The 144,179-nt window shown below is 37.1% G+C and overlaps 1 protein-coding gene and 1 long non-coding RNA gene across 3 annotated transcripts; one reads left to right on the forward strand and one right to left on the reverse strand.

The window, feature by feature from the left end:
* Positions 1–25,341: 25,341 nt before the first annotated feature.
* On the reverse strand, positions 25,342–34,360 carry LOC143695248 (uncharacterized). Its single transcript, XR_013184351.1, has 3 exons — positions 34,215–34,360; positions 27,319–27,427; positions 25,342–25,459 (listed from the first exon to the last, which is right to left on the reverse strand). It is a non-coding gene; the product is annotated as an uncharacterized LOC143695248 (long non-coding RNA).
* On the forward strand, positions 29,633–90,679 carry GABRG2 (gamma-aminobutyric acid type A receptor subunit gamma2). 2 transcript variants are annotated; one of them, XM_054642662.2, is made up of 10 exons: positions 29,633–29,757; positions 52,469–52,617; positions 54,275–54,342; positions 55,094–55,314; positions 57,836–57,918; positions 58,603–58,740; positions 83,592–83,744; positions 85,279–85,484; positions 87,218–87,241; positions 88,677–90,679. In XM_054642662.2, the coding sequence occupies exons 1-10, from the start codon at positions 29,651–29,653 to the stop codon at positions 88,950–88,952; spliced, it is 1,425 nt and encodes a 474-aa protein (XP_054498637.1). In that variant the 5' UTR covers positions 29,633–29,650; the 3' UTR covers positions 88,953–90,679. The 2 variants fall into 2 exon arrangements, with proteins under 2 accessions (XP_054498637.1, XP_054498638.1); XM_054642663.2 differs by lacking the exon at positions 87,218–87,241.
* Positions 90,680–144,179: the final 53,500 nt, after the last annotated feature.

Genomic DNA, 144,179 nt, shown 5'->3' on the forward strand with positions numbered 1-144,179 from the left:
AGACTAAATAGAAAGTGATATTTACCTCAAGGAATTTGTAAAAACAAAGTCTGCAATACTGAAGGTCTAATTTCAAAGGCAAGAGTTTCCATAGTTTATCTCAAATACCTATAAACAATCCTGCAGAACACATACCAAAATTTGAAAAACAATAAAACTAAATCCTTTCCAAAGGGCAACTATTAGGCTAACAAGACAAAGAATGATTTAAACTCTAACCCTCCTAGTGGGTTAATTTACTCCTATTGGTTCAAAGCCAAATTTTAATGCAGTTGTGCCATAAGGTTTTGTTACCTAATATAAGAAAATAACGACAATTTAGCGACTAATTGGAAATATTAAGACAGTTCTTGTCTCAAAGAGCAAAGGTGGAGATGGTTACAGACAATCTTCTGAAACATAGCTTAAAAAAAAAAAGTTAACATAACTGTGCATCATATTTCTGAGTGTGAAATGCTGGAAGACAAACTAACAATGAGATAATATTACCCTGCAAGTTCATCAGTAGCCAGTGTCTTTTAGAAAACCATGCCTGTTAACCATTTTCTGAAGTGAATTCACAATATTTAGCCATGACAGCTTACTTTACAAAAGTTTTCATTCCTCAGAGCTGTTCTGGTAAAATTTAAAAATCAATATATGACAGACAAGTCTGTCATGACCGTTTTGTGAAAAATTTGAAAAATCATGCAAACGAAATCTGAGCTTAGAGGCATGAGATGCCCAGAAAGGTCTGTCTGAAGTACTTGTGCAAATCTGATCACAAGCAACTATCACTAGAGCATTTCTTTGCTTGAACATGTAGATTAGAGTCTGACATCACAAGTGCAGGATGTGATGACTGATCTCTGGGTTCTGACTGACAGCTTATGGAAAAGTTGACTGTAAAATGAAAATAGAGATAAGCAGGTTGTGTTTGATGTGAGAGGGAAGGAAAGGCACATCAATAAAGTTACAGGGTAAGGAAAAACATTTGTGAGGCAAATGACTTTTCACAGTAGTATTCTGGCTAACCCCATTAAGTGTTTTAGGCCAACAGTAATGTAAATTACAGCAACTAGAGGCTAGAAGAAGAGATTGGAGCCTCACTGATTGTACAGATAAGAAAGCCTATCAAACAGATCTTGGTTCATGATAATCATAACAACCTAGATGCAAATGCCTTGATAAAAGCCTGAGCAAAACAGTGATGCACAGGAGACAAATCAAAGAGCTGCTGTCTTTGAGAAAGGAGACAGCAAAAGGAAAACATGTGTGTTTTTGTCTAAAGAGGAGAGAGAGTTGTGTGTGAGGACAAGTCAGAAAAACATGTCATGATTTTCCATTGAACAGGTGGAATCATGTCACACTGTCATTCTAGAGGTGGGTTGAAACATCTGTGCTTGTAAATAAGAACCTCCATAAATCTGGCATGAGGCTAGAAAATCAAATAGCAGAAGTTCTGGGAAATGTGAAAAAAATATTGAGGAAATGAGTGGTAGCAGATCAAAGATCAAGAAAAGACAATGACAAATAGCATAATGCATTTTTAGTATCGGGAAAACCAGAACCAAATAGAAATTTTTCTCTAACATTCATTTACTAAAGGGAAGCTTATGCTGACTATGAGACAAGTTGCTTCTTACTGAGTGACTTAATTATTACTGAATGACACTTATTCCAAGCCAGATCACCCAATTTCTGCAAAAATCTAATTAAGGAATTCACTTGACCTTCTTTTGTGACATTAAACATTTTATGCAGTGCTTTTACATGAAGCAGTGATGTAAAATGCACCATCAGTCCCTGTGTGAACATTCACAGTATCATTTATTCTTGTAGATGTGTGTACAAGCTACTTAACACCTATGTAAGATAAGCAGACACATACAGGAGAAATACTCAGAAACCTTCAAACGAATTATTTCAAACCATTTCACTAATCCTAAACATCTATAGGAAATAATTGTCTGATTATTCTATGAAGTGTTTGTCTTCAAGTAGAAGTGAAGGGACATGGCCAAAGGGACATACATTGCAAATTAAATGGGAATGGCAGTGGCAGGCCAGGCTTTCAAAAAAAAACCCTCCAAATGTTTCACCCAAAGGGATATTCACAGAGGGTATTAACATATACTCATATTTAGTGATTTCACATTCCTTTTAAAAAAACAGAAATCCCATATGACAACCTCAGCATTCAGTAGAAAGGTTTTGTTAGTCAAATTAGATGAGAACTCAAGAACCCTTTTTCATTAAAGTCTACTAGAACAATTAATCCCTTGATATATATTTTTACACCCTAAGAGTTCTTTTTTTAAAATTCCTTGAAAAACAACATTAATAAATTCAATTGCCAAGTTAAGCTAAAATAAAAGAGAAATCAATAATACTTCAAGAAATTCTTATGAACAATTAAATGCCATTATAAAAAAATATGAAAATACAAATAGAGAGTACTTAAAACCACACAAAAACTTGAAATCTCCCAGCAATCCCTTTTGTAACAATCTTAGAGCAAGCCTAATTGAATTAGACTGCAAAATGCTGATCTCACTCTTAAACATGAATACAGACTTCTTCAGACACTGAAATAGCAAAAGGAATGTTAGGTGTTCTAATGGCAAAACATAATCCTGTATGAACCTAAAGGAGAGGAATCAGATCAGATCCAGCTGAGTTGCATCTCCCTTGGCCACTACTATCCTTAGACAGCAGTGATGGATCAGTAGGAATTTGCTGACCCTGCCTGCATTATTTTGAATTTCCCTCATCCTAAACTTAACTCTGGCAGCAACACAAAGTTTTGGAAAGTGTAATTCTATGACACTGTGCAACTTGCAGCCACAAATCTTAATGCAGAGGCCAGAAAGGACCATGTGGATCCAGAGAAAGAAATTAAGAGTGATAGGAAAACCATGGGCAGAAAGCAGTCAAAAAGGAAAACAGGTGCAGTTCTACAAATTTGTAGATGATTAACATTATATGGGAACCAAGTTTTCAATAACTATGGTTTCCAAATCTACATCATTTACAGAACTCAAAAATTACCTACTCATCAGAAGATATATTTTCTAAGTTTGCTTTTCTCTCAGATTTTCTTTAAAAGGATGGTTAGTTTGTGCTGTACAGAAAATTATTTAAGTTTTCTAAGTATATAAGTTATGATAGAGAAAAAGCTCATACATGTCCTTCAAGCACCCAACTTCAGAGCTTGTGGCAGTGAAAAGGCTGGACTCAAAGCATGTCACACTCAAATAAGAGATACTTGAAAGGGAGTGAAATTAGAGGAACAGGAGCAGGAAGGGTGTTGGTTTGAAAGGAAATCTCGCCCATGGTGTTTACATTAGGAGTGACAGCAAAATTACAGATTGACTTCAACATTCATAAATTTGGGTGGCTTCAGGGTAGTCAGCATAACAGACACAGCACCAGTGCTAGACTGTTTACAGACATTAGAGTTCAAGGGATTCTTAAACCTACAGAAAACTTGGGCTTTCTTCTGTAATTTTCTATGTAGAAGAAAAAGGATTTACAATATAATGCATTTCACCAACCCTGCAAAGGTTGATAAAACCAGAAATCACTATTCTTATAGCCAGAACAAAAGCTATTTCAAACCAACCATGGAAAATGAATCACCTGTAAAAGTCAGAAGTAAAACTTTTCTTACTTTGTGTTGAATTGTGTCACAGTCAGGATAGCCACAATCCACAGAGTATCACCACACAACTTCAGAAGGCTCCAAGCATCTTCCACACAGAGTAACATCAAGTCAGTTCAGAAGACTGCAAATGTTTGCCCCTTCTTGTTCTCTAGCCCAACCTTTTATGCCCTCCTGTTGATGCATTGCACCTGTGTGCCCTCTGTTCCCCTTGCTCAGTGCCCTGGGCACTCCATGGCTCATGTCAGTGCTGCTCACCTGCTCCTCTCAGCTGTAGCTCATTAAGGATGAGGCTGGACCACAGCCCCACTTCCACTCACCACAAACTATGCTGTTAAATCCCTGAAGAAACATCACAAGTCTAATTTGCATTACTTTCTATGATATTTTTCTATTTCCCTTCTCTTTAGCAAAAATGTTTGGCAATTCTGTTTTCAACCACGGGATAAGGAATTCTCCAACATGATTTTCCTCTCTAAGCATTCTTGGATTTACTCTCTTGATGCTAAAGTTTAGCTGCTTTGGTCTTAAGCTTTTTAGGCACAAGTTTAAAGAGGAAAGAACTTTAAATAATTACAGAGGAAGTAGTTATCCATTATTACCCAACTGGACATTCATTCCTGAGCAAAGACTTGCTATAAAAGAGCATCCTGACCTGAGCAGCCTCCATCTCCCAAGGGTGAGGGACTCTGGGCATTTGGAAATACTCTGAATGCCTCCATATGAATTTGGAGGAGCAAAAGAAATCACAGTAGAGAAAACAGAATTAAGAGACATTTTAAAGCCTATTTCAAACACTTTTTCAAGTATCTTCAACCCCTTTGCTGTGGTGCCAGTCTTTTATTGACTCTGGTGCTTCCCCAAAGTGCTCCCCACCTGAACTCACTTGGACTGAGGACACAATCAACCATCTGCAGATGTGAGCTCCTGAGTACAAACTACTCCTAAGGAGAGAGCCTCTGCCTTTCCCACAAGTATTCATATAAACCAAACCTCTACAAGAATTAGTTTTATTGCAAAAGACCAGGAGCTGGATTTCAAAGGTATTTAGGAGTCTGAACACAAATATACATTTAGTGCACTTTCCAAAGCACTTCTCCTCACTGGGTGCACAATCACATGAGCCATCAGTAAATTCAAGGACTGATGTGCAGCTAACTGCAGACAAGTGATACTTATTAAAGGTGCTTTTCAGGAGTTTAGAAGCAAAACCAGCTAATATTTATTTTATATTGACCTTATAATTCATTGAGAAGGCTGGAGTGATACATTTGTGGTATTGTTATTGCAGGCTTTCAGTGGACTAAAATGCAGAAGATAGTCCACTCAAAGAAGAAAGTTATGCCCAATGTATTTGTGTCCAGAATAAGATTTCTCTCTTCCATGGGACTATCACAGCAATCATAACTAAACTTAACTTGTCCCATACAATTCATGACTGGAACGGACCCTGCATTGAAATTGTAGAACATTGACGTATAAATTTTCAAGACAAATTATTTTCTTCCTATAATACTTAATCATTTACCCCTCCTTAAAGTTCTGTATTATTAAATTGAATCCATATCCATAAAAATATATTTCTTGTATCTCAGTCTTGTTCAACATTTGCCTACCTTTGGATCATTTCTATGCTGTGGCAGGTGAAAATATTTTTCCCCCAAGTCTTTTCATTAAGTTCAGTGAATAATTACATCCAAATTATCCTAGAGGAGCACTTATGCAACTTGTCTTATAAATATGTAGTATTTAATTAATAATTTTAAGTTTATGGTTATGTATTATGAGAATTATCCAGAAAATACAAGAAAAATTCCAAAGCATAATCCAGTCACTGGAAAAAACCCAATTCATCAGCAAGTGACCTTTAATATCTAGTGATGATGGCCCCCAAAGGAAGCTAAACTTCACTTTAAAAGTTAAAGAAAAATGATTTAAAATTTAAAAAATTGTCTCATTGCATGCATGGCTTTATTCTACCAAGAACAACTTTTGCCAAAGGAATGAATGAATCAGGCAGACAGAGGAATCGAAATAATCTTTTGGATGTCTATTATTTAATAGCATGGAATGTTCTCTCATCAAGGTCACCTCACTGTTGTGTATCGTTGCTGAAGGGGAACATTAATCAAAATCACTGATGATGAATACTGCATCTTTAGATATTAATAAATGAAGCTAAATGCTTGTTAGATTTTCCAGAATTCAATCACAGCTTTAAATTAAATATTACACTAAATACCCCAAACTGGCAGAGTGCTTTTCTAAGAACAGTACTAGAATACAAATTAAATAGAATGGTACATTTATATATTATCCTGAGCTGATTTTTTTTAACTTATTTTTCTTCATTCATTTGAATGACTTTATTTTAATATTTTCCCCTTTTATATGATAGACAGATCAGCATTATCAATGTGTCCCACTAATCACATATCTAAAGAAGGGTATGTGCCTGTTAACCTTGGGCACAATACTGTCACACAGGATGTGATATTGCTATGGAACACCCTACCATTTCCATTAATGCCCCCTGCCCTTAGAAAAGGAATTTTAGAGCCAGCTCATTTTTCCCTCTTATCTTTTTCTATAAAAGTCAAGGTTGCAGAATTCTTCTCGTTACTTGTATTTTTCTACCAAGATATTCAGTGGAGCTCATCAAATTCAACCATTCTACTTTTCATCTGGTTCTCAATTGTGCTAAGTAAGGATTTAATTTCCTAGAGCATAAGCAGGTTTCTTACCCTTGCTGCCACATGTGCAAGGCCAGCAGGAGTCCCAGGGAACGGCAACCTCACTGAAGTGAGTAACAGCTCTAAAATAAATAAACCACCACAGCTGAATATTCAGAGGTTGTCTCTGTTGTCACTAACAGTGTGTAGCATCTCTCCTTCATGCTGCTTCCCTCCAGTGTCACTTTTTAAATTCAGAGGCAGGCAGGATGTCAGTTTATTCCTTGAGGAGCCTGATCTCAACTACATCCTCTGCTATTGACTTGCTGGTGATGAAGGCAACACATAGGCATCAAAACTCAGTCTGTTGTCTAGTTCCTATTGATTTCAACAGATTAATAGGCTACCAGATGATGGTATCTCCATTAATATGGATTTACACTTAAAAATATCCCATTTTTCCTGTGACAGACAGTACATCCCATCCAGACACACAATTTATTAGAGCTCTGGAGCCCCAGTGAATGTTGCAGATAGTTACTTCCTCAGTTCTTTATTTTTTTCCATGTTCCATTAGTACTTGGGACCGAGGGTCAAATCTTAATCTCAAATCCAAAACAATGAATACAAAAGACAGGTTCTGCCTTTACAGGAAGATAGCATGCTCTGAAATGCCTTTACTAGGCTTTAAGAGCTTGAAGTGCCTAATTTTTTAGATTTCCTAAGTAACTTCCAGTGCATCACTTTTTTCATTGAGGTTATTATGCAATGATATAAAAACAGGGTCTATTCCTTATTTCTCTTCCTCCCCAGCTCTAAATAATGGCTGTAAATCAATCAGGTTCACCTTCCTCATTAATGTGGCTTATCTTTTATCCCCTGACTCTTCAGCCTTCCTTTTTATTTTGTTAGCTGCTTTTCTTTTTTTTTTTTTTAATCCAGATAATACCATTTTAGTATTTTCTTTTTTTCCCCCCTCTTCCTCCTCTTAATGAGAAAAAGAATCATTATTTACCCAGTGGAATCCTAAAGCAAGCAGTTAATAGAAACTGTCTGCAATTTAAAGACCATTACCAAGAGCTACCTTGTTTGCCTTCCTTGTACACCACCTCCCAAGCTCCAGCAAGATCATGTGAGTGCAGTACAGCTGGGCAAGTCCTTCAGGCAGCAAGGACATTTCAGAGAGAAAGAAAAACTATCTAGGGTATGATGAAATTACACTTTCTGCAGGCTGGACTTGCCTCAGAGTTTAGTGAAAATAATTCCTATTTCTGTTTCAAACCCTCCAGTTAAAGGAATCCAATGCCTCAGGGTATTCAGGTAGAACACTTCACTCGTGTATTGCTGTAGAGTGGGATTTTTAAGAAAGAAGTCATGAGTAAACTCTGAAGCAATTAAAGTTAAGGAGTTTTGCCAATTCTGTCACAGCTGTACACAAGTCTTCAAAGCACATCCATAGTCCAGGATTTCAAATCTCAGCTGTGTAAAATTTATAAACTGCCACCTTTTACTGCACCATTGTGTCAGACCTCTGGTGTCTGTAGAACAATGCTGGTCCCATACTTAGGAATTAAAATAGACAATTTCAACAAGAGCTCTGAAATTAGGAAAAAAAAAAAAGGGGAAGCTGGCAGAAGGGAAAAATAAGGTCAGTTGTCAGATAAAGCCTCTTTACCCCCTCCATCCTTCACAAGATCACCTGGACACTGTAACTGTCCTGGCAAATATTTTCCTTATTGAACTGCACATGTGGGATCTTGTCAATACACACTGAATGATGGGCTGCTGAATTCTGTACCAGCTGGCCCAGCTCAAGTCTTTTCCATACTCTCAGCTAAACATCTCCTAATGACTCAAAACTGGAAAGCCAATGTGCATTTAGGAAATCCTGCAGTGTCATGCAGAAGAAGCTCGACCTTCCCCCATGAATTCCTGCCTGAGGACAGAGCAAAGCAAGAACATCTCTAATTTCTTCATTTCCACGCTCACTCCATAGGAAGAAAAAGAGTAAGACAGAAAAACTACACTTTTTCCTAAAAAAAAAATTTGATAGAAATGAATGAATGAATGTCATTGTCAATAAATTATCTGAGCCCTCAGATAAGTCACTGACCATCTGGCAGCTGGCAATGTAATAACTCATGAAACTACTTTGGGGAAGCTGTGGATGGAAATGTGACGTCCTTGATTTCTTTTGCTTTTAACTGACACATAAAACTGAACATCTTACAAATTCCGTCACAATAAATGTAACAGCTCCTATCGTCTTCACCATCTTAAATTCATTTTTTAAACAGTACTTTTCAGCAATCCACAGTGACATGCTGTAGGTGGGCTAGTGGCTCAGAATAACTCTTACATACCTTCTGATTTCATGAAGTATTTGGAATAGAAGCCTGTAGGAGGGAAAACCCTTTGCTGACACATTATTTGCAGGTCATGATGTATATGCCCCTATATAATTGCAAGATGACAATGTTAACATTGCTAAAATTAGGTATAACATTTAGGAAAAAAAACATGTATAAGCAGTTTAGCAGTTTCAGCTTTCCAGAATATCATGTGCTTGGCAGTTGATACCAAGAATACAGCAGATAATTTTAAACATAATCTAAAATTGAAATTGAGCTACAAAAAGAACAATCAAGTAACAGACTGCTGCAGACATTTGAACAATAAGACTATGTTTTCAGCCAACAGAACAGAATTTTTAATATGTATATGTTTCTCTAATTTTTAAAAGAACTGATGAAATCAGATATTGACTAGTCAGCTCTGAAGACACAGACATAATAAAGCATTTAGAATTGATAGAAATTTTCTTTGATGAGTATGACAGTACTTGTCATTTTAGAAATTCCTTCCATAATTTTTGGACTTTTCCAAAAGCTTGTGTTGAATTACATTACTCAAAATAAAATTAAATAGACTTTAAGGCAAAAAGCAACAGAGGCCGAGTAAGCAACAGAAATACAAACATATTGTAATTGAAATGTATAAACAGGAGTAAAAATATTCAGACTAATGCATAATTCAGGATTATATGATTTAAAAGCAAAATCTCACTGATAAATTGAACACATCACTTGTTTTCTTAAATTCATCAAATTTTATGTATTTACAGCCTGACATACATTATTTTTTTTTCCCAGGCTGGCTGCACTGCAATTTGTGTAATGCTGGAATTCCCCCTGGCTGTCCTGGGCCAGGCCTGCTCCTCCCTGAGCCTGCTGGTGCTGCAGTCCCAGCCTGCAGTGAGAGCACAGCCCCACGGGGAGCATCCCACCCATCCCACCCACCCCACCCACCTGCCCTGGGGTGCAGGGGCTGCTGGCCTGGGGCTCCCTGCACACCTGCTGCAGGTACTGGGAGCTGCTTTTGCTGGCATCATCACAGCTGCCCTGGTAAATGTTCTTGTGGGATGTGGCTGGTGTGCCAGACTCGGAGAAAACGGGCAACAAATGTCATCAAACTCCTGCTAGGGCAAACAAGGCCAGGATTTTCTTCCATGTGTTCCAGTGTGGCGTCCCTTAGTAGGAATTTGAATAAATAATTTTTATTATTTTATTTATTTTAATTTTATTGTTTTATTTATTTTATTTGAATAAATAAATTTTTAAAGAAATTTTTATTAAACTTGAAATTCCAGCCTTTCCAGCAAAACACAAAATACAACCATACAAAACATAGAATATAGTGCTCAAATAATATAAAATGGACACAGATGAAGCTGTTCTCTGTTCTCTGCTAATAAAATAAATGTCTGGTTTCCTTCCTTCTGTGATTAAATCTTACCTGTCAAATTAATAAAGAGAATTTATCATTGTAGCAGCTACAGCTGTTTATTTGCAGACAGTAAAATTCAACTCTCTTGCATCAGAGGAAAACAAATAAATTTGTGCTTGAAATGTCCTTCATAGTTTGAGTTGCTGCTATTTCTCACACATGCCTGTTACTAAGAGGGTTAGGAGACCATATATTTTGTGTTTAATTAAAATTTGTAATATAAAGATTTATTATAGGTAGCATAATATCAATTGCCTCTTATGTTTTCTTAAGATCTTCAATCAGATTGAGCAAGAGGGGTAACAAGATAGACTTTTCTTATGCTGAATGGCATTTAATTTAGTGTGAGAAACATCTGAGACCTGAGTGAAAAGAATAATGCTACTGTTTGCTCACATGAGGCTTTTAGAATAAATTTTTAAAAATTTAGATACAACCTGATATCACAACGATGGTTGATAACTCCAAAAGGAACCAATACCACCAACTTTCTCAGCATATTCACCTTCATTTTCTTCTGGTCTGAATTGCAAAAATAATTATTCACAGTTATTGTCAGAATTGCTTCTGTGAGCAAAATAATTCCTCCCTAGGAAATAAAACCAGAGAGAAACACACACTACAAGTGATGGAAACATCCTCTTAGCAGGTAAAGAAGGAAGTAAAACTCCAGCCCAATTTTCTTACACCTGGCATAGATGTGCCAAGGGCAGAATATTATGTCTTGATTTGAAAGCTTCATGGAAAAAAGAAAATTACGTGCTTGTTGTGAAGAACAGCTCATTTAATCATCAAAATTACTTTTAAGTGTCACTTAATAATGCAACCAAACTGAAAGAGGAAGTGGAGATTTGATTATGAGTGGCAAACCTGCATACAGGAACTCCTGCCATGATGTCAGGGTGTTATTAACTGGATCCAGCTTGGTTTTGACCTTAAGGGAGAGCCAGCGTGATCCTAGGCACAGGAGGAAAACTCAAATGGTTAACAAAGATTTCTGTGGCATTTATAAGCCTAATATGATTTAAAGTCCTGCTATTTAATTTATCTCAATTGCAATAGGACTCACAACTGAGAACAGAAGTGGCACATGTAGTCCAAAAATATATAATGAACTGAATATTCCCTCTGAGATCTTACAACACACTTTGAAAAACACCAGAGAAATGCATGTGATTTTTAACTGTCTTTACAGAGAGGGAATTGAGAGATACAAAGTTGGTGGCAGAAGAGGTAACCCAAATTATCTCCCTACTTGTAAACTCTCCTCCTCTTTTGATAGAAAAGTACACCATCCTTAATTCCATTGATTAATATAATAAACTGGTATTTACCAGATTCTTTTGTAGGAGGTAGATGAAGTTATATTGATTTTTCTAGTTTTATCTGGTTTAGAATGGGGATTAGAAGCAAAGAACCTGATGACAACACTACAGATTTGCTCTTCCTTAGTTCTTCCTTGTTTAAAAGAATATTCCACAATCAGAAACATAACACAGGGGAAACGGTGAGAATCTTTCTCTCTGTACCCCACAAAGTGCTGGACAGAAGGATTTTGGAGGTGTCATAGGTTGAGATCTTTGAGATCCTATTTTAAATTTTTTTTTTAATTTTTATTTCCCCTTTTTTTGACCTAAGAAAACAGAAGAATGGTCTTCCCTGTGCTTTTGGCAATTTGTGAATTGTTTGCCTTGCTATTGCTTCAAGTGTTGGATAATTTAAAAAAAGGGAACATTTGGGTTATATGAAGGCTTGCACTAATTCACATTTCCTTTTCTGTTAGATAGCTGAACTGAAACCATAAATTTTAAGCAGTTTTAATAAAAAACCTGTATACAAAGGTGCTCTCCATTCATTGCTGGCAAAAAAGTGATGTTTAAAAAACCCATAAGCATAATGTGATAGTAGGATAGGTGAAAAAGGAAAAAAAGTACTGTAAATTATTTAACAATCATATATCAACTCCCATGTTCCCTTGTACTCATTGTGAATGTTTCATGTTAATATTGATTTAGATTTGGCTCATTAAGTATTCTGATACCTAAAATCCTAGCAGTAGGTAGGAATATTTTTTCTTGAAGCATATGACTTGCCATGAAAATTTCTGTAGCAAATTTCTCTTCCCATTCAGAAAAAAGTTAATTTATTACAAGTTTATTCACATTATTAATTTTTTAAATTGTGATTTAGTGTACTTTGAAATGTTTTGAAACTTTCCATTCTTATCCTCCTGCACAGAATCTGTCATTGGCATTGTAATTGCTAATGGAGTTCATGTGGGAATGGTAAGTAATCATGGGGAAAAATTGGGTTATTGCTAAGTTCCATTATAGTTGTCCAAAATGAAAAATCCTTGCAGTTAACTCCCATCTCCCTTGTTTTCATTATTGAAAATAACTACACAAAATAGCAGAAAAGAAGCTATTTCTAACAAACCTGAATTATTACAAAAGGGAAATAAAAAATACAAGAGTGAAAATAAAACTAAAATGCAAGTAGGAATTAAAAAGCAACTAGAGAAGAAAAATGTAACCAGTGTTGTCCCACTGATATCCAACAATATGCAAAGACTCAATCCATCAGTCCACTTCCCTTGCTGCTGTGGCCATCAAACAATTGATATAGAGCTGCATATTTGTGGTCACTGTGTTACAAACCCTTCAAGCATGACTGAAAAGAAGAGAGGAGTTGATTTGGCACAGGGGAGATTTGTGACTCCAGCAGCTCCAGTGGGATGGATTTGCACACAGCAAGAAGTTTTACAAGTTGCCAGAACCACAGGAACCAAATATGCTCAGTACTGAAAACTTCCATGTTGTGCTTTATACCCAGCTTTATTTCATCAGTTTTCTTGCAATACCTGTCCAATCAAAGGGAATAAACTTAACTAAAACTAAAGAATAGAGTGTATGGTTCCTAAACTATAAGAGAGTTTATAAAAGAACTTTGAATATTATTTTAATAACATGATATGGATAGTCTATGGCAGTGAGGCACTCTTCTCAAGAAGAAAAGCACACCTACAATAACTAACAAAATTCAGATGCTGGATGATGACTGACAGTTAAAGCTCTTTTTCTGCTCAGACTCACTGCAGGATCAATAATGTAATAGTGGATTCTTCACCTTGCCTTAAGGCTTGTTTATTGTATTTCCACAAGTGTTTTCGTCCCTCTGAAAGGATTAACATATATTGCAGGCTCAGCAGAGCCTGAACAAAGTTTATGGGGACATTTAAATCAAAACCAGTTATATTTAACAGATAGTGATATTTTGTTCAATTGCTATGGGAAAAATATTGATTGTCTCTTGACTTCAGGTTTTTTCCTCTACCCCTAGCCTAAATAGGAATTATTTTACAACAAATTAAAATTGGTCTCCCCGTAAATAAGTCATTACCATTATTATGGCCTTCTTGGAGGGGAGCATGTGTAGATAATTGTTGAAAATATATATATTTGTTTTAATTAAATTTCTTCTCTTAGTATTATAAAACAATGTCAACCATAAAATGAAATAAATATGGCACACAGCTAAAAAATCAGGCCAGATGTGAAAATACATTTAATTCCTACAACAATTTATTATGGTCAGATTTGTTTATAGATTTATCTAGCATTTGATTAAATTGATCACCTTGAGACATCACTGATAAAGAAGAGATATTTAAATGCTACAGTAAAGTATTGTCTGACAATGAGAAGCTTTCCAAAAAGCTGCAAAGAATAAAAAACCTTTGGTTGAGTTTAGGTAGTGAGTGGTGTATTTTGAAATGTTCATTTCCTAAGTTCTTTCTTCATATGATGCCTCTGACACAATGTAAGTCCCCTAAAAAATTATTTTTACATTTTTCCCTGGTATAGACAAAGCTTCTAAAAGAAGAGATGGTTTCTTCATGCAGCAAGAAATGTTAGTGATGAGCCTCATTCACAGCACTCATTAAAATAATGTTATCTTAAGAAATTATGTAATTTTATTACCCATTTTCTATTTGAAAATACTTCTTGGAAATATATAATAGGAGCATGATATTGAATATAATTCAAAACCAAAATGTAAAATGACACAAATAAATAATTTATGCATTCATTCTCATTGCACAGATGAACGGAGCTGCTCACGGAAGAACTTTGATTCCCATGACATTCTGACTATCACTGCAAATGACAAATTCTTGGAAAGGCAAAGACATCAAAAGGTAAAGGAAAATGACTTTTTCTAATGTAGGAGAGCATTACTTTGTTCAAAGCCATGAATATAATGACACTATCTGACTTTGATATGAAATAGGTACAGTCATAAAGAGGTTTATGACTAAATTCTGACCAGCTATTCAGGTGTTATCTAACTGGAAAGATGAATTGTGGCCAAACTCAATGGTTCAGTGAAATGTGTTTAATACTTGTATTAAAAATTGCTTTATACAGGAATGGACAGACAGGATGTCTTAAATTATTAAGTAGAAAAAGTTTCTTAGCTAATGAATTAGTGAAGAACATCTGACTTCAATACTAAGTTTACCATCTAAAGATGTAACTTATAATATGTTTGGGCCTTAAAGGATTTACTAAAATGCTCAGCCATTGGTAGGTATATGCTTACCATGGATTTTTTTTTTAATTTTACCCTTTCTTTGTCTTCTGTTCTTAATTATATCTTCTGTGTATTTTGCCAGACTCATAAAAGGTTTCAAGGACCTTGAAGGAGCTTTGATTTCAGGTGGAGGCACCTGTGTTTTGACTCTGAGAGCAGTGATTCTGCTCCTGTGTGACTGGGATGGGGCCCAGCTGCTGTCAGCAGGAGATTCCTGATGCTTCTGGTTCTGCCTTTGCTCCCAGGGCCTGTTTGGACCAGGCTGTCCCTGCTCCTCCTCAGCATCACCAGAAGCAGCACTTTGTGTCCTGCTCCCAGTCTCATCCAGCTAATCACACTGCTGAGTGAGTTTGGAAGGGTATTTTGACAAATCTCAGATATGGCTCATTTCTTCTCTAACATTAAAATACTCCAGGTTTAACAATTCATTTCTGTTACAGGTTCAAGGCCTCTTATACCTAAATAAATTAAAATCCACATTGCATACTTCCAAAGATCATATCCTAACCTCTTGTCTAAAAGCTGAGTACTTCAAAATACCTCAGGGTTTTGGATTGCCACTTTCTCAGCTATGATGGGATGATTAATCACTCTCCCAGATCATTTTCAGAAATATTGCATCTCTTGTGACTCTCCTTTACACTTTTAGACACGACCTACAGTGTTTAATCCTATATATATATTTTCGTGCTCTAATATGTGTTCTAATATGACAATTTAACAATCCCCTGAGGAGGTATCCAGGTTCCACATATTCACACACAAACAAAAAAAGCTTTTGTCTCGTCCCAGCCAGTATGTTAAACAACCTTTCTCTGCAAAAAAATAAAATATGCAAGTGAGTCTACTCTGTTTTTCTTTTCACACAATAAAATAAGAAGTGCTGCCAGCATTCACCTGAAAGTTTCTTGGCAATGTTACAAAAGTTTGCATGGTAACTGAGCTCCTAAATAAAGAGTCAGGCACTGGAGAAGTCACACATGCAGTGTGGTAGACAGCTTCAAGCCAGAAACTGCAGACACTCCTTTGAAGGCACATTGTGGCAGAGTGTCTCTGAAGAATATTATTGTGCACTTAATTTGCAAATCAGCTGTGCAGATAAGATCACAAAACACCAATAAATGTTTCCTTTCAAAGAAATGCAGAAGTCTTAAAAAACCAGAGAGATACTCATAAATGTTGTAGGTATCCTTACAATTCCAATTTAACCAATTAACCAGTTTAATGTTGAAACTTGTACTGTTTAGCAGTGTGGTTTTCAGTTTTCATATCCATACAATACAGAGAGAGTATCAACAGAAAACTTCTACTATTAAAAAGGTTGGTATTTACCTTTTTTAGTTTCCCTCCTACCACTTTATGTAATATAATATCTAAAAATGCTAACTTAGGCCATCTGTTCTTATTCCTATTTCCAGCCCACTTCTTTTTTTTTTTTTTTTTTTTGCTTCATTCCCCTAGTTAAACTGATTTTAGCAGCACTGGAGCTCATTCTGTGACATTTTGCTACAGGGAAAATCCATGTTTATTTCCATACAATTTAATAGACCAAATCAAACAATGAATATGCAAACTCCAAAAATAGCAAGATTTTTGAAAAATAGCTGTGAAAAAAGGGGAAAATATTGGCTTCTAGAAGCAGAACCAAAATGTTAGTGAGCAGTTTTAATGGATGTTACAAGAACAAAAGGAGTATGATTAGGCTCTAGACCATACAAAGGAATATGAGTCACTGCCCAGATCAATAAATAGAATAGAGAAAATATGATTTAGTTGCACTAAAAAAAGTTTGAGAAATGCACTAGAACTCTGTGAAGTTTTACATATTAATAGTTTATTCACTGCCAAAAGGAGAACAGAAGTGACGAGATATATTTGCATATGAGGATGGCATTGAAAGAAAGAAAAGGGAGAATTCTCTCAACATTTTGCTTTCCATGTTGGTGAGAAGGACAAGAAAAAGTGGCAAAACACATGGCATCACCTTGGCTGGCATTACCTTTTGGATCCTGATGCCAGGAATTCCCCAGCTGATTAAGCAAATTTCTGCCCATATTCTGAAGCAGTGCAAAAGAACCAGGGCTGGGAATATGATCTGACAGACCCCATCTGAAATTTCAGTTAAACCATCCATAAACAAAATGGAAGAAGTAACTAAGCAAATGTTGTTGTGCACAAATAACTTCGGGCAGTCATTTGCCAGTTTAAAAGAGCCTAATTTATTTGTTTTCCCAGGATTTCCTTTCACAGATGCTGCAGAGATTTTTTCCCCTCCTTCTTTCTGTAGGATTGTCACTGCAATGTCCATTAGGGAGGATTATTTTGAGAAACAGTCTCTCCATATGTTGTCTCTTTTAAATTCTGTTAAGTAGTATTTTGCCTCCATGGAAAAAAAACTAAAAAGCCTATATCCACATATCCCATTCCTGCTGTTCAGCAGCAGCAGCTTGGAATGAACACCTGGGAAGTGAAACTCAGTGGAGCAGGTTCAAAGAACAGCATTTGTTTGACAGAAGGTAAGGGTGGTCTCACCTCATAGAAAGAACATGATGCTCACAAACCCAAAGAGTGCACTGAACCCTGTGCCTGCAATCCTTCCACATCCCAACCAGGCACAGCCCTGGGGTAGGTGTGTGCTATTTTCGGGGTCTCCCATCGTGGGGAGGAAAGATGAATCTGACTCCATGTTCTTAGAAGGATAGGATATGATATGATATGATATATGATATGCTATGATATGATATATGATATATGATATGATATGATATGATGCTATACTGAAGAATAGAGAAAGGATACTTACAGAAGGCTTAACAAGATACTTACGAAAAACCCGTGACTCTCTCTTCAGAGTCCGACACAGCCTGACCATGACTGGTCATTGAGTCAAAACAATTCACATGTTGGATAAACAATCTCCAAACACTTTCCAAAGCAGCAAAACACAGGAGAAGCAAATGAGATTATATTGTTTTCCTTTTTCTCTGAGGCTTCTCAGCTTCCCAGGAGAAGAATCCTAGGCAAAGAGGATTTTTCAGAAAATATGACAGTGACAGCAGGGGCATCCTTCCCTTCCTGGGTATTTCAAAGCCAAACTCTGTGCAGTGGAGTGAGCTCATGTATTTCAAGATGGCCAGTAGGATTACCAGCTTTAAAACAAGTTCCATGACCAGCAGAATAATCAGCTTTAAACAAGTTAAAATTTCTGAATTTTTGATTTCCATATCTCCTTTGAGAAGGTCTGTGGAATTTCAGTTTTGATTCTAAACGTGTAACATCCACCACCCCTCTCTGTATTCCCATAACCTGTAACACAGACTCAGGTGAATAACACATAAACAAAGAAACGTTTTGCTTGTGATCATACAAACTTGCTAATTCAGAGGCATAAAACGCTGATTCCATTTTTTTTTCTCGGGATGGTTATGAAACAATACAAAACTTAGTTAAGTAGTATCTCTTAAAACCCCAACCAATTTAATCTCCATTTGACTTCTGGCTCAAATGATGGTGCAGGTGCTACTGCTAAACTTCAGGCAGAAAAGCAGCAGGTTAATCTCTGTTTCTGGATTCACCCTGACATTCACTGCTGTTGACATCATCTGATAAAGATCAAAGTGTGCAGTCCATTAGTTTCTTGGCTTGTTCTTTGGGAGAAATATGAAAGATTAAATCAATATTTGCTGAATGGAAAAAGATCAAAAGTTTCAGTAAAATAAATCTTGGTTTACAGCTCCTGAGACACTACTCTAAATAAAGAGGGATGTGTAACATCTAACCAATAATTAAAAAGAACTTGAAAGCCTCCTTTGAATGGTCTCTTGCTGTATCAATTCACTTGTGGATTCACTGCTGTGTCAGAAAGGACACTTCATTTTCAACTGGATACATTTTTGGATTCTCCTAATTTAATTTCTACCTGGTTCAATGTATCTGACAGTGACAATGGATAGAGGAACATTCAAAATGAAGCTTTCTCATTGCTAATAATTTCTCATTTGGTTTAATTAATTTTTTCTTAATTTACTTTGTTATTAGTATACACATTGATATTTAGTTAAGTCCAAGACCCTGGAATGATAGCACACACATCATTTCAAACTAAGCAATGCTGCCTCATCAGGATTATCACATGATCAACTTTAATAATAGCACAATTGTTTAATATTTATCATTGTAATGATAATATGTAACCTCACATGATTATGCATCACAATGTTTTTTATGTTAAAACTTCTTTGAACTTTTTTTTTTTTAGTTATTTTTGCTTCAAAATGCAGCTTAATTTACTGAAGTACTAATGGGATTGTATTGAAACATGAGCATAGCACTGTATGGTCTCATTAGTTGTAACAGCCCCTCTGATAATAAAGTCTTTAGTGTAAAAGAACCAGGAAATTAAATGAGTACCCTTTGAAAATAAAGGTATTTAAGATTAATTATTTTAAATAAATTTTCCATGAGAAGATGCACAAACAGGTAGCATTCAAAGCAGGCACAAATAAATAAACTAAAATCAAGCTGGAAACTCCCAGTGATGGTACTTTACAGTAATTTTTTAATTTTAATTTTTTACTGTAAAAGGAAAATTAACATAGTTGTTATCCCTCTAGTTTAGCTAGATCCTTTAGATTTTGCATTTTGTTGTTCATAAAATTGGGCACTAAAGGAAGCTGGATGCAGCCCCATCAAGTTTGTGGATGACAGCAGCAAGGGCATGGTGTCAATGTGCTTGTGAGTAGGGCTGCCATCCAGACAGGCTGCATTTGGCTGAAGGAATAAAATGAAATTTAGTAAGAATAGCTAAAAAATACTGCAATGGGATGGAATAATCCCTCTCCAAATAGTGCTGGGGACTGACTGGCAGGGAAACAGGAGTCATGGCAGGGATGGAGGCAAACCTGAGGAGGTCATCACTCACTTTTACCTGGCCTTCATCAAACCACATGGGATCATTGTGTCCCTTTTGGGGGCTTCAAGACAAGAAATTGTACAGTTAATCAACTGATAAACACGAGTGAGCCCCCAGAGGACCATGGAAGGGGCTGCACATGGAGCAGCTCCCTGGGGTCAGGAGGCAGCGCCAGAAATAAGGGCAGTTGTCAAAGGGGAGAACAAATGGTTCACTGTCAGCACAATTAAAGATTAGAGTGAATTGCACAGAGAGGCTGTGAAATTTCTAACCTTGATGCTTTTCTAGACCTGAACAGCAAGGTCTGCTTTAAACTCAATCAGCACTGACAGCTCTTTTGAGTAGGAGCTGGATGAGGGATATCATGCTGTCCCTTCCTGCCTGTCTGATTCCCTGTGTACATCCCAACCCAGACCTCAGGCTTCAGCCTGGGGATGTTACATTTTTCTATGACAGGTTTTTAGAGAGATTTTGTGTTCTCTGTCCCAGTTCTGAGAGCTTTATAGTGCTGAAAAGAGTCAAATACTAAATTCCTACAATTTCTATACTTCCTATCACTGTATGGTCTCAGAGCAGTCTCTGAATTCTTATTTCATCTGAAAAAATAAACTGTGGTAGCCAGTCAGGGGCAGAGAAGGGAGTATAACCCTTCACAGTTTCTTTCAATATGAGCTTGACTTATTAAGTGGAATATATGGAACTACATCACTTCAGCACTTTTCCCTTGATGTGTCACTGCTTATATTAGGAAATTTATATTTTGGGCCAAGAGGATTCTTGAAAGCTTAAAACTATATAGAGACATTGCAGCAGAAATCTGTTAACATAGGTAAAAGCTAGGATCTGGTCTGCAACTGAGATCATCACACAATCTACATTTCAGAAGGAGAAGGGATGATTCAGGTTCATTTTTTGTTGTCATGAGTATATGGGCCACGTCACTTAGAGATGCAAAGAATCCACTCTATATGCAAGCAGGAAAGAAGAATAAAAGACTTGTCTCTTGTAGTCCAAGCAGTTTGAAGAGATTTTCAATGCAGTTACTGTTCTGAGTATGTTGTAAGTTACACAAGATCAAATAACATGAAAAGTAACAGGGTTCAAGTTCCTCTTAGGAATATTTTCCTGGAAGTCATTGCTTAGTGGTGAACTTTCATGTCTCAAAACTGAACTTAAGAGACAGAGATGGAAAGTGACAATGAACTTTATATAACATCCTTGGAAATCACATTTTTGCTTCCATTTACTTTTGATCTTGCAAGCAATATACTTTTTTTTTTTCTCATCTAAATGATGAATATTGCATACCTTTATTTTTGTGGCAATGAAAGCTTTCATTGCCCCTGTTAAATGAATTAATTTCCATTAGTTCTTTCAGATAAAGATATATGTATGAGACTGTCTTTTTTCTTTTTTGTTTAAAAGCTTAACTGAACAGTGCTCTATTTAATTTCAGCCCATTATTTAGCTTATACAGAGCACTTAACTATCACTCATAGAAAGCAACACTGAAGGAACCTCATATTTGATCTCAGAAAACTGTTTCAGTGCTCTAGAATTCCCACCATAGGGCATTTTTTTGACTTATCCAAAGATAATTAATCTAAGAAGCTGTGATAAATCTTAATCACCCTACAAAGCAGAAACACCAGCTATTCATGCCTAATTATACCTGCACATATTTGAAAACTTGACATAACTCCTCTCAGACTAAACTGCATTTACCCCCTTTTCTCATGTTTCCTTTGACAACAGTTTTCAAGATTTCTGGCCATTCTTTCTGAATGTTCTGAATTTTTTTTCTCAGATCAGCTTTTGTTTTTCAGGTCTAATCCTATTCCCACCACCCTCCTGCCTGTGGCTTGGCATCCTTACTGAATATATGAATATAGTAAGCATACTATTCATACTACCATCCAGATCATTATTTAATATTTTTAGTACTAAAAAGAATAATCCTATTCAGTTCCCAACTGCACTGAAAAGAAAACACTAAAAATTACTGAGGAGAAATTTCTAGAAATTTCTAGATCAAATACGCCTAGTTTGCTCATGAGAATGTCATAGCATGATGTCAAAAGTCCAGAGGCAAAAAATGTATTCCTGGTAGCACACATGGACTGTTATCAGCTATCACTCCCATTTACATCCACTGCACAGAAAGTGATCCTTCCCAATGCTGCAAGATCAAAAGAGCTTACTCTGAACAGAAACATGGCCAAACTATGAGATTTCTTCTTCAGCTTTATGTAAATTTAAAAATATTAACCCAAAATAAACCAAACTTATAGCTCAAATGCAGACGTGAAAAACAGGTGTTGAATACTGTATTGAAAACTCTGCTCTTGTGTATCCTTTCATTGCAGAATTAGTATAATGACTTAGCAAAATTTTTTTTGTATTTTTTCTTCTTTCTCAAAGACAATGTGTTGCCCCCTTCTGCATGAAGAAAACATTTTTTATGGCCTTTTACTTCGATTACTTCCTGTTTTTTGGAGGAAGAATCGAAAACCATTTGCAATGATAATCCAGAATGGACACAACATTCCCTTGGCAGGGCTGGCTGTAAGGCTTTCCCCTGGATCCATTCCCATGGAGCCATTCCTGCTCCACTCAGCCTATATGGAACCATATTTGTGTCCCAGTGTGGTCCTACACAAATGGTAGGAAGATTTCCTCACAGTTACTTTGGGAGCAGATACTGCTTTGCTGCTGGAAATAGACTTTGAATATTGCAATCATAGGAAATAATGACACACCAAAATAGATCTTATGATTATGTAAACTGTCTAAAGGAAATACCAAATCTGGCCTGGAAACACAGAGCTTTTGGATCAGTGTTAGTGAACACTAAGCAAAATGCCAGACAAACAACACATATCAAATAGATTTTCTATACAAAAGGGATAACAGCTACAGAAAGTCAGTGATGCTGTGTCTGATAGAAGGAGTGGCATCCCTGAGTGTCTGCTATCACACAGGCTTTGGAGGCTGGTGTCTTAAAATATTCACTGCTGAACAAATTCAGGATTTATATTACCAAATCTCACCTTTTTTACTTTTAGATCTCACTTTCTTGGTAAGAAAGAAAAACAGAAACAGTAAAAATATCTTTACTGAAAATATAGAGATTACGCTTGTGAAAAATGACATTCTGAGGCTTAAGTTTTCTGTCAAGTAGTGGCCTTTTCCTGCAATAATGAAAAAGAAGGTTGCACCTCCTTGTGCAAAGCCCTGGGCTCTGACAGCAGTTAAATATACTCTTAAATTGCATTAAGGTTTGTTGAGACTTCCTAAGAATGCATTTCACACTGCTTCCTTTGGCCTCTTGTCAGGATTTCTAGACTACTTCTCTGAAAAAAAAATCTATTTGTAGGAAAACTGATAATTCATTTATTTTTGAAAGAAGTAATCATTCTCTTAAGGTAGCCAAGTTATTTTTATCAGGCAGAAACCAAGCATATGATTTTGATGTTCTTGTTGCATTATATATTGTGAAAAACTAATGAATGAATGATGATTTCCTGGTCTATGAGAATTTTCATTCTTCATATGGGAATAAAAATAATACTGTAGATGTGCACAGTTTAAATAAACAGATTTAGCAACCTCAAGAGCACTATTTCTTTGTAGTAGTAAATAAGAAAAAAATATATATACAATGACTTAGAACAAAAACATATCATTTACAGAACACATTAATCCTGCCAAATGTGAGTATACACTGATGAAATTACATTTGCAAGCATATTGGTCCATGAAATGTACTGTATCATAGCTGATTTGAAGAAGACCTGTTTCATTTCATTCCAATACACATATATGCAAGTACTAGAACACAGTTATGGAAAAGCACCCTTTCAAAATTTCAAATGTGTTTTTCCCTTTGGTATTTAGTGCTGACTGTGCACAGGGTGTTTTTTCCTTTCTCATTGCTGAATAGAGAATATGTACAATTACAAGTTACATGCTGGTAAACATCCAAAACAAGGTTGAGTGGTCATGGGTAATAATCATATTTATGAACAATAGAATTCAACTTCTCCCATTAAAAATGCAAATTATCTAGAAAGGGTTGCCTTGTTCCTTCATGTAGAGATTCTGTCATCACCCCAGAAAGGAGCCCAGCATTGCCACCCTCTCTCAGCCCCAGGAGTGAGAGCTGGACACCTCCAACATTCTCCTTTCCCTTTTGGCTGGTACAGGGAGCAGGGTCTGGCTTCCTGGGATGGTTTCAAAGTGGTCTTAAACTTAGAAATTCAGTACAAGGCAAACATGGGGAGGAAGCTGTAGTTTGAACACAAGGTTTAGATCTAAGCTCTTAGTATAAACATGTGCAGAACTGTGCACAAGACTGACATATGTGAATACATATCAAGAAATGACTCCTCAAAATCATCCTTCTTTGAAAGTCTTGGGAAGCAGAAACTTCTCCTAGGCATTAACAAAACTGTTCAGAAAAAAAACAAACATTATTTATTCCTCGGGAAGGACCTTAGCATGGTGATTTCTTCCCATAAGAATTCAGTGTGAAGGAGCTGGGCTCTCTAGGTAAGGTTACAGGGTAAGGAAGCTTAATCAGGTCAGGTGCAGGGAGATGGGGAATGCAGTTTGCTCCAAGAGTTTGATGATAACACAATCTTAGATGTTTGCAGCATAAAGTTGCATTTGGTAAGTCTGTTCCTGGCAGGAGCTTGTACATCTAAGCACAGTGTGAGAGCTCTTAGCCAACAACTTGTTTTCTTTACTGTTTTAGCACAAGATCAAAGCACGTAAGCAAACAGAGTATTTTCGGGTTGTGCTTTAGTTGTATTAGGCTACCAGAATTCTTTCTTTTAAGTCAAGTACTTGGAAAGTGATTGCTTTGAATAGAAACCTGGTGATGCAGATTGAATAATATCTATCAGTAAAAATATTCACTTTGCATTAAATTCTGAAGTACCACTGTATGTGGTAGTGTCTTAGGAAACACTTCTCAATTTTAATTGCTAAGCTTTAAAATAAGTCTTTAAAAATAATTTTCCAAGCAGCATAAGATTGTGGCTTTTTTTTTAAAAAATGCAGCTGGTTGAATACTCCAAGAAGTGGCTTCAGCTCAAAGGGTTTCTTGAAAGAATTACTGTTTTTAACCCATTTAGTCTTTTTTTTTTTTTTCTTTTATTCTGACAGTTTAAGTGAATCATCTTCCAAAGAAAGAGGACTGAAAAAATGCTTAAACAATAATTTTCTAGTTAAATAATTAAATATACCTTAGAGTCCTACTTCAAAATTCTGTGGCATTCATATTCGACACAATGATGGGCAATATTTCTGACTCCATCCAATATTTACCAGGGAAAAGCAGCAGCGAGATTCAATATTAGGATAGGACTATTTTTAGCATTATAACAAATAGTTATATTTGGGTTAAATTTGGAAAAATAGACAGAACTATGGTTGGATACACTCTGCACTGTAGTACTGAGTTCATCTACTTGGTACTGACATGAATGTATGTATTTGTGCAGATGCAATAATGGTGTTGGACTTGGTTCCCAAAGCTCTTTGAAAGGTCCAGATTTTACGTTGATTCAGTCAATAATCATCTCCAAACTATGATTTTAGTCTAGCACTTATCTGGTGTAGTTTTTGTTCAGCCCACCCCCATACCCCTCCTTCACAGACTCTCTGTATTTTGAGCACATGGATTGAAAGAGAACGAGGTGTCTGGGTGTTCTAAATGAAATCCTCCCATGCACAACCATGAACACACATGTACAGTAATAAATGTATCAAACCAGGACCTACCTTTCTCCTAGAAGTGTTTCAAGATTAATTTTTATGCTTTCCATGTCTCAATATGCCTTTATACACCTATGGATGACCAGAAAATGTGTCAGAAGATAGACCATGGGAAAAAAAGAGAGATTATATCAAATCCTAGATCACATCAAAGAAATGCCTTATATTGGATGCTATTTTCCTCAGGAGTTCAGTATTAATACATTTACCCAGGGCTAAAATATGCTGGGAGATTTTTTGAAGAAAGCAAAATTTTATCAACGGTATAACTACTATTATAAAAGATATATTTATATATAGCTTTATACAAGCTATTTTTAAAAATATGTGGATTCATGCAGTTCAAAAGTCTTTTTATTTATAATTAGGATATTTTATTTCAGAATAAGAATAATTTAAAACAGTAGTTAATGTATTTTTCTAAGCATCAAAACGTTACTTGATACATAATAAATAGTCTCACAAAGCATAGTAATAGAAAATTTAACTACCTAGGTGTTTCCTTCTTATGCCTTTAAGAAAGCATCCTCAGCATGACCCATATAAACCAGCTACCTCTACCCAAATCATGTGCCATTTGAGACAGAGTGAAATTGGCACTTTATTTTTGGTGGTTTGCTTTGTTTTTGTCTAAAGCAACAGAAGGAACAACAAGCTGAAACAGAAAGAATTTCCAATAGGAACACGTGATAAAAACAATCTGGCAAGATATTGACATTGACAGAGTCCTTCTTTTTACTTTATGCATCTTTTCTAACACCTACTTTTGCATTTACTTTTTTACATGTATCTTTTTCTTCTTCCTTTCTGATGTGTGATCTAATATTTGATACTCATAAAATAAATAATTTTAGGGTAAGGAAAAGCCAGGTTTTCCTTGGACACACAGGGAAACCATAGGAGCTGAGAACCCCCTTGCAAACAAACAAAGTGTCTGCCAAATTGACTAAGATACTCTTATAATATTCTAGTCTGCTACAGAATGCATCTTTTTGGAACAATGACTCCTGTGTTTAATTATTCTTCATAAGACAATTTTTTAAAAACTTGAAATGATTTGTTGTGAAGATACCACATTTGTGCCCAGGGACAAGTTACTATGTGGGATTGGTTTATCACACCAAAGGTGTCAGGAAAACATTTCACACTAGGCAGTGTCCTCATGTAAATTTGATCCTTTGTGATAATTTATTATGATGGAATCCTAAAATATCAGTGTCTGATAGAGCTTGTGGGTAGAGAAAAAAGAACACTGTGCTTCAAAGACAATGTGTGTTCAGAGAGAAAACAGCCTGGTACATTTTTGTTTTCTATGGCAGTTTTATCTGCTACAGATAAACAAAGTTTTTCCTAGCAGAGTATATCAGCATAATATAATAATACTGAAATTCTTTAAGCATAAAATGTGGGGTTACATTCCCTTCCTTCAGGCTGAGGTTGCAAAGAACTGCAAGGACAAATTTGCATTTAAAATTGCTTAGAGCCAAATTGGTATTGCTTGATTATTGGTGGATAAGTTTTATGTATTGGGGTCAAGTATTTTAGCATTGAAATGATCTTATCTAGGAGCACTCAAAAGCCTGACTTGGCCATTGTGTGGTCCACTGACTGTAACAGAGGCCGAAGATCCTAATTCCCACCACCTAAGTCAATGCCTTAATGTCAATTGCAGGCAGCTGAAATAAAAATTAAAGCTGATGTGTCTGGGATGAAAAATTGATCATAATATGGTGCTGCAAGTTTTAATATGCAAAAAAACCCACACAATCTTGAGAGTATGCTTGTCTATCAAAACCCACTGATAACCAATTAAGAATGTGAAGAGAATGTACAGCTACTAAAGCACCCATAGGAATATTATTATCAATGGTCTTCTACATCTTTTAGCAATCCAGGATTAGTTTTACAGTATCCAACTCTTTTTGCCTTACCATCTGTGGGATGGGGAGCCTGGAAAACTTCCTCAAGCTTTGACACCTGCAGGTTTTTCTTCTATTGCAGACCCCTTGCCTCTGCTAGCAAGAATAACGAGCTGACCCTCTGAAATGAAAGTGCAGAAGAATTTTATAGGAATCCAGGAGCTCTCTCCAGACAAGAAGACTTTGCTAATGGAACAAATTTTCAGTAAAAAAAGTGCAGATTAAAGCTGCCATGCTCATGCAGACACAGCTGCAGTAGCCAAGACAATAAATAAGTGTTTGCACAGTTCAAATTCTTAGCTATCAACAATTTTGATTCCCTCACCAAAATATACACAGCACTTTTATCCTTCAAAGGAATGTTGTGATAACTGATGAGTGAGATTACAGCAATAAAATCACAGAAGTGTCATGTTTGCAGGTAATGGATTGAACCATCAGCAAATGTTGATATTTGAGCATGCATACATACACACACACATATATATATATATAGACTGAGAGGAAGAGAGATATGGGGAGAGTATTTAAAATATTTTATAGCTTTTTATCACTGAAGAAGTTGTATTTCACAAATTGGTGGAATAACTTAATTAACAATAAGACCATTGACTGGAAATATTAAGTAACAGGTTTGCAACTTGTCACTTTGTTTGTAACCAATGATAAAAATACAGTGACTGGGTTAGATACTGGCTCAAATAATCATTGAACTATACAAGAACTAAAGCGTATTTAATTCAACTAATGATATAGGTCTATTGATTATTGTTAAAGTTAAATGCATTGTATTTGGAGACAGAAAAATTAACTTGATGGCTGAAGGCTGGATCTGTGTTTTTAGAGATTCTGAGAAAGAAACTACTGTATCTAATTCTGATGGATAAATTTCATTCTGCATTTGGACACTGGGAACTAACAGATTGTCCAGGGTATTAGAAGGTTTGAGCAGAATCCAAGTGTCATATTTGGTTCAGACAAGACTAAGTCCAGCAGGAAATTTTGATGTTTTTATTTTATTAGCAACATTTCACTTTCCCATCATTTAAGTTAGGATAATTTTTTATTTATTTCTCCCTGAAGTTTTAGAAAAGTGGGCTTGGGATGGAAAAAAATGTTCCTGGTGATTGAATTTGCCCAATCTTCCAGTTCATAAATGTCATTGGGCAGGCTTGCCATTGTCTATATTTACTTTGATCTAGACAGAAAAAATAGGGGAGGTAAAAAAATGCTATTGTAGATCGTAGTCCAAGTACCTATTTTAGACTGAAGCACTCTTACTTTAGGAAATTGTGAGATTCCCTAAATTATATACTCCAGTAGTAGTTGCTAAATTGCATTTTTGGACAACGGAATTTGGGATTCTGGTGCCAAATTTCATTCATCTTCCATAGTCCTCTAGTGTTTCCCCTCTGGCCAGGAAGTGTTTCCTGTGTCTGTGTAGCCTCTTTTATTAGGGGGAGGGGAGATAAAAACCTTGCATATTCCCCCTGATCCTATCACACACTAAATCACCTCATTCATACTGACTCCACCAATGCTGCTTTCCCCATTTCCTGAGTTACTTAGCAACAACCATCCCTCCCTTTTCCACTCCCCCATCCAACCTTTCATTTTTTCCCCCTTTGCAATCACGATTTCCACGCTGTTTAGAAAAATGAGGATGCTCAGCAGCATAGGGCGAGCTTTTCCTTCCAACCTCCTTTTTTATGCCTGCCAAATCCTTCTCAGCTCCAAAATGAAAATCCAGGCTGCCTGCATATGTGTAATCAAAGGTTAAAAAGCACCCTGGCTGACACCACGCATGTGTTAATCTGTGCTGCAGCAGAGTGCATCATTTCCACTTTGACCTCAGAGTTAATCTGCATTCAGGCAGCAGCTCCATTGCTTTATTCTTTTTTTTTTCCCCTCTCATTTACTCTTTGTTGCTTTATTGGATTTTCCTGCATGTGTGTCGGCGGTTCCGTAAATGTGTATGTGCTCCTTTCCTTGATGTTTTTATTCTGTGAGCGTCTGTGATTTTCGCTTTTTGTTTGGGTTTCATTTTTTTTCTTTTCTCCCAATTATATTATTTCCCTAGATTTGGAAGCTGCTGCCTGCTGCCAGAGCTGACGTTTTCTGATTATATCTGCAAAGGGCTTGTGCAGATCTAATTTCTCTCCCCCTGCATATTAATTCCAGCAGCTGGGCGCAATGTCTCATCCCACTGACGGGACCTGGTAGGGAGGAGGGAGAACTACTACCAAAAAAAAAAAAAAAAATTAAAGAAGGGGACGGATCCATCTGCAACCGAGAGGAAAGGGGGAAAAAAGCTGGGGGGGGGGGTGGGGGGGCTGGAATAGAGATGATTCCTCCAAATCCAACAAGCCTGGGGAGCACTGCATTCTTGAATCCTGCATTTTCTCTCAAAATGATGGTGTGGGCACTTCTGTTCTTCTCTCTCATCCAGTGGTAAGATGTGCTTTCTAATTCTGTTTGGGAGGGTGGGGGGAGAGGGAGGGCTGGGGGGGGTGAAGAATCTGCGAATTTGCTGAGCTGTCGTGAGAATGCCAGAGGTTTGGACAGTGGCATTGCATTCATCCATCTCTAGCAGCTGAGATCTTGGAATGTTTTATTTCTCTTACAATTGTTGTCGCTCTGACATGGACAGAGGGAGGGTGAGCGGCGGGTGTGTGTGATGGTGGTACATGCCGGGCTGTTCATAGAATTTGGTGCCATATTAATGAAGCCCTTTATCTCTGAATTAATCGCTTGCTCCGGTGCACGGAGCTGTGTTTTGCGGGCACAATGTCCGTGCATTCCTGCTTGTTTTCCCGGAGCGGGCAGCCCCATCATGGCTGTGCGGGGCTGCGCGGCGGACGCGGGCAGGGCTGGGTACCAAGGACAGGGATGCGGGTCCCGCACGGCTCCTCCCGGCTCCGCACGGCTCCCCGGGCTCCCTCGCAGCTCCCCCGGCTCCGCACAGCTCCTCTGGGTCCCTCTGAGCTCCCCCGTGTCCCTCAGAGCCCCAGCATCCCCAGGTGCGGGCGGCCGCAGCTCCCCAGGGGATGCGATAGTTTTGGGGTTGAATGTTTCCAGCTGGATGTTCCCAGCACACCCGGCTCGTTCTGCTGCATGTGTGTGCATCACGCACCGAAACGGAAAGGGGTGAAAATCCCACAGCACAGGAAGCAGGAGTTCATATGTGGATGAGCAGAAAGTGGAGGGCGGGAGAATTGCTGCAGTGCCAAGCTTTGCGCCGGAGCAGACATTCCTGCAAAAATGTGTGGACTGTGCTTTTAACAGGTTAGATGAGGCAAAATCTCTGCACGGCAGAGAGTGGGGCCTTCCAAGAGGGAACAGACCCCTCCCCACAGCTGCACAAGCCATGTTGTCACTGAGACCTTCCACAAGTTAGTGCCCACTCTGCTACTACTAATGCGAGATTCACATAGGCTTCGCAAATTTTCCTTCTTTCCCCTTCCTTCCTTTTACATGGACACTACCGTACCAAAAAGTGGGTTCATTCTCTTTGTTTCTCTCTATTGTTTGGTTTATTTTTCTTTTTCTTTTCTTTTTCTTTTTTTTTTTTTTTTAATGTAAAATCAGACTTCATACCTGCAATGGTAGGATCTTAGTTCTAAGCCAAATAAAAGGCCAAAATGTTTGGCCGGGGAAATGAAAAGTTGCTAGGTTTTCAAGTAACTTTTTCCCACACAAAAAGAACTTTGTAAAGAATTCCTGTGAGAACAAACTAAAAGTGGTTGAAAATTGAGTAGAAAATGAGAAAACTCAGTGAGCCTACCATGAGGGTACTTTGGTGTTGGGAGTAAGACAGATGTGAGGTATTTTTGACCTTTATAAAACCAGTTATGATTACTACCTGCATACAAAAATGGAAAAGTCAATTTTTAAAGGATTTTATGATGGGCTTTCATATTATTTTGACATAAAACTTCCACTAAAATAATCCCAGATACTTATTTTAGCACGCTTCCTTCTTTTCACTCATCTTTCAGAAAAGCATCGCCTGAGAGGAATTTTGCCAAAATTATTTCATAAGCTTTAAAAGAAACCCTTCATAATGCAACTTATAGTTTTAGCTCAACAAAAAGTTCTGTATTCTGTTCACAGCTATCTGATAGCCAAGATGGTTTCTTTTCACAGCCTCCTGACCTCATAATTTTGAAGAATAAATCATGGATTGAGAAATAATAGCTACAAGTAAAGTGAAAATTATTCTCAGTGCTTCACAGAAACATTTTAAATGAGTCAACATGCATATGTGATTTTAATTCTAACAATCAGGACATTTTCCTCCTCCCATTGTGGAAGAAGCCTTGTTATTAGTTTTGGAAACTCAAGGACCAAGATAGGGTTATAAAAGTTGAACTTGGATACCATTTATTTAAAGCCAAGATGATAGGTTTTCTTTGTTAAAAACTCATCAAACACTTCAGAAAGAGAGGTTTATTATTGTATTGTGTGTCACTTTTCAGGACACTGAAATTTAGAAAGGCCAATTGAACACTAACAAAGATGCTCCATGTTAAACATCTGAATAAATGTATTGACATCAATCAGAACACACACAGAAGTTTAAGTATTCACAACATTTGATCAAAGTAATGATTACCATTACTGTGCAGAAATTTAAACCCTGTTAATACAAAAAATTACTATATAGGGAAATTTATTGTTGCAAAATCATTAATATTTAGAAGATTGAGGAAAGAAGGGGAAAGTTGAGACACCACTCAGGCATTAATGCAAGCAGCTAAAATTCCAGCATTAGCTCCAGTAAAACATGAATGAACTCAGAAAAAAAGTCACTTTACAATACTGTAGTATTTTATCTTTAGAAAATGTGTATCAGTTTTATGAAATGCACAAAGTACATCCTTACAACTGGGCACACTAAAGTTTCAGGTAGTGCTTTTTACCAGTTGGTTTCTCAAGATTCATAACTGGACTGCAAACTTCTTGCACAAATTTCCCTCCTCCTCTCACCCCTCAGATCAGTGTCACAGCATCACATGGGCTTGGAGCTGTGCTCAGTGAATATTGGTCAGATCAAGCTCCCAATTTCTGAAAATTGTACATAAAAAATCCACAGATCAAAAGACAATTTAAAATTATTTAAGAAAATATATTTGTACATCTGATGGGGTTTAATCAGAACCAATTATTTGATGGTCCTCATCAAACAAACAACATGTATTTAAAACATTACATGTAATAGAAATCACCAGCAAAGTTTCAAAATGTTTTAAAGCTGTACTCTGCACGCTTCTTATATATGAGGTTTATCAATTATTTTTGCACAGCTTTAACAAACTGCCACCAAAAGCTACATAATACAGTGGAAAATAATGTTCAGATGGGGAATGTGGGACTTTTTTTCCACTTGTTTGTGCCCAAGTAGTTTCATGGCAATATTTTTATGCTGCAACTACATGCCTAAAATTGAAGACTGTCAAGACTGATCAAAAACCCCTATAAACAAAGCAATCATTTTAGCATCAAAATAGTCTGGTGCCTAAGTGAATACATGTATTTTATTAGTAAATTAATGAACACATGTGTAAATAAAATTCTTTTGCTCTGGTAAAGTGATGTGATACAATAACAAGAATATCCTTCATATGGACAGTCACTTAGAATTACTGTAAAACTTGCCAATATCAGTTTGGTGTAAATCCTGCAGCCATAGTTATTAAGACTTTGCCAATAATTTCTCAGTGTGTAACACTGACACTAAGCCAGAGGTCCCATTACTGGAATAAGGAGTTGCTCAACAAGAGGCGATTTCTCACCTCCCAAGGATTGGTCCCCTTTGAAGAAGTGTCATGATAGAAGATGTGGATCTAAGAGCTGTTAAAATATGACTTTATCCTTATCTCTGATACCATGAGACTGAATATTTCATACACTCCAGTGTTTGGATCAGCAGAGCTAAAGCTGTGTGGACACAGGTCCTGCACTACTTTACCATGTCAGGGGGAGCAAGGCCTGCCTGTGAGGTTTTCATGGCCATGCTGCATTCCTGACCGCTGGGAGCTGCAATGCTGGGACACAAACTTAGAACAGCTATTATTGTCATAAAAACAGTACCAAAACTACTGACCTAAAGTAGATTTGAAAATGAGGTTAAATTCTATTGTTTACAACTTGATGGGGTAAAAAAACAAACTACAGACACTGTTTCCCTACTTGAAAATAAATGATTCAGAAATGTGGATGAAACCCTTTGACTAACTTCTGCTGTAGTGACTAAACCACCTAAACATAACCTGCATGCCAAAACTCATGTACTCCAAAATACTCCAGAGAGTATGGAAAACAATGTTAGACTCCTTTCAGAAAGTTTGAATCTTCAAAAATTATAAAAATAAAAAGTGAAAGCTGCTAATAAAAAACTATAGAAACTAACTACAATAAAAATATCTTAGGAAATTATTAAGCTCTTTTAATGTAATATTTCCCATATTATTCATATTATATGTCTTCTTCATGGCCATCCAAATCATGCCTTAGGGTCTTTAGGGTTTAAAATGTTCATGATTAATGGTAATCTGGAAAAAATATCTAGATTATTTGGATTGTGTTTGTATTGGTTTCATTTATACTACATTCAGTCTATTGACATATATCATTAAATTCTGTAGCAGTTGCACAAAAATTTAAAAGGGAAGAGGAGTGAATGGATGAAAGGCAAAGAAGCAAATGTCTGGCCAAGGGGAACTCTTTCCAAGTCTCAGTCCCAGTACAATTAAACTCCTATATGCTTAAGTAATGACCACCACTTTCTCCAATGGAGAACTGAATTGTCAATCGAATAATGAATTATTAAATTATTAGATAGAGCATTAGACACAGGTGACCAGTAACAGATGCACATACATAGGGTGGTTGATTCCTTACAGTACCTTGCAGACATACATTCCAGTGAGCTCCAAAGCAGAGGCAGTTCTAAGGTCAGTAGCTGTGCCTGGCACTGTCCTGCAGAGAGATGCAGTGGCTCATTTGGAGCTGGCTCAGTCCCTTCAGCCTTCCCCTTGTCACAGGGAGTGACAGCCACTCTGGCTGTAAAATATAGATGATATTATTATTATTATTATTATTATTATTATTATTATTATTATTATTATTATTGTTATTGTTATTATTATTATTATTATTGTTGTTATTTACTACAGATATAGTCCTACATTCTTTTAGGGTGATAATTTGAGGACCTATTTTTTAGCATTCGTGGGGATAATTGGAGTGTTCTGGGGGTCTCTCTTGGTGCAGTCTGAACTGCAGCTTTGCAGACCATGGCACCTGCAGCCCCACTGACAGAAACCTTTAATGCAGAGGGAGAGGTGGTTAGTGTGAGACTGGCAGTGAGTTGTGTAAGACTGCAAGTGAAGAACAAAGTGGAACTGGAGGGTGGATTAATGTGAATTCAAGCTCAGAAAATCACAGAATCACTGAATCATTAGGGTTGGAAAGGATCTCTGGAAATCATCCAGTCCAACCCCCCCTGCCAAGGCAGGGTCACCTGGAGAGGTGACACAGGAAGGTGTCCAGGTGGGTTTGGGATGTCTCCAGAGAGGGAGACTCCAGGAACCTCCCTGGGTGGCTGTTCCAGGGCTCTGCCACCCTTAACATAAAGAAGTTCTTCCTCACATTGAGGTGGAATTTCTTGTGTTTCTGTTTATGGCCATAACTCCTTGTCCTATTGCTGGGCACCACTGAAAAGAATCTGGACACATACATATAAACACAGAGATAAGAAAAATACCCCCAAAACCTGATACGGGATGTCAGAGGGTTTTTTTTTTTCATTGTTATGCTCTACAGCTTATTTAATGTAGCTCTTTTAAAAATATTTTTTCTTTTAACATGAATGATAAGATAGAATTGTCCATTTTCCCAGTTTTCCCTACTAAGAAACCAACATCATATCCAACACTAATGCTGAAAATCTCAGCAGTTCTTGGAATCTTCTCACATGGCAAGGCCTCATTTTATCCTCAGTAATTCCTGTCCCACTGAAGTCACTCTGTTGCTGAGGAAAGCCAGGGCATATCCAGTATAGATTCATACAGGTAGTTTTGTGCTTATCTAAGAACTGGGAAATCACCCAAAGTTAAATTACAACTCAGTAAGGATCTTCAAAAAGGGTATCTTACACTGCATAATGCTCTTGCAGAAAGCTCTCAACCTACATTCCAGCTGATTTACAATACCTCTAAATATTTTTTCCTTCATTTCTTCTTTTTTATTTTATACAGATGATCAGCTAAAACCTCACACTCCACTTCAGACCACAGACTGTAATGCAAATTGATCTTAAATGGCACATAAGTCTTTCCCTGGCCTTCTGGACAAAAAGGAATTTCTCCATTCTAGAAAATGAGCTGTTTTCTCTGAATGGAACTCCTGAACAAGCACCAGGGAGGCTTTTTGAGAATATAGGAGAAAGAGATGTATTCATTTTCTTTTTAGAAAAGATATGACAGCTGACAATAGCAAAGGACATCCAGATAACTTCACTGGAAGTAGATGTAACTTTCTGGGCTCAAAGCAGGAAGCTGTTTACTTCATACAAGACATGTTTCTTATTCAGTGAATAAAAAGACCTCAGGAAGTACCAGGAAAGAACCATAAATTCCAGAAAAAAAGAGCCCACCACCACAGTCAGGTATCTATAATTATTATTAGGTAAGGAAGGTCCTTTCTCATGGAATGAGACTAAAAGTCATTGAGCACCAATGAAACTAGGGACTACAACTGCCCTAGGGAAAACATCCAACTCACAAAAACCAGGGTGAAGAGATATTTTAGGTGCTAGAGAGATGAGAAAGGGACAGTATAAAATGTCCATTGTAGATGTACTGATCTTTTTAGACTCAATTTGATGAGTGACTTTTGATGACTTGAAACTTAGGATTACCGCATGCTTCTTTGTGATAATGGATTTTGGCCTAAATTGTCATGGTGCTGTAAGGAGCAGAGTGTGTGAGTCTGAATTCACCTAGAGTGTATTCTTGTGGAGGTGTAATGTCTTTAAGGGCATTTTATTTAGGTGAGCACCTACCTCAGAAGAGCTCTGGTGCAGTAAGTGCGAGCTTTGCTGTTTGAATTGGGTCAGCTTTCCTATTTTAATGTCCAGAAGTAACCTGCTCATTTCATTCTTCTAATGAAGAAGATATTTCGCTTTGCATTAAGCCAGGAACTGAAAAAACCCATCAAAATAGAAAATAACATTAATTGCTTTTAAATTTTTCATATGAAGTGGTTGGAACATAATTTCTATCAGAATGTGTAACCATCTCCTTCAATGTGACAAATTTACAAAAGGACTATAGGGGTTTTTTTCATCCATATGAAAAAAGAGTGGGTGAGGGGAGATACATATTTTCACAAGTTCCAACACCTGCCAACTGGCTCAGACAAACTGAGGTAAAAGAGGGGTGATGGTGGTAGGCTGAAGAAAACTCTTGAGAGAATAGTGAGGATTATATCTAGTGTGATTCTGGGGTATTTGTATGGTTGCAACAAAAAATTAATATGCAAGTCTTGTCAGACTGAATATTGGGTATTCAGTCTGACACACGGTGATATCCTCTTATTTATATAACAGTAATATTTTTAACACAACTGCTGTCAAAAAAGGAGGCTTTAATGCTGATGAAAACCACCAGTGACTGCATAAGCAGAAGAGAAATGTAACAAATACCTTCCCATGTAAATGAGTACCTCAGCTGCATAATGTTTTTTCATGTGATGTCCTAAGCAACACAGAAAAAGTTGACTACAGCAGCTTTACTTGTTCTCTCTTACATAAAGGACATAGAGCACGCAATGGTATGATCCCTGGCTGAAAACTTACAAAAATGTTTTTCTTCTTAATAAGTGGGGTGATGCAGAGCCCAAATATTTATATAGATTCAGGGAGAAGAAAAATATTTAAAATCCATTAAACTCAGTGATAGCACTCCATTATAGAAAATCTCTAGCTGCATGTTTCTGAAAGAGGAGAGATTTTGTGCCCTTATCTTTTGCTCTTACCCTCTGCTGTTGGCAGCTGCCAGATGCAAAATGCATGGCACAAAACACCACTGATTTGACCCAGAGTAATGAATGAATTATGGTTACAGCAAAGTGATAGCAGGCAAGAGAAAGTCAGTAAATCATACAAGAATCTTAGTGCAACAGTTGATCACCTCTAAAAAAGAAAATCAATATTGTTTAAAACATTTTCATATCTTGAGGATCAGTTCTATTTTTTTCAGATTTAGTGTAAGGACATTTTCACACATATTCAGTAAAGAACAACACAATGTGTAGGCCTAGCTGTGAAATCTGGCCATTGTGTATGAAACTAAATATTAATCTTACAAGACAGACCTTTCATCTGTTTGCAGACAGCCAGCAAAACATTAAAGAAATATCATTTTTACCATACCTAAACCAACATACACAGATTATTACCAAAAATAAAAGATCAATATATGTAAAAAAGGTATTTAAAATAAATGAAGGATAATAATGATCTTTTGGAAGGGATGGAATAAGTTATTTATTTTTTATGCTTGCATAAGCTCTTTCTAGATGATGCAGGTAGTCATGTATGAAATTGTATTTTTTACTGAATGTCATCTTGGACTTTGATGTAAACCCTTGAGATAAAAGGCCACCTTTCCTTCTGAGCTATTTATCTTCAACTTTTTGAATGCTCCATGTTCTGCTGAAAAATACTTCTGGTTCTAAACATTTACGAGAAATGCCCCTTAAAGGGGATCTCACACATACCCCTAATAACCATCTGCCAGAATTCCTGCCCCCCCAAAAAGTGGATAATATGAGAAAATGAATGCTTTCCTTCACTAGTGGCTCAATGTTATATTGTGTAACACAAATAGCATGTTCTGGTCATATGAAGCTTTTGTTAATCCACAGCAAGATATCTTCAGATTCAAACAGAACTCTGCCTGCTGCAACAGATTGAGGATTATCCACTAAATACCACTTTCATTTAATTCCCTTAGATTATTTTCCAAGAGAGAGAAAAAGAGATAGCAGGAGGAAGAATGAGAAAAAAAAACATTAAGAGAAATTAATCAGATAATTCTAGAAAACCTTACTAAACTAATCAATGTATTAGTCAATGTGTTATTAAGTGATGCACTTCTGGGACCCATTGAACCACACATATGTTTGCCAGAGGTGGAGAAGTGTCACCAAAGCAGAATGAGATGTGCCCATGATAACCAGGCACCAAGATCAGTTATCTCTTGGACATTTTGTGTACATCCCACTGAAGGGTGGCAGAGTTTGTGCTCTGCTTTTCCTCACCAAAAACTGGTGAAGACACAAGAGACTTCACACAACAAATTAACACTAAAAGGGCTTCAATCAGGTGGACAGCAGATACTGAAGCAGGCAAGGGAAAACAGCTTATCAAGAAGTCTGCAATGATTTTTTTCCCTCTGCTACCCTGATCAATGCCAAATGTTTCTACTTTTATAGCCCTAAGACTCATTCTTCCAAAATTTAAGCTTTTGAACTGACTGTCTGTGCAGAAAAATAATCACCTGATCTCCCAAAAATCAACAACATAATTCTATATGTAAATCATCAGCTCATTTTTGTGAATGGACAATATTTTCAAGACAACTGTGGTACCATGGTGGCCCACACAGATAAAACAGGAAAGGCAAAGAGGCACACAAATTTCAGTGAATGACAAATGCCAACAAATAATTGATACATAATTAAAATTACAGTCAGCTTGACCTTCTTAGATGAGTTACTGATAGCCCTTAGAGTTACTTAATTCAAGGAGTAAGGACTTCAGCTATGAGTCCAGGAAGGTTGTACACTTGCTGTGTATGAGTAAGAGTCAGAAGTGAACCTGGTCTGGAAGTGAATTATGAAGACCAGAATTATACAACATTTATAATATAGTCACAAGAAGCCTGCTATGCTTCAAACAGAGAACAGGGGATTGGGAAGAATGAGTTATTATGTTCAAATTACCAAAGATGAGAAATGCAGAGCAGCCATTTGCATGAAGTGAAGACAGTGTGGGTATATGTTTTGGGAGTCAGAGAGCTGAGCCATTCCACACTTGAAGAAGAACACAAGAGGGAAAGCTGATAGTGGCTTCAGAAAGAAGATGGGGTGTGTGACCCATGTAATAATATTAACACTGCCAAGAACTGTCTTAGTAGCTGATCTTGAATACTGAAAAGACACTTTTGGGTTCTCTATATGTAACTTAAAAGATGCATTCTGCTCCTTGAGGCAGTGAGGGATCAAACATGTCTGAGTATTAAAATTTTGTTTTGTAAAGGAGTAAAGAAGTCACTATTTTCTGGCAAGGTGAGGATTTGGAAGAGGGGAAGGTTACCAGCAGTCAAATACTTGGAGGTCCTTAGAATATAATTACAAATGTTACTACTCTTTTAATGAAGCCAAATAATTAACCACTGTCACAGACCATGTTGTATTGAATAAACATATTGGATATTTGTAAGCTCTTTGGGGCAAGAACAATCCACAATACATTAATAATGCCTTTTCTCATTTTATTTCCTGGTTTCTAATGGAAATGCTAAAAAACCTCACTAAGCTGCTTTAAGGACTTATAGCATGCACTTAAAATTACCTAAAACCTTAATAAGGCTCTAATGTAGCACATGAGATTAAAGTCATGACAAATCTTTTGGGCCAAATTCCTAAATTCCACGTCCAGCACAGCTAACAAGGCTATGAAAGCCATATTTAAATGGTGAACAACATGAAAATATTCTTCTCTGCACTGGTTCTTGTGATCCAGATTGACAGCTCTGCCTCCTTTATGTCAAAAGGTTGTAAATCTAAGGTACTGCTCTTTTGTCCAGGTGAGGACAGTTATCTTTCCTCTCACCACGTGCCAACAGCACCTCCAGGGACAGTTCATTGCTCTGAAATTAAATTAAGCAATTCCAAATTACCTGCTATTAATATCCAACCACTTTCAATGACTGTTGTATCCATTTAATGCATTTTAACCACTTAATAGCCAAGCACTTTTACTCTGGCACACCTCTTAACAAGGATTATTCCTATAATGAGTTCCAAAATTTACTATTCTGTCATCTAGGGACTATATGTGCGAAAACAACCCATATATAGATTTGATATTAAAAGAGAATATGAATAATTTTAGCCTTACTGATTCCAAAAAGTGGATTTTATTTTAGGCTTTGAAATAAAATTAATCTTTGGCCAGAAACCAAGAAATTCAGCTCTTACGGTAACTTTGAAAAAGTTCAGAGCATGTGAAGGCTTATGGTGAATACTAGAAGGGAAAGTTGTGAGCAGCTTTAATTATACAATTTATTAAGGAAGGAAAAAAAGAAAAGAAAGAGGAAAGGTACTATATCTCTAAAATAAATTCTTTTGTTACCATCCCCAAGGCTCTATCTCTCTTCATCTCTCTATAGTAGATAAGCATAGACATGATTAAATTCAATGCAACATATATTCAGACTAAATAATGAGAAAAATTTATTATCTGCAATCATTACCTGCATATGCAATGTTCTGAGCTCCTCAATAAAATAGTAATGAAAGGATTTAATGAAAAGCCCAGAAGTTTAATAGTCAAATTACCTCCAATCAAAAATAGTGTATATTTTAAATAGCACCTCTCATTTTAGTTAACGAGCAGCAATTCCAAGTGGTAGGTAAACAATGTATTTCTTTAACAAAGATGCCATGTCTGCAATGACACCTTGGAAAACAGGCTGAGCCAGCTAAGCTGGGCTTCAGTTTTGCAAGGTTTTAAGCATTCAAGCCTTTATCCAGGAAGACACTTTCATTTGTGTTTAAATGTTTACCAACATGGTTTTCTGCACAAGGATTGGAATACTGAGCAGCTGGCAGTATGGAAAGCATAATCCTGGAAAATCTGACAGATATAAGCTAAAAGTCCAACATTTGCCAGCAAATGTATTCCATTTATGTCCTCTCTTCTAAATTATTTCTTTGGTAATCTGTCCTGGAAAACTGTAGAGCTTAGAATAGCACCTGTTTTTTATTAAACAAATTATCCTGAGGTGTGTTTGCCAAATTCCCCAGGATCTCAGGAGGATAAATTGCATGCAGAGTTTTACTTCAGTGGTTTCCAGTGGAATTTCTTTTTATCAATACTCTGTCAGTTATTCTGCACAAGTCTGTAGCTCATAAAAAGCTGCTGGGTCTGCAGCAAGGGAAAACTGAAGATGGATTTATCCATATGGGAGATATGCTACAACTAGTGAAACATCTTCATCCTTAGCTTCTGCTCACCTCCCATTAATTTTAGGGGTTTGCAGATGTCCATCCTTACCTGATGGTCCCATCAGCATCTGCTCAAGTCATGGAAAGACTCCTGTTTTTAAAGAGTTTCTGATTATGCAGTTTGGGTAAGATCCAACAAAATCTCTGAAGCCTCATGGTGCCTCCTCTGATCATAGAAAATAGGGTCTGAAACCCTTTGCATTTTGCCAGTGAGCCTTTTCTGAGTTGCCATGAGGCTTTGTGCAGCTACCCTAAATTCCTTTGTGGACCTTGCTTCAGTGCTCACAACAAGTACAATCTCCATAAATGCCCCCACACGTAGCTGGTGCTTACATCTCTTCTGAGGAGACCCCACAGCTGGCATGGACTGATCCAAGATGACCTGGTCATGCCACATGGTAACATCTGCCTATCCCTGCTTGGTCTTTGAAGCTCCTTGCTGCTGTGCCATAGTGGCTGCCCTACAGAGTTCTGATGGAGCCAAGGAAACCTGATGAGGAACTGGACATTGTGGCCTGAATACAGGGATGCTCTGGTTTTCAGCTGAAACTGTCTTGCAGCACATTTAGTAGATCTTTGACTTAGGCACAGTACAGAGCTGCAGGAGATGAGGAGACAAGGAGAAAAGAAAATCCTCTTATATAATCTCTCCAACTGAAGGAAATATTTTCATCACTGTATGTCTTTCTGGACTTTGTATCATTCTCTGTAGCATCTTCAGCACCCTGTATTATTCCATTTCTAAACATATTTTTAAACTCTAGCTACATGAGTCTACATCTCTTAGAAGAAACCTTAACATGGTTTCTTCTCTCCAGAAATATCAGAAATAAATTGGTAATAGTGCTGGATAAACTTGGCTCCCAATGCAGTGTTTCAAAAGAATGCTTTTGGAATGTCTATGGTTACATCCATACTACTACTGACCCTTGTAGCCAGTTATGCACATTAATCAAACCCACTCATAGCTTCTCCTTTTACTTGGTTATTATTTTTATTCTTGCTCTCTCTTCTGCAGTTATGAGGCATACATCTTTCTCTAGCCCTGAATAACATCTACTTATAAAAGAAGTTTCTAGTATCTTTCTCTGTAAAATTTTCATCCCTTTTTACAAGGAAAAACTTCTCCGACCCTAATCAGAGCAATGACGATTTATAAAGTAAAATTCTATAATGCTGACAAGAGTAAAAAAAGGTATGCCAAAATATTTATGGAGGAAAAAAAAGAATTCTGGGAGATAGATGTTTGTATGTGTATGGAATAGAAATTGCTCCTACTTTCCTGGTGTTTTGACGAGCCTTAATAGTCACATTCAAATGCAAGGGATGGGAAGATTGGCTTTGCAGTGATCATTATGCTAGCCCACTCAAACGTCAAAAACTTCAGAGCTAGGTAGAATTTGCATGTTATGTGCCTTACATTTTACTTACTGGAGATTGATAAAAAAAAGATAAAAAGATAAGACACTATGTGAACCCATACACAGTTTCTTCTCACTACAATAAAATTACAGATTCACCATTATATTTATTACTTAGGATATTTAAAACAATTCAAAAATTTTTCAGAGAAAAGGTTCTGAAATTCTTGCATAAAAAGCTGAATAGAGTGAGATAGCTGAATATAGTTGAATAGTGAGATTGTTGGTCTGTGGACTACATATCCAAAGTAAGCTTTTCAAAAAATTTTCAGGACCCCAGCGTCTCTTTTTGAAATTGTCTCTGGAAAAGTGGGGCACAAACAGGCAAGTAAGATGCAGCAGCTTTACATCACAATTTATGTGATGATTTTTGGAAGCACCATGTGTGAACTGCAGCTTCAGCCCAGCAGCCCACCACAGGCACTGCTTTGCCCTGAGCCTGCACGGCCTCAGGACAGAGGCTTGTCAGGGTCTGAACTCCTCTTGACCTGCCCACAGCTCTGTTTTACTTGGTTTAGCTGCCACAGCCATTTATCTAATTGACCAGGCATCTATGGCTAATTTATTTGACTTTTTGTATGGTACAACCAGAGTTCTATTTAGACAATAATAACAAGCCCTGACTCCATGGGGAATGAGTTACTGACATCACTGTGCAGTGCTGAGAAATACAAGGCTACTACAACAGCAGAGGCATTGAGAGGTGGACTTGGAATGCAGCAGGGTAAAGGCAGGGTAGAGGCACAGAATCATGGAATCATTAAGGCTGGAAAAGGCTTCTAAAATCATTGAGTCCTGTCATTACCCCCACACTGCCAGGTTCACAATTAAAGTATGTCCCCAAGTATCACATCCACATGAATTGAATACTTCTGGGCTGGTGACTCCAGCACTGCCCTGGCAGTCTGTTCCAATGCCTGACAACCCTTCCAGTGAAGAAATTTTTCCTAACATCCAACCTAATCCTCCCCTGCTGCAACCTGGGGCTGTTCCCTCTTGTTCTGTCCATTGTTACCTGGCACAGGAGACTGACCCCCAGCTGGATACAACCTCCTGTCAGGGAGATGTAGGGAGGGATAAGGTCCTCCCTAAGCCCCCTTTTCTCCAGGATAAACAGGGTGAGTTGAGAAACCCTGCCTGGGTGCATTTTAGAGCACAGGTGCTGACAATCCTTACAGCCAGAAGCTGGCATGTTTATATGCCCCACAGGATTAAGGAGACACTGACATGAAGCCATCCTGATAGTACCAACCACCAAAGAAAGTCAATCAAAACAAATAAATTCCAGAGGGGAATTGCAGAACACTTGTTGACGATTTTCCTACTCAGCTGACATAGAGACATTAGTTTGCCACTTACATTCTTAATGTATCACACATCTACCCTGTTATCAGAACTAAATTCCACATCCACCTCTGCACAGTCTGTTTTATGAGCATGAGTGCAAACAGCGTCTTGCATGATATAAGTTGGTTTATGTGGGAACACATGGGTTACTATTGGTTACCATGCATTAAAAATGAAGATAAATCAGAACCATTGTTTAAAAAAGAAACAACAGAAACCAGTTTAATTTTCACCATTTGCTTACTCTTATTTTGTGAATGAATTAGCTACATCATGATGCAATTACAGACATGTGTATTGAGCAGCTATTTTCTGTTCATTCAGCTCTTTCTTCAGATGCATTTCTGTCTAAAAACATTCCAGTAATGATATTTCCATGATCTGAGAGAAGTAAGAATTATTAATACACTCAGAATAAACCTATACTAGTTTCACTTTTTTTTTGGCTCCCTAAACATTAAAGACTTATCTGACCCACTTGCTTTACCAACAATATGGCTTTAATGTTGCTGGTAAGCACAATGCCAAGTCATTCCCTAAGGAATGGTTAGGGATTGTGTCCTCCTCCAGCATCAGATGGTTCAGCATCATACACAGTCTTCATCAAACACAAATAGTAAGGGGCATTTATGTGCTTATTAATGTTGTAAAAATGGTTTACACTCACATGCAGAGAAGATATCACTTGGCTTAGCACAGCAAGTAGGACACCAGTCCTTTAGCTGGGGTAAGCATTCCATGCTCCTGGCTCCCAGCCCAACACTGGGAACACTTCATTATAGAGCTCTTCTGTGTGCTGAGAAGGAGAAGATGAGAATGAAAACACTCCCTGATAGATTTAATTCTAATAAGGATTTATATTCAGTTTAACATGAATTTATGTTCAGCCTAACTTGAATTTATAGCTCATGCTAGTAGACCAATTTAAAAAAAAAAGTGTTTTAAATTTGAAAAAATGCTCAGGATTGCTACTCAATAACAAAACTGCTGACATTTCTAGCACCTCACATGTTTGTTTTTAAACACTGACAGATAGTGATGAGAAGATGACTACATCATGAATGATTCCAGAAGTGAATTCCTTCTGGGTGAAATTACCATGCAAACAAAATACAGAAAAAAATTGTGCAAGAATTTTGAAAAAAACCACAAATATGAGTTCCTTGAAGGGTACTACAGAACAAGAACCTATTTTTTCATTTCTCAAGTCTAATTGAGCAATAGGATTGGGGGTTTTGAGTTAATGTTTTTTAAATAGATGGCTGGAGGGCATTTATATTTTCCTAATCTTACTCACTGAGAAGAGAATTGAGCTTTTTAATTTATAGTGAGATTCTAGAGCAAACATTTATAAAAGCAATGTACATCATTGGGGAAGAGATATCACATACAATACTAACAAATGACAATTATATACAATAAAACACTGCCAGAAAAAATGAAGTGAGCTCAAGCTAAAACTGACCTAGTCAAATCACATTTCAGTAATGGTTATTTACTCCTTCTCTTGAGAGTTGCTAGCTATAGTGGCAATCTACAGGAGCTGAGTAATAACAACAGGCAAAAGTCCTGCTCCAAATGCCTTAGATTTTACATTCAGAGATGCATAGAATGGTTAAAAAACTTTGAAAAAGGAGAGAAGGGGATGGGATGGAAGAGGAGTGGCAAAAAATGAAAGTAAAACAAAACAAAAAAATCTTCTGAGGTTCACATAATTCCAAGATTAATCCTTTACGCTTAGATATAGCTAGATACTTTCAGATAAAGCAGATCAACTCAAGCTAACCCTACACAGATGCAGAAGAAGAGAAATAGCTGTAGCTATTTCTCCCTTTTCTGTTTTTTTCTTATGCTTTTGCTCACTGCTAACACGAATATCCATAACCACAGTGAAAACAGATACAGAAGTAGGTTATATAACCTCCAGTAAATAAAATATAAAGAAACATAGTTATACAAAATTCCAGCTCAAAAAAAAAAAAAAAAAAAAAGAAAATTTGAAATAATCATCTTAAGTTATGGAGGCTTATCTGAATCATCTGATCACATCTGAGACTCCTCCAGAGCTCTAGTAACTATAAATGCTGCACTTCAAGCTCAGGCTGTTCAAAATGAATGATGTATGCTTGCTTCCATAATTATCTTTCTATTCCTTACTGGCCTAAAGTTTCCCTCATCTCTTTACACTTTGCTATCCTCCCTCGGGGTACAATACAATTCCTCTCCATACCCACGAGTTTTATATTGTGGTGTAATTCAGCTTTGGTTAATAACACCAATCTGTTCATACAGACCTGGAAATGTATGTCCATTATCAGTTTATTTAACAATATACCTCAATGGTCTGCTGGAGAACCAGATTCTAAGCTGGGTGCTGCATTTCAGCTTTTGGTTCTTTGCCAGAGCTGCTGACACTGCTCTCTGTTTCTGGTAATTTTTGTGACAACTGGCTGAGAGCCCATATTGTTGCAACTAGAAATATTTTAAAAGGGACAATAACCCTCATGGTCACTCACGACTTGAATCCAATCAGTTGTGCAATGCAAGAATTGCACTATAATTTTTCAGCACAGTGAACTAGAAAACACTGTAAATACTGCAAAGCAGAAGGTTTATTGTTAGCACTCTCAATAAATGCACTCTAAAGGGCTTTTTTAAAAAGTGTTTTCATGAACTGACAGAAATGAGACAAAACATAAACCAAGGTAAATTTTTCATTTTAAACCTTTCCTTATGAATGCTTACTGTAGCCAAATTCAGCTGAATCTGAAAATATGGAAAACAGATGTTTTAACAATAGTTACAAATAGCTAAAACTTATTACATCTTAAGTGCAGTAGTTAATGTGAGTGCATGTCTTGGGCAAGAGATCAAAGGACTGGAAGCTAGTCTGCTGTGGTTGACACCTTTATGGACACTGATACAAAGCCACCACTGCCTTGTAATATTTCAGAAATTTGTGAAGAGGTTTCAGAACTGGGCTGCTTTCCTCAAAATGGCTGGGAAGCACCAGTGAGGCTGCTGGGAGTTGCTGAATGACTACAGGAAACCTTGTAAAAATCCACAGCATGATCCATAGGTGCTGTGCTGCCAGGTATCATCTCTTCAGGGGAGCAGAGTGCAAATGCTCACAGGAATCCAGACAGCCTTGAAACCTCAGGGCAGGCACAGTTTACAGGAATGACTGATTGCTGGCAGTTTGGGGCCTTCATGTTCAGTAAAGATGACTGAGAAGTCACTGCTGGGAGCATTCATTTGTGCTCCTCTAGTAATTTCTGGCTCTTAAAAAAACATTTTGAGACTTGTGTGCTCAGTCCCATAATCTAAGTGTTTAGCTGTCCCTATTTCTTTATGAGAACTGTAATATTCTTTTAATAATTATTTTCATATGTGCTTCAGTGCCTCTATGTCTTAGGGACGACAGAAAAATTCAGCTTTTCTTTGTTTTAAATAATCATTTCATGCCAAGATTTTAACTACATTACATAATCTGAGTAATACATGGAATGATAGCTGCAGCAGAAGTATTGCCTAGGAAATAAACTATCTTCTACAGGTGACCTACCTAAAATCCACCCCACCCAAACCACTGAATAGAAGTAAAAATTATTTTCTTATCTCCTGTGAACTTCCTCAGCCTCCCTTACTACATGACTACAGCAAATGGCCAAAATACAGCTTATACACCCTTGTAGCCTTTGCTGAAAACTCTGTGAATCCAGGATTTCAGACTCTTCTGGAACATTATAGCTTCATCCAGAATTGCAGCTGCAGCACAAATCTAGGTGAAGGGAGTAGGACTACAAGACAGTTTCTCAGTGATTTCTTAGCCCACATTTTTCAAATTCATTTTCTGTTATGGAGCATCTGATAACTGACTGGATCTTCTCCTCTCTAAGAAAAGCATCTGAGTTTCCATCTTTGATGTGGGAAATTATTTGGGAAGAGATTAATCTTTGCATTACATGATTTGTACTCCTAATAAAATCAAAGTTTGGGTATTTGTGATGAACATTTAGTAGTAAAATAGAAAATAGGTGCCATTTTTATGGCAAGAACAGAAACTCAGTCCTGCACATAGCCTTGGGATTTAAACAACACAAATGGACAGAACAGAAACACAAACAGGACAGGAGAATCCATGGCACAGCTTTGTGAAAGCACTTTCTGCTTCAATCAAGATATCTTTACTTAAAATAGGAGTCAGCAAGGGAGAATTTAGACACAGTCAGATTTCCAGAGACTGCATTCTCTTCCACATCTGAATCTCCACAAACTCCTATGCCACATCTGCACACAGCATCTCTGTTCCCACAGTGGAACCTGGAATACTCCTTGCCTTCTCACTGACTCTGTTACCTCCACCAATAATGTAGAACATCTAGATTAAGGTAATTTTTTATGCACATCAGAGAATGAGTTGAACTTGACTCTTCATTAAATTAAACAGTGCTAGTTGAACAGTCAGGTGAACTGGCAAGCCTTGCTCCAGTTCTTCCCTGAGAGGTAGAAAACACTGGTGTTTTCAATGGAAAACTCAGTTTATGTTCAAGTAGTTTATTAAATCTTGGCTGAAAGGTCTATAGCAGACTTAGTACAAAAGATGAAATTGCCCAGATTTTTTGATAAATAAACTTAAATTTTTAATTAGATTTAAATTATTTAGTCATTAGCTATTTACTACTGCTACAGGTCTTTCACTTTAAGCACTAAGTGGCTACTCTGATTCTGCTTGTAAGAAACAATGCAATATTAGCAATTAATTAGGTGAAGTTTCACAATAAAACTCTTGGTTACAGTTAAAATTAATTTTGTATATTTAGAAAAATTAGAGAACAAAGCCACAGCAAGTACAAGCTGGCATAACATAATTAGCACCAGTAATTTCTGCCCTCTTCCTGCTTTGTGAAGACATATTTCAAATAAATTGAGACATACAAATATCCCCCTGTATATTAAACACTTGTGGTTTATATATCTATATTTGTAAGTGATTACCATCAGAGCCACCACATGCAGACTCAGCTGGCAAACTGAGAAGGGGTTGGACCAGATGACCTCCAAAAGTGCCTTCAACTTTAATTACTCCATGGCTTGAAGTTTCAAGCTTGGGTTCTGACCCTCTTAAGTCATCTCTTTTCCAGCAAGGAAATGTATGGGTTTATGGATTTAGGTAAAGCAGTGTTGCAGACATCTTGCAGTGGCATTAATATCACTGGGAATATCTCAAATGGTGAGATTTTGTATCAGTATCGGAAAGATGAACCTTCAAAAAATTAAAGTTTAATCTTGGAATAGGTAAATATGTGTTTCTCTTCATATCTGTACTACTAGATTTGAAAATTTCTAGCAGTCAGAAAAATAAACATAGATTTCAATATGCATTTGGGTATAATCTAGGCTTTAACAAATTTGAGTTGGACATTAAAAGCACTTGCAAAATTTCAGCCATATAATCAGAAGGACTGATCTGAAAATCTTAAGGAGATGAAAAGGGCTTTGTCATTATAATTTTCATTGTATTAATGGCATTGCATGGCTAAAGCTCTGCTCATTTGGATAGAGAAGCATCTCTGATTTTTCTGGCTGGAATGAAGGTTTACACAGACAGACAATTGCATACCCATGCTCACTTCTGATCCTTGTGGAATTCTCATAAAAGCTGGAATTCAGTAGCATTTTTCCCCAGCTACATTGGCTGTGTTTTCCCTCCTCTGTCTCACGCTAATTTCATAAAGTATTTGCTGGTTTTGGAGATGTGGACTGCCAAAATGGCTTGAGATGAGAGATGAGCAAACAAACAGCTGTTTCTGTCACACAAATAATTTCCAAGAAGGACCAGAAGTTTCAGTTACTGTGGGCTGCTGTTCACTTAGGTTGTTCTAGATCTGAGAAAACTTCTAGCCAAACATACCTCTAATCTTGCACTTTCTAGTGGACCAGACTCTACTACTCAGCTGCTTTGAGTTTTGAAGCTTTCTCATTGCACTGATATTCAGTAACATATTGCCTTTGTGAAAGAATGCATTTGATTTATTTTTCTTTTCCATTCAGAAAAACATATTCTTTGGAGAGAATGGTTGTTTAATTGGTTATAAAACAGGAATAAGGTTTTTTATAAATGAAGTTATTTTTCTTCATTCACTTTGCATAGTTTGAAAACATATAATCTAGTGCCTTCTGTTTGCAAAGACTTTATTTAGAAGTATTTCCTTTCCTCCAGGAGAGAAAATTTGGCTTCAATTATGTTTCTCTGAATTACAATTAGATCTTTGAACTCCAGACATCTGAATAAAAAAAAAACATCCTCCCAATTTAATTAAATTGGCCTGTTTGTCAGTACCAGCAGAATACTATGGACCATATTGCCAATTAAAACTTTGCTTTTGATTCCTAATAAAACACTGCAAGTCCAGGCTTGTGCAGCCAGAATGAAGAGGCTGCATTGCCAATTCTTGACCTGGGAACCTCCCAGAGCCCCATGGCTGGTGCAGTGTGGGTGAGGTGGTGCCTGGAGGCTCAGGCAGTGCCTGGTGCCCAGCACACCTAACAAAGGTGTCAGTCAGGCTCATTAGCAGCTTCCAAGCTCAACTCCCAGCAAGCCCAGCTCTCTCTCCATGCTGCACATTACAATTTGCTACAGCCCTGTGCAGTCTCAGCCTGCTTCAACTGTCCCTGTGCCTTCAGCACCTCCTGGGAGGCAGCATCCTACACTGAGGGGCAGAAAGAGCTGCAGCTCTCCCTGTCAGGCTGTGCCCAGGGGAACAAAGAACCCAAAGCCTCTTTCCTAGCGAGATTGTGTTTGTGCTTACAGCTCCCAAACACCAACACTGGAAAGCCTTTGGGCTACTCTGGGTGGTACAAGACGGATGCAGCAGGAGAGCACTACAGGGAAGGGCAGGCACAACCTCAGCTGAGCAAAGATTGCTGTTAATAAAATGGTGCTCTCAGGCTCTGGGAGGAATTGTCCCTTCCCTACTGCACCCGTGGCCATGGCCAGCTGGGCCTCTTTCAATCCCCTGGGCCATGCAGATGATCCAGCTCCCATGGGAATCAGCTTCCCCCCTCTGCTCTTTCCCACTCCACATTCTAGCTGAAACTGGAAAAGAATTTTTCTGCTTTTCACCCCACCACTCCATACACTGGCTTTAGACATTTGTAGTATCATTAAGATATTCCATATCCAGCCAGCAGTGTTTAAACTCTGTCACAGAAGCAGGGAAGGGAAGAAGGGCACTGGCATATTATGCAAAAAACCATCCAGAGTTGCCTACCACTGTCCAGCTGATTACCACTAACATTCTGAAATGAAAATATCTGATTATGTCATATAAAGTAGCTTCAATGTTCTCCTGTAGAACTGGAGGCACTGATTTTGGGAAAACAAAACATCCATTAAGACTAGTCTACACATTTCTAACTCCAAACTTGCTTTTTTTTTACTGTACTAAGCAGGTTCAATTAGATCTGCTGTCATAGTTCTGAGGAGCAGAAAAACCCCAGCAGATAAACTTTTTACCCTCTGTGGACTGTGGTTAGCAAAAGGGAAAAGGAAAACCCTTGGCAAAAATTTGTGCTCAACTTTCCAAATGCACAATAAACTCAAGTTCATCAGAGTGGAGAAAAGCTGCAGGAGAAGTTTGTCTGAATAAATGTAATTATTGGTCTTGTCAGTAATGTGTTTCATCAAATCATTCTCGCCAACAGAAATGAAGCAACAACAATGTGTACATAATAAGTGATATTTTGGTGGAGAGTTGCATAAGCTAAGTGACAGATTTGTTTCATAACAGGTCCCACCTGAGTCGATGAGAGAAAAAATAGCCATGACAAAGGTGATAAGCATTGATGTTCCTCTGAACAGACAATGTGATCTCAACCGTGCTAAAAGGAAATGCTGATAAAATGAACTGTAACCTCAACTGTTATTTGGAACCTTTACTGACAGTCTAATTTTGAAAATGAGACATTTTAAAAATGTTTTTACAGTGTTATTATAATCTTAAATGTGTCTGTGTTGTCTTCCAAAGAAATAACCTTCAAATTTGTATCTTTCAAGGCTTTTCTTCTTTTCATTTTTGTCTCTTTAATAGCTCCACACAAAAGGGAGATGATGATTATGAAGATTACACTACAAATAAGACTTGGGTTTTGACTCCCAAAGTCCATGAGAGTGATGTGACTCTTATTTTAAATGGTTTGCTGGAAGGATATGACAACAAATTGAGACCTGACATAGGAGGTACGTTGGTGTTGGTTTTAGATCACTGCCAATTAAGTAGTGAAGAGAAAGAATTTTTATGTCATATTATGCTACTCAGGAAGCAGAATCCATTCAAAGTAGTTACAAGACTAAATTGCAATGCAGAAAAACATCAGAGGCATGTAAATTAGTCATGATTTTGGAAGCTGACATAAATTAAGATGGCTGAATCTATCCTAAGACATCTAATAAGAGTGTTATAATTTGCTGAATCAGGCAGCTTGTGATGATTTACCTGCATATGATGTTCAGAATTAAACTTCTGGTGAAAGAAAAAGCAAGTTTTTATCTTTTTTTGTACCCAAGAGATTCTGTCAGAGAATCACAAATAATACAATAGAAAGAAAGGCCAAAAAGAGGCTAATACAGCCAATCCTTGCATGATGTGATGGATGCAGAGCCTCCAACAGCAGCAGGCTTGCACAGACTGATGCAGCCTGGGCAGGAGGTGACAGAATAGGGCACACAGGAGGAGGTTCACAGAAGATAACTGCAGTCAAGCAAAGCCAGTCTGCCCAGATGATTCCCAATGTAGGTAAATAGAGCCAACTGCACTCAGAATGGAAGTCTCATTTGACCCAATCACCTTTTGGAGGGATCTTCCTCTCCACTGATTACTGAGGTAACCCAAAGGAAAAAATCTCCCTGAATTGCTGAAAGTCAGTTTGAGAAGCCCCACGAGAGCTGGGAGTAGGCAGACAATACCTCTGCAGAAGAGGATGCAGCAGTAAGAAGATGATAGAAAAAGGCACAGATTTCATGGATGAGATCGACAGAGGAAAGCAGAGAGCAGCAAGGTTAACAAAGGAAGCTAACAAGTTTATAGTGCCTTATAAATGAAGGAATTTTTCACAGTGAAGAATAACTTGAGTCTTTAACCTTCAGTGTATATATACAGTGTAATATATATATAATATATGTATATATACATATATGTAATATGGATATATACATAACCTTCAGTGTATGTATACAGTGTAAATTAGCAGAGGAATTTGTCTTCACTTAAACCAAGACTTTAGAAACAGAAAAGAAGTAAAGCATTCCTAAAATCATCTGGGATAAAAACAATCATGCTGTAGCCACGATATATAAGAGGAATAAAGCTGAAATGGAATGATTTCAAAATAAATTAACATAATCATTCTTAATTTCTGCCTTAGAGCCTTAAGTATTTTGGCTTTGGGCTCACAAAATTGTTACTTATCTACAGCCATCTATGCAGGCCACAGCAGTCATGTTGCATTTGGCATTACAATGTAAAACAAGTGATGAAGGCATCACAAGATAAATAAAGTTGCTTTTGTTGATAGTGTTTTGTTTTAATGCTCTGCTGTGACCTGAGACAAAATGCAGAACCTCTTAGACCCTCTCTAGGCTATGAACACTGGTTTCAGTGTTCTGATAGCATAAGGGAATTGGTTTTGATATAATAAATGATACAAGAATTTGTCCAAACCGTCTCCAACTAATTTCAAATTGAAGACATGGTTGCAAATTGGTATTTATTTTATATGCACATTTAAATGTGAGGCAACCACAGAGGGAAGATGCCACAGTAACATGCTCCTGCTTGACTTTCATGTAGTTGATTTTGACCTTCATTGGTTACTGATTCTTGTTGTTTCTCTTGCAGTTAAACCAACAATAATTCACACTGACATGTACGTAAATAGCATTGGCCCTGTGAATGCTATCAATATGGTAGGTAAAGGATTGCCCATTTGCCTTGTTACAAAGTCTCCATCATTTTGACATTACAAAGCTTCCATTAGTTCTTAATGTTGTCATACATACATTATTTTTAAAATCTCATTTTAATTATGGATGGGAGGGCTTTATGAGCTATAAATCTGTACAAGTCAGAAAATGGAGCTATATGCTGTAAACGCAGAAATAATTGTTTTAACCTACCCTCACATTTTATGTGCTCTGCTTTCAAATGCTTTGCAACAGTTTAACTCCAGAAAAACCAATCTTCCAGATTGCTACAAAATTGGGAAAACCATTAATGAGTGATATTACCACTTTTTCCACCACGAGATAATAAGTAAAAGGCCTAGAACTTCTCCAGAGACTTCACCATTTCTGAGATCAGCCAGAGGACACAGGCAATTAGTCAGCTCAAGCTTTTCCTGTCCTAGATCCAAGGAAATAATCATTGTTCTCTGACCTGAGCAGGTGTGGGCTGAGATGTGGGGATGCAGAATTAGAAAGGTGCATGTAACACTCACTTGCACCTTAGTTTTACCCTCAATTGTAAAATAATAAATTGTTTTAAAACAATCTTTGTTAAAACATACCTCAAAACCTCACCAAAAGAGATTGGTTTTATGATTTCTAGTATCACCTTTTGTAGCTCCAGTTTGTTCATATGAAATTAGGAAAGCATATCAGGAGTTATGTGGAATGCTGAGTGCTATGTTTTCATCAGTATTTCTGGTTAACACAACAGGAATATACAATTGACATATTTTTCGCCCAAACGTGGTATGACAGACGTCTGAAGTTCAACAGCACTATAAAAGTGCTCAGATTAAACAGCAACATGGTTGGGAAGATCTGGATACCAGACACGTTTTTCCGAAATTCCAAGAAGGCTGATGCCCACTGGATAACAACTCCTAACAGGATGCTCAGGATCTGGAATGATGGCAGAGTCTTGTACACACTGAGGTATTTATACCTAATTTAATTTCATTTTCTCTAAGGAAAGCCAAAGAGAAAAATCCTGAATTCAGGTCATTTCACATTAACCCAAAGGGAAAAAATATTGGGTTTTCTTATATATTTATGTAAACAACCCTGAAAAAAGGAAGAATTTAGAAGATATCAGTTGTATGAAATTTTATATTGGCACAATAAGAAGTTTTATTTCTTCTTATAGATTGTACTGCCTTGCTCCACAATAGTCACCTTCCTATATTAACATTAACATAGGCATTTTTATAGCAATTAGCCTTCATTTTCAGGTATGTTTTATTGTTTACCTTTGGTTTGGTCCCCTCTACTTTTTAATTGTTTTAAACTGATAAATGTGAAATATGCTGGAATTAAGTAGATGGCATAAAAGGAGCTACTACATACATCAAAGGCCTCTTATTCTGAATTGATTACAATCTAATCAGATGAAACTCCACCCTGAAAAAGCAATTTATTCCTCAAATATCTTAGACAAATAAGATTTTACCATCCCAGCATTGACTATTTAACTCAAACCTATGGATATGCCCCATTCTACCAAAATGTTTATGGAACTGAACTTGATGTACTCAGCCTGTACAGGTTCCTCAGTCATGTGTATAGTTTTGCTTTTAAGACAAAGTATCTTTTCAATAATTATGTGGATGCCATAGGTAACAACTCAAATATCATATTCCAAATGATCCTAATATACTTTGTAAATGTGAAAATCCTGTGGGAGTGTTTTTTATACTTTTTCTTACATGTGATATAATATTTGGGTTTATGTAAAATATAGATAAACATAGCACTGTTTCAAGAGAATGTATAATTTAAAATGAGATTATACAATCAAAGATGATTGACATAAGATGATAGACATCTGAGCTTTAGACTACATTTTGTCAAAGCTTTATTTTGCTTTTACTTTCTTGGTAGCCAAAAATAAAGTTTTGAAGAAAAGTACACTCATAATTTTACTGAGTAGATGTGAAGCTTTGGTTAAGACAACCTTTTAATGTTGCAACTGCCTGAATTATAAAAGAGTTTTATTTCATAGCTACTTTACATTTATTGCATATTAGAATAATAAGAATTGAAATCCAATGCAAATCAAAGTTAATCTGATAAAGATGAGCCTAGATCAACTTTCTAAATGTTAAATTTGGACTTGGCTACACTACTGTCTGCTTGGGTTTTATTATCTTTCTCTTCAAATTCCTTGGTTTTTCTCACTAGAAAGAGATGTATCTGGTAGTACTTGCAAATAGGTATCTGCTTTGAATATATATTTAGTTGTGCTGGTGAATCACAGCAAGCACCAAAGATTTAACCACAGTTAACCCAGAAATGAAATGTGATAGTATCACACAGGTGGGATCCTGTCCTCAAGAGGGATCCAGAAGGGCTGGTTGAGTTTTCTCAGTCACCTCCCCCAGGTTTAAGAACCACCTGCCCAGCAGGAAATCAACTATCTGTGGTACTGGAGATGATGAAAATAAGAAGAGGAAGAAAACCAGGGAAATGAGATTTCTCCCCAAATCCCTAACACAGAAAGGTTGCCTTTGGACTCCACTACCTTGGTGGGCCCAGCACTCCTCTGCATCCCACAGGATGAGTCTCAGGGTCATTTGCCCATAACACCTTCATTCAGGAACCTGGAGACAAACCAGGGCTCATCATTTAGACACCCCAGAATCAGCAAAGACCAGAAACCAACAGCTTTCCTAGAGACACCTTGTGGAACAAACATTTTACCCCACCCTTTTCCTTCATCTCACCCCACCTCTTCCCTCTCTTCCAAAGTCCAAGTATCCTGCAGCTCATGGCTGGGCTGGGAGTGAGTGAAAAACGGTGGAGGTTTTAGCAGGAACACAAGAGGGTACATTTCATCTTACTTGGGATTGCTGAGAGCAATTGTCTTTACCTGAGCTTAGCACCTACACTACCTGAGTTATCATGGAGACTCTCCTAATATTCAGTGGAGACAAACACCTTTTGGCACATTTTTCCTCTGATTAAATTTGAAAGTCTTATTTTGGAGTGAGAGGAAGTGTATCCTCAGAGTGCCTCTGCACTAGCTGTGAAGGGAGTCTGGATGGCTGTCTTGGATGCAGATGTCTAAATTTGGACTCCCATCCATCATTTCTGAAATAGAATCTTCGTCACATAAAATACATTTTCCTAATGCTTTATGGCATGTTGTGACACAAAGATTTGTCACTGCTCATGAGATGACCTGTATATCTACCTACCTATGGATTTGTCAGTCATGAGTAATGCTGCCATTTCAGATGCACAGGAACAGAACTTTAATACCTTCTTCCATTACACAGTCCAGAAAGTAGATGATCAGGGTCTATGGAACCAAAAAAGAAATATTGCTTATCAGTAACCATGATGTCTTCCTATGCTTGGAATATTCCAGTAATTACATAAACAGCAATAGTTTACTTTACATATATATATATATAAATATATATATATATATATCTCCTGATCTCTTTCTTCTCAGGCTGACAATTGATGCTGAGTGTCAGCTACAGTTACACAACTTCCCAATGGATGTCCACTCCTGCCCACTGGAATTTTCAAGCTGTAAGTAACATACTTAAAAATATTCCTTTTCCTGACCCACACTAAACTTATTATAAATTTATTTTTACTTACCTAGAGTCAGTGAAGGTTATGTTCTTAATTAGACACACCCAAATGATTTTTACTTTTATTTTGATTTTTTTTCAGTTCATGTATTATATATGTTCACAAATATCATTAAGGACTGGTATGAAAAATTATAAAATTTCTGGACCCTATGTGATTAATTTATGTTTATATCTGACCATAAAACAAGAAACTTTTACTTTCAGCATCAAGGTGTCCTGGCTTTTGACTTTCTCTCTGTGCATGGGTGTTTTACTATTGCACTAGTTGGAGTCAAGAGTTTGACATTTTGTGGTTAGATCAAGGTGTGAATTCCTGGTCCAGCTGCAGATGCATCTGGAGGATGGGCAAAATTGCATCCCATTAGGTCCACAAAAGTGGAAAACCTATTTTTGAAAAAAATTATCTCAAGTGCTATTATAACTTATAGTTAATAAAATGTGACATTAAGTAAAAGGCACTAGTAAGTAACTTGAGAAAAACATATCTATAATTTACTTGCAATATGCTTCCCCAGTTTTTTCCAGAAATAGCTAGTAGTATTTTTACTCCCCAAAGCACCCTAAAGCCTAGCAGTGACTATGAAACCAAGGACTGTGTGTTTTCCATTGCACTAAGATGGCTACCCCAGAGAAGAGATCATTTACCAGTGGAAGCGCAGCTCGGTGGAGGTGGGGGACACCCGCTCCTGGAGGCTCTACCAGTTCGCCTTCACAGGACTCAGAAACACAACTGAGGTGGTGAAGACTACTTCAGGTAAGACAGCTGAAGGATTTGCCTCCAGGCTCAGTTGAGATTTTATTTACAGAATGAAACCAAGAAAGATATCTCTGGTTAGAACTTAGCATTTACACTGCATTGAACAATTACAGGTTTTTCAATCTCTATGGAACCATCGAGCCTCTGGCATTTCTGAATTCCTCACAGGAAGAAAAATTAGTTCTTGTCTACTATCCATTCTTGTCCTCCATAAAAAAAACCTCTGACTGTCAGGAGGAAGCCACTGCTACCAAGGGTGGATGGGTGAGGGAGCTTGCACTGCTTTAGAGCAGAAAACAGCAGAACTGAGCCACTAAAGGATGATCTGACACTGCACTGAACATTTTACAATCCCCTTCCCACTGCCAGACACAGAAATAAGCCTGCACAGAAGTGAAACTCAAAGTCCCAACTTCTTTACTACAGAGGCTCCAAGTTTATTTTGTTCCCTAAAATAAGGCACATTCAACTTTCATTAAAGAGAACAGCCTTACAAATCAGTCTCAGATGGCCTTCCTTCTTACTTCTATCTCCTTGGAAACAAGCAACAGAATTCAGAATGATAAATGAGGAAGTACTCAGTGTTTAATAAAAATACAATTTTAACCCTACTAACTAAACAGAAAAATATATTTTTCTATATGATTTGTTTTATTTCTTGGTGGAAACAAAACCAGTTACTATGAGGAGAGATGTAAAGAGGAACTGCATATTAATGTTGTTGTATATGCATGATATATCTTGTCTTTCTTTTCTTACTTTCAAAAAGAACAATGAAATGTAAGCAGGTTGGGGATTTTTCTGTCTGCTTCCAATTTTTACCTTACTTTATAGTTCCGGCAAGTATCTTAATTTAAATTCAGGCATCTGTGTTTATTCTGACTTCAGAAATACCCCCACCCCTTTTATTTCTAAAAGGCCAGCATTGCTGTTTTATTCAAAAAGGGAAGAGAGATACACCAGAGTTGAGAAGAGCCTGCTGTATATTACACAGGAGAACAAGCAAAGAGATGGAGAATTAATTCAAGTTCCAACTCCTTAATCTCTGGACATTAAGCACCAATGATGTGTTCAGTCTCATGACCAGGGCAAAATCAGAATGCAGCCATGTGTGCCTCATGGAATCTGCTGCCACTGTAGCCAAGGAAGGTTTTTGTCAAGTATTGAAGAAAGCAGTTAACTTTTCTCATTTTCTCAGGAAAACAAACATAAAGGTGCAAAAGAGGACAGGAGAGCAGCATGTTTGCCAGCCATAGCTGTTAATAACCACCATTACACAGGGCTCTCCAAGCAAAAATATCAGCAGCAATAAAAACATCTCCCCTCAGACAGCACAAATGGCAGGAGTGCACCCAAGTGTGCTTCCAGTCTCATCCTGCCCACATTGAAAACTATCTATATTTCAGCTCTAATTTGAGTTTCTTCTATTTGCTATTTTCTTTAATTTTCTGCTTGAGCCATTCTCTAATCAACTCTTTATTTTTGACCAGAGATAGAAAATAATAAAATCTTGACATGCTACAAGACTCCCATACCCTGATTGAGTGCACTGGTGACTCAAAAATATTCTCTAATGTTCTGTTAATGTGAACGAGGTGCATACTGGGAAATAAACAGTAAAATACAAAAGAGCAAAAAATTCCTTTCTCATGCAAAGCAAACCTTTCTTTTTTCAGTGTATAGTCATCCAAACTGTTAGTACTCACCTGGAGTACTCCCATAATTTAGCCTCCATAGTTTTTAATATGATGACACACACCAGTCCATTTTGTTTGCACTAAAATAATTAGCAGCTAGCATGCACTTTAAAGCAGTGAAAAGTTGTCATTCAATTCCTAAGTTAAAAAGCACATGAAAGTTACTCAGCCTGCTGCTGCTGCATTCCCAGGCCTGCGGAATATAAAAATTTGGAAAAATATTCTGTGTATGTATTTCTTCTGCTGCAGTGCTTGATTTTCATTGCTCCTCTTGTTTTTATAACCACAGATATGTAAAACTAGGTTTTATTTTGATCTAGGTGGAGCATCTAAATAATAGAAGGCAGGAAAAAACCCAATAACATAGCAGTTGACATGAATCTGGTCTATTTTCTACAAATATTTTCTTAAAGCCAGCAGAGCCTAAAGGGTCTTCATGGCTTCCTTAAGGGACTGATTAGCATGCTGAAAACTACACTAAGTCCAGTATTCCTCAGCCAGACTCACACTCTACCTAGAATTGCACCCTTAGAATGAACATATTTTCAAAAGTTTCATGAACAGTAAGGACAAAAAGAATTCCAATTTTAATAGCAACCTAGGTGCAGCCAGAGTACCCTAGTTAAAAGTTTGAGTACCCATACCCCTAAAATAATCTTGACACTTCATGCAATTACTGTCAGTGCAGAATTTCAGTACAAACTCATGCCAATGTTTTGGTGGAGACAAAATCTGAGGTACAGTGGGGGAGGCAATGGAAAAATTAATGAGATGTTGGAAAGAGGGCTATACTATACTCCCACAAACTCTTCCCCAAAATTAAATTTAGTTGAAAATAAACCCCAGAGAAACCAGAATGAAAGAAGGAGTGTTAGAGAATGCAAAATTAAACAGTTAGAGAACAAAAGGATCTTGGGGCTAGTGTTAAGGCATTTGAAACTGGAGTAAACCTGCAGTGTCTCTATTTACACAATTTCAAAACAAATGCTTGTTTCCAGCTTTATACCTCCCAGCAACCAACACCTTCTCATCCTTGAGGGCAGTGCTTGTTTTGTGTCTGGAGAGAGAATCTGGAAGCCTGAGATTTGGCCATTATAATCTCCACACTCTCTTTCTGTCATGTCAAAGCTGCACATTTGAGCTGTGGGCTGGGTCATGGCAGAGAAGGACAAGGCTTGTTTGAGTGTAAGCTTCCTAAGACCTGATGGCTCTTGCTGAAATGAATGCATTTATCTGCTGCTCTTCCTTTGCACGCACTGCAGAAATACAAGATTAACTCAAAGGGCCAGATGTCAGAATTCTGTCCCTTAGTTAGCAAATCCCAGCAACAGCTGAGAAATCCCAACTGGAATATTACAAACATCCCTCTATTTCTCTTATCTCAAGTAAGTCATCCTCAAGTACCAGCTTGTTTCTCTCCAAACTGGACTTTTACATGCAACTTTAATTTTCTTTGAAAGTCACTGACCAAGCAGTAAGAAATAACTTAGCAAATGGAATCCAATTTAAGAGTCCAGTAATAGTGGGGACACTTAAAAAAGTTAACTATAAACCTTCTGCCTTACAGACATTTCATTAAAATAACCAAATAGTCCATATACATTATCTGCATTTTTTTTGTCTTTACACTAAAATCTACCTTTTGTAAACAACATTGGTTTAGTTTAGATTATTTTCAATAAGAGTACACATTGAGACTTAATATCATCTGAGTTATATAAACTACTACAGTTGACTTCACCCATTTAGAAACTGAGATAGGTTTAAGATATTTTTTACTATTGATGTATGCCAATAATCACTGCTCAAAGGGTTCATATCTTATTAAGAAACTGCCATTTCTCGTGTGGGACCTTTTTGCTCACAGTGTAAGGCCCCATCCAGTGAATGGCAATGAGATTCTCCAATAAAAAAGGGATGAACTGATGGAAAAGTCTTGAGAACAAAAATTCACCAACTTGCAAAATTTGGATGCACACTGCAAAAACAAATAAACAAACTAATGAGTAGTTCTTACAAAAAGAAAGCAACAAGTGATGCAGTAGTATAAGATTTGTTAAATATAAGGCACACATGGATTACATTGAAAAGGACATGTTGCAGTTTGGGAAGAGGAAAATAAGACATTTCAAAATTTGTAATTAGTTCCTTTAAGAGGGAAAGATTGTAGGAAGAAAATAATCGACTGCACAAATATAAAAACATGAGTTTTGCAAAAAAGAAAAAAAAAAAAACTGGGGGGCTGTAGTGGTCCACAAAGGACAGAGAACATGATATTATTGCAAAAACCTGCCCTGAGATGTGTTACTCAGTGCTGAGTGTAAACTTGGGAGAAATATTCACTGTGCTGCTCTGTGAAAAATTTACATCAAAAGGTTGCTGCATTCTGCTTGATTAATAAAAAAATCACTTTTAAGTGCAATATTTTGAGAAAGGGTAGTGCAGGAGAATATAACAAGTAAGGAGTTTAGAAAACACGAGCTATAGAAATACTTGGAAGTATGGAACTAGTCTGGGAGAAATTATTGATGATCAAAGGAGTAAAACAACCATACTGTTTTTAAATCATAACAATGATCAATGCTGGTAGAGAGGAAAATAGTGGAAACCCTAAAATCAGAGAGTTTATGAAATCATACCACAGACCAAGAGGAAAGAAGTAGCTTAAATCTTGAAATTCTATCAATAGGGTTCCATTAATTTAATACAAGTCCTACATAAATTGCACTTCTACTAACTCTTCCAGTTGTTTTGAACATATAAAACATTGTACTATGCAAAACAGTTTGTAAATGTGTAATTATTCAGGACAGATGGGAGTTTCTGGTATTCCCAGTTCATTTCTATGACTGGGTAGTTCCTTTTTTTAGACCAGATATTGTCTACTGCTTATTTACAGAGCCTGTCCTGAATTTTTAATTAGATACAAAGGCATTAGAAGACTAATAAATAGCAATTCAACAAGATGCAGAGGAGCCACAAGACTGGTCAGGCAATATTTGTAAATACCTTTTATTTTCTTCCTTTTCTATGTTTTAGAGAGCTAATGGGAGCTATGCAATAGAGACAGTGCATGGCTCAGAATTGATAAATGGGTAATTAAATATTCCCCTTGCTATGCATCTGCTAAACCACATAAGTAAATCTAGGTCTGGTTTCTGTTTTATCTGGAAAATAAAGTCAGGGCTATTATTTTGTGGAAGAGGATGTATTTTCAGGCTTTTATACTTTATTTCAATGTTGTTTCCTAATGAATTGAACTGTTGGCAGATATGCAGTCCCCAGAGGTTTCATAATGCTCAAAAAACCCCAGGAGTCATCTTCTGTTTCTTTATTAAGGCAAAATATGACAGCTGCAATCAGATTTGTAGATCTGCATTGGGAAATAGTCCTGACATTAAAAACAGGCATAAGTGGATCTCCAGTGCACCTAGAAATCCCTGCCAGCCCCACACACAGCCTCAGGCTCCAGCATGGGCTGACTGTAGCATCTGGCAGTGCCAGGGAGATCTGCCTGAGAACCCAAAACATTTCCTGTCTGAAGATGCTGATCTACTGAATGGGTACAAGGTACTGCTACCTGCATCTTGCTTTTGGCAGAAATTAAACACATTTGTATTCACTTTACAGAGGAGCAAATAATGGCATAAGCTGCAAGTCAGAAAACCCAGATGACTATTAAGGTTCTGTGTGCTGTTATTGTTCTCTTTATGGTATGGGAAGGTATTTATCTTAATATCCTTATTTTTGAAAGAGCTATATTAAATTATTACCTTAAACATGCTTGCTAGAAGAATACTGTCTCTGTAGGACAGTGAAATATTTAAAGCAGAAGGCAGACACAATAAACAGAAAGGCCTATTTTTATGTTTGATGCCTCAATGGAAATCCTCAATTCTAAGCCAATAACCTTAAGGTAACCCTAAAACACCTTAATAGCTACACCTTAAGATTTTACTCCCATTATGAATGGCCACCTGTGCTAGTAAGGGAGCCAACAGGGAATATTTTTGCTTATAAATTCTTTTTTTGTTTTTTATTCAAACTCTCCCTTATTTCACCTCGCATGAACCACCACATTACTGCACCCAAACATAATCATTTGAAAGAAAACACAGGAGGAGTTGAATTATTTGACTTCTGTATAATACCATTAAAAAGGGTTACAGACACTTCTGTGAGCAGGAATTCAGCCATGGTGGCAGCTTACAAGAGTTTGATCTTGCTCTTAGGGGATAAAAGCCAGTCTAAGATAACTACACTTGCATATTCTTTTGGAGAATAATGGATAAGAGATATTTCTAAAATGGGAACAACAATTTTTTTCCTAAAATGATCCACATACTCCTGCTGGTCTGTCATGGATCAAATCATATTAATTAATGAACATTTACTAAAGTTTAAATGTTGAATAATTGGCTCACTGAAAATAATCTAAATTTCAGGACTGTGTGTTCAAAGAATAAAACTGAAATACAACTCCCTTCATTCTCTTTCGTATATCCTACATTTTTCCAGTTGGTTAATTGTGTGGCAAATAAGAATTTACATTAAAATGTACATGATTGAATAAACAAATTAATTCAGTAAACAGGCATTTTCAATCCTCCCTATCATGCAGACTTCCAAGATCTATGTATGCATATTTTTTTAGAATGGCAAAATCAGAACTCCTTAGTACCATTTATCCTTACATAATGCCTGTAGAGACAGACAGGACTGCAGGGACAAACCAAAGGCTTCCCAGGACACCTCCCAGGGCACCAGAGAATGAAGAGCTGCCAAGGAGGACACAGGCCTGACCTGGAATGGCTGGGAAGGGCTCAGGGCAGGCACATTTGAGTCTCTTCTGTACTGGTTGCTTCAGCCCTTGGCTAAAAAGCTACAGTTGCTTTCCCACTTGAGTCATTCAAGCACCCCTCTGTTCATCCTCTGCTCTGTAGCTTCTTTTCACTGTGGACCCATCCTGTGGCAGCAGAGCAAGGGGAAAACCAAGGGCATCTTAACAGCACAAGCTGAGGCCATGGAATTTAACACAAATGCCATATCCAACAAAAACCCAGTGAATCCAAGCAATACAGATCATTAATAGCCAGGGCTTGCTGGTTTCAGCTGTGTGTTCAGTTGTGAGCACAATAGAGATGCTGGTGCCAGTTTGTGTGGCACAGTCACTGCCATCACCCTGCTGGGGACTCTGGGGAAGGTCTGCATGGAGAGCAGGGACAGCTGGCACTGCAGGGACATCACCCCTGGAGCTGGTGCAGAAAGCACCCAGAGCCAAAACTCCTCCACTTGGCCATCTCTTTGACAGTGACAGGTTAGATCTTTTTGGTTTAATAGGCAGGAAAAAAACAAACAATATTCCTTGGGAATCAATAGGTTTAAAACTCTCAGAAACTGAGAGAATCTGATGTTTCTGTTCAGGTTTGTATCTATAGAGATTCAGGCATAGAAATCCACCTGCTTCTACCTAATCATATAAAGAGTTGAAAAGCTCTTTGATGATTACGTTTCATTTTCTGAGAGAGGTTAAAGAATTTTTTCCAATTTCAGTGACATTAATTCAGCCATTTTTTTCCTCTCAGATTTTCCTAGACTCAATGGCAACTGACTTACCTCAGTAAAACAAAATCATGACTGTCCCTGAGGAAAAGGGTTCCTGGGGCCTGAAATCCTCCTCATAATAACTCCCCAATTGAACAGAGATTCTTGAGGGTGAAGGTTTTATTCTGAGTTTTCCATGTCTAAAAGCATGGCCTGCTAGAGCTTAAACTGAGCTTCAGAAAGGTCAGATAAGGATAAAAAGAATTAATATACAAGTAACCAGAGAATAAGGGATAATGTGGGATCTTACAAGCATTTTCACTGAACTTATTGCTGGGTAATTACAAAGCACAGATGTTACAAGCAAGATTTGTTCTGCATTAAATATACTTGCGTAGATATGATAGAACACTGCCTTTAAATAATATTTGTTCATTTAATAGCAAGAAAATAATTAGATCTTTTAAGATATTTGAATTATTTAAAAGAAAGAAAACCAAGAAATTTGAATCTTTCTAATTTTATGCTAAAATCAGCAAGTTAACAGGGTGAGTCTATATCTTAAAACACTTCCTGGACATAACCAAACATAAAAATTCTTGTGCTGCCTCTTATGCCCCTATGAATATATTTTCATAAGTACTGGTGACTCCTTGAGACAAAGCATATTATCCCAACTCCCTCCTATAATTCATGTTTGGCAATGAAATCATCCTCCTCCAACCACTGAGTGATTTTTCAGAAACATCACAAGAGAAAAATCATTGCAATGTCACTCTTGGACTTGCAAATAAATCTAATTATAATGAATTGCAGGGAAAAAGCTTTGGTTCAAAAGGATCAGACCAGGTGACATAGTAGTGAGGAACAATGTATAGTCACAATTACTTTAGAATTAAAATAAGTCTGAGTATTAAGCATTTTTGCAATAGGTAATAAGTATGTTTAAATCACTGATAAAAATAAATATTTTTAGTGCACTGTTCAAACAGCTAAAGTTCAAGCAATCCTGTGATAAATCACAAGGTTCCTGAGCACTTCATCCTTTCATCTGCAGAGTACTAGATAATCCCTGCAGCCTGTCAACTGATCAGTGTAGTACTGAGGTCCATTTCTGTACTGATGTTTCACTTCCAGACCCTTTTTATGTCAAAAAAACATGTTTGTAGTACAATGATTGTAAGATAATGTCTTGGACGTTTTCTTCCCTTGGCCTGATTTTGTTATTCACCATCTTCCTCATTTCTCAGTGGAGATAAAATGAATTCATTAGGATGTGTGAAGATGAGGACAGCTTAGTGTTCATAATGTGTATGGAGCAGGGATAGTTCATTTGAAATAGATTTTGCTTTGCCTGGGGCACATATATGTCCTAAATAATAAACATACTCCTCTAAGGCTGTTCTTACACAGTTAAATCCCTTCACTTTGCAAGTGCAATTTCTAGTTTCTCAAACCCCTGTCATTACACTGCATTTTTAGTAACCTACTTAGCTAAGATGCTGTTTTGTTGTCACTGTATTTGAATAGATATCATTGAAAGGCTGGTTGGAAATAAGACATACAAGTCTGTGTCACATGTAACAAGAGCCAGGCAGCATCCATAGGAGCTAATAATACTCAAATTCAGCCATATGTTAGAAAAAGACATGGAAAAAGGAAATAAAACTAAATTAACATCACTAACTTGGAAGAGACCGTCACAGTGAGCTTTAATTGTTAATTATTTGTATCAAATAAAATGGGAGAAACAAAAAAAGAATACACTAGGGTGTTAAATGAAAATGTGTACATGATGTACAACCTACTGAAACTCTCTGCTGTACTTTGTGACTACAAAATATTCTACTTACATTTTTAGATACATGTTACCTACAATTCCATATCCCATCCTACAAGACTGACAACACATTCTCAACAGAGGAATATAGTAGCCTAACACTAAGCATGGTCTAATGTTCAAATAGCTGTCATCAGCATTGTATATTCTCAAACATTAACTCCCTCATTTTGTATTGTTAAAACAAATTCTGAATTGTAAATAGTGTGTGTTTTAACTGTTGTCTTTGAAACAAGGCATAATTGCCCTCATTTCCACATACATTACAGAAGCTAAAAATATGCCACTTATCTCAAAAAGTGATACAGTCTATTAAGTGAGTTCTTTGCTACTCTCAAGAAGATTGCATAATTAAGGCTAAAGAGCTGCAGGATAAAATTTATGTAATAATACTTGCTTGTATCATGCCCTATATAGGAGAATTTGAAAATATTTTTCAAGATTTAATGCATAAAGTGCCACAACACCCTTTGTGTGTCTTAATGCTAGAGACTAGGAATGTTTATGAAAGTGTTCAGTAATTGTTATTTTTTCTTTCTTGCCTATTGTTCCAAAAATTGACCAAATTTGAAAAATTTTGATGAATGCAAATAATGTGCTCTTGTTGATTGGAGCTCAATTTCTTCTATTTTAATCTGAGAGCATGACTTTGAAGAGGAAGGGGAGTCAAACTGTGTAGGTAACAAACCCCCCATACAAACTTACTTCCATTCTCAGTGCACAGGTTAAAAACACCGCCCAACACCTCACTTCCTTTGCCTCCCTCCAAAAGTCCTACAGTGTGCTGAGACCTTACCAATTCCAATTACAAACAGCAATAACTATTTGACCTTTCTTAACACTCCTCCTCTACTAATGCAAAATGCAAAAACACACAGTCAACAAAGAAAATGCATTGATTTGATTATCTTCTGCTGCTACCCAGTAATACTTAAGCAAAACCAGAGGAAAACAAGTTTGAATGTTTTCAACCATCCTTGTAATTCACCAAAACTTCCTTTCTTGTCTTATGGTAGCAAATGTCTCGTCTGAAACTGAGCTGGTGGATTGTCCCCCTTAGGATTACAAAATCCTAAAGGGAAACAGCAGAATCTTCAAACTGCATTTATTGACTTTGGTTATACAAATGCAAGAGCAGTAACCAGGGCACTCGTGACAGAATACTGCCACTCCACTTTGCTCTAGTGCTAAGGGTTTGAGCTAAGAAAAAATATTCTTGAGTAATTCTATTATTTGATTTCATCCTAGAAAAAGCAAAAAATATTATTGAAAATGAAGAAAATTAATTTTCTTCCCATTTTTATTTTGAAAAACAAGGATTGTCAACAACTCTATGACAATATTTAGAGAAAAAACTAGCATACCATCAAGTATAGGTATAGGAAAACCTTTGGATATCTTTCTATTCTGAGAAAAAAAAATTTACCTTTGGTGACAAGAAAAGTAAAAAATTTTGTCAAAAGAATTTATTATTAGAGAATATCAGGGACTACCCATGGGAAAAAAAATCTTACAAAACAATATAAAAACAAATTTAAAGGAAAAAGTAGCTTTTCAGAAAAGCACAATGAGGAGCATTAATTTTATGACAATTCATTTACACTGGAAATGTAAACTTGGGAGATACAAACTCTTTTTTCTTTGAGATAAAATTCCCATGATAGTAGAATTGTATTCCAAAATCAAGGTTGCTTGCTCAAGGTAATACAAATGATCAACAGATGAATTCTTTCATATTGAGAGCTGCTTGAAGAACTTTGTTTATACCGGTATTCATGTTTTCCAACATTCATTTGGCTTAAAAATGTGTTCACATAGAGATGTTAGGATCAAAAAACAAGGAGGAAACTACATCAGTACAAGATGTATTTATCAAAAACTACCAGCAGTCATCTTCTTTTGAACTTCTAGAAATAATAAAATGTTTAAAATTGATCTGGTTGGGAGCTGCTGGGATGCAATTTGAAAACACCACTATCATTGATACATTAAAAACTGAAAGTCATGTTACAAATTAAGCCTCTGAATTCAGTAGAATGAAAGAGTAAGGCAGTGTTTTCAATGCTCTTTGGGTTACTCCTTCTCCCCACCTGCACGATGTGCACATGAACAGCAAAATGCTTCCTAGGGAACGTGGCCAGCAGAGCTGGGCCAGGATCAGCCCCTGCTGCTGGGCATGGCACCATGGAGGAGCAGAGCTGCATTTGCTGGTGGGGATCTCTGTTTCCTGAAGAACACTGGATGGCATTTCCATAGCTACATCACTTTCAGGAAACTCATGAGCCCCTTCAAAGCAAATATTTTGTTGGGTGTGAGAAGTTAATGTTTGCAATTTTATTGCTTTGCCTCAGGCTTTGTGAGTATCCTTCTCTCTTTATGGCACCTGAGGTAACATCATGACTGTCCTAGAGTGAAAGACCACTGCATCATTTCTGCATCCAACCTCTCACCCCGCCCTGAAGTCTGGCAACCTCTGTAGAAAGATCAAAACAAAGAGCAAAACAAAGTGTTTTCTGCAGAAAGAGCAAAACACTTTGAAAGACACTTTGGAGCCTATCAACCTTTTCTGATGCCTGTCACTTGTTGCAGCCTTACCTCTCTTCTACAAACACAGCACCCAAACTTCTAAAAAAATAACATAGGAGACCCCTCAGAGATCTGGCTTCCAGGGCCATCACATCACTTGACCATGTGTAGGGTGCAGCCCAGCCTACAGGGTACAGCTCAAAGCACAACTCCCTCACCACAGTCCTGTGGGACTCCAAAATCCATCCTTCTCTGCATGTCTCACAGTGCTTTGGATCCACAGTTGCCAGTTAATTTTTAAAAGCTTCCCAGGACATAACATTTTAAAATGTTAAAAGAAAAAAAGCCTTAAAAAAAACATTACCCATGGGTAATGGGTACACATTGTTGTAACCTCACTTTTAAGATGCTATTAAGAGGTTGCACTTTTGGGCCTGAAAACATACAGTGTGATGGCAATACACACTGTGACATGGAATAGGGACTCCCAGGGGAACCAGTTTTGTAGTAGCTGTGAACTTTTATCCTGAATATGTCTGTCTGAGAAACAAATACTTCTTCAAAGGTCTCCTCTTGAAAAGAGAGAGCCATTTAAATACCTTGTAGGATTTGGACTAGGGTGATTACATACACCTAGAAGATCTACCTCTATCTGTGAAGTTGCTGACTAAAGCTTCAAGATGATTATCTGTAGTCTTTAAAGATTTTTTTCACGTCCTAAGCTTGATCTATTTGACTTCAAATGGCAATACTGGGTATAAATTATTCATGATTCATAGCTGTCTCTTTTGAGGCATGATCTTCAAACCAAGCATCCTCTTTATCTCTGTTTCTCCCTTCAGGCCTGTGGCCTTGCTCTTGGTATTAAGTACAGTTTTAGAACATCATCTCATTGTTTGCCATTTTTCATAGTTTCTCGCTTTTTCTTCTCAGTTTCTTGAACACCTTCCATGGTTTTTTAAACTTTACATTTATTTGCTATTTTAATAATAATCTAGTTGCTTCTACTTCAGTGTCTTTATTTCTTCTCTGATTTTAAAAATCCTTTCTTTCCCCCTTCCAATAGCTAAAGATATAGTGGTTTTAAAGGCTTTTTTCTTTCCTTCAACACTTCTACTTTTTATCTAATGTCAATAATATCCTCCTAGAAAGCTAAAGAGGTTAAAAACACACCCAAACACAATTGCCATCTCCTTTCTTAGCATATAAATAACTGTTCTATTAGAGCTAGGTTTTTTTCCATTTCATTTCCTCACCAATCACACCTCAGACAATTTTGCAACACCTACTTTTGCCAGCGGATGTTTCTGCTGCTACCTCTGATAGTGAACAAGATTAAATTGCACATTGCTGAAGGTTTGCACCTGGTTTCTGCAAGACAAAATACTTAATAAACGAGAAACAATTTGAAATCTGCACACAGAGCAGGCCTTGTCCTCAGGCAAACTGATAGCAGGAGAATGAAAACCATGTTTGCCTCTCAAATACTGGTCCACAACAGTCTCCTCTAGAACAATGTCTCAAACATAAAAAGAAATATATTCATCGTATTTTTATCAAAAACTGTTCTAGAGTAGTTCTAAACACCAACAGTAAGAACATCATATTTTTAATAGTCATAGATGTGAAATCTGGAGCACTTTCTTCTAGGGAATTTGGTAATCTCTTTATGTGTTGTGGTTTTAAAGCATGGTTTTAACAGATTTTAGATGATTACAAAATGTTGACAATAAATGAGTTACTCTCAAACAAGTCAAACTAAACACAGACCCAGATACACATAGTGAAAATATTTTTCCTTCCATTCTGAGCTTTTGTATGTAGGATTTGTGGTATTTTAAAAGCAGAAGTCACATAGATATGCCTCTATGTAATATAGTAATATATGTAACACATCACTTATTTCTGTAATACACGTGACTTCATGCAATTGATATATTCCTTTTATTGAGCTCAGTTCAAGGAAAAATGTAACTACTGATCTAAATCCTGTGAGGCAGGCACCCTTCTTGAACATGCCTACTAATGGGAACAGCCTGCTCCTGTATAGCCTTCTAGAAAAGCACAGCTCACATGGCAGTGAGCACACAGTGTTTTCCAACAGGACTATTTACATTTTACCATGTTATCCTCGGTGGGTTCTTGTGCTCAAAGGTGTTTTCTTTTCTTACTGAGCTCTCTGAAGCCCAGGACATGTGGTAGGTTACCACTCTGCTTTGAGTCTGGTCTGTATAACTTTTGCTCTTTGATGTTTTGCCTTCTCATACTCAAGTAAAATTTAGTCTTTTTTTGGTTAGTTGAATTGGTTTTCTGGGGGTTTAAAACTAAATATCCACTGATGAAGTGTCCTAAAATATTTAATGGAAGTTAAAAATAAATGGAATTGAAATACTAAAAAAAAAGGAAAAAAAAAGTCAGCCTAATGCTGGAAGCTGAGCAATAAAAGCAGATGTATCCCTCCCTCCCTGCACCCCTTGGGCTCTTTGTTTATGGTACTGTCTTCCCAGTCATCTCCCTGTGCACCCACTGGAAGTGAGATGCTGGTGTTTGAGTGGTATTTCCTTGTATAAATATTTCTTCTGCTGGGGCGTTCAGACAGGATGAATCTGTGAAATCTGGAGCTCCCCTGCAGAACGTTGCCTCCATGCAGTCATGCCTTCTCTCCTCTGCAGAGGAGGGAGAAGGAAACATCAAGTTTTATTGCAGCCCCAGGTTATGTATTACTGTCTCCTGGCCCTGAAAATAACTGGAAACATCAAAACCAAAGATTAAATGTACTGTATCCTCAAATTCCTCTCCTCCCCTAATGAAAGGCATTCAGAGGAATTCAAGAATGACCTCTGCCGTGCAAGGCAATTCACAAAGATACAAAAGCAAATCTGAGAAGGGATGTTTATGAGCTATATTAGTCACTTGCAGTTATTTCAGCAACCAGGACTTGCAACAAAGCTCATGAAACAGTACTAATTTCAAGGGAGTTCTCCAACATGTCTGTAGGATTGCTGTTATTTAGACCAACATTATTAAATTATTTAAAAAACTTGATTTTTTTTGCCTCGTTGCACTCACCAAACAGGCCTGTATCTAATTTATGTTTGCAGTTTTTAACCTAGACCTTAAAGTGTCACTTCTATTTAATTCCCATTTTTACATCTTATATTTCTCTTACTACTCCTGGACTTGCCCAGACTCTCTTTTCAAACAAACTCTTTGCAGAGTTGCCTAGAAAGTCCAAACATGTAGACCCATGGTATGGTATCAATCTTGTGCTTTGCCATCCCATAAAATAAAAACAAGCACAATTTTGTACTTTCTTTCTCAGACATGAACTGTTGAAAATTTCAACATGATAGAATTTACATAGTTTTGACAATCCTTATTCCATGCCATTTCATAATTCTGATAGTGTGTTTGATCTAAAGTACCAGGGATGTGTTATACTTCATGCTTTGAAGCACAGAAACAGAAGTTATTTCCAGTTCTTCCTGCAGCAGGAAGGTTTGGATGCTGTCAGAAAGTGGTTATACCATCTGGATACCTTGAAATCAATGAAATATGTAATATAATATATGTAGTCTAATGTTTTATTGTAATAAAACACTTAGTTGCTTACATTGATGACTACATTATATCAAAACCGGAATTATTATAGCAATAGGTTAAATAATCAAAATTGAGCAAGTCATTATTTTAAAGATGCACAGAGCCCTGCTATAGGTGCATAATTTTCTTGAAGCAGACAGCTTTTCTTGAGGTATTCAGATAGCAACCAGACATCCAAAAAAGCCAAAGACACAGGATGTGTCAGGAACCGCAAAATTCCTGACAGAACAACACCCCAGCTGGTGCTGCTGTCTGGAAATGGTGACTCTCTTTCTCTCTTGACTTGCTATTTCCTGTAATCCTCACATTTTCTAACCTCTGAACTGGATGGACTTTATTGCAGTCAGTCAAAGAGGTTCTTTAGAACCTGAACAACTCCTGAGCATTCCGAGATGAGACACTGAGCTCTCATCCTTGGTTGATGCTTCCTAGGCAAGGAGGAAAGGGAAAGACAACAGAGAGCACTATAATTTGAACATTATTTGCATCCTGGAGCATCATGGTTCCGTCACAGAAGTTGCAAGCTATTGCTGCTGTCACATCTGAATACTAATCCTGCACACTAAAAGCCCTCCTGTGTTTGCTAATGCCAATGTAATAGCTTATTCACCTTCACAGACAAGCAAAAAAAATTGCTTTTAATTATGTCGCAAACTCGAAAAAAAATCATATCATGGGCAAACACACACAGTCAGTAATGTTCATTTTCCTTTCAGACTTCTGGCATTTACAGATAAAACCTTAGAAACAAACACACCTAAGTGCCCATTCAATACATTTCCACATACTGACATTTTTCAGCAACAAAAAATTCTCAGGCTAAATCGTGTCTCTGTGATTCCAAAGAGTAGGTGCAGACAACAGTAATAGATTTTAATTACTGCCTAGTGTCATTACATTATTTCCTCCTATAATTAGAAACTAATGAGAAACGGAACACATTCTGTCAAATGAACTGAGAAAACAGCGTTTCAAGTGGAATGAGTGGCCAAGGACCAAACAAAATCCAGAACTGTTGGGCAGAAAGTCACGTCATACATAAAGAAATTTCTCTTGCTTGGATGAGTGTAATGATTCATCTCATTTTGCACAAGTTTCATCCGCTGAGATTGTCATTTCACAAACATCAACTAATTGCAGCTCTCTTCTGCCTGCTCCCACAGGAAATCAAGGTGTTTAATGGCAGACATTAACACACAGTCATGCACCTTACTGCCTCACTTTTTAAAAACTGCATCAAAAAAAAAAAAAGCAGATCTCCTCCCATCTCCTGCCCTCCATCCAGCTGTGCAATGCAGTTAGGATTCATCCCTTGGAATGTAAATTGAAAATCAGGCTTGCAGCTATCTGAATCCCAGAGATAATCTTATATAAATGGACTACTGTGCAAGCTTTGTCAAAATCTTAATATTGTTTTACCTCATTGCATAATCAAACTATAATCACAGCTTAGAAATGGATATTAAGAATTGCTATTATTAGATTTTTTTGGGGAAATCACTCAGTACAGTTGCTGCGCTGTACCAGCAGTGACCATGGCTCACCCCATTTTTATGTAATGCCAGCAGTCAGGTAGGGAATGGCACTGCTTCCATGTGCAAGTCTGTTAAAAGCAAATGCCTGCAATGCCATGGCCTATTTTCTTTCTGTGTCCTAAAGGCTAAACATTTAGACCACTTTATATCACTTCACATGATGACTTCTCTATAACACAATTAGTAGTATTTTGCAGCTAAACCTCAGAGGGAAAGAGATTATTGAGCATTTTTGGAAAGGAAGAGACTCAAGTTATTTAACTCTCTCGCCCTTGTACAGTCTAAAAATCTGTCAATAAAAGAACAAAAACCTCTGAAGGACAGAAGGAACAAAAGGGCATTTGGCAAAGAATGAGATAAGGAGATTTCTGGTGAACAGTGTTCCCTCTGGTTTTACCTTTTCTCCAGACTTCTCATTTCTGGCTGTGGCAACAAATAAATCTCATACATATCAGCATATGATTGATACTGTGATCAAATTTGTCCTGTCTTTAAGGAAATTAATTCATGCACCCAGTGATCAAGTACTTCAGCAAAAATTATTTTTGTGCCATGTATGTAAAAACATTGCACTGTAAGAGAGAATATAATTTTTCCATGTGACAAAAGGCCAGTTTTAGAAGGACATTGGTACTGAACTTAGACTTATGAATATTCTGATCTGTTGGAAAATGAAAAAAAATAGGTCACTCGAGGTTTCACACAAGATTATTATTGGAATAAGTCAAATCTGAATTCTTGTAGAAAACTGTGTCTTTAGAACCAATCTCATGTTTTCTTTCTGCCACTGTAACACTGTAAGAGATCCCACTGAACTGTATTTGCAGGCTGACTCAGTACCCTCACCAAGACAGTAAATGCCAGAACTCCAAATATAGACCCTGTCAGGGCAAGATAGGAGATGGGCACAAAAACCAAATGAAGATTCACCAAGACAAATACTAATACCAATCTAAAGCTATTTATGTGATTTTTCATCCTAGATTAGAGCTGTACTGTGCAATGTAATCCACAGTCTGATACTTGCTTGATCTGGTAGAGCTCTGATTCCTGACTCCCATTCTCTGCTTTTCCTGCCTTTTCTGGGGGCAGGGATCTGCCTCAGCCAGTGCTGAGCAGAACATAGACCAGAGCTTGGTACCAACACCTGATTTGACATGAAAGAGAAAAAGCTTTGTCTATATTCTTTTCTTTTTCTTTCATTTTCTCTCCACTTGCAGCAGCTTTTGGGTAACCTTACTGCCCTCCAGCATGCCAGGAGGGCACACAGTGGGAAGGAAATCAGCTGCTTTACAAGCAGTGACCCACAAGTTTACCAATTAGATATTTTCTTTTATTGCAGAATATCTGTCTAAAAATGACACCAAGCCTAACTCTTTGATGAAGGATGCATTTTGAATCCTTTTGGACCCATTTACTATTATTTTTATAGCCTGTACTAATCCAGCAACTTTTTAAGAACTAGAGAGATTTAGAAGCTCCTACAGGAGATATTCAGAGACATCATGCACCACGGTTTTAATAGTATTTCCAGGTACCATGACTAAACCCAAGAAAACACATCTATTCCATCAAAGTACCATTTACCATTCCTTCTTTGAAAATAAACCAAGAGCACTAGCTGTGTTCTCTGCCTAATAGAAAAGGAGACTGCTGGCCATGCTGACAGCAAAAGAGAGAGACAACAAGGATGTATCTATTAGCTATTTATGAGGAAAAGAAGATAAATTCTGCTGCCACAGTTGTTCTTCATTAACAATTGATTCAGTTTATATTCATTACTTGTAGCACAAAGGTGATGCTACTTTGGGGATATTTCTATCACACAAGACTTGGTTTGGTCTTTAAAAGTTCTCCTCTAATACCAGACCAACACAAGTCAGTTGTACCATTTCAGTGCTTCTATAAACATTCAATGACAAGAATAATTAGAAATTTTTAAGATTTGGTTTTCCACTGGCAGACTTGCAAGCTTTTCTCATTTCTATTCTGAGGTGACACTGCCCTCCTGTGGCACGAGGTTTTGTTTTTGCTTTTTCCCCTACGTATACTCCATCCAGAAAGATGAACTGGTTAGGGTTTCCCATTTAGAAGCATGTCATTTATTTATATAGCTGTTTATATGAAATAATTTTGAGAAAAGGTTCCATTTCTATCTCTATTTTCACATGTCCCTTTAAAGAAATATTTTAAAAAGTGCTTGCCCCTCTCTGTATGGTTTCTGTGTAAATTTGGGGGTTAAAAGCCCATTGGGAATCCGGACAGTGGGTGCATCTCTGTCTGCAGGGACCAGGTGGTTGGTATTTGCTGCACATACAAAACTGTGCCTATTACATACCATATAATTTGTAACCTATGTCAATCCTAGTTTTTAGTAAGTTGATCTGTTCTTAAGGAGCAAATAATTGTTAGAAATTCTGGGCAAGTCTGGATAGTGCATTACTCTTCTCCTATCTGACTTTTTTTGGCAGTTTAACAAATTCATGTAGCAGAGAAAAACTTTAGCTTTTAAAAGGATATAATAAAGGTACCTGGTAGCTTGCGCTGGAAATTATTGATTCATAACCAATGTTCTCCTACATAATTTGTTTTCTCCAAATATTTTAAAAGTTTAAACACAAAAAGCTCTACATTATAAACATTATCAGAATTACTAAAACAGATATTGATTTTTATACTACTAAACATTGGCAAAAATATTTAAGATAACTACACACTCAAAGAAAATCCTGTTCAGACCCGGGGATAGAAGACTTCTCATTACTTGGGGAGAAGATCTCCACAATGAAACCCCTGACACCCTGGAGTCAGCATGAGGTGCCGAGTTCATGTGCTGTAAACTCTCAGCAGCACAAAGAAATTCTGGACATTTTAGGTAGAGAATATATAAAGGAACAAACACAGTTTGAGAAGAGAGCCACTTCTACCATCCCTCTGTTTCTGTGGTGCCGTTCAGAGTGGTGTGTAGCTTTGTAAGAAACAGAGAGAAATGAAGTCTTATAAACTCCCAAAACCCTCATTCATATGGACATGTCTATGCACACACTCACTGTTTTCCAAAGCTTTTAAATTAGCCATGAATGACTTCATAGTGTAAACCCATAACAAGGCCAGCCCTTCACTAATTGAATTTCCCTGTTCAAAACTCCATATCCTGAACAGAAATGAAACACTGAATTTTCCCCAGTCAAAAACCATCTGAGAATGAACTGAACTAACACATACAAGTAACTTGACTGTGTGGCTAATATATGATTTTTGAAGCTCTTCTGCAGTTCTTTCAATAATTTAAATCCTGCAGTATTTTAAACAACAGAAGGAATCTCACAATACTAAGTATGAGACAGTCTTAGCTCTAAGTGCTGCTACCTGAACTATAATTAAGACACCAATTTCTTGTGGTGTTATAAAAGTGTTCTTTTCTCTTGCATTTGCACTAGCTACCAAATCACTTCTGAGTACAAATTAGAGGCTTTTTTCCCCAGTACCTTACACTTCGCACAGTCACTTAAACATGCATAAAGAGAGCGCTAATGGGTGTAATTCCCCATTCACTTTGCACAGGTATAAACGACTCTTCAACCAGGGAGCAATGAAGGATCACACCCAGTGAGCTGATTAAATCACTTAAGCACAGTGTACATTCCCCCTGGCTGTGCTTCCTGGCACGACTAATTCCTGCTATTGAACCTTTGGGACCCAGGCCAGCACATGTGCACAGATGGTGCTCAAATCAGGAATTCACTTCCCCTGCTGTAGGACAGAATCCTGGGATTCAAATCACTATGTCACACAAGTGTAGGGTAGGAGGAAGACCACGATTTCCAAAGTTCATACAGACTGCTATGAGGCTGTCTAAATTAGGATGGAACAGGTCTGTCAGAAATAAAACCTTCTGCAAGGGTTTACTAAGGTCACAAGCACTGAATACTGATTAATTAATCTAATTTTCAAATTATCTCCTGCTCTGGAAACGACTTAAAGTTCATATACTTCCTCTGTGTGCACCAAGATAAATATTCAATTTCCCATTCAGTGTGGCAGCATGAAGATGCTGTGTCTCAAGTCAGAACACTGCTCTGCATCTCTTGATCTTCCAAACATAACTGGGAGAAATAATGCACTTAGCAGAAAATATGATATGAGCATTTATACATGAGGATAAATATGACCTGGATGTAATTGTCCTGAGGAAGTGCATTCTGGTTTAAATATATGTCATTAAATATAATTCATTGTCCTTTCCGTGAAGAAACTGGTTAACTTGCTAGTGTGTCTTCAGATGAAGACTATGTCTGTCTACATGCAGATACAAACACAGATCACTACAAAGGAATAGCAGAAATGTGCACATTCAGAGAAACAGAGGAAGGGTGTCAATATTTAAGGGATCAGTTATTACACTCCTCAGTGCAATAAGATTATTTTTTCCAGGGAAATTTTGTATTTCTTAGAAGTTGAAAATTACGGAGGTGTTATTTTCTAGACAGACGTCATAGAAATATACCTCAGAATGGACAATATGAATGTAAGGTCTCTGGTGAATGGCTAAATAATCCAAAATCTTCTGATTACAATGCCAAATGTTGAGGGTTTAAGTGTGTTGTCTTACACAGATACTGTCAGGTTGCACTATCATTCATTTCTAGAAAACTCCAAAAGTGTATTAGTGCTCCAAACAGCAATCTGGCAGTCTGAGAAGCTTTCTTGCTGCAGCAGACAATAGTGGACAAACAAGACACAGAGCTCAGGGAGAGAGGATGAAGTAGTAATGAAAAGATTATAAATTTGCCAAGTGAGGACTAATAAATGACATTATGCTGAGGATCAAGTCTAGCCATTTTTACTAAACTAATGTCTTAGTTTGACAGCTTCATGCAGGCATCACACCAGGAGTGAAAAATCACCTGAGGCACAGAGATAATCTGAAAATAACAGAGTATTTAAACTGGTCTCAGCTAAAGAGCTGAGACGTGCATGAATAAAGCCAGAAAATAAACCAAATCTGGATAAAAACAGGGCTGGGGCAAGATGCCATCAAGAAAGGTGTGATTAAAGCAAAGCACTGTCAAGTCTATGTTCCACATGGGATTTAATGCATTTGATGTTTTGGATGTATGTGTTGTGACAACTGAGACTGAATCCTAAACTTCACATCTCAGGTCTTGCATTATTTTCTATGTTCAGAGTTGTTTTTTAATTCAAATTCTCAGAAGACCTGCTGTTATATCGTTCCAACATCACTTAAGTAAACTTGGCAATCCCAGCAAGATACTTCTCTGGAGCATTGCAGCACTTAGTCCTCTTTTCCTTATCTCATTGTTGTCACAGTTTTCCCTGGCTGGCAATTGAGTACACGTGGCTTCTCACCCACTTCCCACCCACCACCCCTCCCCAGTGGAGAGGAGAATGAGAAAGAAAAGGTAAACCTCATGGGCTGAGACAGGAACAACTTAATAATTAAAATAAAATGTTACTATTATTAGAAATATGTAAATAACACTAATTATAACTGCAACAATAAGGGGAGAAAGTGACAGAACCCCAGAGAAGCAGGTGATGCACAATGCAGTTGGTCACTACCAAAGACTGATAAGCCCAGCCCACTCCCCCGGCTCATGTACTGGGCAAGACATCCCAGGGTGTGGAATATCCCTTTGGCCAGTTTGGTTCATGTTTTAAAAGGTCATATGGATTATGTAATGAACAGCAACAAAAATATTAAAATAATGCATACAATACTGTAAAAATGTAACTGTAATAATTTACTGTATAAAAAGCATTTCTTGGGTTAAGGGAAAAATTCAGACAAGTCTCCATTGACACAAGGGGATCACCACTAAAACCAAACAAAAAACCAGAAGTATTTGGAAATAGTCTATAAAATAGAAGGACTAAGGATGCTCTCCCTCTACACACACAGATGTTTATTCATATGTTATCCACAGCACCCCTGGGCTGGGTTTGCACACCCAGCTGTTGAACAAGGACAGTGTGTGAGGGAGGGCTTGCACTATGCCTTGGTCCATCTCTATTTAGCTCTTCTCAGCACAGATACTGAGTTTTGGATTTAAGTCTAATACCTATAGGAAAGTTATGGCTTGTATACTGAAGTCTGATATTTTCTGTTCCTCTGAGTACAAGGCAGAAGGGCTACTGCTGCCAAACAGTTGGGCAAAAAGACCTGTACAAGAATAGGACAAAAAATAAGGAGCAAGTTACCTGGGATCTGGTACCTCACTCTTCTACTCCAAAAGAGCCCATAGCAGTTGGAACTTCAGTAGAAAGAAACAAGGACAGCAATAAAACATCCACATTTTAAACTTCAATTCTGGGTCTTTTGTACCTTTTTCTGTTCTAATCTATATTTGGGTTTATATTTCATCTCTTCTGGAAATTCTTTGTCCCATTAAATTGATATAATAACAGTGAGCACAAAATCCTTCTCTTTAAAAATGTTTGCATGGAAGTAAAACAGCTACTGCTTAAAGTGACTCTACCATATCATAGCAGAATAAAATTGAAATAGGAATGCTATTAATAGCATATATGAAGGTGAATGAATAAAGGGATAATTCCAAAAACCGAAAAAAAAAATCACTCCTTAGGAAGTTAATATATGATCCAGAGAGATGAAGAATGAGTCATACTGTAATTTTATGGCTTCAGCTTTGCAGTGCTGCTGCTGAGTGCTGGTTTTTGATAGGTTGGCTGGACTTTGGTATTTGAAGGACATGCACATACAATGCAAAGTATCTGTGACTGAAGAAAATCATCAGAGTGTACTTATTACACTTGTTTGCTCATATTCAGATGCATCATCTTAAAAACCGCATATATAAAATTTGGGGGCTTTATGTATTTGGTTTAATTGTAACATAATATAGTTAAACTAAAGCCAGTCAATCCCAGGAATATGGATATTCAATTAAAAAAAAAAAAAGTTACAAAGAAGCACCAGTTGAAAAATATTTCTGAAGTTTCTTCTGTGGTCAGGTTCAAAGGGATTATTCTGGGAGAAATTTAAATTCCAGAAAAGAAGGAACTCAACGTTAACTAAAGGTACTGATCTAAGCAGAACTTGCATTAGCCACTCTTTGATAATGCTGGAAAACTAGCTCACTCTAAATTTGCAAACCATATCCTGTTTCCATTAGAGACTTCTCTGGGTGCATTTCACTGAATTGCAAGGAAGCCTTTGTACCCTGGGGTTCTGTAGTTCCTTTGCAATCAAGATTTTTCCCAGAGTTCTGTAATCTGAAGTAAAGATAAGAACTAGAGGTTTTTTTAGTTTAGGAAAGAAACCACAACCAAAAACAACAATGACAACAACAAAAACCAACAAAACCAGAAAAACTCACAAAAACTCCCAACCAACCAAAAAACACCAAGAAAACTCACCTAAAATAACAAAAAACAAACCACATCAAAACCTGAAGCTTGGCTGTGTTCCTGAGCCCAGATGGAATTTACTTAACAATTTGAAAGGGGAAGAGAACCTGGAAAGACAATCACAAACTCCTGAATAAGAAGGACGTGTTATGTACACCTGAGTAACTTCTAGCCTAGCTTTTGTGGTCACTTATGAAATGTGGGTTCAAATCATTTTAAAGGAGAAAATGCAACAGAAGATCAGCAGGAAAATAAAAAAAATAATTACTGATACAGCACAGCCCTGAAGAATAGTTAAGAACATGGAAAATGTAGGAAGTACATCTGAAAGTGTCCAACACTTGAGAGTGGAGCTGGGAGCACACTAGTGGGGACACAGAGACTGGAGGAAGGCTGGACCCCACCACACCACACCCTGGGCTGCTGCAAGGGGACCACACCAGGCAGGTGTGGTGAGGAGGAATGACATGGTTAGACCTGAGTTCATCTGCACAACTGTTAAATTTCCTAGTGAGGAAAAACTACTGGTTCCTGAGCTAGAGCTGTGTTGAAGATGTATGTGTGTATTTGCCATCAGCACATCTGGTGAATCCCTTGAATATTTATGCACACACAACCCAGATGTGGAATAGGAAAGCCCTAGCTCTTACATAGAAATTTTATGTTGGTTTTTTAACATAATATTTTATTTGTTCTGCTTTTGTTTTACAGGAGACTATGTAGTCATGTCTGTGTTCTTTAACCTGAGCAGGAGAATGGGTTATTTCACAATTCAGACCTACATTCCCTGCACACTTATTGTTGTCCTGTCCTGGGTCTCTTTCTGGATTAATAAGGATGCAGTTCCAGCCAGAACATCACTGGGTGAGTTTATCTTTCCTGTTTTCTTCAAGCATTATCATGTTTAACTGACACCTGTGCAGATCATCAGTTTGTAAATATGAGAACAGACAACTTCACATGCCCTCTCCTCATTTAGAGGAACACAGTAATTTCCAAAGAATAACACAAACTGAGCTATATTTGCATGTCTTTTTTGCCATGTCAGATTCTGACTATTGCAGATTGTCAACAATAAAAGCTTTCACATTTTTTCTGATTACAGCAGAATTTTTATGAACATCAAGAGGATGGGGACACACAGCTGGCTTAGAGGCAGGGTGCATTAGTTTCACTTGTTCTACTTCCATATCACGGTGACTGGCAACACAAATTAAATAATTACCAAGAAGGAATCCACCTTTCTGGCTGTATGTCCAAGTGCTATCAAGGGGAGAATGTAGCACCGTGACTACTTTAGAAACCAAGAATCAAGTACAGACTTCAGGCAAAAAACATCAACTGAATTTGGTGGCATCCAAAACCTTATACATGAAAATGTGACATGCAATTAATCAGAATTAGAAATTTCTACACATTTAGCAACTGCTCCACAAATAAACTAAGAGGCCAAATTAATCTTGCTTGTGCAAAGCAGCTGAAAGAGTAAGAAATAACAAAGCAGAAACATTCAGCTAGAGAAACTTTAACACATTTTCTACTTCTACATTAAATCCACTCAAGTGAGAATTATTTCAGTTTTCCCCTCTGCATTTTCATTTCTTCACAGAACCACAGCACAGAGCACTGGAGTGAAAAATAGGGTACACAATTTTCATTTCAGACTCCCTAGAAGGAACACAACAGAGGACCAGTGGCTTCCATAAAAGAAGGCTTTAAGCATGTTATTGTTTTTTTTTCACATCCTCTTTGAAAGAGGTTATAAAATCTGCTTTAAAGAAGTACAAAATTAATAAAGGCATTCAGCTATTATTTTAAATTTTACCTAGATACACAAAACAGACTTGTCCCTCTCTTGAGAATTAATCTATTTGCACCAGTAAGAAAGTAAATCCAACAGTGCAATAAAAAATGTGGTAGATTTTAAGTCTTCTGATGCATTTTTAAGGTTTTTCACATCACAATACATGCAACAATGTTCTGAAGGGGAAGGGATGGTGAGGCATGTCACAGTACTTCTCTTTCATAAATCTGTCTCTTGCTCTGTTTAAGGATTTGAGCGCATAAAACCTAAACTTCAATTTCCAAAAAAAAAATAAAAACTCCCCAGAAGTAAACTGCAAAACCAAAACCTTAAATTAAATTTCTTAGAATTCATCTAACCAAAGTACTCTACAGAGCAGCACTGGCAGTGACCATGCAAAAAAGTCAATTACCCCTGTTAATCCTCTAAGCTCCCACTGAACTGGCATTTCACTGCTAGAATGTGCTACTGAATACCTTTGCTGTGTGTTTGAACTCCAGGCACACTGCAAAACCAATCACAGAGAGATAACTGGCAAAATCAGTTTTCTACTTGAAGTAATGTTATTCTGGTTTTTTTCTGTCCATTTACCAGGAATTACAACTGTCCTGACAATGACCACCCTAAGTACAATTGCTCGTAAATCTCTTCCCAAGGTCTCCTATGTGACAGCCATGGATCTTTTTGTGTCAGTCTGCTTTATTTTCGTGTTCTCTGCACTGGTGGAATATGGAACTTTGCATTACTTTGTCAGCAACAGAAAGCCAAGCAAGGATAAAGACAAAAAGAAGAAAAACCCAGTACGTATCTTTTTACCAGCAAGGCCTAAAATTTAATAAGTTTTTCTGAGAGAGCATTTAAATCCCTCTTTAAACCTGTCCTTATTTTCCATACTTTTTTATTACCTATATACCCATCCTTTGTAACAATAGGAATGCCAACATTCACTTGGAGAATCAAAGCTCATGTATTACAGCTTTCTGGATGCCAGAAGATCTAATTTCATAGGATAATGATCTTTTTAACCAAAGTGTTCTGCAAACCACAACTACCAAAGGCATTATTTATGTTATATATAGATCTCTTTATAGAAAAGATCAGTTTCTCTTATTAGTATTAGCAATATTTTATGTCCACAATGTTGACATGACTGCCTTGCTTATAAGGACTACAGTTAAACCTTTATATTCAAACTTGGGTGTGTTTTCTCCAGCTTCCCCTTAGCATCTGTTTCCTTTCCATTGTTTCCTTAAATTCTTTTTTTGTATATTTCTTACCTTATTTACCTGCTTCTCTGCCTTAGAAAGTGATTTTGCAGTAGTTTATAACGATAGTTATGGATATATGCTACCCAATAGTAAAAATAATGTATAAAATAACAACAGAAAAAAAAATCCTGGGAACACCCTCAGTAGCAATTTGGGCTTTTGCCCAGACAGGCTAAGAATTCGATGCTTATTTTGTCCAGGACAGATTTCTCCTTGCCTTTGGCAACTGAGCTGAAAAATGTGTTGTCTAGAATCTCTAAAACATTTAGCCTAATCATCTACCAAAAAAACCCCCAAACACCTAAAAAACAATAAAACCCCCCAAACCCAAACACCCCCCAAAAACCCCCAAAAAACTACCGTAAACCAACCAAAGGAGGAAAAAAAAGTGAAAAACATGAAGGAAAAGTGTTTTACATTAATAAAGAGTATTTTCATTTCCATTTCAGGCATCTAACAAAGAATAAAGTAATTTGTATTCGCTCTGCTAACATATTGAAGGACTTTTGAAAATATTCTCTTTTAGTTTTAAAATACATCACAAAAATGGATATAGAAAAAAATTGCAGTTAAGGAATCTTTCACTACATACTATTCCTATAATTTCAAGTTTAAAAGCTGCTGAGAGGTAGACTGTAAAAAAAAAGTAAAATGATCAAGTGATGTGTTCGTGTTAGATGGAAATAAAAGTATCTGTGTGTCTTATGCAGTCAGGACCAAAAGGACCAAAACTAGATGTAGCTCAGATTTAATTGTTCACTTTAAGGCATCCACATGAGGAGGAATAACTTATTCTTGACATGGCCTATCTGTGAGCATCTGGGAAAAAACAGAACTATAAATGCTTGCCAAAATCCCAGTCACAGATTCTAAAAATGATAAAAGTAGTGTTCAGGGCAAAGTCTTATAAAAAAGACTTTTTACCTTCAAAGATGCTTCCATAAAATGTGAATGGTCTCTTTCCAAACAGTTCAGCATAAAAGACTAAAATTCCCTCAGGATATGAAAATCTAACAGGAGTTTGATATCTTATGTCTTTGGCCCAGATGTAAACAAGACAGTGACAAGTTGAAAATGTGGGGGATTTTATGTTACAGATAATTGTTTCAATTGCTGTAATCCCAATCTCTCTATAAATTTAGTTATTTTTGACTTACCATGTTTTAGAAACATATTTTTAATTTACATTATTTTTGTCTCTTTCTTTCCTTTCTTTAATTTAAAACAAAACTCTCTGATTCTCTTTTCTGTCTACAAAATGAAAGCTTCTTCGGATGTTTTCCTTCAAGGTATAATGCTTTTTGGAATGGAAATTCACTGCATGCGACTGCTGAATTTAACTAGTAGAGCTTAGATGAGAGTGGTGTTTTGTCTGGTCTTTTCATTAATGAGAAAACTGTTCAAGCTACTTCCTAATTAAGTAGAATGGTTACAAATTCCTAAACAATTTGTAGAGTTGATTCAGCAGCCCAAATACCACTATGGTCCTGAACTTACATAAGTTCAGGAGTGACCAACATTATTGGATCCCATGAATTAAGGGAGTTTAACATTAAAACATTTCTGCTCCTCTCTCTCAATTTGCCATGGGATCCAATAGCACCAGCTAGCCTAAAACCTGCAATACACCCTTTTAGAACTCAACTCTGACCCTGGAGTTTTAATCTTTCTGATTTCACTCCTAATTATAAAGCCAAATCTGTTCTGATGTTGACCTGAGAAAAACTCAATGTCATCAATTACTCAAATGTTGTTCATTTTGCAAAAAAAAAAGTCAGAGTTTTGAAAGGGTTTAAGATGCATATAGATTTTGAATGTTGTCACTGGATCAACACACTTAGAAAATTACTTAATATATCTAGTTGTGTTCCACATTGAAACCTTATCTCCATTCAGAAATGCAGAGATTTTATTAAAAAAAATTAAAAGGGTGGGGGGGGGGGTGGGGGTGGGGGGAAGAAACCACATGAAATAAATGACATTGAATTTACATACATGGAATGGAATTGTTATGCTTCTCTAACGACTATCAGCATGAAATTTCAATGCCTATCATCCCAGCATTCACCCAGGGAATGTGTTTTAAATACTTGCTCAATTCATTCTAATTATATGTATGTATATATACATGTACAGCTACTATATAAAATTCAGAACATGTTGAACCTTCTAGTTGGTGAACATTAGTAGGTGGTGAGCTGCAAATATTCAAATAATTGGAGAGTCTTATAGAGATTCTTCTAATCTTCAAAAAAACCTAGGTTTTGCCTTTTTCCTGTGTATACATATTCTTTTTTCTCAACATGAACCACCCCTTTTAAAATCCTGCATTTCCAATTGATTCAGTTCCTTTCATGTGCAATACAAAAATTGCCTTCAGATAACAAGCAGCTACATAAACTTTAAAACAAAAACTCAAAATACCATCAATTACATTCCTGGATGTTTCATATAACCTGTCATGTTTAGTCAGTTTAGCTTTGAAGCTGATTTCCCATAGCTGTTAACTTTAGATTGGTTTGTGCTGCTTTCCTCTAAAGGGTATGATGCAACTGCTTTAAATAAGCTCAAGGTAATTTTGCCACTAGAACACCTCAGCAATTTCCCACGTATCCCCCACAGAACCATCATGCACATGTTGACCATCATTCCCAACCGGTCTGATGATAATAACAAAGTTTCTCTCTCTACCATCTCTTTTCATCTTTTGCTACTCCACCGTAGGCACCTACTATCGACATCCGCCCCCGATCAGCTACAATTCAAATGAACAATGCCACACACCTCCAAGAAAGGGATGAGGAGTATGGGTATGAGTGTCTCGATGGCAAGGACTGTGCCAGTTTTTTTTGCTGCTTTGAGGATTGTCGGACGGGGGCGTGGCGGCACGGCAGAATACACATCCGCATCGCCAAAATGGACTCCTACGCCCGCATCTTCTTCCCAACTGCCTTCTGCTTGTTCAACCTGGTCTATTGGGTATCATATCTGTACCTTTAAAAGCTGTAGGAAATCAGTGATATGAGCCTTACTCACTGAATTTCTTAGAGAGATGGTTTCCTAAATCCACTTGAAGTATTTATGATGCGCTTTATAGTGATCTGAATTCTTTAGTGCCATAATCCCGTAAATATCAGTCATATCATCTGTCCAAAAATTACCATCAGGTTATTGTGAATTACATGTCCATTCCACATGCCAAAATAATTTAAAAATAAAATCATGTCGATAGGTAATATACGCCTATACCTGCTGGAATAGAGAGAAACAGGGCAGACAGGACAAGGGGAGCATAGCAACATCACTTAATAGTTGATACTGTGATTCCGAATAGGAGTGAGAGAGAGGAGAATTCCCAGGTAAAGTGCTGTACAGTTTGTTAACATTGGCTATAATTATGCTATAGCTTTATTCTCTGTGGGCTTTTCTTTTTGGAAGAGTCATCTCTCACTTTGAATAGGTATTATTAAGCTAGGAAAATGAACTTCTACTCCCACCAAGATGAAAACAGACCTTTCCCTTTGCCATCCCTTTAAGAGCACATGTACAATGCTGTAAATATTTCAATACCTTATAGTACATAAAGCCTAGTGCATGCATCTTTTGGGGGCCAAAATAAATGAAAAAAGGTACTATAAAGTTATGTCTTTTATTTTGTGTCTCTGGATGTGCTATTGTAATTGAAATGTGGACAAACCTAATTTTCTTTTTTCTTGAAAACTTGCCCCTCTCCCTCATGCATGGAAGATCCAAGCAGACAGCACTGTCATGCAAGATATTAGAGAAGCCTTAAGGATTCAACTAAATAACATATAGACAAATCTGTTTGGCCAATATAATAGCTCATAAAGTGTAATGTATGTGTCCTCTGCAGTTGTAGCCTTCATTTCCCATTGTTAATGTTGCTATATTTCAACTGAATCTCCAGTAATTATACATTGCAAGATCAGCTTCGGAATTTAATCCACGTGCTTCTATTGTTCTTTTCCCATGTGGAGCTCCACTTTTTTCCTTACTCAAGTGTTTGTGGGGGTCTTTTATTCTTTAATTCAGTACAGGAAATAGCTTTTATTCTAGATGTTATTTTTACATAACAGCTTCAAGTTAATTTTGAAACATTAGTCCTTCTATTGTATATACACACACAATTCTCTGCCCATTCATGTCCTTGATCAGCAATAGTTGTTGTCAGTGCTGCTTTCACTCAGTGAGTACCTTTACTAAAACAAACCTTTACCATGGCTAGCACAGAATTTATAGATAGCCTCGAAAACAAAAGGGAACAGAAGGTGTCTCGGCTACTAAATCACATGTATGCAGTTATGTATGTATTTAAATCCTTCAACCCACCTGGGTGAATCCTGAAAACCACTGGTTTTCAGAACCTGTATGATGCTCAATTATGCAACCTTAAGCACATGTAAATATGACTGATGGTTTTTGTTTGTTTTTTTTTTTTAATTTGTCAAAGATGCAAAACACCACCTCCAGAAAAGTGGGCTTGCAGCTTGAAAAGGGAGACCTATAGCTTAACACTACAGAATTATTATTAATTGAAATGGAGGAAAAGGAAAGTTTTCCAATGTCTGTATAGTTTTGGAAATAAAAATGTATAAAAAAGTAATATCTCTTGATCATCAATTGCTCCTAGTCCAATGTATTCAAAACATTTTAATAAAGGAATTGCACACACCTGTGGACTTTTTCAATAAAACTACTGCACTCAACTCCAGCTTTTCTGTGATGAGTTTGTTAAAAGCATGATTTAAGAACTAGACTGCTCGACCAGTTGGATTAATCAGCTGACTAAATATTAAGTGATTATAATCCTTATAACCCTCTGCATTGTCTCATTTTGTAGTCAAATGGCTCATATATAACTTTAAAGAATGGAGACTAGTTCTTTTGAAGGTCATCTTATTATAATTTAAAAAAAAAATTGAAAATCACAGAATTGGAAGTACTCCAAAGAGAAATAACTTTCCTTTATCTACTAAGAGAGTCTCCACTCTCTGAATGGGTGCCAATTACCTTTCATATACGAAGGTGTTTCAACTGGTACCAGACTGATCTCTAATTTTTTTTTCTGCAGTAGTCAGTGATTTAAGAACTTTGTTTTATTTTCTTGCAATTAATAAGAGTGACTAATGCTATACATTTAAAATGGCAATTTTTCCCTGCTTCCATATAGGTTTTACAGATAATCACTATGAAACAAACCAGCCATTTAATGCCCTCAGTCCAAGTGCATTTTGGTAAACACACATAGAATTATTTTTTTGTCATGATTTGTGGAATTAATGGGACACTAAGCACTTTACCCTAGTTCAGCCATCAGGTTAGCTGTGCCTAAGAAAATCTGCAGTACTGATGAATCAGATGCAATAATGAGGAACAAATGGTCCAATCCCTCACTTGTGCATGTTTGGCTTCTCCTTCCAGCAAGGGAGGAGTTAAGAATTGATATATCCCCACCTAAATAATGCAAACCACACAAACTGGGAAAGTGTGCCACATCTGCCCTAAGGAGGTGAACGAACTTTTCTCACCATGTACCATGACACAAAGTAAAGGAAATGAGACCCTAATCAGTGAAAAACTTCCCTCCTGCCACACTTACTGAGGGGATTTGTCATTTCCTTCTGGGGAAAATGGAGGAAATTCAAAAGGATTGTTTATGAGAAAACACAAAAACATTCCCAGCAAGAAACTGACATCAAAGTGCAATCCCAGTGTTCCTCTAATAGGGATTATTTACCTCTTCAGTACAGAAAAAAACCTTTGTGTTGTAAAGCCAGATTGCCACCACAGTACACAAAACATTGGGTATGATAAGTGTTATTATTCAGAAGAAAACTGCCCAGAAACCTCTCTTTAGAGACATGTTCATGTATACATATCAGAGGAAACATTATGCTAATGTATACATTATACATACTAACTCTCTCAGCTGTATTCCAGAGAACAAACTCACTCCTGATGCACCAGGCTTGCTGAGATGTTTTCAAGCTCATCACATTGCAAATAAAGATTACTGCTCTGAGATGTGTCTGAGGATGTTCAGAGTGGCACTGGAAGTTGTTATCAAGTATACCCTAGTGGCACAATTATTTACTTGCTATTTACATTCCAAGAGCATGCAATATCCTGACTGAGACAAGACATGGTTGTCCCAGGGATTATACCACAACAGGACATCTTCAGAGCATTTATACATCTTTACACATTTATAACATTTACAAACCCAGATTGTAAATAAAGAACTGGTATTCAGGGAGATCACATGACTCAACAATAGTTCTCCTATTTTTTATGTTAGCCAGGCCAAAACCCCCCATTTTATCAAGCAAGTATGGAATAATTTTAGACGCTGTACAATAAAAAATGCTAAGGATACATACACACTAGAAAGGGAGAAAAAAATCAAGGAATCTTTTTAAAAATCCACTGTACCTCATTTCTAGCTCATTTTCCCACAGTTACGTAAGTCTAGAACATGGTTGGGCTGGCCTAATAACAATGTTTCAGTTTCAAAGACACAGCTGTTACAACAACTATTGGGAATCCAAATATTTAGACTTCCTGCCCCCTGTGCCCCCAAAGCCCTTCAGTATTAAAACATGCAGAAAAAGAAAAAAAAACATACTTATAAAATAATTAGGCAAATGAATAATGTCAGAAAAGGAACAAGAAAGCTCTGTTAACTGCAGAAATTTTAGTGGATAGCATTGTTTTATGCAGAACAAAAAGAGTTTGGCTTATCTGCCTTAGCACCAAAGCTGGGTTTTGTAGCACCATGGTAGAGATGAGCTGAAAAAAGGATTGGAAGACAATAAGCAAGGACTTTTCCAGGTTTGCTGAAGAGTTTATCATGCTTCAGACAAAAGGCAGGACAATGTGAAAAAAAGAATTTTTAGGAGACTTTGGTAGTTAAGGAGAGAAACTGAGGCTTGGATATGACACTGAGGCTGAAGTCCATATTAAGATGACCTGCTCTATCCAGGCTGCAGCTGAGAACTGAATTAGACAAGCCAGCAAAAGAATTTGGACATTAATGGACTAAAGTGGTAGCCCAGAACAACAATCTAAGAAGGCAAATTAGAGGCAAAATGATCTACAGAAAATAATTTTCAAGGCTAAAATAATGAAGGTTGCAGTTCTCTGAACTTTTGATAGAGTACCTTTGGGATCCAGGCTTCCTCTACATGCATGAAGGACCACATTTAGTGTAGCCATAGAAAAAAGGTAATGTTATTTGGAAATGATTAGCTACAAGATGAGGTCTTCGTGAAAAATAAAGTCTGTTCATGGACTTCTGCAATTGAGGGACTGAAACATGTTCTTTTAAACTAAGGGAGCATCCAGGGTAGAACTCAGTAGTAAGAGTGAACAAAAAAAATAAAATATGAAGAATCCATCTAAAGGCAACCTAATTACAGCCCAGGGGACAAAATAACATTTTAAAAACCAAGCGTTGTCTTTCAAACAAAATCTCAGTCACTTGGCTGAAAATTTCATTAAATCTTGTGAAAAGCTTCACAGATAAATTGGTTTATTATGCCCATGAGAGGTCTATTGTTCCATTTATAAAAATTAAGAGACAGTGCACTTTCCCCTCCTTATTTAGAAGGATTCTGTAGATGAAAAGATTTAGACTTCCTACTTACACATTACTGTGAGGCTTTTTTTTAAAGACAAGATTTACAATGAAAAACATACCTATTCAATATGTAAAAGAAAGCTCATGACCTTTAAAAGGTCTTGAATAACAGACATGAACTAAAAGCTTGCTTACAAGTCAGCAAACATTTGAATAATTCATTCCAGAATGTCAATTTAATTCACAAAAACATATTAGAAAGGTTGTCTTTCCTGTGGGAAAAATACCCAGATCACAGGATGTTAGACTGGATAGGATATTCTCATTTGGATTCACATAAAATTCATATTGATTATCAAAATGAGAAAAGGGAAAACAAGAAATAAGGAAATATTAATGTGGCTTTAATTCAGCCAGTACGAAAAACATTAGAAATATTGATCTTTCCACCAGAAACATGTTTTTTAATACTGGTATATTGAAACCTGTATCTGATGAGATTTAATCTGCCATCACTCTCTTCAGAATTTTCAAGTATATGCTATTAGCCTAACTATATATTCAGTTATACTGCCATGAGAAGACTCATCCTAATTTACTCATAGAAAAAAAAAGGAACAAAACCCAAACCCCCACAAAAAACACCACCAACCTTCCCCAAAAAGGCTCCAAATCAAGACTTCTCATTTCATTCCTAAAGTGAGACACAAGCACAGAGACATCCACACAGATAATATATTTACAAGATGTCTATAAAAATAGCAAATCAGGCTATGAATGCTTGAAAGTCAGACAGACCTTCTAGAGAGGATTTAGCATAGCTGGATACTTTGCTGTATTAAAGAACAAAAACCTCCATGTTCATTTACCATACTTTTACTAAGATTAAAAAAAAAGTCTCCATGTTTGTATTGACAAAACTATGCATATCCATCAACTCTCAGAATTCATTTCAATGCTTCCCTTAGGACTAGAAGGGAAACACAAGACAGTCTTAGCACTTCTACAATCTCACAAACCTATTCTAATTTCAAAAGCTTTTCTGCTTCTCATTCTTGTTCTACTTCTATCACAACTCCTTAATCTGCTGCCACAGAGAGATTTCTTATAGAAGAGAGCACTTTCCTTGTGCTCTTTCCAATTCCTTTGCCCTCAGTTACATTCACATGAATTTGATGGCTTCCTGCTGATTTAGCAGTGCTGCATCTTTCCTGCACAAATACTTCTGTCCCAAAAATCACCACCCCACAGTTTCACCTAAATCGGTGATTCCATTTCAACCCTGAAAAATTATTGCAATTTGAAAACTATTACTTCTAAAGAAGATATAAGTGGAATAATAAAGTTAATGGACTTGATATCAGGAAACAAAGAAGTGGTAAGACAGACCAATTGCTAACTTCAAGCTCACCTTTATTCCACTTGCTTTCAGGAGAGCTGATGTCAGCTCACATTAAGGCCCATCCCTCTATGCGGAATTCTCAGAGAGTGCCCAGACTGGCACAATCTGCAGACCCTGACAGCTTCCAGGTGTGGCATAAATCTCACCCAAACCATGCCCTCCCCATATAGAAGCTGTCCTGCTGCCCTCAAACACCTGAGGACACTGCCTACAGCTGCTGAAGATTGAGTGTTTCTGGAAGAGCCAAGACAATGGCCATGCCAAAACAGATGCTATTAATTCTTTCAAACCTCAGGTAACACTTCCTCATGTTTTTAGCTGGTTTCAGTAACTTTTCCAGTTTCTGAGGGGTCTTCAGCAGTTCTTTTGGATAATTACACACTGGCCAATCTACCCTGGATGGCCCTTGGGAGATTCTCAGCATCAAAGAATCACAGGTGGAGACTATACAGGCATGACAGAAGTTAGTTTACTATATGCTATGTTTGAATGAAGATAAAACATTTGTTCTTCAGCTCAAATATTTGGCATAGAGAAGAAATAAGTCTAAAAAATGAAAACACTCCACAAAATTAAACTGCAGCAAAACCCATTTCAGAAACAGTCTTGTAGTTATAAAAAGATTTTCCCCCATTTATTTCTACAGATTCTTTTGCAAATATACCACAGCAAAAAGAAAAAAAAATCACAACCAAAATTTATGAAAACAAACTACAAATAATTTTAAGCCAATCTCTAATTGTGATTTGTTAAAATAATTTGTGAACTTCTAAATTTACTGTAGAAACATCAAAAATCAGGCTTTGTTACAAAGGGGAATGAGCACCATAGAATGTGACTTTGTTTTGCTCCCCTCCAGGTCCTACAGAGTATTTACACAGATAGGTCCAAAATAACTAATGGGTGGTGACCTGGAGAGAATGTCACATGGGAAACACATTAGCTCAAGCTACAAATCTATCTAAAATCTGTTAAATAGAAAGCAAAATTATGCTAAAAAAATCACCTTGCAAACTCTTAGTACACTTGAAGGCATTTGTTTCAAACTTCTGTGCCATAACTGATGAGAATTTCCTATATTTGAAGAGTCATCTCATCTCATTCTAGTCTGTGTTAATAAAATACCATTTTTGGGCACTGGAAACCTTTTCTGTCCTTTGGAGCACTCACTTTCAAGAAAAGGTAGGGCAGATCCTCCTTCCAGCTGTTGTCAACCTCATACCCAGCACTTGCGTGCAAAGAAGCAAATCTGAGTGCCAAGCACATCTGAAAGTAGGAATGAACAGAACCCAAAAAGCTGAGGTTTGTTTTTTTTTTTTAATCAAAACCATGGCTTCCTTCCAAAACAGCCTAAAGGGCCTTCTCACCTGCCCAAGAAGGAATTGGGTGTGCTACAGCCCATGCAAACTGGCAGGTGCCACTCACTGCCTGGGTTATTCCTTGAGTGCTACTGGCACCACTCCCACATCTCTTCTGATCCTAAACCAGTGCACTAACACATGTCCTGAGCAGCATGAGACAGGACAATGTGGGAAAGGTAATGTGGTTTGAAAGATCAGCATCAGTGATAAACAGGAAAATTTATTACCTGTTCAGTGTTATTATTTCGTAGTAGTTAACCATAAAGTGATGTTTCTACATATGATTTTTAAGAACCATATGCTTTTTTTGTTCTCTCTACATCACTTCTGATTGTTTCTTTTAGCATTGGTATCAGCATTTTGGACCAAATATTGCCCAAGTGTAAATGATACATCTCTTCAATAATTGCATAACTTAGAGCTATTGAGAAGTGAACAAAACCACAGGATGCCTGTCTGGTAAAGTGGTGAAGGGGCTGGCTCTGTTCAAAATCTCTGAAATTTGAAAATAATCTGATCCACTTTTTTTATCCTCAGATGGCAATTTGGTCCTTTACAGGGAATTTAAGATAAAACAGGTAATTTAAGAATAAAATCCATCCCAAATCTGAAATAAGATTTGCTATGGTAATATTTCCTAAGGGATAAGCTGAACACAATCTCATTGCATGAACACGCATTTTAGTCTCCAGAGGATGTTTTTCCTACCTGTACAAAGGGGAAGAGACAATAATGCTGAGTTAATGCAGACACACGAGTTTTGATTATGTAAACAGACTGAAGTTCACATCCCATGTACATCTGAGATAATTATAAAAATTCTTCAGGGGATTTTGCCAAATAAATGCTAAGTACCCTGTTATTGCTCCTTCTACCTTCCTTCCCGCTCTCCTGGCATCCAGGCACAGAAGAAATGAGATCTCAGTGCTCTTGAATTTGTACCTGGTGCAAAGGAAAAGTACAAGGGGAGAAGATGCTCCTATTCGAAGATGCCCTTATTTTACCCTGTCATCCAAAAAAACCCCTATAGAACTAAGTAGTATTTGGGAGGAAGTCTTAAAAAAAAATTATCTAAATTAACTTGCAATAAACTTCTCTAGGTAAAGAAAGAGATAAGTATTGGCAGCTTATTTTTCTATTCACATTTCTAAACCTCTTAGAAAAATTCAGACCATAGTAATTTAGTAAATTAATGTTGATAGACTAAAAACATCATGACCATTCCTGTAAGAAGTACTACCATATCCCTACATCATTCTGATTATTAGTACATTAAATAATTTTGTCCTGAGTCATTTATCACAGTTCCAATAAATGGATTGACATTCTGATGTTACCTAGAAAATGTAGTCAATGAACATTTTGAAACAGAAAAGGAAAGCACTGCTTTCTCAATTTTAGTAATAAAAATCTTACTAACCTAACTTGAAAAGTTCTGTTTAATTCATAGGTAGCAGGCAAAAATATTAATCAGAATCCTAATCAAAGTCATTCATGCCACAGTAGAACACAATGCATTTGATTCTAAACAGCAACAGTTACGAAAGTTGCTCTGCAATTATTGCGAGTTATGAGGAACATGATTTTCAAAGAGTTAAAATACAAAAGGAGTACTTTACTTATTAAGAAAAAAATTAAAATAATTACATAGGAAATGAAAGTGAAAAGAAAGCAGACAAAAGAACTATATCCCTGAAAATATGGTGAAATAATGGAAACCATAAATTAAATACTCCTTCGATACATTTTAAGAATTAACATGTTTAAAGTTGGCACTTTTCCACTAATTTGGAATACATTATTATTTAAAAACTAGAACCATTGGAGAGTTATGTCACAACTACCAATGAATACATCCCCACCTGAAAGTGAAGTTACCACCTGTAATGAGTTCTGTAGAACTGCATTTTTACTTCGTTTCCTCCTGTTAAGCCCAAGACACCAATTTTCTTTTAAAATCCTTTGCAGAAGATTTTCTTCTAAATTTAAATTTCATGTCACCTGTCCTTAGTACATTTAGACAATCAAAACCTAAGGAGAGAAGTTAGATCACAAAAAAAAAAGTAACTTGGCAAGTTATCACTTAGTCACCTATGGGAACTTCAGAATTCATATCATCACTTTTTCTACAGGTCTTATACAGAGAAAAAGCTGACATTTCATTGGTCTATGTTATAAAACTCAGGGGAAATGGCCTTTTCACTGAGAGGGGACAGAGCTGCTTCCTGTGTCAAAACCTGTAAGGAGCCTTCAGTCCCAAGCACCCTCCTTGTACGGTGGAGGAACCAAAGAGGGACCAAAGAAATCCCTGCTGGGATCTCCTACACAAGCTCACAACTGCAGAACAATGTTCTAACCTGTGTGAGCAAAAACACCCACCAAAACTGCAGAACCACCTCTTGGCTGTGACTTGTCACATTTTGTCAGGGATTTTGCTGACTCCACCCAAGTTCACAGAGATGTATAGATGGCAACTGAGATCCACAGATTAGCATAAAAAGAGACAAACATAGGAGAAAGGTACAAGACTCTTCACAAGTTAACAAATATTTTTTCCTCAGGTTGTTGGACAGATGCCCACAGAATTTTAAAAAGTCATCACTGCAGTGATACATCATCTCTTTGTAACACTTTTTTATATAAAGTTAAATATTTAAGGTGCATAAAGAGTCAATAATATTCATTACTCTGTATCTCCCTCATACCTTTAACATGTCTGCTCTACCACTAAATGGTTAAGGTACCCACTGGGGATTACATCTTCATATGTAATCTTCAGTTTAACCACACTACATATTTTACAGTAAATATTGAAAACAAGCAAGTGAACCATTTCATGATATTCATAAACATTACCCAAATATTCTTTGTGAAATATCATTCTGCCTGGAGAGTAGGTGAAGCATTGCTTTGCATTTTCAGTTTGTCTAGCAAACTGCACAAGTCCATTAAGGAGGGAAGCACTATGAAAGCCACCTCTAGACACAAACAGACCCCTTTGTCTCAAGGGATTTTTGGTTTGGGTGGTTTTGCAGGCTGGGGGAGGACTTATAAAAATATACTGCATTATTCCTATTTTGAATCTAAAGCATCCCTTTACCTCAAGTTAACAGAACCTATGGCAACCTCTAGCCAAGATTCAGGCTCTTTCAGCTTATTTATTAACCTTATGAAATTAATCACCTTAGTCCCTTACCAGCAGCAGGCAAATATGATCTCACATGTCAGAACAGAACACTCACGGGCACTGAAAATCCCAGGATTTAGTCTCTCTGTCCCCATACTAATTCCCTAATCATTGACTCATAATGTTAGATAAGATTAAGATTTTCCAGTTTCAAGAAACCAGAATCCTCCTCTAGATGATCACCCTTCAATTGTACCTCATATTAATGGCAGGCAATCTTGGAAGAAATTCCATTTGCTACCATAGGAACAAAGGATGTGGACTCTACACCCATCCCTTGAGTTTAATCCATTTAAACTGAAATACATATTTGGAGGCAATGAGGAACAGAAAATCTATTTCTGAAAGCAGCCTTTGAAGAAGAATAAAAGGAGGAAATGAATGTAAATCCACTGGATGGTTTTGGCATTGTCTAGGACAAAATGACAGAAGTCCCAGGGAGAGCCTGCAGCAATCCTGGACACCTGCACAGAACTTTGCACCTAGAGTGCTCTATAATCTCCATGATCTGCAAGCAAAACCAGGATAAATTGCCTCACACTGCCAAGCAATCATTCCTACCAAGAACTTTTCTGATGAGACTGCTGTTGGGAGAAGTGGTAAATGCAAGGGCCATTTGTTCAAGCCTCTTCTCCATTCTTGCCATGTGATTTTCCATTTTTCCATTCTTTCAGTTGATTCTTTTCTTCCTTGACCTATTTTACAGACTCTGGGAAAAGTGATAAAAGATCTAGAGACAGAATTAGTCCTGTAAATATTAAAATTGTGAGTAAAGGACATCAGACAGCTCTCAAGGAGCCACTTAAGGTTTCTTAATCTGCAATTAAAAAGCTACTTCCTAGTTTCACTAATTGGAAAAAACGCAAATTTTTGCTTACCAACCATCACAAATTCATTTCTTTTGTTGGTGTAGAAATCTGTGCTTAATTAATACTGTAAGCCTGAAAGATTGAATATGATATGAGGGGTCACACAGCCACCCAGTGTACAAAACTTAGTTTAAGATAAAACAAGGCATGTTTCACCTCAGGTGAAAAGGAACCTGATTTCATAACAAGATGAACAGCATAAAAGATGAGATCAACTCACAACAACTAAATGGGAACATCAAAATATAATGTCTTTATGTCAGACAACATAAGTAAAAAGTATTAGCTTCCAATAAGAGTGTTTTAAAACGTTGATCTGCATTTCAAACTCTACTGAAGTTGCCCTTGAAATATCCACTGCTGTCTGTGCAGCACCAAAAAGATGAATATTCATTTTTGCTTGCAGTGCAGAGTTAGCAATACATTGAAATATAAACATACCCCCAGCACTGAAATTTGCTGAACGTTTGTCCTATGCAAATTTCATTTTGCTAATAGATGCATTGTTTGGTACATTGAATTTCTCTGATATTTGTTCCTTCTTCAACATCAGGTGGGTGTATGGAGACACACTGAATACACTGTTAGTCTGACTTCTCACAGGGATTAGGCACATGTATAATTGCATCCCTGAACTGGAGGCCTAAATTTCACATTACAGCAAAGTTTAGAGCTCCACTGCAAAAGTCAACATTTTTGATACTATGACATCTAAATAGACAGAGAACTGTTACCCTTACAGAGAAAAGGAAAAAAATATACAGGCACTGTGAATTCTAAACTGACACCCATACAAAGTTTATATCAAAAGATGTAAACTGAACTAGAATCCTTTGAGACCCAATCTATGCCTTAATCACAAATCTGTCCTTTCTGTGCCATAAAATGGAAAATCTCCCCACCTGCCTGTCAGCCAGTGACAGCATTATAAGAGGATTAAAGATGAAAGGTTTACAGAGTTTTTTAAACTGCAGATCTTAGAGATTCTTTGCTTTCTCTCTCATGAAGATTTTATATTTGTACTCACTTTGTCTTTCAGTTTTCCTAATCTAAAATGAAAGTAATTGAGACTGAAATGTATGTTTTGCTCTTTATGCACTGAAAACACAGCAAAGCAAGCTGTCACTGCAATACAACTGTGAACAACAACAAACTGCTCAGAGCAAAGAGAAGGTGAAAAGGATCCTTGCATAAGAAATAATTAAAAAGAGCAAAACCAGTACGCAGCCAAGCAAGCAAAGCAGCCTATTATGCAAACATAGAAGTATTCAGTTTAATTAAAAACATGTGAAAAATCTCACTATCCCTCACAGCAGATCAGCAAATATTTTCTGCAAATGCTCCTGAATAAATGAGTTGTTTATAACAAATTCTGCAGCCCTTGTAATTTTCCCTGGGACTACTCGTAGAATAAAGAATGACACAGTGCAAGTGCTACAGTTATTCACAATTATGTCAACTGGGCAAGTTCATTTGCCTTTTTTTAAATATACACAGAGAACTCTAAACATTTTTGCAGGAGGGGTTAAGAGGGGTTCTATTGTGGCTAAAAGTACATTAGGACTTCATTGTCTGAATGGGCAAACCTGGAGAGGAAGTACCCTAATGGCAATGTGATACAGAGCCTTGCACCACAAACTGTGAGCATCTTCCATATCTGAGACCCCAGCAGAGCTCTGTCACTCTGTCACAGTGCCTGGAAAGCCAAACATCCCTGCTGGCAGCAGTACCAGCCCTGCTGATAGTAAGGTGCAGCTCTGCATCTTCCCCAGGTCAGAACTGAACCAGAACAGTGTCTCACTAACACTAGAAAACACATCAGGTTATATCATATGTGCACCAGTCCAAATCACTGACTTGTTTTCTTCTCAAAATCACTTTGAAGCTTGGAAGATGCAGCAGAACACTGGCACTTGTGTGCTGTGGCCACACAATAAAAAAGGTGAGCTTTTGCAATCCAACATTTTCTGTCTACAGTGAATTTAACTGATTGGCTCCCAAGCTGTGGCTCTTGTAGGTTGTTTCTTCACTTTAAAACAAAACTCCAGGGGTGATGAGAGCTGGCAAGACTGTTTTGATTCTACTTCATCCCGTGACTATATTTATTTAATAAACCATAGCTGGTGCCTGAGATTCCTTGGAACACTCCCTCGTGTTTCTTCCAGAGGAATTTGGAAAACACGTTTGGTGTCCACCTGCTCAGGGTGACAAACTCCTGTAACCAGGACAAAACCTTGTTAACCATCACTGTCTCAAATACCACTTCCTTTTTTAGGAATACAAAGGATCATTTTCCAAGTGACACTTCTAAAGACCCCCAGATCACACTAGTTTTGTTTTACATCATTTGCTCTTATTGCACCTCTGCAGCTCCCTGAAGCTTTGACATCCGTTTCTAGGACTTTATTATCAATCCCCAAACTGTAATTCTTCCCTAATCCTCCTACCCTAACAGTTGTTTGGAAATTTAAGAACAAAAGGTGTAAAGCTGTGGGGACTCTAAAAGTTGTGAAACAAAATAGTCCTCATTTTTAACATGTAATTTTTAAAGAACAAGAGCAAAAAATAAACCCATTTTATAAAAGCCAAGAAGTAATATTTTCCAACTTTTGTAATGAAGTAATTTGTCCAAATTCCAAAAAATATTTTTTTCCTTATGATACAGGCTGAAATTGTGCAACTTATATTGATAGGCAAATATAACATATAGATCAGTATTGGCCCTGCCTCTGAACTATTTAGACTAGGTTCTTTTATGCAATGTATAAGATCAGACCTCCAATAAGTGTGGCTATTAAACATGTTGTATATATATTTTGTTTGTTCTGAAGAAGACTAGAAGACTAATAAAAATCCCTACATATAAAAGTACATTTCCATTTTGCTCTGAAGAAAAACTTTTAATGTTTCATTTTAAAACTGTTGATGTTTTTTCTATTTTCTCTTTATTTTTAGTTTCCTTAAGACAGAAAAATAGGACATAATTTTTTTTTAAAAAGAGAAGGATCTCAAATTTATTTGCAAATTAATTTAGGAAAAGCATCTGATCTCACTTGTGGGCTTTCTGTAATCCATTCTGCTCCTAGAGTCTCCTGATTATTAATTAATTGGGAAAAAAATGGAATATCAGACTGATTTACAGTGAAGAATTTCAAGACATGGATCTACTGAGAATTCATAATTCATAGCTTGATAGCAGCAGCATTGACTTACACTAAGATCATAAGATTATTCAAGGATTACATTGATCAGTGGGAAAAAGTTTATCCTGGGAAAATCTGTTTTCTGGCTCTCTCTGCAAATTGCTTGTTGCCACTGCAGAGACTTTTCAGGTGTTTCTGAAACACCCAGTGGTCTGGGAATAGCCAGTTTGGTCTTCTGTGTCATATTATGAAATTAAATGCAATTGAATACAAACCTATTATTATTTTCTTCTCCATTTTCAAGCCAAAAAATTATATTTAAAAGAGTTTTAACCATGTACTCTCCTTGATTCATACTACAGACAGTGGTTTTGCTGACACAAAATGCCTCTGTAGTACTACCTCTGCCTGACCAGAGTTGCCTCATGCAATGGGAATATTTCAAACTCAAGGCTATTTTTCACTGGAAAATTGAAAAAAAAAAAAAATAGGTCTAGCTGAATTGCAGAGTCTGACTCCTGAATGTCTGAAAGATAATGCAGGGAGATACTTGGTAAATGCTGCTGCAGGCAGCAGCTTTACCAGAATTCACAGTGAGACTAAATCAGCACCATCATTGGAAAAGTAAGGACTCCGAAGCATACAATATTTAATGAACATTTCACTCCAAATGGCTGATCTTCCACACCAGGGTTCATGCAAGCTGCTCCTATAGAAATTGGCATTGCCACCATCTGCTCTGTGGATGAAGAGCAAACTTCACAGTTCTCAGCTTTGGGGAGCAAGGAGTTCAGACACTTGCAGAAAAGTGGTTTTCAGAAAGCTTTACTCTGGCTGCAATCCAGGAAAAGGGCCCTTTGTAATTAACTGTGTATGAATCCATTAGAGAGGAACTGAAAATCAGTTCCTCTCTAATATTCCAGGCTGTCAGTGACCTGGAACAGGCAGGAGAGCATTGACAGCTCTGCTGCTCCTGCCTGGACCTCACACTGCAAAACAGACCAGAGCCAGAGAGATCAGTCACTGCAGGGCTCTTCAGAGGCAAAACTGAAATTCTTCTCACAACTAAAACACCAAGACAGAAATGTTAAAGTTACCTAATTTTGTCTTCAATTTTTTCATAGCTTCTGAGCACCACAGCTTCTACTGCCTTCAGATTTAAAATTCAGATCATTAGAAGTGATCAAAATCAGTTTTGGGCCAAGTGCCCAGTACCAGTTAGGTATTAAATATTACTGAAGCAGGGCAGAAGAAAGGGACCTACTGGAGAAATTCTGACTAATAAGCACTGCCAAATAAACCCAAAAGATCTCTGGAAAGTTGCCTAAAATACTTTTAAAACGTTGTGGATATGGCTGAAAAACAATTGTATTAACAGAATTGGGTGTGATTTTGTGGCGAAAAGAAAAGAAGAAATAAGGATATTTAATGAAAAGAGTTTTTAAATCTCAGAAGGTGGAATTCAAATTGAATTCCCTAAACTAAGTGCAGTGCCCTTAAACATCACCACAAACAAACAAAACACTACACACTGCTGACAAACAAGGGCTTGTAGATCTAAATGGAAGCTGAAAAAAAATATACTGGACTAGCAAAGAGAATTCTCCTGTTCCCTCTCCACAGTCAGAACAACCGCAGAAAACACAGCAAACCAATTTTCTTACTTGTTTTTCAAATTCTACAGAGCTAGCACAAACAAATGAAACAGATTTAAAACCAGGTCATGCGGAGTACGCAATTTCAAAAGCTTGACTTTGAGGAGGGAGGCATCTTCAGATGTCTTCCTCATTGCACTGCTATAGTTGGAGTACTTTAAATTCAAGCATTGCTTCTTATTTCTGCTTCCATAGACAAAAATGCTTGACATTACTCCAAAATGACACTAAATCCAACTCAACCAAACATCTTTTTGTCAATTATTATTTTACTGGACCTACCTTGTCAAAAGGTACAGTTTGCTGCTCCAGACCTCTTCCTACTTTTTCCTAGCCCACTTATATCTGCTCTGAATTAAGTTTCCTAAGAAAACAAATAAGAAAAAATATGCCACTCTTCCAAATCCAACCCTTCATCCTTTATTACTTTTCCTGACTCATGAAAAGATTTTATTCTCTTGAAGGTGACAAACAACACAACCCAGTCTAATTCTCAAAACATATTTTTTAGAGAGTAATTCAAAGCAGAAATAAATGAAGTGGCAGCTGTGTAGGAGGAATGGTTGACAGAAAATATCTGAATGGTTGACTGAAACCCCTCTAAGTGAAGCACTCAGTAAAGTGATACCAGAATTCTAGGAAGAGGTGCCCATTCTCAAACATTTTGTTCAACATTATCCTATGGCAAAGTCCTATAAGGGACTTTCATTCCCTTCTATGTTTGCCAGGTTCTTGTTCCTCTGTGTGCCCAGACCTATTTTTCAAACCCCTTGTCAGGGATTTAGGTCCTTTGATGTGCCTGGCTCGTTTTCAGTCCAGACAACTCCTCAGAAAGGCATTTTCCCAAGCTGTTACACTTCATTACCCCAGGAGAAAGCTCTGTGCCAGCGCCCTCACCCGTCTCCCACCTCATGCCAAGGTGACCGCAGCTGGTTCAGGGTATGGGCACAGTCAGCTGCCAGCTGTGTCTGCCCTGAAATGCCCCCACTGACAGCACACAGAGCAGTAAGAAAGCCTAAGCATCTTTTTATTCCATTTTCTCATAAATATCGCTACCCATTTCATAGGAAGAGGGTGTTGGGCAATGCTGCTTGTCTCTTTTCAAACAATTTACATCTTCATACAACATAGAACCTGCTCAATGGCAGCATTTGAAAACTTTGTTTGAACAAAGTCATTTTCATAACCCTCTTTGTAAAGTTATAGCTTGATATTGATACTTCTACTGACAGGTACCAAGCCTCTGTTAAACTTCAGTAGAAATATGCTTCTGTTCACAAATAGACAAAGCATTGCATTGTTTAGATTAAGCACAAAGCAGAGTAAAGTAGAAAATGTTCCAGTGTCCTTCTTCTCATTCAGACTGACCAAAACAAAGACAACAATGGATAAATCAACATTAGAGTCACAAAAAATTAAAGTTAGGGAAGAAGGTGTTTGTTCTTTTATCCAGTATCCAGTGATGCAGAACTGTTTTGAACTATATAGTCTGTTACTTTCTCCTCTTTTCCTTCTCAGGCTGCCTGTGGCTCCCTTTATCAATTGAAATGTTCAATCCCATCCCTTAGCAGACAATTCTGAGTCCATGAATATCATTTGGAGTCGTTATAACAAGTGTTTCATGTTCAAAATATGTATGAGGTGTTAATAAACTAAGTAATGCAATATAATTTTTTTAAAATTTCTGATTAGGTGATACATATAAATAACCAATTCTGCTTGAAGTGAGAGCATTCTCTTTGCTGCAAATTACATTTCAATTGCAAATGTATTTCTGTGGACTTTTGGCTTAGCCCTTTAATCTAACAAGAACACAGTAAGAAAGTTTCTTACCTTGAATACTAGAGAAAAGTTAACAGAAAAAAAAGAAACAGCATGTAATAATTTAAAAGATGAGAAAATATTTCTGGGTTTGTTTCTCTTTCAAGGTAAGTTTTCATTTGCTCTCATTCAAGAATACAAAATGGTTAAAATCCAACAGTTTGTGGCTTAATATTTATTTAGCTTACTGACAGGTCTAGGGTGGCTTACTCAGTTCTTCCTTCCCACCCCTGCTCTGCTGCCTTTATTGAAAAAAAGCCAAGTTCTGCAGTCGTTCTTCATCTCCAAATATTGCTCTACAATGGAGATTGCTAACCTGGGTATTTGAAGATTTTGAGGAAATTACTTCATGGGGGCCTAGATAAAAATAACTGTCTTTTCTATAAAACAATGTAATTAAATTAAACAAAATTAGGCATTTATAACATACAACACTGTCACTGGAATAGAACCAAGTAGAAAAAAAAAGGAAAAAAAACCCACTAAAATATAGGAGCTTCCTGGAAAGCTGCCAACAGAACATATTTTCATTTTTTCCTAATTGAGATAATAACAGCAGTATAATCCCTAATTCCAGATGGAGTTGCATTATTATAACACGTAATATGAATTATTCCTCTTCCTGTTGTTCATAGCTGCTGGGTATTGTGCCTTTGCTGCAGTGAAAAAGCTTCTCACCAAAACAACTGACTTGTGTGTGTTTTCTTGCCTATGGATGCACAGATCTGATTTCTAGCTTAGCTTGCAGAAGCAGCATGGTGTTATTCCTAAATAATAACATTTTTTATTTATCCTATCTATATATGCCCGTAAGAGTTTCCAATCCCTCTCAGAACCCTCTTGGATGCAGTTGGGGGTTTTGGTTTTTTGGTTGTTTTCTCAGAAACCTATTTCCACTTGAGCTCCAGCTGTACAGCTGCCCCACACACTCTTCGTGCACATCATTGTGTCCTATTTATTCTCTTCACTTGACTGCTTTCCTTATACTCTATAGTTTATGACTCTGCTCAAGTGTTGAAAACGAGGAAGAAATGAGTCTCAGTGTATGCTTGGGAATAATCTCCAGTGCTGTGATATGAAAATTCTGGACTTGGTCACTGTTACTGATAACCATTATGATAATAAAGCAGGCAACTTCTTCACTCACCAAATGTTTACTCTGATGTGAAGTTGCTAAGTTTCTAATTCCCTTTGTACACCAGGGTCCTGGTAGAGCAGCATTAGCATAAACCTTACAAGATCACAAAATCATCAAATAATATTTTATAACAACAATAAAGTATCTGGCATGCCTAGATATTATTATCTTCATAAAATGCATGTTCTCTGGAACTGTTTTACAGTTAAATAGATTCATTCTGGTATTAAGGACTTAGCAGAAAAACTGCCCTAAATAATGTCTGCAGGATCCAAAACACAAGCTTTAGCTACAAATACGGAATGTAAAAATTAACATACAAAAATATTTTTCTATAACTTTCTGACATTTTGATCAAATCACACCATAATACTGTGGTGTTTTTATGTACTGTCCCCTATTTAACAAAAATTAGGATAGGAAACTTATAATGGATTAGTGCTTCTTATATATAAGTAGATTTTGTCCAAATCTACTTAATATTATGCATTCACTTCACATGAAGATTCCTGGGATATTCTTTGTATGTGTGTTTACTTCTGAGCTGCCTTGTAATGATCTAGCCCATGTAAATCAAGCTCCATTACTCAAAATCCTGTAATTTTTTGTGTCATTTGAGAATATTAGAAAAGTATTTATTTAATTTTATTTTTATTATTGTAGTCTATGAAATTTTATCCTTCCTGAGTACCATCACTTCTAGTTCCCTATTTCTACCTGCATTTCATCCTCTCTGCTTCACTGAAGGGTGGAAAAAGTTTTTGCTGAATACTGGGAAAAAACAAAGTTCTTTCAAAAATAGACATGTATAATTATTCCTGCTTTAACAGCTAGTAGAGATGAAACTCAAGTTGCTCAAATATTCTTCTGCTTTTTTTCCTTTTTTTTCCTCAACTTCATTACTGAGCTGCCGCTTTTATCACATGACAAATCAAGGTTCCTGATCCATAATCAGAACAGCAACTCAGATTGTAATTGTGAATACAAGCAGATTTTTCATACTGCTAAGTAGGAAAAGACAAACAAATGTTCTGTCACACAAAGAAATATTGTGCTTGGAAAACAGATCAGTAAAACTCAAATTACAATTGCCTTGCAGTTTATGGATCACAAGCCTTAAATATTGCATTTTGCTGAACCAATGTGGTACCAATCTTTCATCAAATAAGAAAATAAGCAAGAAAAAGTCATGTGAGTTGAGATATCTATCCAATATTGGGCAGGATCCAATCTTTATTTTTTTTGAAAACACTGGTAAAATGTTAATATTGTTAAAACTGGGATGTAGCTGCAACCTTTCCAATTTTCATTATTCTCTGTAAATTTCCACACAGTTTGCACACAGCCAGATAAAGAAATCTGCTTTCTTGTGAATAGAAACATAAGACTAAACACCAAAATCCCCTCAATCTTTGAGATAACAGACAACCTCCCTCTGAAAGACACTTTTTATAAACAACTATTGCCCTACTGCTTAGTCCTTGAAGCTGTCTTGGGCCATTTTAGGAGTTTAGTCAGAAACGAGCCAGACATGAGCTCAGTCTCAGGAGGCACCAGCACCCTGCTGGTTCCAGGTGATGAGCTGGTTCTTACTTGACACTACTAGTGTAAGGGTGCTTCTGAACTGCTGTGCAATAGCATCCTTTGTGAAGATATAGCATCTGGTTAGTTTTATGCTGCTTATTCAGCATGATTTATTTAATAAAATATTGATCTGTATATCTAGCTGAATATCCGGAGTCTTTTCCTAAATGAAAGTAATCTATTTCCATTGTTTATAAAAGCAATATGAAATTCAAGTACAGAAGTCCTTGCTTGTTTTTCTTTAGATGATGCATAATAGGAAATAGCTCTGTTGCCATTCCAGCACCAGAACTGAGGCACAATTAAACACTGAGCAATTACTAGATCTAGCAGAATAACACATGATGTGGTATTTTAATATCTCCCTTACTTGTCCTGTTTGTAAAAAATATTGGAGAAATTAGAGGAGGACTGTCGCAGACATCTTTCATGAAAAATCCTTTCTTAGGATTTTTCCTTGTGAGAAAGGAAAAATTTTTCTGTATGACCTCTATTAATCTTCATTATCTTTCAATCATAAAAAATTCTGTCTAAAGTCATCCCCTTTGAATGTTCCAAATGGAAAAAGAAGGTCACTGTGTTCCATGCTCACCAGACTGCTAGGTTACACCTGAGAAGTTTGGATTCTGTTTTCAGGTGTCTAATTTAAGTACAGTGGGACTCCCTGGAAGTCCAAGCAGATTTGGCTGCCAAAAGCTGCAGCATGACGTGCCTGTTGCCAGACTGAATGTCATCACAGCTCCTCTGGTCACTGCCAGCAGAAGGACACAGAAAAGCTCTCAGAATTCCAAGGAAACCCTGCACAGTGCAGCTCCCTGCATAATTGTTACAGCTTCACCCCAGCCAGCAGCCAAGGACCACACAGCCACTCCTTCACCCTCTCCCAGTGGGACAGGGGGAACAACTGGGAGAGTAAAAGCAAAAAAAAACCTCAGTGGGTGAAGAGGAGAAAGTCCTGATGCTGTGCAAGAACTGCTCAGCAGGATCTAAAACATCCCTGTGCTAGCAACGCTGTTTTCAGCACAAATCCAAAACACAGTTAAAATTTACTCCATCCCAGCCAAAGCCAGTACAAGAATCCACACTCTCTCTGATACATAAGGGGCAGTGGCGCCAGAAAAACAGTTTCAGCAGACAAAGTAATTTGCCAAAAGAAGCAGAGTTTGCTACACTTCCTTAACTGCTTTCTGAGGGTGCATAATGAAGCCACTGTGAAAATAAGTAGATAATATCTGGACATGCCAGATTAATTTTATGGGGTTGGAAAATATCTCATGATTTCACAATATGCAAATTAGTTGCCATTGTCAGATCCCAGTGATGCCCTGAGTTAGAATATCTGGGTGCTTCTTGCTTATAGAAACAACTTGCAGGTTCTTTAGAAACATGCAAATTGATATTTTGATCAATCAGTCAGATAAGTTATTTGATGTTGGTTTTCTTTAACTGAACTGTTTAGGGCAGCTGAACTAAAGGCTGTGGCTGCCTGGGAGGAACCTGGCTGCCAACGAGGCCATCAATTGCAAACACATTATAGAACTCAAACAAATCAAAGCATGCTTTGCCCTCCTGGTCTTCCTGCTGTCTGTAAAAAGAATAACAACTTAATCTGTACTCAGACTGATGAGGAAGGAAATTCTAGAATCTTCAATACTGATCTTGTAATAGCTTTACACCTCTATTAACAACACTAAAATAACTTAAGAGGTAATGTGCACTAACACTTGTGAGAACATCTGTACACTGCCATTTATAATCCATGTGGAAGTCACAGGAAACTAGATAAGCACAATAAACTTGAAATCAGAAAGAAACTACTACAACATTTGTTGACCTTCACAGCCATAAATCCAGCTTGGTCAGGACCATGCCTATTTTGCAATATATCTGTCACATGAAAACTCCACTGTGCAGTTAGCAGCCATTTATGTTCCAGATCATCACTTCTGTAAAGAATTTTTTGAATTTTATTCTATAAAAACATAAGATAATTATATTTTTAAGATAAAATACAGTTCCCCCTTTTTTTAAGAGGAATTATTTGTCTATTCACATATATAATGAGCTCCCTAACAGAACTGCTTTCACTGCCAGATCAAATCTACCTTTTGTTTCTCAGCTGCCTTATAGAGTGGTGAAGCTTATTTTTGGCATCACAAGCTTTAAGCCTTTATTTTTCTTTTAATCTTTGAAGAAACAAAAGATTAACTCTCTTCTCTAACACTTTACATGAACACAGAAGATTATGTTTATCTCATTTCTCATTTAGCTTCTACATCCATCATTCTTTACCCTGTGATGGTACAGATGGAAGGGAGTTGGTCTAAATCTATGTCTCATGCAGTGTCCATAGACATCACAAACTGGAAATTAACCTTACTGTAAGTCTTACTAGTAAGACTCACCTGTGTTATAAGCAGGTTAAACTTGAACACTTCACCATCAAAATAAAATTACAACTAATTCACACTTGAGAAATAAAATGAATCTCTATTTTGAAATGTGTAAATATTCCTAGGCATACCTTATATTACCACACAAGAAAACTACTTGAAAACTTATTTTAACTTATTTCTTTAAAAGTCTCTCACTAAATCTGGGGGCCAGTGCTACAGTCAGCACATTCTGATTTGATTGCAGGGCCAAGTTCTCATTTTCTCAGTAATGGAACTGAACTTTGTCACTATAAAAATCTCACTCTGGAGCATACAGTTTGTCTGCTTAATGGAATACTCCTTGTAGTATGTTCATGTCCAAGATGATTATTAAGAGGAAATGTTTTATAAAAGTGTTGAAGGCTTCCTGCCCACTGTATTTCATCTTTAATTCAAAAAAATCACTTGTTTAAAACTGATAGATGCTTTAGAACATTTCATGAGCCTAGGAGAAAGCAGAGATGTGTCACTCACAGATTATGCTGTCCATACCAGGACAGCACAGTTAGAGCTGCTACATTTTCTCATTAATACAAAGTTTTCATTTTCAAAAGTGTTAGCAAAGCTGCATCTCAGCATTTGACTATTTAGGTGAGTTAGTAGACATTGCAACTTGTGTTCCTCCTTATTTGCAAGCAGATTTCATCCTATTCTGTCAAGGACTTCAAGTCTTAGAAAAAAATAAAAAAATCTCTCTGCCAAAAAATTATAGAAAGCATATAAATAAAAATACAGTCAATCTCTTAATTGGGAATACAATTTCACACAGATGTCATGTTGGCATCTGTATACTATTCATTAATTTATAAGGTCAAATTCGTCCTGTTTTGGGCTGCCCTTTATGTCAAATGTCTCACTTCACCACATGTAACACGAAACATAAAGGTTACAGACCAGGAAACAAAATTTGACAGGACATGGTGTAGTCTTTCTCAAATCAAACTATGAGTTTTTATAATATTGCAAATGCAAATTGGCAAGTTAATCATACTACGCAGTATTCCTTTAAAAACAGAAAAAAAAAGCATAAAAGATTACAAAGAGAAAATTGCCAACTGTGGGCCTTCAGAGGCTTTCTAAAGTACCTTTTACAGTGATGAAATTAAATATGCTGGTTCATCAGTTATGTTCTGCTATTCATCATCATCTAAGTATGATCTTAACATACTTCTGGGTTTGTATCACAAGTTTGATTACTCAACCACTGCATCCAGTAATGCCAATGCCAGCTTGATCAGACCCCACATACAAATGGACACTTAGATCCTAACAGAAAAGTTCTCCAACCTTTAAGAATGCACAGTGTGTTTTTCATGCACACCTGAACTGTGGTTTTGTGGGGGTTTTCTATTAATAATTAATGAAAAAAAAAACCCAACAAAAATTTAAAAAAATTCCACAGGCAAAAATTTTTAGCAATCAAGACAGGAATAAAATGAAATTAAGGATAAATTGTACAAAAAGGTCATAAACACGTGCTAGGGATTACCTGAAAGGAAAGTTAATTCTGTGGATATACTGGAAGCCAGGAACAGCAACCTATATTCCTACTGTAAGAAGGAATTCTGGTCACTGAATTCCTTTTCATTCATCTATTCAGTATTGGGCAGATATGAGTATGTGTGGTTCAGGGGCACCTGAAGCCATGCACACTGGGAGCCAGTGAATGCCCTTTTCTCAGTCATCACATCATAAAACAGCTGAAATATTTGCAAATATCCCAGGCATTAAAAACAAATAAAGATTGTAATTTGTGGGCATCTTCAAAAGATAAAATCCAGTTGGTCTTCAGAAATGAAATAATAATTTAAAAAAATCCCAATTCCCAAACATACTTTCCTGCATAAACTAGCAAAGTTTTCAATGTATTATTGGCTCTTTGAAGAGCCTCCAGTGAAATAAACACACAACTGTAAAGATAAGCCACCAGTCCTCCAGCTGAAAATCTGAATTTCTTTGGGAGCAAGGACAGACAAAAGAGCCAAAAGGTCTTGTTGCAAATTTGTGCAGTAGAGGGGAATTGTCACAGAATATCAGAGTGTTTCCTTGAAAAACAACCTGTAGGCTCCTGCACAAAGGACTATGTATTCACAAAGCCTTAAGTCAATTTTCTCCAAGTTGTGTAACAAACTGTACAAAAAGGTCATAAACTGCGAACATAGTGAGATTATTAATATCCTGAATTAAACACTTAGTTGAAAAGGTCAAGGTTAGAGTGAAAGAAGAGGAACAAATACATAATGAAGTTTTGCCTCACAGGAAAGAAATTATGGCTTAGAAACAGGAGCCGTCCCTCCTCTCTTCATTCTTGGGATTTTTCAGAATTCACCAAAACATCAAAAGGACACATTTTTCAATGACACAGAGAAATTAAGTCAATACTGATTCAAGTCTGTTACAGTACATCTCAAGACTACAAACTGAACTGCCTGTGATTTAACTTAGCAATCCACCCTGCAGTATTTCTAAAGTGAAAAATGCAGATCATGGATATTTGTTAAAAGGACACGTTGAAATGCTCTAGGAAGGAAAGAATTCTGGACAATTAAAGTCCTTTTTCATGAGTTCAAAGGACGTACCATTAACTACTTTGTAATATCTTACTGTACAATGTGCACTCAGTAATAGGTCAGAAGGTATTTAAACTTACCTATTTAAATTCATTTTCAAGGGGCTAAATTTTTTTCTTTATGAAAGACTAAGAAGTTTTCAAATATATATTGATTGAAATACTGTTACTTAAGACAGTCAATCACAAGATATCTCTGACCAGCAGGTGCTGATGTGTGATCTCAGATTGCCACTTCAACACTCACTACTTTCAGGACCTGATGTTTTTTCAGTGAAAACCACCCATCTACAGACACTGAGCTATATTTGCCAGTATAGAAGGCAGCAACCAGCCAGAGGTAAAAACAAGAGCAGTAACAGCAGTGGAAACAAACACTGGATGAAGTGTCAGTGATAGAGCAAAGTAAAGGCAGTTAAAGTCCTCCCAACCAGCGCTCAATGTGAGTCCCTTCCCAAAGGCACAGGTATCCCAGCCTCAGTCCAGCACCTTTCCTGACAGAGTCATTCCACTGAGTCAACAATCTGCCCTCATGCTTTTGAATTTGAATAGTTGAATAAAAGCACCAGAATCTGCACAGTCCTTTATGCATGATCCTACTTTTGTGTGCAATGTTTTAGTGCCTGTCTCTGAGGCATTACAAACATGATGTCTTCCCTTCAGCATGCAAAAAAGTTTCTACCTATATTTGAGTCTAAAAAGCAACATTCCAGTGTTCCCTCTGACCCTCTCCTCATTTCCATTCTGCAGCTCCTTCCCTCAGTACTTGCTACAAACTTAGGACATACTCAGCATTTCAATTGCAGGGCTCAAAGCCTAGGGAAGAGCACACCAATACAGGCTGCATTAGAGGTTTCTTTGACTGTTAGGATTAAAAAAAAAAGGGCTGTTTCTGGTGGCCTAAAATTAAATCGGAATAACTGGCAAGGATCTTTTTGGAAAATGACAAAGTGTGTAACACATCTTGTACATTCACCAAGGGCTTTGAACCATGACCTTTTCTTCTAGATATTGTACCTGGTTTTGAGCTGGCATGAAGAGAGCTACAAGTTTAGCCTTCTCCTACTTGTAGAGTTTCAGAAAGGAGCCATATAATTAACATGTTCTTTAAAAGCACATTCATTGTATTAAAAAAAAAAGATATTTTGGCTGGAAAATAACTAAGTTCAAATAAAATAAACCCCTTTTATGAAAAAACCCAGGCAATTATTATGGGAAACAGCAGTGAAACAAACAGCTGTAACAGGCATAATTTTTTTAGTAAGGAAGGTCAAATGAGCATGTATACTGACAGTTATTTTTTGTGTACACCATTTAAGTTATTTTCTTGCAGAGCTCAAAAGAAAAATTAAGCCACTTAGATGTAATGGTAAATCCTCAAATTTGACAGATCCTTGTAGACCAAATCATATACTGAAGCTTTTATATACTTCATTATTAAAGAAAGATTTCCTGCATTATTCTTTCCTATCTTGCCTCCTGCAAGGCTGAAATAATCTTTGAAGTACACTCCTGTTCCAAGGAGTCTACCTGCAGCTCTTCCCAGGGTTCTGCACAGCTGAGGGATTTTGATCACAGCCTGCTCAGAGACAGCTGAAGCAACAGGAGCCAGAGTGTGAATGGTTACAGATCAGGAGCAGGGCATTGCTCCTTGCTCCTCCTGCAGCTCCCAGCAGAATCCCACTGCTCCTGGTGCCACATGGGAGCAGCCACCCTCCAGCTATGGGGAAAAGCTCTGGGTCTGGCTCTGTCCTGCAGCAGCAGGACATGGGCAGTAGCTGGATGCTGTTTGGGCAGGTGACTGCTGGAAAAGCCAGGTTCATTCTCCACAGAAAACCATCTTCCCCCCTCTGGCAGACTTCCCAGGAGCCTCTGCCCTCGCCCTTACCTTTCCTTAAGTCCTACACTGGAAGATAAGCTAAAGGTGCACACTTTGAGAGGCCACAATCCAGTCTGCAAAGGACTGTGTGTTCTACCTGCATGATTAAAGCTGGAAGCACCATGTGATTACATTTTGTGTGTTCACTGGAATCTTTATTGGAATCCTCATTCCTAATGAATGAGACAACACAAAGTGACTCTCTAGCTTCATAATAGCATGATTTTATTTATTGTCTTGTATTTTTTTTGTTAGAAATAGGGCCACCATTCTATGACTATGAGACCTACATGTTTGAAAGAAAGATTTTCTGTGAAAGGAGTTAAATGGACTGGATTTTTTCCCCAATTATTTTCAGTAAATTCCTGCTGTTCCAACATTAAATAAAATTCTGTATTAATGAATTCTGTCTGTAGGTGGCCAATTGCATTTGGTACCACATTCAAAAATTCACAAGCAAACATGTTTCTCCTTTAACCTCTCACCATCTTTTTCTCCTCTAATCAACATATAAGTGATAGCAGCTTTATAATACAACAAGCTAGAGCAGGGACTGTTTCTCACACTGCTCAAGTTACTACAGCCCTTTCCTTATGCTAAACATTAAACACAGACTTATTTTCCCCCCTTCACTCCCCAAGAAGAGTAGAAATCTCATATTCTGCTAACTCCTCTGGAACACTGAATGCAGGATTTTGGAAGGCTCTCCAACTCTAAGCAGTAACACTGAACCAGAACAGCTGAAGGGCTTGCAGTATAGCTGTCTCTTGGCAGTAATCATTTATTCCAGCTGAATGCTAACAGCAATCATTTACTCTAACTGACTGCTAACAATCCTTTTTTGAGTCAGAGTGCTGTTATCCTGCTACCTATTGCCTGCAGCAAAGTCAATACAGTGTTTCTAAACATAATAATAATAGCGATAAACCCTTCTTTTTAAAAAAATTACATGCTGCAAGCTAGTTTAAACTTGGACATCTTGAGAGGTCAGGGAATTTAGTGTGTGAAGGGCCAGGTACTGCCCCTCACATTGGTCTGAGCCAACACCCCTGAGTGCATCTCAGTGGCCGCTGCCCCTGGCAAACGCAGGCCTTTACCACAATACCGGCTGATGGATTAAGTTGGCTTCTGACCTGATCATGCCAGTGCCCTCTGCTGCCTCCTCTGGCTTTTTAGGAAGGTCTGCTCTCAAGGAGAAGACTGCTCTAAGCTGCATCGAGCTCTGCTATCTTGTTGGTTGAAACTGAGACCCCTGGAAGTTTGCATGGACAGGGCTTGGAGCTACCTGATCTAGTGGAAGGAGTCCCAGCCCACAGCAGGGGATTTGGAACTAGGTGATCCTAAAGGTTCCTTGCAACTCAAACCATTCTAATATCAAAGCTTCAGTGTATGCCAACTATACCAACTCATAAAATTTGATTTTTTTAAATTGCTTTTACATTTTTTTTCTTTTTTAATTCCTTCCCAAAAAATCTTTAGCTAGAAATTTCATATTAACTTCCTTTAAGCAATAAGTTGATCAGGACAAACACAGGAAATTCCCTTGACTAACCCTCTCAGAGAATATTATCAGTTTAAATTATGTACTTCATTACCCATTTTTAATCCCAGGTACTTCTGAAAATTATTGGAATAAATATACTAACAAAATATTTCTTTGTCACCATCACTACCCAGTAGAATACAAATTAGAGCTGCAACTTCAAAAACAGTCAAACAAACCAATGAAGAAGCAGATAAAGATTTTCACATGAGTAAAGAAGAAATTGATATAAATGGTTAAGCAGCAGTTTACCCATGTCCACTTGAGTCATGGGTGCTGTAGGGCAGGTATAATATATATAACAAGACCCCCTATATATTCTGGTGCATTATCAGTGAGCCTTAACTGACTGATTAATTTATGAGGAGTTTTCTGTCAGAAAACAAGTCATTGTGTTCTCCTCTGCCTCTGCCCAAAGCTCAAGCAAAATGTAGCTCATATTTGCTGTACCAATTAATCTATTTCTGCTATTGCCAGCTAAAAAACCTCATTGACATTCTGGACCACCTGAAAGAGAAATACATTTGTTCTTATGTCTTTCAGAAATACAGTATGTTCTACACAGGGTGGTGCATAGCTCATTGCTCTGCTGACCATCCATGAATGCTGATATTTGTCAGCATTCCAGGCAGCCAGCCAGCCATGCCTGGTTCAGGGCTGTTTAGAGAAGATTTGGAATAACATGAAGCAAATAAATGCAGCACTTCATAGAACATTAGTGATTGCCATAACCAATAGAAAACATTAGCACACAGAAGAAAGCAATGGGTTTAAACTGCCCAGAGAGAGAAATTCAACACCAGTTTCCTTTGCAAACTAAATGTGCTTTGAAGATAGATCTTAAAATGGTTGATAAAGCAAGAGGTTTGACAAGGGGCCAAGTTAAGGCAGCCTCTCTTCAAGCTGTCTGGCTGTGAGCCAGGTAGGAAGAAGCCTGCTTCATGGATGAGTTCCCACATACAGAGGTTTTCCCTTGAAATTTTAGTCAATGGTCAAAAACAGGAGTAAGATTTTCATAGTCATGGGTTAATGTAAATGGAGGCATCTATTCTGATCTATAAGAAATAATTTCATTTTCCCTTCCTTCTTGATGGTTAAAGTTAAAGAATTTGTTAAGCTTGTTTAGCAAAATCAGTTTAAAATCACTCTCCTGAGAGGGAAAAAAAGAGGATCAGTGAGAAAAGAGGATGAGTTAGAAAAAAAAAATACTGTATGATGAGGTTACTGCAAACACCATCAGTGTTAATATTAGCAAGCATAATTTAATTGTTATCTGGGGGAAAAACACCCAAACCCCAAAAGTTAGACAGCTGTCCCTTTTATTTCGTGATAAATTTCTCACTGTTCCTCATTTCCCAATGTATAATAGACACATTTTTTCATAAATCACTACAAGAAAATTCAGTGCCCTTCACTGGTTACAGTGTTTGTATCAGAAAGAGAGGTTGGACTTTCTGTGACAAGAGGCTTTGACACAGAGTTTGTTCCCTACCTGCTGTGTTCTGGTTGCAGAAAGGATTTCTACACAACTTGCTTTTAAAGCAGCCAAAAGGAAAGCACCCTTGTTATTAAATTCAAGTATCATGTTTAATTCTTCTGTTTTATTTTCTTCAAGCAGAAGTTGTGGAAAGCTGAAAACTGGAAGAAACTAAATTTCAGAGTATGGACTTTAGTCAAAAGACAGGGAGAAAGCCATTGGAAGCACTAGAAGCTCTCAAGAGCAGGTGGTGGCTTTCCTCTGTGTTTAAGAGGTTTATTATCAGGAATTCCTTGGCATACAGTTGTGTAATATCTTTATGAAATCAGGCACCCTCCTTTATGTTCTTTATTATAAATTGTTAAAAACCATGAGTCATTTCCTCATCAATATACATTTGTTAAGCACAAATTTACTTCATTATATCTGGTAACCAAGGATCTAAATAGTAAAAGGGTGACAAGGATATGGTGAGTTGATAAACTAGGTCCTGTCCTCTTCATTTGCATATCACCAGGCTGACAGGCTACATTTCATATACAGTTCTTTTTTTAGGTCCTTATGTTTATTTATCACAAGGTTAATTCAGCATGCATTCAAATTAATAAGCATCATTTTGTCAAGGTCAGTAGGTTTCAGACTGCAGCCTAAATGCTCAACCTCTTGTCATTGTTTTCCCCTATTAAAATCAGAGCTTAAATAGAAGCTCAGTGTATCAGACACTTGAGTCATAACCAATTCCATTCCCCTCCAGGGTGGATCCTTCACTTTTCCTATTGGCTAGCTCTGACTCATTCTGTACTTTTGTCATTACTATTTTTCTATCCCCTTAAAAACATCACCTTAATGTGAATATTGTTTAGGTGGAGGTTTTTTGACTTCAAGAAGAGCCACATGAAGATACACAACCCACTTTTATTTTCTCTTGCTGTAATTTATTGCACTTGCTTCTATGGTTTAAATATAAGCCACTGAGTACTCTGAGCTTCTTCCTCCAGCTCACTTGACCAGTGACATCTAACTCACTAACTGCCCTGGCCACTAACACAAAGGTTTTGGCTAACAGACAAAATTTGGTCCATTTTTAAATGCTGTCCTGGAAAAGGAGGGGAAACTCTGAGAAAACAACAGTCCTTTCTTCAAAAATAATCTATTTTCCCACCTTAATACAAAGAGTTCGTTGAATACACCTCATAAGATGACAGGCAGTAACCTACCCTGAGGGTATGGTACCATGCAGGCAGGAGATCTCACATTCTTTATGCAAAGCTGAACAAACTGATAAGGAATTTTTAACCATCATCCCCCCAAGAAATCCCAATGAAGTAATGAAAAAATATCCTTTTAACTGGTTCCAAGCAACAATCATTACTGTAGCTTTCATGAAAAACGTTCTCAGAAACTTTTTGGAGAAACTTATAATCTACAGTTTGTAAAATTTACCCTCCATTTTATATAGATGCAACTTCTGTTCACCATTCCAATTATTTTTATGGTTCTACTCACATGTCCCCCTGGAACTAATAAATGTTACCTCCCAAAGCTGAATTTTAATCTGACTCCACCTATTCTGAATGAGAGACACAACATCCCAAATTGTAATACATTGTTTGTCAGTTGCTGAAATTTCCATCCACAAAACATCACAAAGTGTGATGGAAATCTATCTTTGCAAAGTCTCAGGAGGTTCTGTCACAGGCCTCTGGCAGTATTTTTTTTTTTCACCCACATATTTTAGTCATAAAATGTACTTGGGGTCAAAATTTTAATGACATTTGTTGAATAGATTTTTTATTTCTAGGCATCTCCTGAGAGCTCCATCTTCTGGTTTATTTCAAAGAAATTAGCTGAGCATTTGTCTGTGACCTCCCTGAGGTTTCTTGAGAGGTAGAGACATGGCAAAAACCAGTGATGTCTCAGTGGTGAGGTTTAGCTGCCCACTTTTTGACTGCCTGCCTCTGCTCCTGTTCAAAACTGAGAACTTCCATTTTTGCACGTGCATTGTTTGTTCCCTTCTGTTTGGGGCACACACATCACACAGGCACAGACAGGGGGCAGCTGTCTAGATATGATTCAGGCAGGAGCAAGCTAAGTGTGGAAGCCATAGCAGTGTATAAAACACACTACTATTATAAAATACAGCTACTTACTACTTGTTCCTGAAAAAGGTAAAGCTTGAAGGCACATGCCAGTGGTGTTACAATGCATCACTGCTATCAAACACCATCAAGTGCTCAGACTTTGTGTGTGCTGTCCTGTAAGCACTGGCATGAAAAATTCTGGGCTTCTATCATTTCTGTCTTCTGAGAAGCTGTCTGAACTGAATTGTACTGATGGTACAGTGGGAGTGCACTCTTGGCTCACACATCAGAAAGTCCACACATACTGAAAATAATCCCAGTCCCAGCAGTGTGACCACTGCTCATGTCAAGGTTTATCAGACAGCACTTCTCATGCTTCAACTGTTTTTCCTAACATAAGTATTCACAAAAAAAAATATTCAGGTGGGAATTAGTTGGTTGCTTCAAAACATCTTTGATACAGATGACATGGATGTACATGATATAAAGCATTACTTGCTTCAGAAGCAAGAGGGAAAAAGGGATCATAGCCCATGAGCCACTGACAAAGTCCCTAAGGACTCTGGGTGCTGCCCTCACTCTAAGTGATTTACTCTATCAACCACTGCTAAATTTATCACCCTTTAAATGGATCACTTCTTTGCCTCTAAAAGAGCTGACAAGCTTCATTTTTGATCAGGGCAATACCTAAAGCTTAATTTTGGATCTTAGCCGTGCACATCTTATAGGTTATTTTCCCAGTCATACAATTGAGTTTCCCAGAATTAATTTTATCTAAGTTGTGATAGACATCACCTTGAATCTCATTAGAAAAGCACTGAATTATTTCTTTAAAAAGCAATAATTAAAAATTTATAGCTTTATAAGTAATTAATTGCAATTACAGCTTAGGATCAAAGACTCCACAAGCAGAAGTCTTAGAAGTCACAGAACATACTAATTTTCATAAGATGATATTGCCACTTATAGTGTGCAGCTCGATGACAGCTGCCATCACTCCAGTTCTGCCTACACAGATATGAAAAGGAAGTGCTAGAAATGATGTTTTCTAACTTAAAGTTTCTCCACCCTCCAGATATTCATATTTATTTCTGAAATCTGTCATTTTTCTGAAAGGTCTTACAATTAATTCTGCTCCTGCCATCTTTATCACAACAAGACAGATTCTAGAGGACAAATTTTTTAATAGCTATCTAGGGATCATTTTCATTGCTCATTTTACAGTCCAGGTATATTTTCATTTATGGCTGACCAGTTATATTGCAAAAAAGATCACAGAAAAGAAGTGCTAGTGCCTTTCTTCCTGTGCAGTGTCAGCAAAATACAGCAAGGCCAATTCATTACAGTATAACTAAAGATCTTCTATGACACACACTTCCTATCCACAACCTCAGTTCTACCAAAAATACATGGTTTTTAGCTTTTCTTATAAAAGGAAAAAATAATAGAAAATGTAGAATATTTTTGTCCACAATTAAAACGCTCACTAAAATATGGCAAAGCCTTGAACTTCTCATTTTCAGGTCATGAGCAATCCCCAAAAATAAAATTTTTACATTTGTAAATAAGACCGAAAATTATGTTACCCAAACTGGAAGCACACAAATGTGGCACTAAAAACATAGAAAACATTGTTTAAATGTTTGGCTAAATTCTTTCAGGTTCAATTATTTCAGCAAATTTATTAAAAACTAAAGATTTTTCTCTACAGGGGCTAGATTTCATTTTATAGAAATCATTGAAGGACCACTTAAAAAGTAAAAGGCTATTAGGAGAATTGCCTATATTGGATTTGGTATTTAAAAATATTCCACTTTCACATCCTAGTGATGTATAACTTTTGCTGATGTAGTGGAAGAGGCACCACAAAGCTAGATATGAGTAAACTTTTTCTTCTTGCTCTTTGATTCCTATTTCCTGGTTCAAGCTCCATTACTTTAGTAAAATTCCACATTTTTGTAAAAGCTATCAAACTTATTTACAATAAAAACTAGACTTGAAATCTCTTAATCTATCATTATTTGCCCTATAAAAATAACAGCAGAGTTCATATGGTCTGATATATTTACATAAAACAGACTTTTGAAAGTTTCTCCCAATAAATAAATGTAATAAAATGTAATTGCTTAATATTTAAGCTTAACCTTCCCAATCTCCAGAAGAATTTCAATACATCAATAACCAAATGCAAACAATTTTAGGATATATGATCATGAAAACTTTACACACATGGATGTTGAAACTTTACAAAGAGAAGCCTGAATAAACAAATTTATCTTCATCAAGTGCTTTTCCTTGAATATAAATTTGGTCTTTATTAAAAACCTGTCATTTCTTATTGGCATGAATGGTACCTTGCTTTTGAATTGAATTTTTGAAATATCTTCCTAATTATTCTTTCATCCACGAGATGATTTAATTATACCTTATTAGCAGGTAGTTTTGCACTGGAGTTTGATGCACCTTAGAGCTTGTATTTATTGCTTGGATTGTCTCTGAGAAGGTGACACTTGAAGTTTGCAATTAGTGCATTTTATTATATAGGCTTGTGAGCTACTGAATTCTTTTTGGTACTCTGCACTCTGTGACACCTGATTTCCCTTGCAGCCCTTACCTGCTACCCCTCACAGATTCTCTGTTAGTCCATCAGCCCTTTCCATGCTTTTATTCCTGCTTCCATGACCTCTGCTGGTATTTCCCTCATATTGCAGCACGTTTAGCTGGATCCACTGGCATCCCACAGGACACAGCAAACACATATTAGTCTCCTGTTATGAAGTTCTTGATAAAGGCTCCCCACACTGCACATTTTCTATCCAAATTTCCATTCATCAAGTGACAAAACTGATGGCAGCTCTCCATTCTTGGGGATGGTTCTGTATTACCTGTTTCCCATCTAATTATTATAGCATTTTAACCATGTAAGATACACATATAATTAAGCACAAACCCTTCCAGCAAAAGCATCTTTACTGTTCTCACACTGGCATAAAGATTCTGATTTTGGCTTCCTAGCAGGTTTCTGAGGACATAGTGATTATACTTTGATTTCTCACTTGGTACCCCTCAGACTCACTTAGCAAACACTAAAGTGTCTCGTTCAGAGAAAGCCCTGAGCATTGCCACAGTGGGGAGTGGATAATCCTTGATGGTGCTTCACCAGTGGTGAAGCAAACCACTGATAAAAAAGAGCAAAAAAAGATAAAAAAAAGACCTCAGAGAAAGAACAGAATAGACAGACACATTGCATCACCTTGAAGAAGAGCCAAAAAATTAAAGATTCTCGTTCTAAGACCTTGCCAGAAAATAACTTAAAATAAGAAAAAGAAACCATTGTGTGATTTCTGGTTTTCAGAAGGACTAAGAAAACCCTGTATCTCTTTAGATTGTCTATATGCCATCTTTTACATAGTCTTAAATAGTGCTACTTATGCAAGAAGTTTTTTTCTATCTAACTGACAAGAAAAGCAACTGAGGGTGTACAAGGAGCTGAATGGCACATACATACAAAACAGGAATGGCCAGGTAGGGACAAGGGAGAAGAGATTCACTGCAGAATGGTGAGATAACAGGACAACAGCAGGGATACACATAGGCACAATCTTCCCAAAGATCAATTGAGATGGCATAACTCTGTCTTGTTAAAGCACAGGAAATTCTTGCAAGGCCTTTCTGAAAATGAAATGCTAGTCACATAGTTCAAATATATTTTTCTGTTGCTTATTTAAATTTATAAAATCTACTGGTATAAAAACACCTAGTATATCAAAAGCTATTCAATATGATTTGAGGAATACTGAATAAGATTTCAGGAACATGAGGTTCTGTTCTGTTTGAATGTTCTTTAAATGAGCCACTTTCTTTCTTGTACTTTGTCCCTGTTTCAAACCTGCTCTTGTGATTTCCAGTTGCTTGGTTTTGAAATAAATTGCAAGAATCGTAGGAACTGCATCTTCCATGGGCCTGCACCTCACCCTACAACACAGTAAAAGTTCCTGGGAGAACTAAAACTCTGACTTCTAAGAAAATAAAAAAAATTATTGCAAGGCTACCAAGTAGCTCAATGCACAAACTGCAATTATTCATTCACATACCCTATGGATCTCCTAAAAACTCACTTCATGCAGACAGTTTCTAAAATAGAATGAAAGTCATATTGTCTTTTATTATTTAAACTCCATTTTGGTGCTAGATCTGCCTTGGCACTGGGTAACTCTTCTATCTCAACCAGTTGGTTAGATTTGGTAGTATTTGAGGAGATGTGACACAATAATCAGCAGTTTGTTTTTCTTGCTGTAGTAAATGATTGTTACTATCTTCCTTTAAACCTGATAGACTTGATTTCAATCTCATTCGAACCAATGGTTTAGCAATACTCTAAGAGCAGTACATAGAGAATAAGCATATTTTAGTGCTTAGGTTACAGAGACAATTTCCTTTCCTAATATAAGAGATAGACACACATAGAACAATTGCTGTATGACACAAAGGCTTTGGCATGTGTGCCTCCAGTCAGTGGAAATTTAAAAACATGTCTGACTAATCATGTAACAAGATAACATTAGAAGTCACATAAATAGAAGTAACCTAACAATAACCACAGTAAAAATATAAACATTTTAAGTGTTCAGAAAGGCTGCTTGAAAACAAATCAAAGTTGCTATTCTTGGATTCTTCCTTAAGTTAGTCTTTTCTCTTCCTTTAACTCCAACTGCAGAATTTTCTGCTCTGTTCTGCCACGTACACACACATACACATCTGCTGTGTGTCTGCTAACATATGGTGTTGCACTAATTAATTGCTAGAAATCAGCCAGCTCCTATTGCTCATATCAAAGTGAGTACCCTCCAGAATATGATCATTTCACAGATTCATTGCAGTAACCACTGTTTGGTCAGAAAGCAGCTTTCCATGAGAGAAATTATTAATCATGTCATCATTTAAACCTGGGTCTGTTGTTTTAATATTGCAGGTTCATGTTACATAAAAGGAAAATATCAGAATAAGTGCATGCCAATAAATACCTGGGGATGTCAAAAAACATTTCTAGTAGTTTAGGAACCTGGCTCTGCTGATGAAGGCAGAAGAGTGGAAAGCATTGGGAAAATTAAAGTCCAATAAACTTTTAACACAACATTTTAAAAGGGATATGGTTTAGCATTTATGTTCCATTTTTTTTCTTAGTAACAAAGCTATTAAAATGCTTATTTTTATCTCTGGCCACAAAAGCTATTTCTGCATGTCTTTTAGGTATTGTGCAATGTCATGTGGCTCTCCCAGGTCCCAGTGTGAAGTAGATTTGGTGGTGACAGTAACTCCCTTCAGCTTTGGTCACCTTCTGCTGGTGGGTTCATCTCACTGAGAAGCAGTTCCAGAGCTGCTTGCCAAGTGACATAGCTGGGAGCTGATGTGACAGAGCACAGATCTCATCCCAGTCCAGTGTGGAGTTACAGTACTGGAGGCAGCAGGGCCCCCTTCACACTGTCTCATCCATGGGTTTTCCAAATCAAAGCACAGAGATAACAGTAACAGCCTGAATCCCTCGAGAGGGGCAGAGAGCACTTGTGGACTTCACTCCATGGACTCAAAACTCTAAGTTCTAGTTCCTAATATATTTTTTGGATAACAATTCATACATGACTCCTGTTTATGTGTTTAGGTATTCATGGCATATGAGGGGAATTTAACTTCCTCTGAATTGACCTTACATACTGTGTCTGCGCAAGGAGACAAAGAAAGGGTCCATGCACATGCCCAGGAATCTGCATGCAGCCAACTACTTCATTGTATTCAGATTTGTTTCAACATGGGACACCACATAAAACCACAGCTTGATCCAGATTTAACTTGCTTTTAAGATTTTTCATGTCTGTCTAATGTGTAGAAGGACTCATATCACAGAGACCTGTGTGAGACTGAGTAGGCAGCACAGGATGAATCATTCTGTATGCAAACATTTCAAACCATTGACAAAGTAGCCACTGACAAAGAAACAGAAAAACAAATAGGGTTTTCAGAAGTAAATAAAGAAATACATGGTACTACAATCTGTCAAGCCATTATTTGATCTAATACCACAGACTGGTAAGAAATAAATGAAATTACACAGAAGCATTTCAGAGGAAAACACAGTTTTAATCAGAAAAGGAAAAAAAACCTTAAGAAAGAATCTTTCTGGCCACATAACGTATCTATTCCTTGGTCACATTAAAGTGTGGTATCCCAGACCTGAAGGGCAAGAAATATTCAGGACCACAGTAATGACATGTTACAGAACTGTGAGAGTACATGTTGGTATAACCCAACCCAGAAACAACTTCTGTAGATATGACCATGACATTCCATACAGCCATTATCTAGAGATTTTGGAGTCCAGAACTGCATGAAGCTTGCTACTCTCAGGGTAAAAACAGAAAGACCTTCCAAGATGAGAATTAATACCAAGATTAAGCCTCTGAAATTGTGTTTATAAAAGGAAACATAATATACTTTTAACAAGAAAAAACTATTTACTTCTACTGTCTGCTCTGCAATGTCTCACTGACATGGTTATAGGATACAGTTAAATTATTAAAAAAAGACTTGGCAGCATCTTTTAATATAACATATTTTTCATTGTGCAAAACAGTTTTTGTGTCTGCATTTTATTATGACAAATTCTAGCTAAATATAAACTTTACCACTTGCAATTGAAGGTTTTATTAATAGAAGTATTAACATGACTTTAATCATAGCACCGTTATAATTATGAATATTTTATGACTAAACAGTTTTTAGAGGAATGAATTGGTAACTAAAACTATTAATAAGGGAAAGCAGTGAATTACAGACAAGTAGGAGAACTGCCTTTAGAATTAGAACAGAGTTACTGAACATAATTGATAAGACACAATAGTATTAAAGAAGCTTTGAGATTCGTATTGTTTTTCTTTTAAATGATGCAAATCCCTTGGCAGCTAAGTAATGGAATACAGAGATAAGAAGTGTGACACAAAGAACTGTCACCACAGGGCTTATGAATTGAATGGAGGTGCTGCTCAGACTGCAGGAAGGTGAGCTTGTGCTTTTCCAAAGATTGCATTTTCTTTGAGTCTAACTGAATCTAAGACAGTACCTTTGGGAGCTTGAAGAGAAAGAATAAAAAAGAGAAACACCAGTCTATGAACTAAGGCCTGTTCACTGCAGTAAAACATGGAGTGATTACATAAGGAATAAAAAATGCCCACAATCAGAAGACCAAGTTCAGGCAAAACAGCAAGTGCCAGTGGACTGCAGCTCTGTCCACACCTGCTGCTTAAAGCCAAAGCCTTGGCATTGTACCCTTCAAAGAAAGCTCCTGTTCTGAAACCCTTTTAGGTTAGTCCATGATCCTCCTTTATCTTCATATTTTCACACTGGTGTCCAGAATAGGCTGGTTGTTTCTTCTTAGTCTGAGTTGAAGGATTAACACTTACACCTATTTTACCAGAATCTGCAAATACCTCAACATTTAATAGGATTCATTAATGCTACAGGACTAAATGTGCATTTAACCCTATCAGTTTTAGAAAGAAACTTCTAAATCTTGTTTCCCAGGACTTCAAGGCAACCATCTCTAAAAAAAAGCCTGTTTGATTTTGAAAACCTAATGTTTGTTCCTAATTCCTAGGTCCATCTATAGCCATCCTATGAAAATCTCTATCTAAAATCCTTTCCAACCCCTGACAAAGAGCACTACCCTAGTATGGAATGGGCAGCTGGCCTGATATAGATGAGAACCAAACCTGGACCTTGATTGGAGGCTTCAACTACTGGTTTTTCCAGGCAATGTCCCTTCATTACTCTGAATGCCCTTTTCTAAACACCACCAATAATTTTCCACCACCAACTCCCACTTAATAATTAATTTCCTCTCCCTCCCTGCCCTCAGTCTCTCTGAGTGAAACAAGACAATGAAGCCTGCAAGGTATCAGGAAGCAATATATCAAGCAGATTCAATCAGAAATATGCTTATTCTTCATTCTTTCTCTGCCCAGCTCTGTCATTCATCTCACATTCACATACTGTACTTTTCATGCACTGTACAGAAGACACTTGTTTTTAAAAGAACTTACTGCTGTTTGCTCACTGACAGTATATAATCAACATCTGCTGTAGGACTTACAGCAACCCTGCAGAAATTAGTGCATTTCTATTTGTATGTGTGGCCACTACTGATTAGAGCTGCATTTTGCTACTTGTATTTGCTCTTCTCATTCTCACTGTCTTGTCTTAGTAAATGGAAAAACATTACAATTACTTTATCTATTGTAAAAAAAATTGAACCAAGTGCCTTGGAAGTGGGACCTGCAATATATTTGACATTACATTAAAAAAATAGCTTCTCATCAAGAAAAAAGATGCAACACTTATTTGTAACAAAAAAACATAGCAAATGGTGCCACAAGGTCTCTTACACTTGCCTAAGCTGAGTTTGTTCAATATACCACCTAACCCCAGAGCAGTGTAAAGTGGATTTAACATATCTAAATACATCTGGGGTTGGAATTGATTTTTGTTAGTTTTTTTTAATCTTTTTTAATATTTTTTTAATTAGGAATTTTACATTTTTAGTATCAGAATGTGATAATCATAATATAGATAATATAGAACTAGATCCAAATATACACAGTCATAACTTCTTTTCACAAAAACAGACTTCTGCAAAACAGCTTGAGACAGAAGAAAGGATATTGGCATTGAACAAAAAATTATTACAAAGTCTTTCAGAATTAGGCCACTTTTAACTGAACTATGTTATTCCAAGACAGCAATTTTTTTAAAATTTAAATTTCTGTCAACTTATCTCAGTAAGTATAAATTAAGGAAGACAAGCTGGCATAGGGTGAGAACTTAATCATATTTTTTAGCTACTGTCAATTGCCAATAAAAACTCATAGCTGAAGTCAAACTTTTAAAAGTTAAGCTTACAGCTGCTGTGTCAAGGAAGTGACCTGAATATGCCATCATGATCTTCCCTCATCCCAGGAGACCAATAAATGTTATGCTGAAACAAGGGAGGAGACTTTTTCCACACAGTAGTTCCCCATAATTAACTTCAGTGGACCCAGGGCCACTGAAGGCTTGAACTAAGCTTTCAAAAGTGCCATCACAGCAGCAGTAGGGGTCAAAAGTTCTTGGCTAGAAGCTCTGCCTGAAGACTACAGCAGAGGCAAAGGAAAATGTGTCTGTGAATGATCTTTCTAAAGTTGTTTTAAGAGACTTTCACCAATCTACACCAAGACTTTCAATACACTAAAAGTGCTGTTTGGAATCATGAGTTTATCCATGGCCACGGTCATGCTTCTTGTTCCAGTAATTGGTCATTCTGTGCAATTCACACTGCTCTACTAATGGGGTTGAGTTTGAAGAGAACTAAACATAGCACACATAATACATCATTAGCATTTTATATGAGGTAAATCTGAGGGGATGAAAAGGTCAAGTTTGCTGCAAGGAAAGCAAACAGACTGAAGGGCCTGGCTCTCAGCATTTGTTTTTAATATGATTCTCCTAATGAAAGAAAATTTTTTACAGGTAGCTCCTATGCTTGCATACTTCAGAACAATGATTTATGAAGATTTGCTAGAGACATATATGACTGCCTAAACAGTTTTTTGTTCCACAGAAGAAGGGAGTTTAACTACAATGTGTCCCTCAGTTAAGCAAGAGGGAGCAAGAACATCACCTACCTATCTATTCCCTTCTTTCTCACATTCACAACCTAGGGGAAGTATTCCACCAGCATCCTTTTACTTTCACATCTCAGAAGTTGTGATCCTAACCTCCCTGTAACTGCAAATATTCCTTCCCCACCTGACCCATGCCACCATATTAAGCTCAGTGTTGCAGCTGGCCTCTCATTAGGGGTAGAAATGAGCCAAGACACAGACTCTCAATACAACAATGGGAGAAGGGCCCTGGCTTACTCTTCTTTACAGCTTACCCATCCTGACTCTAAGTACATGAGCTCCTACTTTTGGCTTCTCTAACAGACTGACTGCTGCCATTTCCTACTGGAATATGACTGCAAGTCTGCTCTTACTGCCTCTGACCACAGGCTTTTACCCAACTCAACTCTGACTGCAGGCTGTAACTCTATCAGACCCAGACTGACCTCACAGCAGATCTTCTGCAGTAGTAACCCTCTTCTTTGTACCTCTCCAGATCAGTCCTCCTTCCTTAGGGCTCCTCTCCTCCTCCAGGTCCTCTTCTTCCAACTCCTCCTTCCCAAGGTTCCCTCTGACCAGCCAACCCACCCCTTTTGTTATACTTTATTAGTCACAGCTGCAACCCATTAAGGGCAAGGCTGTTTTTCTTCTTTGGTAATTAGTACAGCTGCGACTTATCAGGGGTGAGGTCACTTTTAATCCCTTCTTCTACACCTACAGTTCAGTGCAAATCTAGCTATGTTACTGACAGTCCCAGTTATGTCAATATTTTTCTCATAATGATATGAGATCCCTTAATACAGGGCTTTGTCCTCAAGTATTCCTTTCTGTCAACCATCAAAACCTGGATACAAAGTTTATACTTCAACAGAAATTAATTGCAAATCTAACTCTGAGAAAGGAAAACATGGAGAATTTTCTCCCATCAGGCTGCATATTCTGGGCAACAGAACATGGAATAAACCCCTTTAAATCTGTCATTTGGAGATGAACTAGAATGCTAGGAATCTTAAATGTTTGGGGAACTGGTTACATAAACTACTATAAAATTTAAGTTGAATTCACCTTAAGTTTTATTTAATCTGTTTTCAGTCATAGATTGAGAAAGTATTATCCCAAACTACCCACAAACTCAAGGTCAAATTCTGTGAGAGCCAGAACAAAGCAATAAAACTAATCATCTCTCTTCCAGGTGACTGCCTGCCAAAGCTTATTTATTCATATGATATTGGTATCATATGGATCCCAATGGTATGGATTTATGAGCATCAAAGTTGTCTGAGCACAAAGGCATCAGAATAGAACCAGAAGGAAGAGTTGAAGCAACACAGGAGCTCTGAGTGCCACTTGATGGGGAAGTGTGGGTCTGAAGAGCAAGTGTCCAGCAGCTGGGCAGGGACCACCTACCAGGGAGACCCCGTTGTGTGCAGGTGTGCAGGGAACTCCACTGAAGTTAATGTGGCCACTGAGTAGGATCAGAGATATCCAGAACAAGGGTATATCCCTGATTATCAGCCTGTAGACCCAGGATTAAGCTACTATGTGCAGCATGTGTTAATCTGGGTATCATTTTTGTGCATCCAGCTGTATTTTAATGGTGTGTCCTTGTGTGCAAACCTAGTGCACACAAATGTGGAGCCTTTCATCCGGCTGGGCCCAGGCACACCAATACCTCAGCAGCCAACCTGGGACCAGATACAGAGTAACACAAACACAGCTCTACCAGAGTGGGAAGGAAGAATCCTTGGGTGATAGGTGCACTGGATTATCTGGCAGCAAGGATGAAAGGAAACTAGTTTAGTCAGAGAAACTGAATTGTTACATGAGCTTTCACTGATATGAAGCACCCACAACAATTTAAACACATTTCTACAGAGAGCAGTAACCCCACTGGGATGACCTTATCAGGTGGACATCATACAGGAGTAACACCTTGGGTAAGCAGGCTAAAAGAACTCTCTGCTTTTGAAGCCTCTGGAGATTTTTGCATCTGGGTTCTCAATGGACTATAGTGACCCCATGACATCTCCAGAGAAAATCTGAAGGAACATGACTCTGGGTACAACACCTGCTCTCCATGTGACTAAGCAAATGACAGAAACTTTTCAGTGACTGCTTGGGCAAATGCCACTGGGAAAGAGAAGCATAGGGAAGATCAAGTCAGCCTAATTGTCCTCACTAAATGAAGAGAAACTGAAAAAGCCTCTCTGATGTCCAAGCCATTATACTTGTTCATCAATCCTTTCAGATTTTAAGTTAGCCATATAAGGTACAGTACAACAGGAAGTTATATAGCACAGGCAATTAACCTTCAGTAAAGATCTTTACATGGCCCACTTGACAATTCCATCTTCATTTTGCCAAAGGTTAAATATGTAGTTAGAAATTAATCTATCTCTTTTTTCGTTCAGATCTAGGCAGAAAAGTTAGATTGACACAACTGAACAGAATATTCTGTGTTCAACCTATACTGCAAAGATTGTGCTTTGTTAGCAAAATTGTCCAATCATTGCTACAGGATGAGAAGACAAGTAAAAATAATTCCTCTTAGCACTCCTGCTGGTTGAATCCTACAGAATTCATCTAATCTGAATAATAGTTGCCCAGTGTTCCTGTGAAACCATTTGGACATCCTGGCACAACTGTATGCTTTAGTTGTAAACATTTTGGATTCCCTTTCTCTCATAAAACCAAACACTCCAGATTGCCATCCCCATGCTTTAATGCACACTGAAAATTTGGTACATGATTGCCTAGAGTCACAGAAATAAAATCCTCATGGACTTTTCCTGTACACACAAGCTAGAGGTTGAAAGAGTGGAATCTTTTCTATTACACTGTGCTTACATTTCCCTTGTCTGAATTTTAACACACCCTAAGACCTTTCTTTTCTCTTTCCTCACATCAATTATACTTAAAAGAAACATCTAGTAAGCAAAACCAGAATGAAATGTCAGAGGTCTGATAACACTGAAATATTGTCTTAGTGTTTTGTATTACAGCTATTACACAATGAAGCTTCTCTGAACAGAAAAGGCACTTGGAGGCTGTGAGCAACCACTTCACAGCAAGATCACTTCTATCTTAAGAGAAGGTGCCTTACACATTTTTTAATTAGATATTTTATGTGGATAATTAACAAAAGTTAAGACCTATCAGACATTTCTTAGAAAAACTTTCTTGTGACTATTCCAATAGCTTGGACAACCTGAGTCCAGTATTTGGCAAATGGCTTTGGAGAAAGTCGAGTTGAGGGGAGAAGGGAAGAGGAACACAGAAAATGTCATCTCTATTTTCAAAAGGAGAATTGTGATTTTTCCATTTAGACAAGAGAGATGTGTCTATTCTTTCATAAGACAAATGGCTTACATTAAATCTTTTAATGTAATATGGTGGGGAGGAAAAAACCCCAAACCATTGAAACACTCCCCAGAAAAACCAAATAATGAAATCAATTCTCCCTGAATCAAAGATACCTTGAGCTAGGATAGGTCTTGCCACAGTAGAAAGGTAAGATCATTAAGGAAAAGAAAAAGCAGGCAGAGGAAAATAGATTAATTTGCTTTCAACTGCCCGCTTTGCTACAGATGTCTTTCTCCAAAAAAGCCAGCATGTTGTTTGGGCCAACATGGTGACAAACCAACAGCACATCCTTTTTTCAGTAAGGCCAAAAAAGGGCAGTGGAGAAGCAGGCCAGGCCACCTGTGCTACTTTTAATAGTGTAGTAGAGGGTAGAGCAAAGAGTTAAAATCCAAGTTATCAATATTAAGCCAATTCTCATTTAAAGACAAGGAAAGAGATTGTGGTCATTAAATTTTAATAGCTGAAGCTTCACCCTACTCAGTGAGGACTTGATTTCATTGTCAGAGGAGATTCAGAGAGGCAGTAGCTGCAGTGTAATTAAAATCCCATCATAATCAATTCTGTATCCTCTGTGAGGGGTCATCTCAGTTTCCCACACCCCATGAACTAGTCAACTGCTCTTTGGGAGTACTTTTAAAACAAAAACATAAGCTTAATATAAGCTTTCAAGGTCTGGCATGAAAACAACAACAATATTCACAACAGTTTAAAAAGGTGTCCTGTAACAGCATGCTAAGTTTTAAATGATGATTATCAAACATAGGGTATTTTACCAGGGGCTTGGATTGCAGGAAAGGAGTAGGAGAGGAAAAAGTTTAGCTAGGGAAAATGGGAAGGAAGATGAATGTCTTGGATTTTGGTGCAGAAGCTCAGAAGTTCGAGATGTTTTAGTTGCAAGCTAAAGATAGTTGTTTCTTATCCTCAAGGTATTATGCACTTAAATTTTATACTTCTTTCAAGCACTAAAATGAAGCAGTTTCTAGTTTAACTGCAATGTTATTCTAATGAAAGGAATGCCTGTGGCCCTGTCACTTGTGACCTTTAGCAGCTATCAGATGATAATGACTTCTGCCTGCTTGCCTTGGCTAAATTCGCTTTCAGGCCTGTAATAAGAAGTCAGAACTACAATAATGCTTCATTATGCCACATAACATGTGCAATTTTCTTATGCTTTGTGAAGAAAACTGAATTTAAAGTGGAATTTGCCAAAAGAAATATCAAGATCTTAAAAGTCAACAGACATCAGAAAAGGGCACTCGGTTTTCGGCAGTGGATGGAATATGACCTTTGAATTTATTCACATTTGAAAGCTCTTTTCCCTTTTTTATTTTAATGGCACAAATGAAAAAAACATTTTGAGAAAATGACAGTGGTTCTTTCTCAATTTCATTACTGTTAGCATAATTCCAGAGTCTAGTAAATTTTATATTCTCACAAGGCTGTGTAAGAGTCTGAGGTTGTAAAATCCCTCTAAGAAAGGGGGGGGAAAAACCTCTTAGCTCCAACTATAACAATCACTCGTATGGATTATTTATTGTACATTATAATATTTGCCTTGTGAATACATGTTTCCACTTATCAAAGATACATCTGGACCTTACAAGAAAGATTTGTTTCTAAAAACTTCCAGAATTAGTGTCAATGTTTTGAAAACCATCTGAGAAATCTTCTGGTAGGTTCTGTCTAGGATTTTAGGAAGAAAACAAACAGCAGTTGAAGGCTTCAGTTCTTTCCTGCTTTAGGGATAAAAGAATAACCAAGACAGTACATAGGATAAGTAATTTCCTATCCATTATAAGGTTATTTTGTTCACTAGTCCTTGGTAATGTCCAGTGCTGCATAATGTAAAAAAAAGAAAGCAAAAGAGGACACCCTTGGAGAGTATCCAACTGACAGACAATTATATCCTGCAAACATCTTTAAGACAAGGTACCAGTAAGGATGTAGGTCCATTTTCTTCTGCTTTCCTTTCAGTCAAAAAAAAAAAAGAAAAGAAAGAATATAAAGTAACTGAAAAATCTCCACATGCACCCTGTAGACCTCAGATCCTGCTCCAAATGAAACAAATGTTAAGGAATTCTAATAAATGATTCAACTGATGTTTTCCTTAAAAGATATTCCCTGTGGACTTTAATGAATAGATTAAAATTTCTAACTATGACATGATATTTTCTCCTAGTTGTTTGAGAACTAGGTTAAACTAATTTGGTGGGTGCAGAGGGGGGGAAGAAATATTTTTAAATCTTTGCTAAAGATTTTGGTCTAATTTATAACATTTACTGTTATCTACCTGAGTAGCAAATATAATTTGATATATAGCAGAAAAAAAAACCTCTGTGCAGTACATGATCCCAGAAAACTCATCTAAAAACTGATCTGCTAAATGTGTCCAAAATTTCTACTATATTAATTTAAATTAGCCTTTTCTGATTTTTTATATCTGCTGAGCACCATTTTAAATTTTGCTATACTGAAATTTTCAGTTTCTTCCATTAGAGCAATTTTTATTCTTCATAACTGGTAGCATTAGAGTTGCCAGAAAGCTCACAGTGACACATGACATACTTAAAAGATAAATTCCTTTGTGTTATAACAATAAATGTTATACTCTCTGAATGGAAATTGACTTTCTGAATAAAAGCATATAACCTTAATAACCTCCTAGATATCACCATGATTTGTATAAAAGAAATGGGTCTGGTCAGAGGTAATAGACATTCATAAGCAGTGCATGAGTAAGTATGATAGAGGTAATGAAAGAGGTTAATATTTAGCAATGGCTTTGTGACCTAGGTAATGACTCCTGGTGTAATAAATGCAGTAAAATAAAGCAGTGTATCAGCAGAGTCTTTTTTGAGACCTTTTTTGGATTCTGCTCTGGCTTCCAAACATCTCTTTACAGATTACCCACAAAGAAAGAAAATTTACATTGGTTGGTCCTGCTGCTCTAACTCTGAAATATTTAAGTTACAGTAATAAGTCTGCAATAGTAATGTCTACCAAAGCAATAGCTTTTTAACTATCTTGAGAACTCTCTTACAGAAGAAAGAAAGTAATATTGTCTTGTTATCAAAACTGGAACACAAGTAATAATGATAGAAATTTTTTGGATTTGTTTGTGTTCAAACTGGGATCAGGTTGTTCCATTGGCCGCACTGGATCACAATAATCTTTTGCTCACTGAATCTTAGCATGTCTCATTTGCCAGTCAAACATAGAATTTTCCAAGGTCTGAAGGAAGCAGTGCAAAGCAGAAGACAGAGTACATTAGTATTCTGTGTCTACAATTTTCTAATCCAAAGGAGGGGCTGCCTTAGTCCTTTCACATTTTAGTGGCTAATAAAATGTTCCATCATATGAAACTGAATTTCTTTAAAATATCAGGCTTCCCAGTGAAAGGAAGGTACTGAAGAATAATATAAATTTAAGATATTTTCCTTACTTAGCCAATACAGCCAAATTGGCCAGTTCTTTCATAACATTACCACATTATGTATTAACTGTTAACAGTGGAAACCAGCATGTGTTCATTTTGTTCCCTTTGTAACTTGCAATCAAGCCTGACCACACACTTACAAAGATGAGTTATTATTGATATTACTATGTGACAAGCATCATTTTTTTCTTGACTCATTTCACATATAACGAAAGAGCACCAGCTCTTTTGTTTTAGTGAGAAAACTACCAAAATTATGCAACACCAATTCCTTATCATGGCCCTGGACTCAGCAAACAATATAACTAATACTTTGATTTCCTGTAAATATGACTAGAGCCTGTGAATATCTTGAAGTTACCTGCATGCATCATGCTTAATTATATCTTGCTACAATAAAACAGTCTTAAAGTCAACCTGTTCCTAAATCCCATGTGTACATGAACTGTCATACACTCAGATGTGATACAAATGGTATCCAAGCCAACCTTTCCAAGCAAAGATCTATATTTTCATTGTGCCTGTAGTATAGTTTATAGATTAATCAGTTATGAACCCAATTTGTGACAGCAGGGAAGCTGTCAACAGGCAGGACATAAATTCAGGGTGCCATTGAAGCAGTTGCAATCAGTAGGGACCCAAGAGTGAGTTTGTATTAAATAGAAAGATATTGTATTAAATAGAAAGACAGCTAAGAAAAAGGAATGCAAAGGAGACTATTTCATCACAAGCTGGTATCTATTTTGTAGATAACAAGCTCAAGAATGGGCCTTTAGAAATAAGTGGATCCTACCCCAGAAGAGCTGTGTGAAACATCTTTATAGTTAGCTTAATTTGACAATCAGGTAATGGAAGAGAACTGAGAAAATAACTTAAATAAAAGCTACAAGCCTCCATAAAGCTCTAAGTATTTGTTTATTCCTCTGCATCAAAGTCTCTAAACACAACTGCTTTAGAAAGTTTTTCACTGGAGTAAAATAAATCCATTTTCACTTTTACTTTAAAGTCTGCCTTGACTTAAATGTTATTCACAGCAGTTAAACTGTAGTCATTCTGTTCTCTAGTGAGCAAAGCTACACAGAGGCATCCGATAAACTTCATGGGGTACCAAACATCAACCACAAAACTGAGGATCTTGGGCAGTCCCACATGAAACGAATCTGACTTTTAGGTATTGCAAACATAGAGGATGGGTTTGGAATACACATTACTCCTTTGGAAGATTATTTTTGGTCTGTGGCAAGAAATCACAAGCTGGGCCTGTACCTCTGAAGAACCCTGAAATTTTCCCCAATTTCTCTCAGTTATTCCACTGTGAGATGATTCCATTGTCTCATTCTACACTGGCATTACACTGAAATATCCATTGCTTGACACAGCACAGCTTTCTAGGCTGTTTTACCACCAGCATGTAACTGGAGAAAGAGAGAAAAAAGGCCTCATCCACCTTGTAAATCGAGGCAAAACTAAGAGCACATTCCCACATCAATCCCATTGGCCAGAAAAGTTACATATGCTCAGATCCTGCTTTTTCTCTAACATCTAGTTTCTAATCTTCCTCAATGAACCTTTGTTAACATCATTAACCTCTTAGTCCAAATTGTCTCTTTCATTTTAGTTTGCTTCCTAGGAATTCAGTTCATTTCATAATTCTATCCAGTTAGGTTACTTTGCAAGCAAGGAGTGTTCTTCATTCCATATTTAAATCCTTATTGAATCTGAAGGGTGGCTTTTCATACAGATATATGAAGTCCTTTAACTTAATTGGTTGGTTTGAAACACCCTTTGCTTAACTTTCACACCACACTAGTCACATTTTTATTTCTCATTTTAGTAAATTTAAATACACAAGAGCAAAACACAAATGAGAATTCTTTGTATTCAACTGACTTCAGCAAAATTCTGTGCATTTTCCATGTGAGTTGTTCCCTAATCTCTATCAAGCTGTACACAGAATAAATAACAGTCAGTAATGTGCCTTTTGCACATAATAAAACACATGAAGATGGAAATGTTTTTGAAAAAAATCAAGAATCAAAGATAAAAAAGCCACTTTAAAATAAAAATATTCAATGAGAAAAATATTTACAGAGTTCCAAAGAATATTACAGTAAATTAGTCTAATCCCATTATAAAAGAGCCTTAAGTCTCCTGATGTAATTTTTATGTAAACTAGAGGGGTTTTTAGATAAAATCCAAGTCTCATTTGAAAATAACCAAGAACAAATAATCTAATATGACAATTCACAAACTTGTCCTTGGATGAGCTTCATTTACTGTATAAAACATTCTTCTTCCTAGTCTGAATTGCACAGGACCAGGCTGGAAGAGACCTCAGGAGGTCTCCAGTGCAGTCGCCTCCTCAAAGCAGGGGCAGAGTTCAGACCAGGTAACTGGGGCTTCATTGTTACCTGACTGCCCTCATGAGGAAAAACCATCTCCTCACCACCTGGTCAGAACTTCATGTTAGACACATCACTAGATGTGCAAATTCCATTAGTGAAATTCAAATTTGCCAAAAAGAAAATCACTCCACAGGGTTTTGGACTTGCACCAGACTGAATGCCCCATTCTCTGGATAAGATATTCTGAGTGATTTGGCTTCAGAAAAGCTTTGGTGGAAGAAAAACCACAGCACCAGTGGGGAAGACGGGGAAGACCTTGTCTAAAACCAGGACATCTTGAAATCTTAATGCCATAAATGTGCACAGGCACATGTTATGAGCCATGCAGTACTTCCCCTGCATTTATGCTCTGTTTGTATATTCATTTAGAAGTTCTAAATTTCTCCTCTACACTTGGCCCAGACTCACAAATGAAAACAGGATTTTCTTTCTCCTTGCATTCTCTATCCAGCCCAGATAAGCAAAGAGTTTGTTTCCATCTTCTCCTTTTCTCGTTATTTTTCCTTATCTAAGAGTAAACTATTTTCTGCTAAGGAACTTGACTCTGAAGATTTCCCTACCTGTTTCTCAGGAGAGTCACAAGTTCCTTATTTGATGATAGTTTATGACCCATTAAGAAGCTACTTATAGTTATTTACTAGTACATTACAGAATCATAAGGCATGAAGTTCTGGTCACTGTCAAGGGCCTATGTGACAATTTGTAATAACCTGCAGATTCCTCTGTTTAACAGCAACATAGTGAACATCAACCCATTTTGCCTGTAGCCAAGAACTGACCCAGTTGAAGAATAAATTGAAATTCTATTTACTGCAGAATATCTCTTTTCTCACATGAAAGCTCACTAAGCGGACAGGCCTACACTTCTAACAGTGAACCATGTGGAGGGAGAACCCTTAAAATTTATTTCAAGTGGGTTCTCACCATCATTTCCACCAGTTTATCACTATATGAGTTTTACAGCAGATGCTACATGCAGGGAGACCTATAGATCTGTGAGAGATTCACTAGCCCTCTTAACCAAAGGAGTTCTTTTGTTAGAGGCTCCAAAGGAGGTAAAGGCTTGAGCCATAGGCAGACCAAGGACTCTTCTAAAATCAATCTGTTCTCTGAAAACCCAAAATCAAATACTGAAAGAAGACCAGAAAGATTCAAATTGCATTAATTTTGTAAATCAAGGACAAAACATAATGTTACCTAACCCTATGCAGCTATCTTATGTACACCACACTAAATTGTTCTGTGTAATAGCTTAACAAATTAAAGAAGTAATTAGGCATATCAAATCAAATAAGAACTGCTAACATATTTCATTTTCCATCTGGATATGAGAAATGTTGAATTTTGACTAACATTTCAAATAATTTTTCCTGACTCAGATGATGATCTGGGTCAAGCAGAACTTCTATGTTCCATAGTTATTTATAAACAGTGCCCATCTAAAGGTAATAAAAGGCAACATCATCAGAACCTTCCAGCACATGAATGTTCTTCCTGGGAACTCATCATTTCCAGTTCATGTGACAATCTGATTGCCACATATAGCATTGCAGATGGGATTACACCATATGCACACACTGACTGCTCATGACCTGAGAAGGCTCCATATTCTGCTTGGACAATTAAAAAATGAATGAAAAATTCAAGGAATTGTACACAGGTACCACAGCCAGAATTGTAAAGACTGCCCCAGTGAGACTCACAGATGTGTTTACATCAATGACATTCTATCAGGCTTTGGCAAGTACATAAAATTCTAAACCCACGTGACTTTTTCCTCTGTAGTCTGCTCTCCTTCAGAAGTCGTTACTTCTTCATCAGAAAACACAATTCATTTGTTTTTTGGTCAGAAATGTGGACCAGGTCTACTAATGAAATGTGACATAAAATACTGCAGGTACCACCTGGCTTAGCTTTGGAGCTACTGAGAATTATCAAACCAGCTACAGGACCCACTTCAGCCTTTAGTTTCCCTTTCAGCTTTCACAGTGATCAGGTCAGGCAGAATCTAGACAACCTATTTACAGACAGAGTATGGGGAATTACAATTACCATGAATAAACAGGAAATTCTCAAATACAAAAGTGGTATTAAAGAATGAAGTCATAGCAATACAACGATCTTGAATACTTTAATAGAAAAGCCTGCTAACTCAAACTATGACCTGAAATTTCTTCTACCAGGTAGAAACAAAGAAGCAAAGAGAGCTGTGGGCTGGCAGTTCAGTATCACTCTTAAATAAAACTGTGATAAGGAAAATGAAGAGAACATGTAAAAGACAGAAGATCATCCAAGCTAAAAAAATAAGAAATAAATACTCAGTGGTTATGAAATTAATAGAAGGTTTTGAAGCAGTCAAAAAAGACAGACATTTTGGAATACCATTCACACATAAAATAAGGAGAAAACTGATTTATACTAGCTTATGTAAAGTATTAAGGAAGTGATATAACTTAACTAGGAAATCCTTTTTGAGTTCTGATCTGAAATGGCTAAAATACTTGCAGTAAAAACTGGAACTACTGCCTACAAGGGATTCAGCAAAAGTGAAAGTACTGTGCTGGCAAACTGCAATTTGCTACAATCAGTAATTCTTTCTAGTCATGATTAGGTAAAGTGAACTAGATTAAGGGGAGTAGCTCTAACATTAATTGCTCTTAAGTCTTAGGTGCCTGCATTTTTACCAACTTTTAAAATAAATGTAAACTTTAACTCAAATATCTTTTGGCACCTTTTTTTTTAGTTGCAAGTAAGTGAATTTGTGTTAAAAAGTACTGCTGATATCCACAAAATCTTTTTGCCTATCCAGAGCCTGGCATGCTGCAACTGCTTTCACTGCTAAACCAACAGGATCAAAGAAATTTCAGTCTTCAAAGAAGCCTTGAACTTTACAAGTACCATGTAAAGCTTTGCCTTTCTCTAGGCACTCAGTTCATGCTGGTCTCTCTATAAAATAGGTTTGTTCACTTTCTGGGGGTGGGGAATATAGTAATAATGTCTCTTTTAATCATAATTTACACTTGCTTTGATTTTTCCAGGTCTCTCTGTGTATCACAATATTCTCAGTCATAAACTTGGTTAAAACACTTTTAACTCATTTGATTTCAGAGAAAACCTAGGAAAAATACTACACTGACAGAAAGCAAGAGTATCCATATTAATGTGTGATACTTCTGCTAAAATGACTGGATCAGTTTTCACTAAATTCCACTGTGTAGCATTAAAAAAAAAGAAAGAGAGACAGGTAAGGTAGTTCACTGAAAAAAGAACTACATGAACATTTCAGATCAGAATTGTTGTCAAAATTTTAATTGAGCTTTATGAACTTTAAAAGGTTCAAATCCCAGATTTACATATTTTATCAGTACCTAATTAAAAAAAAAAACCTCTCACATACACTTAAAATTTCTGCTTCTTCCAGCTGACTGCATAAGATCTACTGTCATTTTGAGCTAAAGGTCATAATGAAATGGAAGAATAATGTTAGGACACTGTTTCACTGCCATTAGTCATTGTATTCAATACCCTTATCCTGGTTTAACTAATCAGTCCTTCCACTTGAATATGCTCTGCATGTGAGATCCTGCAGC

Source organism: Agelaius phoeniceus, chromosome 15 (assembly GCF_051311805.1).
Source record: "Agelaius phoeniceus isolate bAgePho1 chromosome 15, bAgePho1.hap1, whole genome shotgun sequence".
Taxonomy (NCBI): Eukaryota; Metazoa; Chordata; class Aves; order Passeriformes; family Icteridae; genus Agelaius; species Agelaius phoeniceus.

Bases quoted from the DNA above. Each gene is read 5' to 3' on its own strand.
- GABRG2 (XM_054642662.2), top strand. From the start codon at position 29,651: ATGATTCCTCCAAATCCAACAAGCCTGGGGAGCACTGCATTCTTGAAT. The intron at 29,758-52,468 runs GTAAGATGTGCT...TCTCTTTAATAG, and splicing joins TTCTTCTCTCTCATCCAGTG to CTCCACACAAAAGGGAGATG. The intron at 55,315-57,835 runs GTATTTATACCT...CTTTCTTCTCAG, and splicing joins AGAGTCTTGTACACACTGAG to GCTGACAATTGATGCTGAGT.